The 143,456-nt window shown below is 46.5% G+C and overlaps 2 protein-coding genes and 3 long non-coding RNA genes across 13 annotated transcripts; 1 reads left to right on the top strand and 4 right to left on the bottom strand.

Annotated features, from left to right (window-relative positions):
* The first annotated feature begins 31,922 nt into the window (after nucleotides 1–31,922).
* On the top strand, nucleotides 31,923–56,554 carry ATOH8 (atonal bHLH transcription factor 8). The gene is made up of 3 exons (XM_075054052.1): nucleotides 31,923–32,647; nucleotides 46,919–47,110; nucleotides 55,737–56,554. Exons 1-3 carry the CDS (start codon nucleotides 32,186–32,188, stop codon nucleotides 55,740–55,742), a joined length of 660 nt encoding a protein of 219 aa, XP_074910153.1. The 5' UTR covers nucleotides 31,923–32,185; the 3' UTR covers nucleotides 55,743–56,554.
* A 12,118-nt stretch (nucleotides 56,555–68,672) lies between these two features.
* Nucleotides 68,673–106,358, bottom strand: LOC142043041 (uncharacterized). Of its 2 annotated transcripts, XR_012653930.1 has the most exons (7): nucleotides 106,212–106,358; nucleotides 104,459–104,781; nucleotides 99,805–100,638; nucleotides 99,539–99,647; nucleotides 98,691–98,965; nucleotides 70,898–71,016; nucleotides 68,673–70,192 (listed from the first exon to the last, which is right to left on the bottom strand). It is a non-coding gene; the product is annotated as an uncharacterized LOC142043041 (long non-coding RNA). The 2 variants fall into 2 exon arrangements; XR_012653934.1 differs by having other exon boundaries at nucleotides 98,691–98,788; nucleotides 99,805–104,781.
* LOC142043133 (uncharacterized) lies at nucleotides 71,796–76,575 on the bottom strand. The gene is made up of 3 exons (XR_012653955.1): nucleotides 76,208–76,575; nucleotides 73,919–74,121; nucleotides 71,796–73,058 (listed from the first exon to the last, which is right to left on the bottom strand). It is a non-coding gene; the product is annotated as an uncharacterized LOC142043133 (long non-coding RNA).
* Nucleotides 86,083–90,228, bottom strand: LOC142043102 (uncharacterized). The gene is made up of 4 exons (XR_012653947.1): nucleotides 90,145–90,228; nucleotides 88,325–88,482; nucleotides 87,424–87,597; nucleotides 86,083–87,140 (listed from the first exon to the last, which is right to left on the bottom strand). It is a non-coding gene; the product is annotated as an uncharacterized LOC142043102 (long non-coding RNA).
* A 6,268-nt stretch (nucleotides 106,359–112,626) lies between the features above and the next one.
* Nucleotides 112,627–138,758, bottom strand: ST3GAL5 (ST3 beta-galactoside alpha-2,3-sialyltransferase 5). 8 transcript variants are annotated; one of them, XM_075053190.1, is made up of 8 exons: nucleotides 138,428–138,758; nucleotides 136,865–136,916; nucleotides 125,249–125,360; nucleotides 123,325–123,439; nucleotides 120,728–121,071; nucleotides 119,135–119,303; nucleotides 116,313–116,471; nucleotides 112,627–115,029 (listed from the first exon to the last, which is right to left on the bottom strand). In XM_075053190.1, the coding sequence occupies exons 2-8, from the start codon at nucleotides 136,911–136,913 to the stop codon at nucleotides 114,766–114,768; spliced, it is 1,212 nt and encodes a 403-aa protein (XP_074909291.1). In that variant the 5' UTR covers nucleotides 136,914–136,916; nucleotides 138,428–138,758; the 3' UTR covers nucleotides 112,627–114,765. The 8 variants fall into 8 exon arrangements, with proteins under 8 accessions (XP_074909291.1, XP_074909116.1, XP_074909388.1 ...); XM_075053015.1 differs by having other exon boundaries at nucleotides 119,117–119,303; nucleotides 138,428–138,749; XM_075053287.1 differs by lacking the exon at nucleotides 123,325–123,439 and having other exon boundaries at nucleotides 119,117–119,303; nucleotides 125,239–125,360; nucleotides 138,428–138,752.
* Between the last annotated feature and the right edge of the window lie 4,698 nt (nucleotides 138,759–143,456).

Genomic DNA, 143,456 nt, shown 5'->3' with positions numbered 1-143,456 from the left:
ACGACATGCCCCGTTTATTTCCAGGTTTTGCAAACCTGTGGAAGGTCCCCATCTTCTCCACCTGAGCGGAGCAGGGTTTGGCCCTGCTTTTGAGGTCAAGGTGTCCAACACAACCTCATAAAGGTGATATGGCCTTCAACAGAATGGAGCAGAAAAGGAAACTCAGCAGTCACTAACTCGATTTTTGAGGATTGCTTTTCATAGGTGCTAATAAAATAACTCTCTGCATTGCAGGATCCCTCGGCTCTTCAAATGTTACAGTAGATACGCGTTATAGCTTGGAGCTTCAAATATGAGCCCCAGATCAATGCTGAGCAACCATATTTTTTAAAAAATATATGCACTGGGAGCACATTTCAGTCATTTTAGGGCATTGTGGGATAACCTGCAGGTTCCTCCTGTGTTTGTGCATGAACCACCTTCAAAGAGTGTCAAAACCAGAAAGACTCCTTCATTCATCTGAATCTCAAGATGAGTCAGATCTTTGTGCAAAGTACTGCCTGAAATTAGGTAGCTAGATATTTGCCTTAGAAACCCAAAGAAATGCTGCCTCAGTTGTCTAGATGCAAATTCAAATGTCTGATTTTCAGCAAGTATAAAATCAGACCCACAAATATGAGAAATTTTCTAAAGGTAGGATGTACAGAGGTGAGACAAAATGTAAAATAATATAAAACAACCTAAAGAAAAGGTTATTTTAAACAAGTGGTATAAATCTGTAGTACTTTCACCCAATTGCACAAGTTAGCTTATCTCCGCTGGATAAAGTCCTGTCAAAGGTTTTTATATGTTGTCCTCCAGGGATGTGAATTTTTCCATAACAGAGGTGTTGGCCATTTCTGGAAAGCACTCGCTATGAGTCAGGCGTATACTACTTTTCCATTTTCTCAGAAGAACTCTTTAAATACACTTGAGGCAATGGAAAGCCATCTGGAGGCAGAGGTTGAAGGATGGGTTATGACTGCTTCGTTCAGTTCAGGGGTAATAAATGGACTATCCAATGTTACAGCAAGATTTTTGTCAGAATTAATCCACTATTTCTTTACTTTTAATCCTCAGTGATTTTATGTGATATGTTTTATAAATACAGGCCTCTTGGAAACCAGTTAGGCTCTGATCAGCTGTCCGGGTTACATCACCATCTAATTTCTAGTGCAGACGAGGCATTTGCATAACCTCAGGTGATAACTACATCTTCAACACAAATATCTACAGTCCCAGTAAGACTGTTAATGTCTTGTCTACTCTAAGAAATAATATATGCTCCAGCTTAATCAGACAACATCTGATTTCTCTAGTGTGTATCCAAGTGGAAAACAGATGATTTGTTTATCAAGAAGAGCTTCTTGGAGCATAGCTGAGGTCTCATTATTTATTAAAAAATAAGTTGTAAAAATACAGGAGAAAGCCAAACTTACACCAGCTGTACGTTTTTCAGCTGCTCATGACCTTATGTCTTCCTTCTCACTGACAGGTAATGGAGTTGATTTTCCCATATACAGAAGGGGCACTGGATACTGGAAAGTTTACATCTCTAAGTGTTTGTCTAATTAAATATGTTGAATGAGTCCTGGAGGAATGATAATTAAGATTTTCCCTGCATGCAAATTGACACTTAGTTGGGAGTGATGGGATTGAGCAAACACAGCAATGAAATAATTAAAGGTCAGTATAAAACTGAGCTGCCAGTGTAGTGGTTGGGTGTTAAAGCCATGTCTGGATCTGACACCAGAGGAATCCAGCAGCCCACCGGTATCTGAAGCCCTTGCCATGGCAAGGAATGCACTAGGATAAATAAGTCCACATGAGTCCATAGCCCAACTTTGCATATTTGGCAGCCATTAATTAGCACCAAACTTTTCAGCCGTAAATTGCTCTCACTTTCCTACTCTGTGAGTCTTTTCTAAGCAAAAGGTTGTCCTTGCATTAGCTCCTCGTAGTAGTGGGACTGTGCATGAGGCTCTTCAGTGGCCCATCTGTATTGTATGGCTTGTATTATGTCTTTCCCACTGTCACAGGATTTATTTAAAAGCCAATGAGTGTTTACATTTCCACAGGTCTGCCACTGGAGCTCCCATTCTTTCTTCTCTCCCCTACACGTTAACTTCAAAACATAGTATATAAAATGATCAGGAGTAGTCAGCAAGAATTTACAAAGAAGAAGTCGTGCTTGACCAGCCTCATTGCTTTCTACAAAGAGGTGACTGGCTTGGTGGATGAGGGGAGAGCAGTGGATGTTGTTTACCTTGCCTAGTAAAGCCTTTGTCACTGTCTCCCATAACATCACCATGGACAAGATGACAAAGTATGGGTTGGGTAAGCGGAAAGTAAATTGGGTTAAAAACTGGTTGAACCACAAGATCCAGAGAGTTGTTACACAAAGTCAGGTTAGAGGGAAGTCACTAGGGGTGTACCCCAGGGCTCAATTCCTGGGGCCAACACTGTCTAACATCTTCATTAATGACCTGGACGATGGGACAGAGTGCACCTTCAGCAAGTCTGCAGGTGATACAAAACTGGGAGGAGTGGCTGGTACACCAGATGGTCATGTTGACATTCAGAGGCACCTCAACAAGCTGAAGAACTGGGCAGAGAGGAATCTCTTGAAGTTTAACAAGGGGAAATGCCACATCCTGCGTCTACGGAGGAATGACCCCCATGCACCAGTACACACTGGGGGATGACTGGCTGTAAAACAGCTTTGCTGAGAAGGACCTTGAGGTTCTGGTGGACAACAAGTTGACCATGAGCCAGCAATGTGCCCTGGCAGAAAGAAGGTCAGCAGTATCCTGGGCTGCATTAGGCAAAGCATTGCCAGCAGGTCAAAGGAGGTGACCCTTCCTCTCTACTCAGCGCTGGTCAGGCCACACCAGTGGCCCAGTTCTGGGCTCCCCAGTGCAAGAGATCCACGGACTTACTGGAGCAAGTCCAGCACAGGGCCACAAAGATAATTAAGGGATTGGAGCATCTCTCATATCAGGAGAGATGGAGAGAGCTGGGACTCTTTAGCCTGGAGAGAAGGCTCGGGGGGGATCTTATCAATGTGTGTAAATACCTGATGGAAGAGAATGAAGATGAGGGAGTCAGAGTCTCCTCAGTGGTACCTGCTGACAGCACAGGAGCCACCGGGCACAAATTAAAACACATTAAAATGGTTACTCTGAGGACAGTCAAACCCTGGAACAGGTTGCCCAGCGATGTTGTGGAGATAATTCAAAACCAGACTGGACATGGTCCTGAACAACCCTCTCTGGATAACCCTGCTTGAGCAGGGTTGGACTAGATCTCAAGGTTGGGCTAGATTTCAAGAGCTGCCTCCAACCTCAACCATTCTGTGATTCTGTGACCCTGTAATAAGGCATGGCACAACAGCAGCATTGATATTCTTTAAAGGCAAAGCATATCCAAAATACGGCATTGCTCATTAGTCTATGATTGTTTATTAGCATAGTTCTCATTGAGATATTAAAGTATGTATGCTTTTAGACTGTGTTTTCAGTTGCAGGCAATTTGACAGACTGTAATATAATAATTATAATTGGAAGCGCAGCAGCGATCAGATCCAAGAAGCGTTTTGGCTGCAGACTCTCAAATTTTCAGGAAGTTCCAGTGCAGATCTGCACCTCGCACCTGGTTCCTGTCTGTGTAATGGGCAGAACCAGCATTTCTTATCTGAACAGCCACCTGCTATTTCAATAAAACCCCAAACCCACAGCTTTGGAGACATTCTTGTTTAGATTCAGACTCAAGTTTTTTAGCCAAGGTCAAGACTGTAGCTGTAAAATTTTCTGCCTGCCTGCTCCACTCTATCCTGCACCTCTAAATGTAAGAAAAATGTAGGTTTTAAAATGTTTTAAAAGAAAAAACTTTAAAAGGGGACATTGTATTAGAGCTGAACAAGACAAGAATAAAAAGGGTTTTAAACAGATTTGATCTTCATTTTTTGGCAAGTTTTTCAAATAGCTTTTGGTGACACATATTGCTAAAATGGAGCCAGAAATAAACTGCTTACAACAAATTGTTTTTCCAGTAAGTGAGAATCCAATTATTTTGATTCAAAGGAATATTTTTTTTTTAAAGTAATATTTTAAAATGTTTTGGAATTGTTCTTTAAATGAAATAAACAATCTCAGTTTGCAGAGGAGTGCTCTCCCAAGGCGATGGCCCTCCTCTATCTGAAGAACCAGACACAAAGAGAGAAATCCTGAATCCCAGATCTTCAATGAGAATTATTGCATTACACCAGGAGGGTCTAATTTCACGAGCTGAGAATGTATTTGCTTGGCATCTTTCCTAACAAGCACAAGTTCCATTACATGTTAATGTGTATTATTACAATAATACAACTGCTCTGACAGAGTGTAAATTCAGACTGTATTTTTTTTTCATTTTGTTTTCTGTTGGGGACTTCTGGTGACACTTATTTTTATGCAATTGCCTACATCCCCATATCACTGGAGTTCTCTTAAACCACAGCTAGTGTGGATCAAAGTCCTGACTCAGGACTTTTTGAAATGATCCCCCTAAAAGAAGAAAGCCTCACTCCAAGAGCATTAGCAGTGGATATTGTCTGCCTACACTAGCAGTGGATATTGTCTACCTGGACTTCAGTAAGGCCTTTGACACTGTCTCCCATAAGATTTTCATAGACAAGCTGTTGATGTAGGGGCTGGATAAACAGACTGTGATGTCGGATGAAAACTGGCTGGGTGGCTGGGACCAGAGGTTGGTGATCAGTGGCACAAAGTCTAGTTGGAGGCCAGTAACTAGCAGTTGGACCCCAAGGGTCAATACTGAGTCCAGTCCTGTTTAACATCTTCATTAACAATTGGGATGATGGGGCAGAGCACACCCTTAGCAATTTTGCTGATGACACACAACTGGAAGGAGCGGTCGATAAGCCAGAAGGTCGTGCTGTCATCCAGAGGCGCCTCAACGGGCTGGAGAAATGGGCTGATGGGAATCTCATGAGGTTCAACAAGGGGAAGTGCAAAATCCTGCACCTGGGGAGGACCAACCCCATGCACCAATATATGCTGGGGGCCACCCAGCTGGAAAGCAGTTTGGCAGAAAAGCACCTGGGGGTCCTGGGGAACACCAAGTTGAACATGAGCCAGCCATGTGCTCTTGTGGACAAGAAGGCTAATGGTATCCTGGGCTGCATTAGATAAAGTATTGTCAGCAGTTCAAGAGAGGTGATTCTTCCCCTTTATTCAGCGCTGGTGAGGCCAAACCTGGAGTACTGTGTCCAGTCCTTAGTGTAGACAGTCAGACCTACTCTACTACGTGGGATGCTGCTTGTCCATGTGCTCCTCATCTCTGACTGCTCCCCTATCTGCATTTTCATGCATTTTGTCCCATCTAGTTTAAAAGATACCACGTGCTGAGCCTGTTACTATTTCTTCTTCACAACTGTGTGGGTCTATGCAAATAATTTTGGCACCTTATTTGCCACCTAACTTTAATAAAAAGACCCCTGTACTCTTTTCTACCTTTTACAAAATACTGCTAGCCCAGGTTGGGGGGATTAGAGAGTAACCTGCATGGCCATGCACCTCTTGCTATTTTCTTCCCCCCTTTTCCCTTGTGTCAGTTTGGCTTAGGAGGGTTTTATTTCAAGAGAAACTTTCAGCAGCGCTTGTGATGGAGAGACCATATGGAGGTGCAGTGTCCCATCCTCACTCACGTGCCAAAACGTGTGGGCTATGTCTCGATTATGGGCTCCTTGTCCTCCTGCAACCCCTGGTGCTGGCACAAATCGTGCAGCAGGCTGCTGTGTCTGTCTTGGAAGTTGGTTTTCTTTTGTGTTGAAATTTCACGAAGCCTTAACAACTTTCACTCATAACTTTCCAGCCAAAACTTCACTGCCGTTGACCCTGAAAAAATGAATATATAAACAAAAGTCTGAGAAGTGAATGCAGCTGAACTGAACTAACTTACTGATTAGGACTATAGTGGCTTAATGGGTAAAGCATGTACTTTCTGAGTCTCTTGCTTTGGCTCACTTCTGGTGACGAAGAAGAAATAAAGACCAACTCAACATAGGAAATCAGCAGACAGAATCAACCTGGCATTGGCTACTGGTAACTTTTGTTACCGCAAGGAATCTCAGGGAGAACACCTGACATCTGACAAGATTGGTTAGGACAACCATTGGCACCACCTCCTTATTAACAGTTTTATCACATTCTGAAAATAAGGTATTGGGAAAATACTGTACCAAAGAAATTATATATATCTGTAAAAAATATCTCCTCCATCAGAGTTTGACAAGTCCTGAAAACACTGAGCTAAGGTACATCATGCAATAGGTAGTCAGGCATAAAACCAAATAGAAAACATTACAAGTTTGGTTCACGGCTCAACAATAGCTCCATACAACCTCATCTAACAGACAAATAAGGAAAATACAATATTTAAAAAATAGCGTAGTGCCATTGTTCTCCCTTCCTGACACTCAGAACTTGGCCCCAGCTTTGCCGTGGATTTCACTGGCTACTGAGAATGTGTCTGACAAACCTGGCTTGAGTCTTGGGCTTTTAACTAAACAGCCCGTGTCCTCTATATAGTTATCTGTCCCCAGTCCCATCAATTCAACAGCCAGATTCAATGCAGCTCTCCCTTCAGCTGCCAGAGGTGTTGATGGTTGCTCCACTATTCCTTTTCTGTTTCTTTCAAGTGGGGTATTCTCCTCTGAGGACGTATCTCACCAGCCTTGAAGGGAGTCTTGCAAAAATAGGGATGATGTAAGTTAAGATAGGACATGTTTGGAGAGATATTTAGAAAAGAAGTGGCAATGCACTGGGGAAAAGGAGGACACATTTTAAATGCTTCAGGGATATTAAGGCTCAGCCTCTGTAGTCTAAATCTATGAAACCATTCTGATTTTCTGAAATGATTGAACTCGTACTTTAATAATATGGATTCTTGCTTTCAAAGCCCAGCTAGCATAAATCGCAGATCTGCATCGTCTGCAATATATATGCCACGTTTTATTACCTAGGTTCACAGCTGACACTTAACTCAATTTAATGCTCACCCTTTCATGTAATATATTCCAAGATATGCATCACTTCACGGTTCTGCACCACGATGCTCAAAACTGACTATGGTATTGATCTATATGATGATTAAATCTCAGCATTTTTTAAGAAACTGGACTTTGAGAGCACTAGATGGTGCTAGAGAATGCTCTTAGCCAGCTCCAGGGCCACGTCCCCGTAAATTCTCTCCATGTACCATTTATTTTTGTAGGATATAACAGCATAATCTGCATCAAGCATCTATATTCTCAGCAGTGTTTCAGATGGGCTGCTGACATTGCCCATCACTCTTCCTTGCCGGGTGTTGAGAAGTTGTTTGTTATTGCCAGAAGCAAGCTGTCAAACCCATGAGTCAGGCTCCCCAGATCATGAGACTGCTTTCAAAAACAGGGGATATATATATTTTTTAAAGCATACTTTTTATTTGCACTCTGGTTCCTAAGCTTTAGGACTGTCATGATGCTATTTATGTGCTCCCTAGGAAAGTGTGGAAGTGCTGGGCACTAAAAGCATCTATGATCAGGGCCAGGCACGGGTCTGAGCAACAAGGTTCAAACCACAGTTCAGACCTGACCTGGGGGTGTTTGGAAGTATGGTTTTGACCCGTCCAAAGTAAAGAAACCACCCTTGGAAACCATCAGATGAAAAAAAGAAAATTAGGAAACGGAGTAGGGAATTGTACAGTTCTGAGTCTGCTAACTACAGTAATTTTTTGGCTGGAGCACAATGCTTGGAGAGGAGGGTTTGGGGAAGACCAGAGCAGCCTGAACCCAGCAAGAGGTTTTCTCATGTCATCGAGGGCAGAGGGCTACATCTTTAGCTGGTCCCAGTAGGGTAAGGCTGGGTATGTGTCCTGTGATCTCCAGAAAGGGAAAGGAAGGTCATAGTGTCTTTACCAAGGCAATGGTGGGCTGCACTGCTCCATCTCAGAGATGGCCCCGGCATCAATGACGATGAGCCATTTTGTCACCAGCAGCCGTACTACGTGAGGACAGGCTTTTGCAGAGAAACCTAAGTGTTGGTCCTTCTTCTCCTGCCACGTGCCCCAAGGACGTGGGGTGTCTCAGGGAACCAAGATACTGGCAGTGTAATGGGGATGATACGGGGCATTTTTCCCTCCCTGACAGCTCAGCTGCGAAGCCGCACGCTGTAGGCTATACAAGACTCAGGTGCTTATAGGCAGGCCATATACGCTTTGCAGACCGGTGCCAAATCAACATTTTCATGGCATTGGTGCCACGAGAGATGCTCCCCAGCTGTGCCCATTCGGGGGGCACGGCACACAGGCGGCCACCGAGCCGCTGACGGCAACTGCTGCCCGACAGCCGGCCAGCGGGTTATAGGGCTGCCTTGGGGTTAGTCCCAGGGCCACGGTTGGCAGCAAGCACCCCTTCTCCTCCTGCCAACAGCTTCCCCAGCTGCCGACACCGTACGGCTTGGCCTCATCCTGCCCCGTGCAGCGTGGGCTGGAGCATCCTCCAGCCGCAGCTCCCCCGTCCCACCAGGCTGCAGGCTCAGCCCACAGACCTGTCCAAACCACAACTCCCATGTACGTGGGCAGGTCGGATCACGCTGGGGCCAAGCATGTGATGGGTACGTCTCCTGTGGCTGTTTCTTCCTAGACATGGTGTAGCTACCATGCGTTCGTGCAACAGCCAGCAGCACGGATGGAAAACCCGGAGTGCAACCGTTGACCATCCATGCTTCATCCCACCAGAAAAAGCAACGAAGAGCAGTGTAGAATAAAACCCATGGTTTGGACAACATGGAAATCCAGACAGATGCTTTGGGCCCTGAACTTATGTGCCTCTGATATCATGGACTGAAAGCAACCGCTTCTTGTGGCTTATTTAACCCTGGTTTTGTTGGTGATACACGATCCCATTCTGCTCTGGCTTGATGATGGCATTTAAATCAGATGGAAACCATTTGAAGAATTCAGATATGACATCATGGAATTACAACACCATCACTAAAACAACCAATCAGACAACAGCTAAAGAACAACATATCCAGGGAACTGAATTTGCATTTTGTGTTTTTAGCACCATTAAGACATTGAAGGGACACAGTCAGATCACGTTGGGCCCGTAGCTTAAGACTTTTTGAAAGATCAGTGGAAACATTCTCATCATTTTTCTTTTAGCTGAAATCGAATCAAGTGTTTGTATGAACTTAAATGTATCCCTGAAGCATTCACAGAGGATGAAAACTACAAACCAAAAGGAAAACCCCACCACCGTGCTGGTTGTCCCAGCTAAGTAACCTGCTTAAAGTCTTTGCACTACCCAAGAAACTCACCATGGTGCCTCATCCCTGTCTCATTTTATATCAACCACAGCCTTCTAACATCACACAGGGTGGGAAATTTGCTTTTAATTGATTGTTAACCTACCAGCGTCCCTCTGTGTGCCTTTTATTTACATTAGCTGTCTGAAAGAGCAAAGTATTCCCCTTCAGGTTTCCTTCTACTGGAGAAATGGGTTTGCTGTCATCACTCCTCATAAGCACAGCCTGAGACCCGCTTTCCTAAATCTCTCCCTTCTATCATTTGTCTTTACTACCTCATAGCTGTCAGTTTTTCTTCCAGCTGCTACTATGAAATGAGCACAGGGTTGTATTGGCCAAAAATCACTCAATAATCCACAAGGAGGGGAGGAGGGGAGCAATTATTGATCTTCGAAGGGAAAACTTCCCTGGATGGGTTGCAACCCCCAGATTGAAAATCACTATTAATCCTACCCAACAATAAATTCAAGAGGATTACAAACCATCATTTATTCCTGCACCACCAAAGTTCTCAGATCCTCCTGCCACAAAGAAACCTCTTCTCTCCTCAAATAATTTGATATGTGGAGAAGCCCTAAAGTGTCTCTCGGGTCTCTTATTGCAACAGCCGTATTAAACAAAGATTGACAGCGCTCTACGATTCCCTTATCCAACAAAATTTTCCTTAGGCAAGTTATTTCATCCACGTTGCCTCAGTTTCCCCACCTGTAAAATGGACATAGTGGTAGCTGCTGGTTTGACAGTGGAAGATGTTGTCCAAGGAGGAACCGTGTTTTCTATGAGCTGGTTGTTTTTCTTTCCCCAGCTGAACGGGTATTCAAACATAGAGAGAAAGTCAGGTGAGAAACATACCCAAGAATCTGGGAGAAGTAAATATCCCAAATTACTACAGAGACAGCTCTCGTTGGACCACCCCATGAGAAAACAGAAAGCCATGTTCAGGCTCTTTCTGTTCGGGTGATAGATGCCTTAATAGACAGTCAGATAAATGTATTTATTTTCCCTGAAGAAAGAAACCTTGTGCAGAAAAGCCTACTATATTTTAATGTCACTGCAACTTTCACTTGGGCCAGAAAAGTCTAAACATTTCTTTCCAAGCCCTTGGCTTCCCAGAGGGTTTTTTGTCTAATAGTCACTGCAAATTCAGACAAATGTGTCAGATATCGCAGGCATTTCAGAATGAAAGAAGCGGCCCATCGAGACAAGAAAGAGAAGGCGCCTTCCTTTACCCTGTTCAAGCTTCTTGGCATCCTGCTGGGTCATTTACCCCCACTTTGGGGATGCAGGATGAATCCTAGAAGATCTGAAGAGGGAAGGAGGCTGAATTCTCACTTTTGCCTCAAGTCCTGGGTAAGAACAGCCCATCAGCTGTGGGGCTGGTGCACAACGCAATTAGATATAATCAATAAAAAACCAGCACTCTGCAGTCTGAGTAGGAGCCAATGGGCACTGGTGGTGGTCCGGACTGTCACCCACCCGGGTGACCTGGGTGCTGCTGGGTGCTGTCACCCAGCTACCCGCCAGGCATGGAGGATGCTGGAGGTGCCGTCCGTGCCCTTTTCGGGGGAACCCCCTGCTACCATACATCATCCCAGCTGGCTGAGCAGCAACCCTAACCTGGGTCTGTACGTCAGGGCGGCCAGCGCGGAGCCAGGCTGTCCCCTCGCTCCCCTCCCGCCACCCCCTCGCCGGCCGCGAGGACTTTGTGTCCTAAAAGCTCATTCTTTCCATAGTGTAAAAAATAAACCAGCATGTGCTCCTCTCCAACGCCGTCCGTCTCCGCAACGGCCCCGGGTGGGTTGTTGTTGTCGTTCGACTCCGTCTCTCCTTAAATAACAGAATTACAGCGGGTCTAATCCTGCAAAGCGCTGAGTAACAGCTCGTTCCCAATAAATTAAGCAGGCACTCAGTGCTGCAGCCTGATATTTGTATCCATGTCCTCCCGGATTATCGGTCTCTCCTCCTCGCTCTCTCCCCGGCCCCTCGGGGAGCAATTATCTGTGAATGAGAACAGAATAACTCTTTTAGCAGAAGGTTTCCACACTCGCGCACAAGGAGCGCTCTGAATGGATTTATCATGCTCGCTTAAAAGGGAGGTGGAAAAAAATCCCCCCCTTCTCTCTTTTTTTTTTTATTTTAAGGAGAAATCCCTGAAGCGGCAGCTGTTCCCCGGTGGCTCCACGCACCAGGAAAAAAAAAGGGAAAAAAAAGAAAAAAAAATGGATATAGTAAAACTTTTTAAGGGAGGCATGAATCGGTTCTTCAGAAAAACAAGGCAGCGGTGCCAACTGGAAATGTTTGCTTTGGGGGTGAGTTAGATGGCTGGCGTCAGCCAGGGCTAAAGACATGCCAGCGGAATGCAATATTGGGGAAGCAGCAGGTCACTCAATCACTGGCAATTTGCCCAGGAGCAACTGGATGCCTTCAGATTTTTTTTTTTTCTTGTGTGTGTATGTTGCTTTTTTTTTTTTTCCTTTTTTTTTTTTTTCCCAGGCAAACAGAGCCCCAGCAGTTTTGGGGCCGGGGAGCTGAAGAACGGTATTTCTGAAAGGCACGTTCCTGCAGGAATACCCCCATGGTCTGCTCAGCCACGCAGCAGTGGCATCCGGCAGAAGAAGTCGTGTTTTGATGGACGAGGCTGAATCTTGCCTGCTGCTTCCTCGGCGCACAAGGCAGAAGATGCAGTGCCGCGTGCCGGCTCTGCCGGGGGAGTGGGCAGCCCCAGGGAAGGAACGGGGCAGGGGGACGGGACAGCAGTGCCGATGCCTCCAAAAATACCTTCCAGCAAACAAGAATATTTTTTCCACCAGTAACAAGTATCAAGCACTAGAGAAGAAACTTTTGTTTGTATTTTTGGGAGGCAATAGGATTTTTCTTTCAAGGTTAATGTGCTTACAGAAGTGGAGAAAGTAGGCAAAAAGACACAAATTAAAATTTCCCCCAATGAAAAATGTCCATTAACTCTCTGCAGCACAGGAGGGGGTACAGACCCAACAGGCATTTTTGTCTGCACGTTTGTAGTTTTTCATTGCTGTATCGTTTGTGCAGAGTGCCAGGCTGCACGCAGAGCCCAAATAATGCAGGGAGGGAGGACGTTCTGGCAGGAGCAGCTCTGAGCAAGCTGGTGGCCCGACTCACAGCAACCACCATCATTAGGGATTTGCCCTTTTTGCTAGCGAAGGAAATCGGTGTTGGGCCAGCAGCTGAATGCAGCACAGTCACCAGCACATGATGGGCTGATGTCGACTGTGGCACTTCTCCAGAAGTAAAAAGGAGCAATAAAATTGCCCTCGTTGCCTTCTCCGTCCGTACGGGTAAAACCTGCTGTGTGAGGAGGGGAGCTCTCATGAAAACAAACCCAGGGACCAAGCTGTACCTGCGACTCCAAACCCGCAGGGTTCAACACCATTCAGAAGCATTTTCACAGTTAAACACCGCATCGTGATGCCATCACCAGCACCCACCCATCTTCCACTACAACGTCACCACCCCACAGGGCAAAGCCACCCAAGGAGACAGCTGCTGTGGATGGAGGAGAGGTCATCTTCCACACAGGCAAATCTGAGCAATCCATGAGGAAATTGGAGAGAAACTATAGGTCTTTGGAGGCAGATCCCAGCTACAATCAGCAGGTAGGGATCCCTGAGGGGTCTCCTAAGAGGGGTCTGGACCTGTGCTCTGCTGCTGTGCCCCAACCTGGCAGCTGCCCTTGCACTGCCACGTCATGGTGCCCGGTGACATGGCCACCAGCCCACCCAACTCCAAAGACCATCAGGCTTCGAACTTCGACTTCAGCTCAGGACTCACTCCCCACCTGAAATGAAGCTGATTTTTTCCACTTCTGGCTTTCAGAGCCATTGTTCCAGCAAAGATGATTTTAGCTCGATCACTCTTGTTTCTCCTTTGACTCCTTTCTTTTTACATTTTCCTCCTGGTATTGGATCTTGATCCAGCTACGGGGGAGAACAGACAAAAACACACTCAGCATCCCAGCTCATCATCATTCTCCTTTTGTGTGTCCCTTTTAATCTTAAAAGATTCATACTTGGAACAAGAGCTTGTCATTAAATCACTGGACAAGGGCTTTAGTTAAAATGGATTGCATTCCCAGGTCAGTCACCAGTTTTTTGTGTGATCTTGAGAAGAATGCCCCTGCCCCAGGTCCTTCTACTGTAAGATGGATATTGCAACCTTTCCTTTTCCTTGTGCTTTTTTTAGTCTGAAGGGCAGAAAGAGACTCTCTCGCGCAAAGTGCACGCACGGCAAAACAGTGAAACTCTTTGGTTTTATTGTGGAGTATCTTTAACCACTATTTAATAAAATACCCAAGTTCCTGACAATGTCTTGGGGAGAAAACATTTCCCCAGCTTCCTTTCTAGATGATTAATCCTTGTAAAAAGGATCACGTCAGAGTGTCCAGCCCATACAACCGTTCTAGATACTGTAGTTGTCCATTCAACCGTGACACCTAACCACTTGCCTGCAAGCACCTCCTTCTTCCCAGGAACACCATCGGTGTGGTTCAAGGGGAGTGTTGGAAAGCAGCAAGGAAAGAAAAATGTGGACACACTTGATCACCCCAAAGGATAAATGTTACGGTGAGCTCTCCCACCCAACCCTGTGCTCCAGGGCTGCAGCACAAGGCAGGACGGCCACCGGAGATGGGCAGGACTGAGCCCTTCCCCGCTCCTGCCTCAGCGCTGCTGTGTCACTTGGAGAAATGGGTTTTGCTTCCCGTACCTCAGTTTCCCCATCTGGAATATGGAAATAATGATCTTGGCTTCTTTTTAAAGCTCTTTGAGATGAACGGCCCTTTTAAAGAGGTAAGTAGTATTATAAGCAACGGACTCTCACGTCTGCCAAGAACCAAAAGTGATATGAGGGTGATGAAATTCAGGCCACCTCATCGGCAAAGCATGTTGTCCTGGCCTTCAAGACAAGGTTAGGGCTCTTGGAGAGAGCCCGTTCCTTTTTGGGACAGAAAGGAGTGGACACAGACCCAGCACATGCTTTCCTATTATTAGTCATTTGTATCCATGTATTGCCGCAAACGTATGTAGCCCTCAAAAACCCAACCAAAGCAAGTGCATAGCCTAAAGCCACCTAACCCAGGAGCTCAACCACGCAATATGGGCTGATTAGAAGTTGCCAGGTGATTTCCCCATGACTGCTCGAGGAGGACGGATGCAACCAGCCCTCAACAAGCCTGCAAGCCCCAGCATCTCAATGAACCTTCCAGTAGGACTGGAGGGGGACAAGAGCAGGCAGAGGGACCTGCCTGGGGACTGAAGCTGGAGACCACGGCGTCTCCAGAGGACCAGGCAGGAGAGGATGGTGACGCACGGTTTGGCTGGGGGGAAGGAAGCTGGAAGGAGGCGAGATACAGGCACGGGCGAGGTTGGTGAGGACCTCGCAGACGAGGCTGGAGGCACGACCGAGAGCTTCTTTGCACGACAGGGCCAAATCCGTCCCTGGCACAGCTCCTCTCCGGCTGCCTCTGTGTGTTTGTGTAAGGATCCAGCTCCGGCCACGCCGGGAGGCACCGGCTGCGCGGGGCTGGCGTGCCAGCCCGGAGGCCCAGACACGAGGACAGTGCCAGATGCCAGGCATATTTTTTCAGCTGCCCGGGCTGCGGGTTGTCACCCGGGGCTCAGCGTGCACCTGCGCGACCCTGAGCCGCCCGGCCATTAACAGCCGGCGACAGCCCTCTGATGCCGTATCGCTGACCGCCCAGTGTTGCTGAGCGGGGCGATAAATCAGCCGCCCCGCTGATAACCCCGGGGCTCTTCTGCAGCCGGGATTGATGCAAATGCTAATGCACCTAAGGCTCACTCCACGGCAGGATTCGGCCGCATATGGCCAGCCCGGCTCCACCGCGTCCTGCCACCCCAGTTTGCTGCTCATGGGATGCCCAGTGCTCCTGGTGCTCCTGGACTAGCCCCTTGAGCCGATGGGGCTCTAAGGGTCTCTTGATACTGTTAATGAATGTTTGGGGTCCTCCAAGCAGAGATGAGACCAGCACAGATTTCTGGGAGAGGAGCTACCGTGGGGAGGACTAACACAAGATGTGAAGTCGCTGGGGTGTGCTTGAGGACATATAAAGCACCCAGAGGCAAGAGCTGCAGCAGGCACTGAGTACCAGGGGGCTAAAACCTTCTCAAACATGGGGGATAACATCTGAAGGGGTCAGGGAAAGAGGCATTGACAGAGAAATCTGCATTTACCTCTTTCCTTACTCCCTCTGCACCAACCTAAGCACCAGCCCTGCACAATTAATTGCACGCCCAGAGGAAAAGTCCAGCCACGTCCAGCCCCTTTGCATGAAACACGCAATGGGCAATGGCCTTCACATTCTCTCTTTTCTTTCATTGGTGACCCAAAATAAGCACAATCTGACTAATTAAAAGACCTAGTTAGCATCTGGATGAAACATCCAACATGGACCGCAGACTCTTGGGAAATAGATTTTGGTGCCTTGGGACGCAGAAAAATTATTTCCCAGGCATCATGTGCACAGCATAGCCGGCTCTGTGATTTTTCCTCTTTTTCCTCATCAGTTCTTGGTTCTAGCACAAAGATGATTTTTAATGCCAAATCATTGTGCTTCTTCCCTCTTTATTTCAGGCCGCAGGCTCACCACATTCTGGACTGGTTGCAACCCATCTGGTTTCACTAATACTTCTAATATAATATTTATAACTAGCTAAGGGCTGATCATATGACGGGTGTAATCAATAAGTCATGTGCCAATTGTGGTTATTCTACACCTCAAGCCATTTTTCTGTATTTTGGTGTCCATAGCCTGCTGGGGTATTTGTATGTTTTGTTGCTGTTGTGCCTTTCCACCTTTGCAGCCTGGCATTAAAGAAGGCTGTCTTGAGCCTCAGTAATTCAGAAAAAAAGAGACACCACTTTGTTTCCCCCCAAAAAAAGGAAATGAGATGAGAGAAACAACCAAAAGCTCTGCTTGCCAGATACCACTTGCCACCATCTTTGGCTCTACTGAAGGAACTTGCACTTAGGAAGGTTGTTCAATCTAAACAAAATCATCTTCTCAACAAGTTCCTCCTTTCCTCTGCCAGAAGGATCACCCAACAGAAACCAAAACCTAACAGTTTTAGCTCACCCGTAGCCAGCTGTGGCAGCCCAACTTTACATATAATGGGCACAGGACATTTCCTGGCACGTCATCGGGTGCCAGGAAGTAAAGAACTCCTATATTAAAGGGGGAATTCCCATTGCGTGCAGATACCTCCTTCTTGTTCTTTGTGCCCTTCTCAACCTTCATGGTTAGGGTGGGCTAGTGGGAGTAATCTCTTGGTAGATGCTCAGATACAGCAAGAGGTGTTCTTGACCCCTCCCAAAAACTACTTTATAAAATATCTTCCAGAAACTTCGGTTGAGGCCATCTTTGAGAAAAAAAGGAAAAAAAAGAAAGAAAAAACCCCAACGTTTTTAGCTTAGTTTTGAAAAGAGTGAATATCCTTGGGGTAAAACCACTGGAGTGGCACCAGGCTAGAATTTGGCCCCATGTGGCTGCTTGGAGGCAGAAGGAGAGTGTATTCTCCTTTTCCACGGGTGCTTATAGCTGGCCACAGCCTGTAAAAGCAGATGATTTAATGATTCATTCTGGCAAGCGGGGAAGGATGACTTCAGGTTTGAGCTTCCCACATCACTTCTACCAGCTCCCCCCAGAGAGCCAACACATCGGTGGCCAAGACGATTGCACGCCGCAGAGCCAAGCGGTGCTGTTTTCTCTGCCTCTGGAGCAGGAGCACGAAGGAGGGTCCCTCTGTGACACATGGGAATTCAGCAGCAAAACAGAGGCTGTGCATCAGCCCCGGGAGGACAAATGAAATATCTCCTTTTTTATGCAGAGGCTTTCAGCGGTGACAACCGCTACCTTGTGAGTCAGTTTATTCAGAATGGCTCTGCGCTAACGGGATTAACAAGCTCTTCGCTGCTTGGATCGCTTCGCAGTGGGAAGATCCAAAATCAACTGATGGAAAAAAGGATAATTCCTCCTGCGGAGGGAGCAAGATTCTTTGTGGAACCAAACAATCAAACAATGACTCTGAGGGCTGCAAGTAGGCCATGCATGGAGACACGTACCCAAACTCTGTTGGGCGCTGGGCTGGATGATGCAGGCTCACAGTATCATCTCATGGTTGGGACCCCATGCCCTACACTTGGGTGCAGCTCTGTGGGATGGCCAGTGTTTGAAGGTAGGAGAGGCGACAGGGGAAAGGAGCAGTCATTCTCTCAGGCATTTCTCAAGCGTAAACCTCAAAGCTGGAGGCTCAGCTCCAGTGAGGAGCACACACTACTTAAAGGAACTTAAAGTCCTGAAATGCCCGAGCACTGCTTCTACTGAGCAGTCACAAGTAACACATCCATATCCACCAGCACATGAGGACGTGCAGAACACTTCTTTGTAGAACTGGGTTTCCCCTTCCCCATGGACACTGCATGGCCTTGTACCTTGCACAAACACCTCTCTCTAAGAAGAAAGATACTCTCAAATTCCTTCATTACCAACCTTGCCAAATTAATTTTCTGGTTCAACCAGCTCTCACGGGATTTGGCACTGAAGAGGGTGAATTGGCTGAGCATCAGCACCAGCAGGGTCCTAGAGTTTGTGACAGAAGAGCAAGGAGAATTGTGGAGACCCATCAAGTCTTTACCATCAAGCATGGGAGTCACTCAACTGGCCTTGTTTCCTGCTCAGGCTGTATCTCAACCATTTGCCACGTAGCACAAATAAACCTAGGGCCCTGCCTGCTCAAGGCATCTTGATGTGTAAGTCCACCAATCATCTCACCTTGGTGCACATGGTCAGAGATGGGCAGGACACCAAAATGCTACACTCTGGTGGGAATGAGCTATCTTGCCAGCACCGGGCACCAAAAGCAGCTGGTCACAAACAGGGTTGTGGCTGTCACCTGAGGCAACACGGCAGATTCCTCTCCCACTCACTTAACCTGGTATTTGGAGTCCACTTCTTAAGAAAGAGGAACACTCAAAAGAGCCTTCATGAGTGCAAATGTTTTGCACTAAAGGCAGTCATATATTTAATGTGTGTGCACTCTGAGCAGTTTTAGGATCTCGTCAGAAATTGTTATTAGAGGTTTCATACATGTCCTGTTTTCCTTTGGTCTCTCCCATGGCAGGGAGTGAAGCCATGCGACAGGCATGAGTCAAACCTATCTAGCCAGGACCCTACTAAGGGTTTCCAGTGTTCACACAGAGTTTGATTCTTCAAAATGACATTATTCAAGCTCTTCTCCATCGGGAAGAGTGAATGGACTACAGCTGCTGAAAAAGGAGTTTTCTTCTTCTCTCACAAAAAAACTTTTACTTAAAAAAAAAAAAAGAAACAGCTGAAAATAAACTTTCTGCTTTTAGCTGAAAAACTTCAGTAAACATCTGAAATTTCATGCTGAAAACAGACACTTCTCAAAAAAAGTTGCTTAATCCATAATGGCATTTTCTGTCAGAAAACATTTGAGAGGTAAACATTTTGGAACAGCCCTGGAAATGCTCATTTGCCTAGCTTGGTTCAGTGCACATTAACCATTTTAAATATCAGCTGGAACACTGTTATCTGGACCTTTAAAAAGCAAAATCTTTTTTACCCACCTTTTCAGGTAAGCTCAGCAATAGATCCTCATAAGGGCTCTATGGCTTTCCTCCCATCCTATTTCCACCTTGATTATGACCAGGTTTAATAGTTATCAAGATATGTACCTGCAGATCTGAAAGCAAATGAGTCTCTCAGGAATTTATCAGGGGCTCTGAATGTCATTACAAGCAAACGGTAGCAGGAAAATGGTTGTACGTTAGGGTGAACGCTAAAATTAAAGGGCCTCAATGTCTTGTTTGACTGCACATCATGTTTGGCTCTGCTAAAAGGTGGGTGGAAAGAACAAGGATAAAAATGTCCACACGAAAACTGGACTCGGGTCCACACCATATTATTTCAATAGGCTCCTGTTTCAGGTTGGCTAAGGTTAGCTTTCCGATCAACTCAGCCTGGTATCACAAAGGGAAATATTATCAGCTCTTTCTGTTGTGTTAATATCCAATTTATTTTTCAGCAGTGCAATTTCCTGCCTGCTCTTTGAACAGCTATCAAAGGACAAGACACCAGATCATGGCAGACATTCTTCTAGTGGTGACATCTGCTAAACTAGTCAGTCTGTTCCTATACAGCCCACTCAATGCATCCTAAAATATTTTATAAGCCACCAGTGGAACAGAGAATGGTAATGTGGGTCCTTGACCTTTATTTGAGCCACCTTGATGTTCAGTACAGATGGGGAATCGCACTTCAGCAGCCAGAATTTCTGGGTCCATTCAGCTTAGGGTTTCTCTGTTACCTCCAAATCCAATAAATTTCACTTAATGCCATCTGGCACTTCATATCCTTCACTGTTTTTCATCTAAGAGCACTGGCAAACCTGCATATGAGGCTTAATCCAAAAGCCTCTGAAAACCAATGGAAAGATGGTTTTGGATCATGCCTAAAAGTGCAAGCCTTTATTTAGAAACATGCTTTCTACAGCTTTACTCAAAGATGCTCCTCCTTTGAACAAGCACTCAACCAGCAGTGAACATATTCAAAGAAAACATCTGGACACCTAGGAAAAGGTTGGTCTAATTCATTTAGAGAAGCTAAGAAATATCACCAATAAGATATTACCCAAACTCTTGCACGATAGCTCCATTGCTAATTTTGCTTTAGGCAATGCCACTGATACCATTAATATCAAAGTGTTTCACAAACATAGTCAAGTACTGCTAGGGACTACTCACAGCTAATTTTCAGAGTTATTCATAGGACCTGCAGTGTAGCATTCGCTACATATCAAGGTGCCACACTTAGATCACTGGTCGGCCCAGACCAGGGAAAGAGACAGATAACACACGCAGTGTGAGCGCCAACTTCAGCCTTTTATTGCGCAGTTAATTCCTTTTATACTAACAAGGGGAGGTGGGGTTACAGGTACATCACAAGGCTGCGACTAACCCTCTAACTTTCCGTGACATCGCGAGATCTTCCGAACGCCGACCCCTACACTGCAGTCTCTGTGTCACTGTCTCTCCTGTGCTCTCTGGCTATATCCCAAAATGTTTTCCATACCAGCGCTGACTTCTGCCTGAATTTTGTGTTCTACAGCCAGAAAACAAACAAACAAACAAACAAAAACCCCCAACCAAACAAAACAAACCAAAAAACCACCACCACCCAAAAAAAAAAACCCCAACAAAAAAAAACCCAAACAAAATGTCCCCAAGCACCTGAGAGTTTTCTTGGAGGTTTCATTGGAGCTTTGTCTCAACCAGTCACTATTCAAGGAGTCCTTCCCATTACACTCTGCTCCTCACTGTCCTTCTGGGTTGTGGTTGTATCTCCTGAGCATGATCTCTGCTATGCTTGAGCCCTGATCCATCTCTGTCTGACCTCACTCCCATTCTGTCTAGTCCCTTGTCTGTCCTGGATCCTCTCCTGTGTCACTGCTCTTCCTAATCTTCAACTTAATCCCAGGCTAAACTTTTGAACTCTTGAAAGAATTCCTAGATATTTCTTGGCCAAATTTATGGCCTTTCATCCACTTATCTGGACCACTGTATTCTTCAAATTCACATCCATTGACCACAGTTGTCCTCATTCACTTCTTTTGAGCCCTGCCTGACCTTGCTGACACCTCTTAACAACCAGGGACCTGGCTAAAGGATGTGGCTGACTAGCAATGCCATTCACTGTTCAGTAACCTGCATGCTTGGTTATCTTTTCTCCCAGATACAGACCAAGCTGAGAATCTATGAGGCTGACAGTACAGCAGGCTGGAGGAAGAAAGGAGACTTGCTCAAACACACCCAAGACCTTCAAGAACAGCAGTGAAGGCTCCAAGTGCATGCATAATGATAAATAAAACAGGTAAAGGCCATTTTCTAGCTATGAGGTCAATTGTCATAGCATAATATGGGTCTGGATGGCTAAATGCTCCCCACCCAAAGAGAGGGGAAAAAAAAAAAAGAAAGAAAAAAAACCATGTTGGCCACATGCGAATTGCACATTGGGAATCATCCCTATCCCAGGCTATCCCCAAAGTGTGCCCAGGCATTGTCTGAGAAAACTCACTTGGCCCAGACGAAACCCATCCAGTGAAGCACACTTGTGATTTAGCAGTATGGACAACAGCTCTGTCCTCTGATGGGGTGTGCACCTCTGGGTGCAGACCGGAGGACAGCCCTGGTTTGGCAGTCTCTCTGCCCTCCTGAGAAAAGCTTCCACGGTGGGGAAGAAAGGCTTGGCTGGTGCATTGACACCGTCCTGCTATGAGTGTCACCACCAGGCTGATGGGACAGGAGCAAATTCAACAACAATAACAAACCAATCCATCTTCAGCCAGCTGGAGACCACCACTCCTATGACTAGCCAAGGGAGAAGGTGCCAATCCACAGACACAGCCATTGAGAATCAACTCTTTGCACCGTCCCCATGTCACCAAGGTGGATGGCTACGTCCAATTCTCAGCACTGAACGACTCACATCCAATATAGCAGGATACCCAAACCCAACCCCGAAGGCAAACTCCCACTCTAAGGCAGCTTCATATTTGACAGTGGATCAAGAAATTTTGGCCAAAGCGCGGTTATTCAGAAGCCCCAACACTCTGGGCTTTATAGAGAGACTTTAACTCTGTATCACAAGTTAACTGCTGTACTTCAGCCCATCGCTAATTTCTCTTTCCCTATTTCTTTTTGCTACACTGTTCACCAGGACCCCAATCAGCGTAGAAGTAAAAAGTTCACAGACCAAACTGTCAGAAAGTTGATAATGTCCACAGAGTATTCATTTATGTGCTGTGAAACATGTTAGGAGGCCAAGGTGGAGAAACTGTATTGCAGAACTGGCTTGAATCTTGGCAGGGGTCATATTTTATATCATATTAAACCTAGGAAGACATTTACTGACTAGTACTAAACCAAGTCCTGCAGTATACTGATGTATAGGTTACCATCTTTCGTCTTTCACATGTTAAATAATGGACCTTCTCTACTTGTAGGACGCTGACAGGCAGTAATACAAAACTGAAGAGTTGTACTGAAAGGAAGCTGACAGGGAAAGGTAGGAGTCAAATGATTTTAGGACTCACAGAGTTTATTGAAACAGTACATTTTCAATGTTAAATGTTAATAGAATGAACAACAGAATAAAGTCTATTAGAAGTAAAATATGGGAATGAAGTTCAAAAAGAGAATATAGAAAAAGCATGCACATAGGTAAGCCAATGTTAAAAATAAATATAAATCTATTTAAAAACATTCTGAAGAGCAATTTCCTAAAGCTTTGATAGCTAATAATAAAAACCGCTCCAAACGCTTCCAAAGCAAGTAGTTTGCCAGTCAGCTGTTCAGACTAATAGGTGATCAATATGAGATAGATGAGCATTCAAGACACATTATCTCATGATAGCAAAGTCAAATAAATACTGAGGATGCATCCCACATTGCAGCCTTTCCTCACAGGGAGCATGTCTAAAGTGATATCTCAAATTGAAGCGTCAGTAGAAAAGATTTTCAAACAAACCGATAAGGTGAATAAAAAAATCTGCAAGACCAGATGGTATTCACCCAAGAGCTCTATGGAAATCCAAAGAGGAAATTGCTGAACGGTTATCCGCAGTGCAGAGCCAACCTGCTGTTTAAATCAGCCTATGTCAAAAGAATAGAAGCAGTAAACGTGATGCAAAATGAAATAGCAGAATGAAATAGCAGTTTCCAGAGACAGTTCATTGAAGAAATAAATACAGACAAGTGTGATTCAGTGTAAGGCAAACTGATAAATATTCTAAAAAAGAATAATAGACACATCAGGGAGCAAGGTGTAATGGGGAAGAGTCAAGTATTGCATCTATAGGTGGAAGTCATGTCTCACAAATCAAGTTCTTGGAGGATGTCACTGAGTTTGGGGGGATGGTGATCCGAGTAATATGGTTCACTTGGGCTTCCAAATATGGGAACCTATGAAAAAATTAAGCTGCTCTTGAACAAGGGAGAAGGTCCTCTTGTGGCTCAACAACTGGGTAAAGCTAGGAGACCAAACAAGGAATACATGACCAGGTTTCAAAACAAAGGGAGCCAATCTGCAGGACTGGATGAGGTTCTGTGCTGCTAAGACCTCTGGTGCTCAACACAAACATTTATTCTAGAAAAGGCATAAGAAGTGAAAAGCAGGGTGACAACTCTTTCTGATGATACTAAACCATCTGAAATAGTCCAAACTAAAGCTGTGAGCAAAGAAATTCAGAATGACTTAAGATGCTAAGTGACTGCGCAATAAAATGGAAAACAACATTCAGAGTAATATAAGTAATGAGAAAAAAGCAATCCTAAGGATACATGCACAATAATGAGCACTGAGTGAGCTACTACTGCTGGGAATAAGACCCTGGAGCTACTGTGGATGGTTTTCTAAAAAGGAGAACTTAGTGCTCTATGGGGATTAAAAATGCAAAGAGAAAATTAAAAACTAGTAGGAAAAGGATTTTTGCACATAGCTCCAGTGCACCAATCTCATATAGGATAGAGCAGAACTATAAAAGGCAAGACAGGGCAATAAGACACCAGAGACAGGAACAGTTTCCAGCCAAAATAGGCTAAAACCCTTCATCTTGGGAGAAAACAGAGGGGATCTGAGAGAGGTCTATGAAGTCATGAGTTGCATGGAGAAGATGAACAGGAAATAATTGTGCGCTATTTCTCAGAACATCAAGGGCCAGCAATGTTTAGAACTCTCTGGCAGCGAGTTTAGAACAGAAAGGACATTCCTCTCGCAAATGAGTTATGGGACTCATCACCATGGACAGAAAAAATTACAAATGACTTAAAATAGTAATGGTGGCTAGCTCCAGCAGGGCTACTAAACACCATAGTCCAAACTCAGCCTTTAGTTCAGGAGTTCCCTTGGCTGTTGACTGCCAGAAGCTGGGATGATGTACCATGGGTAGGACCACTCTGCACTCAACCTGCTTCTTACTTTTTTTGTAATTTCTTACAGTCTTTCTATTTTTTAACTCCAAGATAGTGTGACTCTGGACTCCCATGTCCTTATTCACTAACATGCCTCTAAAGTAATGTATCCCAATGTGGAGTTCAAACCTAACCAGAAATAAGCTGCTACATGAAGTTTTGTGGAAAAATACCAAGCCACATTATTGATATACCCTAAAAGTAAATTCAGCCCTTCTGATGAATGCTTAATAGAAGAAAATAATAAACTTTAGCAGGTGATAAGACCTCCTTCATGAAGATAAGCCTCTCTGGGAATCATCTATCTTCTCAAAACCTCGATTTCTGTACCATCTTGGTGACTGCCCACTGGAGATGTGGGCACTTATCTCATGTAAATGAAGCTCTCAGTGGTAGTACTCTTCACTTTTCACCATTAAAAGCTCTTTTACACCTGGAGCATCTGACTAGAGAGTTTGTAATAAATATGTCTCTAATTGCATTCTCTTTACTGTAGCCACTAAGAGTCATTGGGAATTCTTGGGACCTTGCAAACCACATTCAACAGCCACCATTAAAAAAATCTGGCAAACAAGTGCTTGCTTTGCCCTCACCCACAAAAGTAAACTTCCATCCAAAATATACAGCTCTGAACTAAAAAAGAGACTGTCCTGTACCTATGTTCTATTTAAGGTCTACTGTCCTTTTTCTAGACCAAAAGAATATTAAATGAAAGCCTTTAGCAGACCTCATCCTTTTTTTTTTTTTCTTTTTTTGCCACAATTTCTCCACAGAGATTTTTAATATTCTGGTTTTGCCATGGCATTTGTCACTAAGCATACAATGTCACTGAAGACAGCTTTATCCAAGGTCATCTCAGCCTCTTGTCCACCTGCATTTCAGAGCTGGCCAAGAGCTTCAGAGTGAACCAAGTGGTGCAAGAATGGGGCAGGGTTTGAGGCTGACCAGGAATATCAGCTGATGGGGGGACAACTGTAAAGGGACAAGCTTGCTCTCACTGACCGGAGAGAAGCAGCAATGCTGGAGGGAGATAGGCTGAAGGGGACCTGAAACGCAAAAAGAAAATCAGCAAAGCCCAAAGGATGCTCAATGCATATGGGGAAACTGAGGCAGAGGGAAGCCTGAGCCTGCTTGCATGAGCCTGTGTAGACATAAAGAGTCGTTGTTCAAAAAGCCTAGAAAATACTATCCACTTCAGCTCTCACCATCTTGACTGGCTAAAGGAAGAAGAGTTTGAGCTAATGCTGATACTGGGCATCTTGTTGGTGCTGTAGGACCACGGTGAGGAGCTGGGCTGGGGCAAGGAAGGACACGGTGCTGCTGCTTGCCAGGATCCACAGAAGACCAGGAGCACTGCAGGGAACAACGTGCAAGAGAAGTTTTGGCAAAGCTGGGACTGCACCTCGTGTCCACCTCCACACACAACCCCTCTCCTGACCGCATGAACAGCCTCCCAGCCTCAGGCAGGCCCTAAACAAACAAATGGGAGGATTTTTACTGGTTTCAGTGATGGATGAGGTCAGATCGGGCTGAAGCCAGTCCAGCTGCCAGTGCAACTGTGCATAAATCAGTGGATTGGCTCGCAGCTGGAGAAAGAGTTGAGGTTTTTGCAGGTCCTTACCCAGCTATTCAACCTCCTATACATCTCACAACCCTGCAATGCAGAAGCCCATATCTGCTCTTGCTGAAGTCAATGGAAGACTTGTCCTTGGCCTTGGTGGCTTCAGGGTCACTGTATATACGGTGTGGCTAAGCCTCCTGGCAGGTTAGTGGAGACACATCTTCCACCTTGCCTTAGCAGGAGGGAGGCATTGGGGTGTTGGTCTGAGTAACGGAGCACCTCCACTGGGGCTAGGCTGAGAACTTCAGGCTTTTTTAAATTTTAAACAAAAATGCTTCTTATAAAATCGAGCCTCTCAATCTGTAGCGGAGTGCATCCAAACTGATCTGCAAGACTGCCAAGCACCCAGTGGCTTCCACCAAGATGTACGTTGATGTTTCAGAAAGTCAGATACCTGATTGGGATTCAAAGATACTAGGACCAGAGGGATCCTGTACGAGTATTTAGTCCAGCTTTCCACATACAAATCCATACAATAATTCCTGCATCAAGTCCACAGCTTAAACCATAACATATGTTTTTAAAAGATGTCCAGCTTTTATTTATACAATTCAAGTAGTGTAGACTCCATTATTCCTTTAGGTAATATATTGCAAAGATCGTTATGCTCAGCGTAACTACATAGCTCTTATCACAAGCCTCATTTGCTCTGCCTCTGGAAATCATTGCACTTCTTTCTGATAGACTAGAAAGCCACTGGGCAGCAGCAATGTCCTCCTCATGGAGATGTGAATGGGCCACAAGCATCTCAGTCTTTGCTGAGATACACTGACAAAACATATTTTTCAGACCCTAGATCACTCTTACAGCCCCTCTTAAGCCGAAAAGAGGAGAGGAGAGGAGAGGAGAGGAGAGGAGAGGAGAGGAGAGGAGAGGAGAGGAGAGGAGAGGAGAGGAGAGGAGAGGAGAGGAGAGGAGAGGAGAGGAGAGGAGAGGAGAGGAGAGGAGAGGAGAGGAGAGGAGAGGAGAGGAGAGGAGGATTAAATGTCATCATGCAGTCTAAGAGAATAAAATTAAGCTGCGGACTGTCGTAAGCACTTTTCCCTCTGAGTGCATATTGACTGTGTCAAGTAAAAAACAAGCATTTAAAAAGAAATGCAATTTGAAGTCAATGACAGATATGACGCTGGTATACATTAGGTGTGAATAATTCTCATTTCTTACCTCATTTCACTATCCTTCCTCAGTTTCATATTATCCAAGAGGACTATCCTATAATCCTGCCAATGCACATTTGCCAAGTCTCCAAATAGCTTTAAAAAACCCCACTGATGAGAGACCACCAACTTTACGGGTTCTTGCAACTCCCACTGTACATTTTATGGGTATTTAGCAATGCTACAGGGTTTTCCTAATGTCGGAGAAATTTCTCTTCTCTTCACTAATAATAGACATGTGTTTCAGCAGCCTTTTCTCACTTTTTCTCTCCTCTTCTGCTTATATTCTCAAATTGCTGATTTTTAAGATGTATTTTTCATAGAACTATAAAAACAGTGCATTTTTTCTTTCTTTTTTTTTTTTTTCCAGATTAGGGACTGGACAAACTTTTAGCCTGCCAAGTTTTTTTCTTTCTTTTTTTTTTTTTGTTGTTTAAATACTTCACAATAAAAGAATGTGCTCCTGATGGAATTTTTATTACAAAAAAGAAAAGTTCTCCCCTTCTCCTTTCTTATGTCTTACACACTTCAAAACACATACTGAAATTCTGTACCTCCTAAGAAAGACAGCTGCTCAAATGCTGTCAAACTATTAATGATAATGTCAGAGTACATGACACATATTTAAACACTAAAAGAAGAAGGATTAAGGCTGCATCTCAATCTCACTTTGATGACTCAACTTTACATTGATATACTCAGCATGCCACTTGTGATCAGACTTCTGGTTTTGCTCTTCAACAGCATTTTAAAATAATTCCTCTTGCCTAAGGAGGGTGTTGGAAAATGTACATGAGAGTAGACGTTCCTTTTTAACAAGTGCAGAGCTCTTGCTTTGCGTAGGATTTGGAAGTGTGTTCTGGTTTTCAGAAAGTACAAAGCTGCCACCAGCTGAATCACCTTTCAGAAATGCTCAGGATGCTTTCTTGGGGAAGATGTCCTGTTCTTCGGGCTCAGCTTTGGAGACATCTCCCTGGCACCCACCTGCAGCATGTCTTTCCCCCATCACCTATCCTGGGCACTAAAGACAAGTCTTTCAAACACCCCGAACTGCACCTACTGCTATATCTTGCCACTTAGTAGATTCTTTCCATTTCCTTTTCCTCTCTACTTATTTATCCTTTTAAAAATACTTTATCTGTAGACATATTCTGGGGTTTCACAGTGATTTCTTTCAACCACATCAATTTTTAGCGGAGCGGAGAGCTGCCCAACGAGGCGTTTCACCCACTGGCAGAAGGCAGAGATGGGTTTAGGGCTTGGTGCTGTAGTGTCAGCAAGAGCTTGACCCCATACTGGATGGAGTTAATCCATGACTTTGAGTAATGCAGTGCCAGAGGATGCTGGGATGAGAGGTTAACACTTCCCCAGTGATACTCTCTGCTCAGATTTTTACCCAGGGCTTTTATGTCCTGAGGAGTGGCAAAGGGTTTATTGCCTTATTTATTTACTGTTGAAGACAGAGGTAGCAGAGTGGCATGGCAAGCTTCTTGGTTGGTGCTTACACTGAAGTTATTTTCTTGGTGGGTCTCAAAGCAAAGGAGTGACTCCTTTCCCATCTCGTCAGTGTGAGCCACAGCCACACCACCACGCCACAAAATGCCAGGCGTATTAAACACGACTGGGCTGGGTTAGCTTTGCTCACCCCGAGCAAAGAGGACCCCAGAGCCGGCAAAGGGAGGCAACGGGAGTACGGCGAGAAGGAGGCAGAGCAATGGGATCGGACAGTGGCACTGGACCACCAGCTTGGCTCTGCCATAGAGAAAACCTCCCGCTGTGTGTCCCTATGCCCTGCAAGTGCCTGCCTTACCCGTATCTGCAAATACCTGCCCTGTAGGACACCGCAGGACTGCTAAAATGATGCAACTCCAAGATGCAGACGAGGCTGAGATTAAGCGGTCTGCAGAAAGGAGAGGTCAGAAGTTCCGCTACAACTCATAACCACAGTCCTGTTAGTCTGCACTTCTCCCCCACAGGCAGGCGATTCCCTCCATCTGTTTTCCACCTCATGCCATCATTTTGGCTCGTAGGTACCAAGCAGCAGAATGAGCTGCTGCATCCATATGGCACAGAGCAGCCAGCACTGCCCGGAGATTTTCTTGCATTCGGTCCCAAAAGCCGTGTTGCTCAGGTGGCTTGGCACGAGGCCACGCTGCTCCTAGCCCGAATACCAGTGTCAGCACGGCCCCGCTGCTTTGATTTCCAGAGGCAAGGTGGTCTCTGTGAGCTCAAGCATCGCTGCCCATCTCCATCGCACACGGAAAGCGTGCCAATGGCTCTGGGGCTACGACAGCTTGTGCTGAAGGGCAGGGTTTATTCTGCAGGAAACTCATCCTTGCTTAATTTAAAGAGTAACTTTCAGCTAAATAAGCTAGTAGAAGAGGTTGTATGGACCCTTTCATTGCAGTTTAAATCTCTCTCCCTTCAGTTTAGCCTCAAGCAAGCTTTAGTTTCAACCACCTTCAAGGTAAACAGGAGCAACCCAATGGGATGATAACAAGAGAGTCCGCACGCAGTTTGCGCTGCTTTAACTAACGAAGCAGAAGCAGGTAAATGCACTCGGTGCAGGTTTGTACCTACACGGCGTCTGCGCTCCGCGGTTGGCAGCCGTCGCTGCTGTATCCTCTGCGAACGGGGCACAGACGGGGTCGGGCTACATGCACCGCACGGTGCGTCACCCTGAGGGACAAGGACCATCGTGACCCAGCCCTGATTCGGGCCTCCCCAGCTCTCTTGTGATACCCATAACCACAAGGATACTAAAATGAGAGAAGGGGAAGGTCTGACAGGCAGTTATGTGACTAGGGACGCTCAGGTTTAGGTTTCTTCTTGGAAGCGCTCCGTAATGCAGCTATCACCGAGGGAGCAGCTATATAACCAGCACCCAGAAAATACACGTGCCTTAAGGGCAAGACGTAAAAAACAAATGGTGTAAATGGCTGCAAATTCCTTTGGTTTTAATGGGTTTCATCTATTTACCCCCTGAATGGATTTGGTCCACAGAGTCAAGCTAGAACAGCAGGGGGATTTTAGGCAGGCAGAATTTAATGGCTGAGACTTGAAATTTGGCCAAGATCTTGGGTTTAATTCCCCTTCTCTTGTGAGAAGAGATACCAAATGTTTAACGTAGGCTTCCACTGCTGCTGGAGGGGCTGGTGCTGCTGCCACTCACTGGGACATTTGGGAGAAACCAGGTCAACAAAAAATCCCTTTGTTGGCTCTCATCTTTGACAGTTAGAGGAACTCCGAGACGAAAGATGGAGAAAATGGTCATTAGGGCATGCCCTGGCATTAGTAGCAGTAATTCACAGGCTTTAGCTGAGGATATCAGAGCAGTTTGCCAGCACCACCACAAGGCGGGGGGCGATGCTACCCCCACGGGGAAGTCGGGAACGTCTGAGTTCAACTGACACACGTAAAGTCCTTCTGCAAAAGAAAATCAAACTGCAGTGACACCTTGAGCCGAGGATTTAATGGAGGAGGTGGCATGGCTGTTACAGATGTGGTGCTGAACCAGGACTCAGCACATCTTCTCTAGTACTGTCTCCAGTACCTCTAGTTTCTCCACCTGAAGAAACCCTTGCGATGTCTGCTCTGGGGCAGCCTGGCCACAGTAGCTCAAAGCAGAGGACGTGAGCCACCGGGTAGAGCTTGTCTTGCTTCGTGGACCTCAACTTGGTCAATAGAAGCTCCCTCTGCTCCCCTCATGTGGTGCCAATGGCTGCTAGGTTGCCACGCCATGGGGCGAGGAGGAGGGTTAGGAACCAACATCCCTTTTCTCTGCAGTGAATTCAAGCATCTCACAGTTTACACCCCACTGATCCTCAGTAGGACTTAATGTCTAAGGGGTTTAGGTGACTTGAAAACAGAAGCCAGGTGCCTCAACAACAGATACTTTAAAAAATGACAGAGGACCTCCTGAGGCCCTTTCCGTCCTGAATTTTCCTACAGTCCTGTGAAATGCAGTTTATTCCTAGCTGTGCCACAGCTCTGCCTGTGATCTTAGGCAAGTCCCTGCATTTCTCCATCCCTCCCTCCCCCCCGCCTGCCCGCTCTGCGGAGACCCCTGGCCCTGCTGTGCTGAGGCTGCTCCCCCCGGCGTGGCTGGGGTAAGGGGATTTAAGGGGTTTTGGGGTGCCAGCAGAAGGCAGCCCACGGCTGGTACCAATGACTCATGCGTCCGGGCTCCCTTGTTATCCCCGTGAAAAAACAGGGCAGCCTTTTACTGTGGAATAATTCTTCTAAGCAGATCCCAAGTCGGTAGCAGAGCAGCAAGCGAAGGCTTCGGGGAGCCGTGAAAGACGAAGCGGCGACAGGAGGGGTATCTGCGAGGTGTTGGAGGGTCCTCGGCTCCCCATCCCGCCGGGGTGCCCTCGGTGCTCCCGGGTTTATTTAGGAAGGCAACGTGAAGTCAAGCACTAACCCCCCCCCACCTCGCAGATGAGGATCCTGATGAGACAAACGAGTGATAGGAGGGGAGAAGCGGGATGAAGGGGGGCTGGAAACCAGAGCAAATCACGGATTTCCCTGGGGAGGCAAGACGGGGCCGGGGGGGGGGGGGTGGGGAGCGCACACGGTGGGTCGCGGCGAGTCTCCGGGGGGCAGGATTTCTCTTCCATCGCATGGAAGAGCGAGATTAAAGAAGAAAGTGGGAGTGGGGTGGGAGGGAAGGGAAGGGGGGGTGGGGGGGGATGAACAAAGGAGATTGGCAGCACAGCTGTTTTGGGAAGAAAAAAAAAAAAAAAAAAAAAAAAAAGCCAGCCTTCCTGTTTCTTTAAAGCCGCTCATCTGCGCGGCGGGCCGGCTGCCGGCGGTGGGAGGCAGGCAGGCTGCGGGGAACCGCGGACACACGGCCGGGCGGCCGGACGGAGGGAGCCGGCCCGCCGGGGTTCCGTTGCCCGCCGCGGCCGAGCGGGCGCAGATGGGCGGCGGCGGCGGCGGCGGCGGGGCGGCGGCGGCGGCGGCGACGGGAACGGCAGCGGGAGCGGAGCGGCGGAGCGGGCGGCGGTGAGCGCAGCCGCGCAGCGCCCCGCGCCATGCGGAGCACGCCGCTGGCGGACGGCGAGCCCTGGCCGCGCCTCTGCCCCGCCGCCGAGCTCGGCGGGTTGCGGCGGCTGCGGCGCAAGCACGGCTGCAAAAGTTTCCGCGTGGAGCTCAAAGTGCTGAGCGGCAGGCGGACGCCGCTCCGCGCTCCCCCCACGCACCCCCCACCGCCTCTTCCTCCTCCTCCTCCTCCTCCTCCTCCTCCCGCCGCCCCACCGCCCGCCTGGGAGCCGCTCGGCGCCGCCAGCGCCTTCCCCGCCGCGCCGCCGCCGCCGCCCCCCGCCGCCCGCCCGCCGCCGCCGCCCGCCGCCTCCCCTCGCCCTCGGCCGGGCGAGGCGTCCGGCGTCTCGCCGGAGATCAAAGCCCTGCAGCAGACGCGGCGGCTGTTGGCCAACGCCCGGGAGAGGACCCGCGTCCACACCATCAGCGCCGCCTTCGAGGCGTTGAGGAAGCAGGTACCTGCCGCCGAAACCATCGCACATCCCCCCCCCCACCACCACCACCCAGCCCCATCCCGCCCGGGGACGGCTTTGCGGAGTTCTTCTCCCACTCGGGGATGGCTGAGGGGTGCGTGGGGTCGTGGGGATGGGGGGGGGCGGGGAGCGCCCGCCGTTCCGTACGGCTGGGGCCGGGGGAGGTTAAAGGCAGGAGCCTGGAGTGGACGCCTGACAGAAGGGGAAGTCGGTTCAAAATGCCTGGAAGTACCAACCCTAGAGCTGTGCTAACGCTCAAGATAAATAAATAAGGGCTTTTCGTTTGCTTGCAGTTAGAAACTTTTGGACTTTTCCCCAGAGACAGAACAGAGGTGGGGGGGGAAAGGGAAACAAAACCGAGAAAGCCCTCCGAGTGAAAACCGAGGGTGGGCAGAGGCACTTGGCCAAGCTGCGAGCTGGGGTGATGCTCCTGTACCAGGAGCACGTGTAACTTGCTAGCTCTCCTGCTGGGCTGGGCTGCCCCAAAGGGATCCCGGGGAATTTGGGCAGCGACGTGCTCCTGCTGACTTTTGTGCAGGGTGCCTGACCCCGCGGGGCCCTTGGGGATCCTGCGGCCACCTCTGAAACTTTCCGCGTGCCCCATATCTGCCAGGGATGGTCGAGATAAGTTGCGGTCCCTTGCCAGTTAATTTCCCGTGGTTTTTACTGTAGCGTGTGCTTGAAGTGCGTACTGTGCCGGGCTTTTTTGTGGAGAGGTCTTGAAAGTCCTCACGGTCGTCTGTGAAGGATAGTAGACGTGTTCTCACTGGCAGGGTGGAGGTTCTGAAAGGTAAATGGAGTTGTGGACAAAATCCCTCTACCACCTCCCCAACATGTGGAAGGTGAGGAGAAAATCCAGAGAAGCCGCAAGGTTCTTCTGTTTTTCCCACAAGGAAAAATCGGTGCCCTGGCCCCTATACTCGGCCCTATACTTCTGTCTGTGTGCAGGCACCCTGTCACAGCTCATGGATGGACAAAGATGCGCTGTCACATTGTGCGAGCCCGGCTTTTCTGCCTTTCCAGTAAGTGCTGACAGGACTATTCCGGGTGTGTAGGAAGGAGATGCACAGGGCTTGGAGGGCTGCGAGCTGCGGATGAGTCTGATCGTGAGAGATGCTGAGCATCGCCTCTCCCACGATGGTCCCTCCAGCCCGGTGGGAGCAGCCACGCTTTGCTTGCAGGGAGGCTTGCACATCCAGGCTTTTGGCTACCGTCTTTCAGACGTTACTTATCCAAGCCATTCGCCAAGTGTGCTCGCTTCAGGACTCAGTCCTGTTTCCTGCTTAGAGGAGCTCTGCTTTTTCCCATCTCCTGCCTGATGCCTGCAGCCCTTCTCAATGACTGCTGGGGGGGGGGGGGGGTGGCTGCACCCCAAGAGTTAATCCTTCTCCGTCATCTACTTCTGCAAACAGACTTCCAGCCCCGACCTCGGTAGGAAGCGCAGGCTGAGACAGGGGCTGTATGTCAGCAGAGAATTGCTGATGAGCATCTAAAGTAGAGCATTTTTAACCACTGCGCGGTGGTGGGATCTGACAGCTTCTGTTATAAGCGTGGTAATCCAGCGTGTGCTGGATGCTGTCCCTCTGGTGCTGAGAGGCCACCCCTTGTAGATGCAAACTCCAGACTTGATATATTTTGTTTCTATAAGCTGCTTCCATATCTCGGTTGTTTGGTGACTGCGTGTAACGCGCTTGGAAGTGTCAGTCTAATTCTCCGTGGACAGACATCTACACCACCAAAACCGCAAGGGGAAGTAGCACTGATTTCCCAAATCACTGGCAATCTTGTTCTAGGCTGAGCCTCAAGCAGAAGTCAGGCAAGCAACAAATTAAAGCCGCACTCTTTTGGGAAATGGGCAACTCTCGAAAAGCCTCAGATTCCTGGCCTTGGCCCTGTCTCCATAAATCATTTCAGTCCTGGACTCAGCTGGGAGCCCAAAGAGCCTGCAGAACAAGTTGCTGTCCTCTCTTCCCATGAAAGCCAGTCTCTAGGGTCAGCACGGGAACATACTGGCAGAGCTGTATTCGCTCTGCAGAGAGAAAGAAACCATTCTCCGGGAAATGTTTGCTGTGAGGTTTTCCTAGCAATTTGCTGAGGGGTGGGCTGGCTGTCCCGACCATCATTGGATGACATTTGGATTCATTTCTTGTTGGGCTGCCAACGGCGTGCTTGGTGCCGTACGTGACATCAGGTGACAGTCGGCTTCATTGCACATACGCGCGGCGCTGGCTTGTCACTCAAATACACACCGGTGCCGGCGGAGAGGTTTTTGAGGAGCGGTTTGGGTCAGAAGAGAGGACGTTGCTTTCCGTCGTGTCTTGGTCAGGGGGGCCGGGAAGCGGGAGGCCGGAGAGATGCGTTTGTAGAGGTAAACGCAGCAGGGAGGCTTGCTCTTGCCTCGGGTGACCGCCGTCTTTTCACATCCCCGAGCGTACAAAGGGGCCTTCAGCCCCGTGCAGGAGGCAATCCCCGTACGCCGTCAGCCGCAGACCTCGGTTTACTTCTTGTTCCTCGGTTAGCCCTCCGTCCCCTCCTTGTCATCACGTATCAGGCTCTTAAGCAGCTGGGAGGCTTTTTCTGAGGCACTGAAACCGATACCTCCCCGCAGACGGGCGGGCGAGGAGCACGGGAGAGTGCCGCGCTTGCACGCAGCCGGCCCCGGCCCCGCGCTCCTTGGGGAAGGGGTCGGCTGCTGGGTGCAGAGCCGCTGAGCCCCGCTCAGCCACCGGTACCCAGCACCCGCGCAGGTGTCGTCCCCTTCCCCACCCTGCTTGGATGCGCGGGGCTGGAGATAGCCATCCTCACTGACACGCACGAGAGAAAACCCCAACGCTTGCAGGATCAGGCCCACCACGCCTGTAGGGAGCCCATCCATGCCTGGTGAGGAGGAGGAGGAGGAGGAAGGGGAAGCCATGCCTCTCTGCAGGACACCCTCCTCATCTCGGCAGCCCACCCGAGGGTGAGCGACTGGCACGCAGCGTGCCGGGCAGATGGGCTGACAGCGGCGTCCCTGCACTCCGCAGCTGTGTACATATGGCACACATGTTTCAGCTTGTGTCAGCTAGCTCTCCAGATGGCAGGAAGGGGTGGTGGGGGTTTTTTTGGTTTGGTTTTTTTTTTTTTTCCCCAGTTCTTGATGGAGGAAGAGCCAACCACAGTCGTTTCACACAAGGAGAGGCTAATCCAGCCGTGTCCCTGAGCACTTAGCTGTCCCCGGCTCGCCTCTGAGGCCAGGACCCCCTCAGAGGTGGGAGGTAGACGGGCAGCTGCCAGCTCCGGGAAGCTGCCTGCTTTTGGGAGAGATGTGTCATTGCCGTTGTGCTCGCCCCATGGGGTCGTGGCCACCAGGAATGAGGATCTCTCTCCCTCTCTCTGTATCGAGCTGCTGCCTTTACCACAGAGCCATAACACTGAAGTGGGACTGAAGATTAGGTGCTCCTGAGATACAGCTCCTTCCCCTTCGTCTTAGCACTTGTGATCTCCAGTCTGGAAGAGATTTCCCCCCCTGAATCCACCAAACGTAGTTTGTCCAAGTGATCCTTCCACTGACAGTGGACTCCTCAGGCTAACAGCGTAGTTCCCCATGGAAAACGCTCACCTGCTCTGAAACACTTTGAGATGGTGGAGAAACTTCTGCTATACTTTGCTCTCCCTTTGCTGCTGCCTTTCTGGGTGTCCCTCCTGGGTGCTGCTCCTGTCCCCGTGCCTGGGCAGCTCCTACCCAGAGCACTGGTCCCCTGCCCTCAGATGCGCTGGCGGGTGCTGGTTAGTGGGTTCTTGCACTGTCCCAGGACCCCCCATAAGTGACATGACGGGTTGTCGCTTCAATCCTTCTTCTCTCCCTCTCCCTGCCGTTGTGGGTGGTCAACGAACCCAGACGTCTCTGATGCAGACAGAGACGCAGCACTGAGTTCACAAGAACCCAATCTCCTCCTCCATCCACCTTGTGCTGGTGGATGTTCCAGTTCATGAAGCAGCGCGAGCGTTCGGAGGAGACAAGACGCGGCAACACCACCGCGCAGCTTCGGAGCAGCCGCTATCCAGGTCGGGCCACGGTTACCAGCGACGCTGGCTCCTTCTTTTGCCTGCCAGTTCCTTTTGGCAGCAAGAGTCTTCTACTCCAGCGCACCCCAAATGCGAAACTGAACCGTGTTCACATTTGTTACGGCATGGACTTAGCCACCAGTTTTGCTCCTGGAGGCCTTGGCCAGGAGGAGATAGTGCTCTCCGCTGTTAGGCTACGGCGGGCACCCAAGCAAACCAACTCCCACCGGTACATTACCCTCGTAGGAGTTGCGATCGAGCTTCTCAGCTGTGCTGACAGACCCTAAGGTGGCAGCAAACTCTCCCTCGATGGACGGAGACAACCACAGCAGCCTTCCTGATCTGGAGCCTGCCTAGGCTCGCACATCTGGTTTCTCTCTGGAGCACTGCTGTCCAGCTTCTCCTCAAGAAAGCAACGCACCGAGCCACAGCGAGCTAGAGTCTGCGCCGGGAGCAAATGTGTCCACAGGCATTTATTTTCCCTTGAAGTATATTGGCGTTTTTTTCTAAATCTTTTCACCACTGCATTACCAGAGCGCTCTCTGCCTTAGCAGCTGACAGCCTCGCTCTCTGCACTCATGTGGGTTCTGGAGATATTTTAGGGTTTTATAGGGCTTTTTAGCTGCTGGAGTGGAGGGTTTCCCTCCCCCCCCCCCCCCCCCCCCACTAGCATCTTTTCACTTTTTGCTGCCGGTGCGCGCGTGGGTGCTGTGGCTTGTTGATAAATCAGTGCAGAAAAGACCCCGCTCGCTCCCGTCGGGAGGGTGGTGGGACATCAGGAGCGGCGGCAGCCCGAAGGCCACGGGAGGCGGTTGCGTTGCTGTGGAGCGGCCCGGCGGGGGCAAGCTGTCTGCAGGGGTTCGAAAAGGGACAAGCCAGGCGCTAAATGCAGGCAGGACCTGCGGCTTGAGCAGTGCCTTAGCCGCAAGGCAGCGGAGGCTGAGGCTATTCTGGGGATGCGTCATTACGTGCTCACTCTCTTTGTGTCTCATCCCAAAGGCGGCTGTGGTTTGTCACCTCTGCAGGCGGGACACCGTACGCCACCAGTGTCGCTGGCGTGTCCTTAACTGTGTGGTGGGGAGGCTGCGAGCTTTCCCCCATCACCTGCTGACATCTCCCAGCCCAGTGATTCATCCGCCCATGATCCCACCAGCGGGAAGCCCTAAGATGCCTGAAAAAGCCGGCTCTGGAAGACAGACTGCCCGTTGAGCTCCGTGGGGGTGACAGCCGGGTGGGAAGGTTTGGCCCCGCTCCACAGCGGCAGTTGGAGAGATGCTGCTGGGCTTCGGGAGAGCCCCAGCATCCTCCACACGTTTCTCACGGTGCTACCGCTGCGCGTTGTCATCGAACGGCACAGCGTTAACCAGAGCATCTCGGTGGTTTCAGCCAGTCCAGTGTGACGCTTATGGTTATTTAGAGCCCGGTTGGGGCAGAGTGGGGTGGCACTGTGGTTTAACAGCTAAAGAAGATGACAAAATACTGGCCCGAAGCAACACGAGGGGAGAGAAAATAAGGGAGAAACCAGACAAAAGGACAAAAATCCTGAAAACAATGACTGTGTGTCACCAAGAACAGGGCTTGTTTGCTCCCTTGGCTGCTGTCTAACTGATTTTATCCTCTGCTACAAATCCGGCTCCTGTCGGGAGGTATTTGCTCTGCCTGCTGCAGCCACCCTGAGTTAACCTCTGTGTTTTCTTATGGCTCCCGCTGAAATCGGAGGAAAGAGTCTGCTTTTCTCCATCGGGCTTTGAATCCAGCCTCCGCTCCCTGCCTTAATCTGCTCTCAAATTCCTCTCTGGGCTGCAGTCCCCACGGTGGGGAGGCGAGACACTTTATGGTACCTTGCAGCAGAGCCCCCCAGGGCTCTTTGTTTCCGACTTGCATCTCCTTCGGTCCATGCCATGTGTGTTCTTCGCAAAGTGATATATCCCACCCCGGTCCCAGTTTGCACTGTCCCCCGCGCCAAGCAGGGATGCGAGCAGAGCCACGTGTGTGCTGCGCGAGGGTTGTGCTCCTTGCAGCTGGCCACCGGCTCGAGGCAGCTCCTGGGTCTAAGCAGCGATAGCAAGGGAATGGAAAACCCTCTGGTGTCCAGCAGTGGCCGGTGACTAAAGAATCGCCAAGGCCAAGCTGGGGCTGGTGTAATGCTATTTGCTCCGGTGGAGCTTGTTCTCCTGTCCCCCAGATGAATTGGACCCATTGGACCTCAAAGGTGGAGATGATAGCTACTACAGTGTAACCCAAGAAGGGAAAACTATAGTTCTTGGGGGTAGCCCCTCCTAGAGGAGATTTTCTGTGCCCAATGGCCCTGGGATTTCTCCTGTGATACCCCAGTAGTCCTCTGTGTAGTTATTCTTTTGGGAGGTGGTTCAAAGAGCCTGCAATAATGTAGGAGCTTTCCTGCTGCCCAGCAATGTGATATTTTTCATGCATGATACTGCGGGTGTGTGTTGCATGCCCTGAGGATGTGCAGGAGGCTTTGAGGGTGCAAAACATCCAGGGAATAGTGCAGGAGGACTGTCCGAAACAGACCAGAGCCAGGCCTGGGGCAGCATTAACCAGACTGCCGTTTGGAAGAGATCCCCGGGGTGAACTCACCCAGCACCACACCTAGGTTTTGTTTGGAGGAAGCCAATTCAGTCGCTCCAAGGAGTGAACTCATGTTTTTGCAATGTGAGCGATGGGGGAGCCAGGAGCTGGGAGGGAACCGGGAGCTGGGTTATTTGACAGCGTGGACCCACCCAAGAGGCAAAGGCGCCTCGGTCGCGACTAGTGCTCCCGCATGAGTGATGCTGCTTTTGTTCTCGTTGGCATTTTTAAGCTAGGTTTGGTCCCTGGCTGGATGCTTCGTTGCCTGTGGCGAGGCAGGGATGAGGCTTTCTTTCAAGCTGCTGTGATTGCTTTGCTAGCACGGGGCTGCCCGTTCCCCACCGCTGCAGTCTGGTGGCAGAGAAACAAAAGCCTCCCACACCCATGGTATGAAATAGCTGCCCATCACTGGCAGAGCAGAGCTCCAAGAAGCGTCTGACACCGCGATGCCCACAGATGGTCGAAGGAGGGGATGCTGCCCATCTACTCCGCTCTGGTGAGACCCCCACCTGCAGGACTGCGTTCAGCTCTGGAACCCAACATAAGAAGGACACGGACCTGTTGGAGCGGATCCAGAGGAGGGCCACAAAAATGATCAGAGGGATGGAACACCTCTGCTCTGAGGACAGGCTGAGAGTCGGGGTTGTTCAGTGCGGAGAAGAGAAGGCTCCAGGGAGACCTTATTGCAGCCTTCCAGTACTTAAAGGGGGCTTATGAGAAAGATGGGGAGAGACTTTTTACCAGGGCCTGTAGTGACAGGACAAGTGGCAGTGGTTTTAAACTAAAGGAGGGTAGATTCAGACTAGATATAAAGAAGAAATTTTTTATGATGAGGGTGGTGAGGCACTGGCACAGGTCGCCCAGAGAGGTGGTCGATGCCCCATCCCTGGAAACATCCAAGGTCAGGCTGGACAGGGCTCGGAGCAACCTGATCAAGTTGAAGGTGTCCCTGCTCATGGCAGGGGGGTTAGACTGGATGGCCTTTAAAGGTCCCTTCCAACCCACACCATTCTATGTTTCTGTAGGGCCCTTCTCCAAAAGCATTCCCCTGAGAACCATGCCATTTATCCACAAAGCAGGATCTGGCCTTGCTGGGTTCAAACGCGTGCCGTGCTGCCCCAAAGGTCCAGTTCAGTGTAGTGAGCACCAGTGGCCTGGAGGAGCCATCGGTGGAAGCTGGCTGTTGCTGTGCCATGGACAGGAGGGGTATTTGGGGACCAGGGCCATGCAGCAGGCTCTGCTGCCGCTGCACGTGGGAGTCGTCTTGCAGACAGCAAAGCTGCCTGTCTGGTAGCTGCAAGTTGCTTGGTGGCTCTGAACCACGCACCATGGTTCTCCTGGGTCCTATGTTCAGGCACTCCATGGAAGCTGTCTACTTACATGGTGCCGTGACTGCAATTGCCAGATCCACCCACGGATGACCAGCTGCACTGAAAGGGGCTGGCAGGACTGCGAAAGGACATCCCAGCAATGCTCGCAGACTTTTCCATCATACAGCTGTATAAATCATCATTGTCCCACCTAGGATGTTAGGAGGACTCAGGGCACGTACCTGTCAAGAGTAAGGTAGGGAAGCCAAGTCCCTTGCTGGTGAATCAGAACACACCAACTAGCCCATCAACCAATGGGTCCCTCAAGAAGTAGGAGGGCCCGTATGTGTTCACCTCCCCTCTGGAACTGTGTAGAAAGAAAAAGGCTGGCTCCAAACCCTTCCCAAACATGCTCCACAACATAATACATGTTGAAAACAGGCCGTGATCTTCTGGACAAGGCCTTCAGCTTGTTAAGGCTGTTACTTACAGAATCACAGAATGGTTTGGGTTGGAAGGGAGCCTTAAAGATCATCTAGTCCAACCCCCCACGATGGGCAGGGACACCTTCCACTAGATCAGGTTGCTCAAAGCCCCATCCAACCTGGCCTTGAACGCTTCCAGGGATGGGGCATCCACAGCTTCCATCCTCTTCCCAGTAGCTCTGCAGACACCAGCCCTGGAGATACTTTGGGATGGTGAAAGAGGTTTCCCCTGTGCTCAGGACCAACAAGCAAGGAACACCAGCAGTCCTGCTGCCCCAACCTGCCACCTTTCCCCAAGATGCCTTAACCCCAGGAAACGTCTGACTCACCCCGGGCTGGAAGGAGGAATGTACAAAAGGCAGAGCTATTAAGCACTGGACATTTATATGAACCTTCTGGAAATATTTTTGGCAGGAGGTGCAGCACAAACAATGAGACAGTGCAGTTGCACTGTATGTTCGGACGCAGGGAAGAGGCAGCCAAATACTCTCCTGGGGGGCCCTGCTGTGTTTTAACTCCCAGCATAAAAATAAACCAGATGAATTAGCAGACAGGTAAATTCAGCAGCTTATTATGGCATGCTGTGGAGGAGCTAGCTGTCAGGAGGGCTTAGCTTACGCTGCATCGCAAACACAGACGTTTCTCTGCCTTGGAGCCACCCCGTCTTGCCTGCTGCACCCAGGGGCCCCAATTCTGCCCTGCGTGACCTTCACGTGGAGGGGATCTGTGCAAGTCTGTGCTGCTAAGTCCTGTTGCTAGCATGATAACAGAGAGGTCTGGACCCCCAGCACCTGACGCCCTTCTTTCTTCCAGCATTTTCATGCAGCATAAAAGCAGAGTAAGCTTGGCTTTACAGATATTATCTGTACAGGTCCAGAGGGTGTGTATAGGAATTATATCTTATTGATAAGGACAGAGCTGCCTGGCCAGAAGCTCAATACTGTGAACTGGCTCAATGCTCCTGAAGTCCATAGGATGCTCCTGGTTGTTCCCCACAGACCCGTCGTGGTGAACTTACCCTGCACCCTCACAGGGCAGGGGTGGTTATTGTTCCCACTCACCCATCTTTTTTCTCTAGTTGTTCCCCAACCTCATCCCGCAGTCTCCTCTCCTGTGCCCTGGGTGAGAATCAACTCCAGGACCATGCCTTCCTCAAGAGGGCTGGCTGCGGGCCGAGCACTGCTCTCGTCAAGCGTGTGACAGATTTCCCATGGACTTCAAAGGGAGCATCTTTGGTCTTCCCAGGGCGCTGCCTCTGACTTGCAGACGTCAAGGATGGACAAAAGACCTGTTAGGTCACATCCTGTCCTATCTTCCTGCCAAAGAAGGGCTCTTCTGCACAGGAATATGTCTCAGGAGTGTTCATCTTGCATTGCTTCAGCCCCTGCCAGCCTGGGGATCACTGATAAGACCCATGAGACTCTGCAGAGCCTTTCGCAGATGCAACCAACAAACATCCTCTGGCTGAAGCTCTGGTTCCTGCTGGTCCCAGCCCACTGCCGTGCTGATCTCCTGAAGCTGAGGATGGTGCCAATAGCCTTTCCTTTCTAGCAGACAGCTGCATTCCTTCGGATCGGTGTGAAATTTCAGTTGCAATTCCTTCCTAATTCCTTTTAATCATTGGAAATATTGCAGGCAAGATGGTGAGCTGTGCTGCTGTTCGGCAGAAATCAGTGAGGTCAGATAAGGGAAATATTTTCATTAACTGCATGGGAACTTGAGCTCTCCCCTGGTTCCCTCTGGCTCTGAACGGACCTGCTCAGCTCCCGTCATTGCAGCTCTCCCACTAAAGCACTGATGTCTGTTCGGCTCAGGCGTGATGAGCAAGAAGGTGACAGAAGGAAAGGGCTTGGTGCTTACCAAGTGCATGACGGACGCCTGTTCGTATTACCTCCTGCTGAAAATCTGTATAACGTAGACCCCAGTGGGAGCTGGGACGGTTACACCTGCGTGGCCACACCACCATCAGGCATTTTTCCCATCTCTAAGATGCTCGCTCTGGTTTGGGTTGGATTTTGAAGACTTCTTGGCATCCAGGTGTGTCATCAACACCCTGCACTCCACCTTAGGCAAATCTGTCCCCTCTTCCCTGCTGGCTTTATGTTCAAGAAGGGATAAAAACAAAGTTTGCTTTCTCCCCACTCTGCCCCCCCCCCACCCCCCCCACTGCTTGGGGAAGCTTTGGATCTGGATCTGAACTAAAAGTAGCTCATTCCTCTCTCAATTTCCCATGTTTAATTCAAAAGGAAACATTAAAATGGCAGGAGCTGAGCCAAGACAGGGAGGGTTCCTACGCAATAGTTATTCTAACACTGTTACCATGGCAAAAACTCTTATCTCCTAATGTTGGTGCCCCGCACCCACCACAGTGGTATCGGAGCTGCTCAAGGTGAACCTCTTCTCATGGACGTACAGGGCAGTTCCAGTTTGGACTTTGCTGCAGCATGTGGGAAAAGTGTTGTGTAATCCTAGTCGAGAGTTTTGTCAACTGTGTTAGCATTGAGATCTTTCTTGGAATTTGTAGCAAACATGTTCTACAAAACAGTTTGGTTTTTATTTTGTTTCTTCTTTTTTTTTAAAAAAAAAAAAATAAAACCACAAAAGAAAGAGAGCAAAACAGATGAGCAAAAAAGACATTAGCCTGCCTTCTTGTGTTGTAACTGGACAGCGTCTGTGCATCAGCCTCAAGGATTTCGTGGTCTATTTTCCTTCCACTCGATTTAACTTCCTTCTTGCTCTAATTCTGAAATTATTCCCACATTTCACTGAATCCTTCCATTTTAGTTTCCATCTTGCTTTGGTCTTTCACGCTGCTGTTTGATCTGGGCTCTCCACTGTTCTTGTTACATTGGCGTCAAGAGAGACTTGGGTGTTTCTGCTGCCCGAAGCTCTTGCTTTCAAAATAACTCTCAGCTTACTGCATCTCGGGGCCAGGTATTATGGTCTGAGGGCCAGCACAGTTGGTGGGTGCATAATGCTGGCAGAGAAGTGAAGGCAAGAATTTAGAGAGAGATTTTGTCAGGCAAAAAGAGGCCCTTTGTGCCACCAGACTCCAGCCAGAGAATAGATTCCCTGCAATGTCCCTGCTCATTGCAGGGGGGGTTGGACTAGATGACCTTTAAAGGTCCCTTCTAACCCAAACTATTCTATGATTCCTTGTCTCCTCAGGGGTATCTATAGCAGGTAGTGTGTATAAAAAAAAAAAAAGCCCTTTGAAGCTTGTCGGCTTGCTTCTGGGCAGGTTGGGTACTGCTGGGTACCTCAGCTGTATCATACAAGCCAAATGGCCCATAGCGTCAACAGCATTAAAGTCCATGTGCTTGTGGATAAGGGTGATCCAACCGATTGTAGCTGGTTTGGATTTCCTTAAATATCATGGCAGAGCTCCTCCCTGGGAGCATTTGAAGAAGCTGAGCATCTTGGCCAGGGGTGTGCATTAGTGATCGGTGGACAGGCAGGGACCGGTGGGTAGGGAAAAAAGGCTGGTTCCTGCAGGGAGGGATGTCATGAGTGGAAGAACCAGGGTCCGACTCTGAGCTTAGCTCTGCTTCAAGCAGGGAGTTGGGTTGGAGACCTCAAAGGTCCCACCACCTGAAGTTGTGACTGTGGGAGCAGTGCTGCTGTGTGTTGATAAATGACCTGGAAAGGTGGGTGAGCCGTGTGATAGGAGGTTTGCTGGTAGTACTCCAGCAAAAGGTACTGATATTTGCTAAAGGTAGCAAAGATAAGAATTACAGAGGGACCTTCTGACTCTGAGTGACTAGGTAATAATGTGGCAGATGAAATAAATACAGTGTAAAGTGAAGTGATGCATATGGGGAAACCCATACCAGATTCCACATACGAAGTGATAGAACCTGAGCTGACCATTATCTCAGAGAAGAGGAACCTCAGGGTTTCTGTAGATGGTTCAGTGGAAGTCTTGGGTCAGTGCCTGGTAGTGATCACAAATCAAATCCAGAGTTATGAGAAAAGGAATATTAAACAAAACAGAGAACATAAGCAACTGTTAGATAAATACACAGAGCACCCACAACATGAATACTGTGTGGTGTTCTGATCCTCTCAGCTCCAAAAGAACTAGGAAAGGTTCAGGGAAGAGCAGCAAGGGTCATCAAAGGTATGGGATGGCTTCCACACTACTGTCTGCTAAGGAGGTTTGATATTTTTCTTCTGGAAAAGAGGCTGAGGAAATGATAGAAGACTAAAAATGTGTCACAGAGGAGGTGAATAAAAATCTGTTGTCCTCTCTTCTAGTACAGGAACTGGGGAACCTCAAGTGAAGACAATAGGAGCCAAGTTCAAAACAAGCAAGAGGAGGGCAGTGTTATGTAGGCTAGGGAGAAAACTTTGCAAAAGGAAGTTGTGGGTGCTCAAAATTGGCAGGGCTTCAGCTTACCAGACCAAATTCATGGACAAAAAAGGCCTGTCATGGGTTGCTGAATACGGGGAAGGCACATCTAGCTGAGGTCATGGAAGTGACATTAGTTGGAGCCTGGCAGAATACTTGGGGAAATCCTAGATATGCCTGAGCATATCTCCCTTGGCATCTGTGTATGGCTGCTGTGGGGTTCGGGAAGGGGGTGAACCCATCTTACCTTATGTAAAGTCAGGGACATCACTCCAGGGCTGAGCCTGGCATTGTGTCTCTGTGGAGAAAAGAGAAGCTGAGGCATGAGAATGGCAAGAAGCGTTGTTAAAAAAATCTCCAACCCCAAGCAGAGAGTGATACCCTAGAGGGATGAGGAGGATGGAGACTGGTACGGAGGCAGATGGTAGAGAGACATTGAGGCATTCCAGGGATGGATGTAGTATGAAAACTAAGACTGACGGGCAGTCAGGCAACCTGAGTGGCTAGGATGGATTTCAGATAAATGCCCAGCTCCAGTTTCCCATAGGCCGTAGACTCTTGTGCATTAAAGGCTGAATGACCTTTAGCAATTTTGCAAACTATGGAACATGGCCCCAAGCCTATTGAACCCAGAAGATCTCTCGTTAAGCTGGACATGTCGAAGTTGTGTTGCCTAAAATTGAGGGCGTATGTAGTGTTGTGCTGGATCACGATCGGAAAGCAATCAAACCTTCTGCAGCAGGAAACGTGGACTGTTCAGTTCTTTAGACACACGCTGTTTAGTTCGAATTGTTTGAATGTTTCACATTACACTAGAAATCTTCAAGGGTAAAGAAATAAATTGTGTAAGATACAGCCAGGGCCCTGAACCAGGCTCTGGTTTGGTCTCTTCTGGGAGGTGAGGTACCGTGATGGGGTGTTTCAGCAGGTAGGAATTTCTGCCTCCAGGTCCTGGTCCTACAACAGCATCATGGTTTAGCACAGGCTGGAACTCACGATTGATGCTGTTTGAGCACAAAACCACCAAGTTGTGATATATTTGTTCATATCCCCCTTATTGCCTTATTCTGCAAGACCTGCGATGGCATTGGAGCTACTTGCGGGGAGTAAGTTACGCAAGACGAGTAACTGAGTAGCATGGGGGTTGCAGGTTTCTGAGAAAAACGGGGCCTCTGAGAAGTGAACTGAACGGCAGGCGGACGTCCCAGGCCGTATCCTGCCATTGCGTTTTAAGCAGAACTGCCCCGCTGAAATCAAGAGGCTTCGTGCTGCTTTCATCCCCATGGAGATCAGCGGGGGAGTTCTTCTTAAAAACCTGTTGGGACCATATGGCCTTTTATCGCTAGAGTTCCTATTTATGTTAAAAACTGCTAAGAAAATAACCTACAGTTGTTTTTTCATGCTTCAAGCAAGATATTTTGTTTATCTGGCCTAATTTTTAATTTTTTTTTTTTTTCCCTGTTACCCTTTCTAGGTTCCCTGCTATTCTTATGGTCAAAAGTTGTCCAAACTGGCCATCTTGAGAATAGCCTGTAACTATATCCTTTCCCTGGCCAGACTAGCAGACCTGGATTACAGCGCTGACCACAGTAACATGAGCTTCTCTGAATGCGTGGAGCAGTGCACTAGGACCTTACAAGCAGAAGGAAGATCTAAAAAAAGGAAGGTATGTTACAGCCTCCCCTCCTTACCCCCCAAATAACGGTAAAAGTTACAAAAGGAGGAAAAAAAAAGAAAAAATCCAAAGTGGTTTCCTTTCTTTCTCAACCTCTTGAAATTTTCCTGATTTTTTTTTTGTCCCTCGCCTTTCTCTCTCGCTTTTTTCCTCCATCCGTCTGATCTTGTAATAACCGCATTCCTCTCTAATCAAAAGCTTTTCTCTCCTCCCCGTCTTCCGTGCCGGGCTCTTCCTCTCGTTAGTCGCCCATGGTGTGTTTTAACACAAGCGTGATCCTATTAGAGTCATCTTGGGGCTGTTATTTGTTAAAGCAAACCAACCTCGAGTCGCCTTTTGGAGCCCATAAAACACGGTCGCCCGCCTGTGTTTTCTGTTTTGTTTAATCTAACACTTATCTCCGAGAAAAATCACCCGACAACAAAAAAAAAGTAGCTAATGGAGACATTGTATGTATAAACACATTAGTAAGATGTATGACCTGAAGGACATGTGGGTATCTTGAGGAAACAACGTTAAATCTAATTACGCCTTGCATTCCTTTAGGTTACTTAACACTGAACCAATTAGGTGAAATCATCGTCAAGCGGCGGGAGGAGGAAGCGGAGCGTTCTGCCAGTTTTCCTCTCGAAGAGTGACATGGGTGAATTAAAGGAGTGATTGATGTCTTTGTTCAGGCTTTTATGACAAAAAGAGTTTTGTAAACTCGAATTGAACTTCCCCCTGCTTTCTGGGCTCGCTTGTCAGGCGGGATAATAAATCAGCGGGATTTTAATGGATGAATGGGCAGCTAAGCCAGGGAGCAGGCTCCTTCTCCGGTGTCGTTAAGATCTGCCTCCAATTCGGGCAGGTTTCCTTACTTTTCCTCCTCTTTAGCCCAACAAATCATCCTGCAGCAGCTCAGTTTATAAATAAACACAATAGCACACTCCCTGTCGCTTCCTCTCGCTGTCACGGGCTGTATTTATGCCCCCAGAGCAGCGGTGCCAGGCGGAGACGCGGCACCGCTCGCCCACGGCCAGCAGCACTGGCTGGAACTGGGAGGGGTGGGGGGAGCTCCTGGGCAGGCCCGAAATGAGGGGTTCATTGTGGGGTCCGTCGTGCCGGTGGTGTCCCAGGGACGCCGATGTGATGCCACCGACCCTAGGGCGAGGTGAGAGTTGGGTCTTGGGTCCCCTCTCCGAGTGGAGATGGGGGAGAAGGAAGGGATGAGCATCCTTTTTGAGGTTTTGGCAGATCGCTAGTTGGGTCTTGGGTCCCCTCCCCAAGTCGAGATGGGGGAGAAGGAGAGGATGAGCATCCTTTTGGGGACTTCAGCAGATTTCTGGGCTGGTGTTCAGGCTTTGGGTGCCCGATGGGCTGAGAACTATTGTCTTGGCTTATGTAAACCAACGCAAGCTTAAAGACAGAAAACGCGGAGCCAGATTTCAAATGGCTCCAAATCCCAGGGTGTTCACATCTGAGGGTTAGGGCTGGGCCCGTCCTTAATTAAAAAAATAAATTAAGAATTAAAAGCCTTCCATTTATGGCATTTGTTCTCTAAAGTTTGCTCCGGAGTGGACGCATGGAGAAGAGCCCTGAGCCCATCAAGAGTGCACAATGAAACTCTCACGGGGCATCGGCACATCCTGCCTCCCAACGGGCCACCCTCAATCCACAGAAACAGCATCACCAGGAGAAAATCTGCCTTTTCTCCACATTCTTGAAGGACAGCCACCCTAACCCCTCTCCAAAGGCCCTCTCCAAAAAGAAAACTGGGCGTTGTATCTGGGGCAGGGTCTTGGTCCCTGTTCTGCCTTGCTTTTCTTTCTGGAAAGTGTCTTGCAAATGCATTTCTGCTATTTGGGAGAGTCCAAGTTTAGGGCAGCCCAAGACCCTGTGGATTCCCCTGGCTGATAGGTATCATTTTATATCCAGCACTATTTGCTCAGGTGATGGCAAGAGCACATTCAGCTGATGATGAAGCCAAAACCAGTAGGTACCACTAAGTTACACCAGTAATTCCCAGTAGATAGGAATGGGGATGCAAAGCCTGGGCTGGGAGGACTGAGCTTGGTATCTGCCTCCCTTTCTCCCTGAGCCAAGCAAATCAACGGCATCACGAGCACAAGGGAGGGAAATGCCGTTGTCAGAGGGAAATTACAGATCCGGGATGGCTGTGCAGGCAAGATCCAAGCTCTGGATGTCAGGTGGTGTGAAGGGATGTCTCTCCTGGGGGGTCTCACGTGGGCGGCTGGATGAGGATACAATGGCTTGGCCCAAAATCACCACGCCCTCATTAATATTGAAATCGGCACGTTTTTCTAAGCTGTGTGTGTTTTTAATCAGGTCTCCAAAACCACTGCTCACTGAGCAGTTCCTCTGAATTATCGACTTTGGGGTGGTTGTTACATTTTTTTGTTGGTGGTGTTTTTTCGGTTTCCTTTTTTATTCTCTCTTAAAAAAAAAAAAAAATCACAGCAAGCCCAAGCACAGAACTCTGCTCCTTGAGCTCTACCATTGGGTCCATGGCACCCTTATCTCCTGTCATCTGTCTCTGTTTTATTGCGTCTCTGCCTCTATCGCTGTCTCTCTCAGCTCCCTGATTGCGATGTGCTATGGCACCGTGAGCTTTTCACACAAAAAAGTAGCTGGTTGGAGTTTGTTTTGGCAGGCCGGGGCTCCAGATGTTGCATTTGCTGGACTGTGCGTCGCCTTTTGCTTTGTTTTTGAGGGCGAATTATCTGCTGTCCCTAACGTTAGGTTGTTGTTCAGACTTTGCTGTTGCAATAGGAAATTTAATGGGTGTTTTCCCCCCCTTTCCACTCCATTTTGTTAATTAGAGAAGTTGGCTTTAGCCTTTCAAACCTGACTAGGAAAAAAAAAAAAAATCCCCTTTCCAGTCCTAACTACAGTTATATGGTGATTTTAGTTGTTGCAGTTGAAACTTGACTGAGGGTGTTTGGTGAGGGGAGATCTCATTTATAAGCGGCAAAGGGGGTAATTGAAGGGCTTCAAATGCCTTTTCCTTTAAAAAAAAAAAAGCTGCATGATGGGGTGGTGAATTCTGATGATAGTCTTCCTTTTTTAAAGCTGCTTTTTGCTGGTTATACAAGTAATCTGGACTAAGCCTTGCCCTTCAACATGCACGCAAGAGTCGCACCATGTTGGGAGATTTGGGTTGCAACACCCTCAGCAGAGCCCGAGTCCTGCTGGGGCCACGCTGACGTCCTGGGAAAAGGTGGGGGGATCCACCCTCGGGTCCAGCCAAGAGCATCCTCTGGCAGCGAGAAGGAGCTGGATCAGAAAAGGGGCGTCCGAGTTTCCCCATCCCTGGTGAACCCTGTTTCTGCACGGGGCACGATCCCGAGCGGCCAGAGGTCGTCTGAAAGCCTCGCACAGATTTTTTAGAGTTTCTGGTCCAGGCTTCTGTTTGCACAGTCTCTTTTTCTAGCCTTTTCCCCCTCGGGGCCAAAGTCTGGTGCCCTGCAGAAGGCAGCATTACGGCTCAGGGGAGGGTTAGGATTTAGGGTGCATGGCCGGGGGCTCTCCCTGGAGACTGGTGTTTTGGTGGGTGCAGAGCCGTGCACCGCAGCCCCCCGCATCCCCCAGCCCCACAGAATCCGACCCCCAGGGCTATGGGACAGACTTTACCTCCCCACCAGGCGGCACAACCACAGCCCTTCGGTCTACAAAGAGCAGGATCCGACCTGCTAACAAATACCCTATACAGCACACTCAGTACCCGGCACTAAACAGAAAACCCCGAGCGCTAAAAAAAAACCACCCCCCAAACTCCCGCTGCAAGGTTCATTTTCTTCTCCTTCCCCTCTTTGCTTTTGATTAACCCTCGTGCTAGGCAGCAACATCGCCGCGGCCATGGGAGCTAAGCCGGAGCAGGGAGGGATGGGTGAGGGATATATTTTTTTTTTTTTCGCTTTATCCTCCCCCCGTCCCAACTTTTCTGGCAGTCGCAGACTCCAGATGTTCGGAGCGCGAGCTGGGAAGTCCTGCTGGCGCCACTTGGGGCAGAGGGCAGGGGAAAGGCACGCGAGCTGGAACCCGGAGTACTCAGTCACTGCAGGACTTGGCGCATTCCCCAGCTCGCTGCTGGCACATTCCCCGGCTCTCTCCTGGCCATCTGTTCCAAAAAAACACTTTCAGAACCTCATCATCACTCAGGATACAACACTGCGAGCAGCTGTTAGCGAGGCAGAAGGAAAAAAAAAAAAAAACACACACACACACACATATAAAAAAAAAAAAAAAAACACCAAACCATGCGAAAGGTCTCTTTGTGAGAGAGGAAGCTGGGTTATGAATAACAGGCGAGCAGTTGGAGCTCAATAAAAGTTTTCGGCTGGAATTTAGTTTCTTGTTTTTGTGCCTGTGTGTGTGGATGCGCACAGACGCAAGGAATTAAAAATTAGAAATGTGCTCTCGCTCGCTCTCTCTCCCTATATATACTCCCCAATAATTAAATGATACAGAAGCACATATAGAATGAAAAGCCACTCTATTTGTTGCAGTCTGCTGCACTAAAATGGCTCACATTATGTATGTAATTATTGCATTATATAAAATAGTTATTGTGGTGTTCTGCCATGCCTTGATGCTGCCTCGTTGCTACTTTGCTAAAAGCAGAGCTCCCGCTGTAGGTAACACTTACTCCCATTGAAAAATTCAACAGAAGGCATTCTGCAGGCATATTTACTTGCGGGAGTGAACAAGTTAAGGTTTTATATTATAAAAGAGAAATGGTCGTGGCAGGCTTGATTTGTATGGCAACGAAACCATTCGCTTGGAGCATATTTTTTCGGTAACGCTGTATCATGACTCGTGATTTATTTAGACAGAGCGCCGAGATAAAGCCACAGCTCCCACCCCCTGGTTTGCGCGGATGATCCCGGCTGCCGGGGTTTGCTGTTATTGATCATCTGATATTGATTATTATAACACATTCGGAGCCAGCACAGTAAAAGTCTTGATGACCTGCGTGGCATTTCTTCCTCGTGGCTCCCCGTCCTATGTGGGAGCAGGGGGGGCTCTGATAATGAGGTCCGACCTCCCTTTCCCTGCAGTTTGACTTAGCAGAGGTTCCTCTTTAAAAATAGCTTCATTTCCCTGCTAGGACTTGCAGGCGAGAGCGGGCAGCCAGCCAGTCTGCTTCCCCACGGCCGCCAGCTCCGCGGGCCCCGGGGAGGAGCTGGACCACAGGAGAGCAGCGACCCGCTCCCAGCCATCCGTCTGCCTGCGGGATGGCAGCATCCCCGGGGGATGCCGGGGGGGGAACCGGGATCCTCTTGGCCGTCAGTTATCCCTGCCCCGTGCTAGCTGAAGGATAACGCACCTGGGGAACGGACCTGCTTCAAAATAAAGGCGGCGAGGGGGTCGCGAGGCTGCCGAAGCGCCGTAGCGGATTCCCGTGCTTATGGCTTGAGTTTGATACGTCCCTGTTAGCCGAAACAGAGGTTGCAAATGGGGCAGGGGTGGGAGGCTAAGGGCTCACGACAAGTCCGTGAGCAAGTTCACCCAGCGCCCGGCAGCAGCTCTGTGCATCCCCACGGGCACTGCACACCCTGCGTTGGCCCGTCGGGTGGTCGAGCATCAGGACCCCAAAAAAGCAGGGCTGGAAGCTTTTTCTTGCAAAAGAGATGTGATGTGGGACCCCACTGTTGCATGGCAGCACGCTAAAAAAAATCCCTTTGCTTTAAGAGGTGTTGGAGCAGCTGCATAGCAGCATGCAAGGGCTGGGGCCGGCGATTCACTCCCACGGTGGGAGCAGGGTCCCGGCGTAGGCTCCGTTCCCTTTGTAGCGAGGGTATTACCAAGAATAGGGTAAGATCCACCCCACAGATATCAGGTAACTACAGCAAAAGGAAAATGTGAGTAGAAGAGACAGGAGAAGCCCTGGAACAAAGGCTGACTCAATTCCAGAAGTGCTTTGATTTATAGAGATTGAAATGCTCCAGGATGCTGCAAACTCACCAAGGTCATTGGGCCAGTTGTCAAATTCAAGAGCCATGGGAGTTCTGATATTATTAGTTTAAAGCAGACCCTGGTTAATAAATCTGTCTCCAGAGCTCCTGGCTGGAGTGGAAAAGGGCGAAGGGGGAAAGAAAGGAGCCTGTTCCCACCTAACACAACCCATGGCCCGCGCCAGGACTGACCGAGCAGTGCCAACGAGGTCTGCTGAGCTCCTCCATCGCGTTGCAGAGGGATCTCTCCAGTCCCTTCCCCTTTCCTTCGCCTCGAAGGTACAGCGCGGTTGCCCTTGGCTAGTTTGTACACGTTCCCTCTTGCCCCACCGTGGCTGATCTTCCCCAGTTGCAAAGACTGCGGAGCAGAGCCCTGCCTAAAAACCCAGAACCCACCGATGTTTTTTCTCAGCGTCGAGCACCCTGAGCTAAAGGGTAGGGGCTCTCTGAACGAATGCAGGAGGTGTTAACTGCAGTCTCGGGTCCTATTTGTTCAGCACTTTAAAGAGCAGCGGAGGCACAAGAGGGGGGACCGGGGGCCCTGTGACTCCGGTGGCTTTGGCTTAGGGCATGAGGCTGCTATTGCTGGGTAATTCGTTCCTGCAGTGGAAAAGGTTTTGCTTGCTAAGACTGCTGTTCCAGACGGGAACAGGGAGGCGGATTTGTCTCTCTACTGTCTTTTAATATTAATGAGAGTGGTCATCGCTTCCCTCCTTTTTCTTCTTTTACATTTTCTTTCCATGTGGGATAAATTAAACAACCGACTTCTTTATTACAGGTTATTAATATCTATTATTTATTGTTGGAAAATAATTTTAGGGGGTTTCTGACAGAAACGTTTGCAATACACAAGTCTGTTTGTTTGTCATTCTCCCACCTAAACCTCATCTATTCAAAATCCCAAATTCTAATTAAGGCCTTGAATTAGGGCAATAGTTTCTACATTCTCCTTCTCCGAGCAGCACTAGGTAGTGTCTTACAGTCAGCAGAGCCACCTCCTTATTGATAATAATTGCAATAATGAGCTCTGTTCTCAGATTTGGCATGTGCCAGCTGTGAAGAGTTCATTATTGCTTATGTAGGAGAGCAACCGATGTGGGCTGGGACCGACAAAGCGAAGTTTATCCGGGGACTTTGCTGTTGCTGGGATGCGCTGGGATGCAGCCAGCCCACGACTCCGTCCTGTCCTCCGGCAGAGCTGCACGGCCGAACACCTCCTCCACCGTATCCAGATGTGCTGACCCCAACTCCTGGAGTCCCGGGTCCAGCAGAGACCAGCATTTCTTGCATGGAGGATGACCTGGGCCCTTTCAGTGTAGCGAGGGAAATCCTGATGGTCCTGGGGCAATCCTGTGCTTCCCGGGGTCTGCACTTTGCAGGAGGGGGTGGCAAGGTGGATTTTTGGGTCCCCCTGACCCTTAGCCTGGCATGGATGCTCAGCTGTGATGGTTGATCTCCCATAGCAGCAGCCCTAATGATAGTAATAAAATAAAACAAAACTAAATAAAATAAATAAAATAAAATAAAATAATAAAACAAAACATCAGTATCTTAGTAATATTTTGTACCTTAATGTTACAATATCCAGTAATGGAAAAGGAGAGGCAGTACAGAAACAAAACAGATTGAGGAAAAAATGTTTTTCAGGCCAAGCTTTAAGGAGTTTGACCTTTTTAAGACTGTCAGAAAGACGGCTGATCTGTCCAGGGAATTGATGACCGTGTCCAAAGGACCTTCAGAGGCCGTACTGCACCCTGAAGGGCTCTTAAATCCACTGGCAAAATGCAAGAAACGGTGGTTGGGCTCAGTAAATGGGATCTCATTTCCAAGTTTCTAATTCCTAAGTTACTTAAAGGAGGATTTAGGAGCCCACGTGATGAAGGCAGTTTGGACAACGGAGATGTGATCTCATGAAAAGCAGGCCCTGAGGATTTTTCTCTGTTTTGAACTACGCTAACGATTGTTCGTGGGATATTTGTGGGGCTTATTTTAATGTTAAAAGGGGTTTAGATGAGGTTTTTCCCTGTCTGAAGGTGCTGTGCTTTGGAGTTATGCATTTTCCAATGGACCTGGCCCTAATACTCTACAGCCAAATGCAATTACCCAAGTACATCTGCCACAGCCGTGATGCACGGGGGGACGCACAGGCACAAGGGACAGGTTGCAGTCCTGCAGGCTGAGAAGCCATGCACTCAAAAAAGTAAATGCAGTTACTAAAATACAGAAGTAAACCCCCTATCCTGCACAAATCCAGCTTGTCCCAACTCCTTTGCTTTCCCTCTGTAATTCTGAGATTGGCTTCTGAGGCTGAAAATAGACCCAAAAAGCTGCAGGTCTTGTCAAAAGCAGGTATATTTGCCATCATTTCTCATGTTTTTTTTGCAGCAGGAGCTAGAGCCAGCACCTAATTACCTGGTTGCACGTCTTCCCCAAACTTTCCGCATCCCCTCTCTGCCATTCCCTCCGCTCTGTGCGGGCTCTGGCCACCGTTGTGGCACCTACAGGTGGTTGCTCTGCGAGCCCAACTCTTAAAGACCTGCCCATCCATGGCCAATGGTCCCCAAGGACACCCCAGCGTCCATCCGCGACGGTCGTTCGTGCTAGGAGCCGGCGGGACACCATGTGTTCGCTGTTCTGATGGTGCATCTTTCTCTTTCCAGGAGTAATAACCAGGAAGGGAGGATTCAGAAGAGCTTCCAGCCAGAGTTACATCTGTTCTTGGCAAAGGTTGCACGATCCAGATGAAGACTGCAAGCAGCTTTTTTGCAGAAACCCCTTTTCGAGATGACAATTGGCCAAGGAACTTTCTTAATCTCTGGAACAGAAAGCAAAAAAGGAAAACAAACAAACAAAAAAGGACGGGGACGCTTCTTAATTGTTGTTAAGCCAGCCACCTTTTAGTACGTGCAATTTATTTAGCACTTTTCCCTTTGCTTAACTGGGAAATGTTACCCTCTCAGCTCATGTGTACAGTAATTTTTCGTTGTTGTTGTTGTTGCTGTTGTGCCAAAGATTTGATGGAGCTTCTACACTGTGTCTTATTTTTGCCTTAACGTTAAATCTTTGAGCCAAAGAAAAGTCAGAGGTGCCATTCAGATGGTGGCAAGCAGGCCAGCCAGCTGTCGGTGACAAATCCGAATTTCTGAATCCTTCTGTGAGTCGCCTCTTATTTCTCCTGCCCGCACTTCTCTGCCTGCAGTCCTGGAGCCAGCACTCAGTGTGGGCAAGAGCTGGGACAGCACCAAATCGTGCTTCGGTGTTCAGGTTTGCTTCTTTCTCTGAGCTACTCCGTAGTTCTGCCTCTTGGGCAATTTCCTGACGTTCCTGCCCGTGCGACACATCCACAGAGTAGAAATACTGACACGAAGTGAGAGCTGGAACAGGAGCGATGATATTTTTTTTTTTAATAAATAAATAATAAAAAAATTAAATAAGCAAAAGCTAAGTGCATGTAAAGCAAAAAAAAAAAAAAAGGAAATCAAAAGAAAGTTCAGCTAGGCAGAATGAAATGCAGCAAAACGATTCAGCAAGCGTTTCAGGTTTGTGAAGTCTTTTTTTCCGTGGGGTTTTTCAAGTGGTCAGAAACCCATGTAATGCAAAAGCATTTGAATCCTATACTGTACCTTTCACTTCAAATTGAAGTAAAAAAAAAAAAAAGAAAAGATTGAGAAACATTTGCTTGGAGTAAGCAGACTTTATAGGTAATGCAGTTCATATGCAAGACATCTGCTAATGATGGGGGGACAGAGCTCCGTGTTCAAGTAAAAGAAATACGGGTTTCCAAACCAAGAAGATTAACAGCTTTTGTTTCCCGCTCAAGGGGAAAGGTTATTCACGAGGCCAGATTCGCACCCTGGCTACATCAGCATAAATCAGGTTCCCAGGTGTCTGACTTACTCCAGTCTGAATATGGCCGGGCATTGCCAGGCGCTGGGGAGGGCGAGGGGCTGGGGTGGGCGAGCAGCGGCGGGCAGGGGAAGGGAATAGTCTCGGTTTTACCGACATGAATGCAAAAAACTTGAACTCCTCAGCGCCTGCCCGTTTATTTCCCAAGCTGAGCAACTGGCAGATGAACGCCGAGCTGGGGAGCCGGTATCCAAAACCCAAGCAGGGGCTGGGGCTGGGGTGCACGGTGATGGTCTGCTCGCTCCCAAGTCCCCTGGCCCAGGCGAGGATGGGCGAGCATCCCGGTGAGGATGCTCAAGATGGGTTCTACCCGATTTCTGGGACACACGGGGGATGGCTGTGTCCAAGCCCCCTCCCAGGAGCTCCGTTATACTGCTCACCCCTCCAACCTCACCGCCGGTCATTATTAGCAGCCCAATAAAATACATTTTTAGATTGTCATTTGTATTTCTTTATTAAAGCACAGTTTTTAACCCTGTCTTTCGTTATATACATTAAAGCCAGCTTTTTAGCTTGTAACAGGGAGAGGGGCTGAGGTCATGGACTGCGGGAAACACTCCAGGGGTGTTTGCACCCGTGTCAAAGGGTTGGGTTTAAAGTGCATTGGCTTTCAAGAACCAGCAAGCGGCTGGACCTCGCGAATGTGGCCCAGCAACAGAAAACAGTGACAGAAAGGGAACTGGAAGGCAGTAGAAAAACAAAACAGCATCACAAGATGACCTGAAGGAGGAACGGCAGGTTTTGTACAGGGCCATGCTGCAGTTCTCCCATCTGGGGTTTGAGAAAGAGCAAGAGACAACCCCAAGTTGTCCCCACACCAACACACATGGGCTACACCGTGTAGCCTGGGGCTAAGGAAAGCCTGTGGGCATTTCTGTCTTTGAGCAGCGTCCAAAATTGACCAAGCATTTTTAATTTGAGAAACACCATTGCATTTTAGTCATGAGTTCTGCAGTGGCTCTCAGTTTGCGAGAGTTAATAATTATCAGTAAGGCAAGGTCTGCAGGGAGAGTCAGCAATACAATACTGCTGATATTCTTTATTTACCTTTTTTTTTCCTTTCAATTCCTGTTGATAAGGAATTTGCTGCAAATATGTAAGTCACAAGCTGGGCGGCGTCATTGGGTTGCAATTGGGGCTTTAGGTTATGCAACATTGTTTGTTCCCCTCATTAGGGAAACATTAACCCTTGGGATCAAGTTGCTTCATTTACAAATTCCCAAATTCATTTTCCTTAAACATTCCCTGCTATTCCCACCCTACCGCTGCCTTCCAGCAAATGCAGGCAGAAAGATAGCCCTTAAAATTTAAAAAAGAAATAGTTTTGCTTGGTTTAAGCAAACAAGCCTCTGCAAGGGGCTGTGTGGATGCTTTTGCATCCCAGCAGGAGGTCAGGCAAGGTGAGAGGAGCAGCAATGGGGATCCCTACCACCGCCCCATGCTGCTCAGCCCAGCTCCACCACCCCACTCTGACAACAACAAGGGTAAATTTTTACCAAACCGTGGCAAATGTGAGTTTGACCACTGCAGCGGAGGAGACGCTCTGCTTTCCCGGCCAGGCACGCAGCCGGCGTCAGCCTTGCTTCGCTCCTCCCCAGCCAACACGCCAAGCCATCGCTCTCCTCTGCGGTAACAAGGTGGTAACGATTGTGATCGTGCTGGAAAAGCAAAACGGCCCTTATGCCGTCACCTGCCCCGCGGTCAGCAGAGCCAAAGCCAAGCTCCACGTCTGGGGTGGGAGAGCGCGGGACCCCTTGTAACGCAGCCCCTGCGTAGGACGACTGGTGGGAATTCCACCTCGCTGCCCTCCGTGCCGAGGGCTGAGATGATGCGTCTTGGAGTGCCGGGATGGCGGTGCCTAAATGAACCCGTTAACCAACGAGCATCAACTCGAACCACTCATAAACTCCTGTGCATCAATCTGAATCGCTCATAAAGCTGCATGCAAAGGTCAGGACTGGCCTTGCACCCCTTCTGCGTCCTTAATCCACACCCGGCGCTGCCTGACGGATGCCAGCGCTAACACCTTTTCCCTACAAGCTACCTACATTTGGCAGGGATCAGCTGTCACCTTTCAGGGAAGGTTTAAAGCGCCTCAAAGCACTTTTATTACAAATCTTGGGCTGAGCCCAGCTCTTCCAAACTGCAAGGTGAGACGCACCATTTGCACAGCTTACCTGGTGACCTGCTGTCCCAGCTCTGCTTGCTGCTGCATTTATGGGATTTATTCCCTCCCTCTACAGCCCTGGGGCCTGGAGAACCATCTCCCCCCCGTAACTAACTAGGAGATCCATCATCTTAGCAAGGCAATGTGGATCCCTCTTCCTAGACAGCTGCTTTGATGAATACGATTGTCATATATATGCACATGCGTACACACAAAACTATACGGAGAGTGTTTCTACCTTGGTTTTTGGATGTGATATTTCACAGACTCAACCGTATTTCAGTGGGAGTTTCCTTATTCCTGCCCCTGCCCTGCTACATGTCGCAGTGGCACTAGTTACACTGCAGCTGTAAGATGTGTATTGTAATTATTAGTAATTGTATTCACTTACTCCATATAAAAGTATCAGCACAGTAACATGAATGATTTGTGTAATGATATATTTGCTGTTATTAGGACCTAATATGTTATGCCTGTAATTACATACTACGCCCCATATAATAGGCCTGGAATTGCTGTGTAAATTTTGGGTAATTACAGAAAACTATGCTACAAACAGGTCCCCCTAGACCAAGTCGAGCATTCACTACCAGGAAATAACCATTTTTAAAGGCTCTGCAACAGACAAACTGATAGACAACTGAAAGCCAAAAGCCATCTGAATATACAGCAGCAGTGATGGGGAAAAAGAAAGAGCATGCAGGTATATTAGGGGGAGAAATAACCAGTGCAGGGGAGCAAGAGAAGTACCAGTCTAGGTAGCGTTATCCCTGGGGAACCTTTCTTCTAGCTCTGAATTTCAGCAATGCTCCAGCAAAAATCCAAGGAACATCCAGTGGGTGCAAGGTAAGCTCCAAGTAGCACAAACTCATTCAGATGCAACTGTTTCGAAGGACTTAGAAGCCATGCTCATCATTAAAAAAGAAAGTTATAATGCTTGCATCTAGATTAAAAGTCTGCCAGAGGTCATTACAGCTTAATGCATAGTCAGGCTTTTCTAAATCAGCTGGAAACATTGACATTGATTAAAATTTATCCTCCCTTTCCCAGTTCCAAGAGATTTTCCAGACTTCAACACACTTTTTTTTTTTGGTGAAGCTGATCCTTCCCCTCCTCGCTGCAGTATCTGCACATCTTCCATCTAAAATCAATAGCAATAGCACGGTCCCCCATGGGCTTCCTGCAGTCGTGAGCGTTTCTCCCAAGGATGGGACGTGATGGGAAGAAATGAGATCAGCCATCTTTATGGCTGAGTGAATAGTTACAGGCTTTGAGGGCTTTCTCATGGTCATGAACCTCAGAACAACTTCTGATTATTTTAATTTCACTGCAGCCTTCCAGCTTCGTCATCTACACTGCCAACTTCTATTAAGGTTCCATTAAAAGGCAATGAAACACAGGGCTTTTTACAATACCCTTGACAGAACAATTTCCCTTTCTGGATACAGTAAAATTTTTCAGCCAAAAATACATCTTTTTGGTTAAAAAAAAAAGAAGAGAGAGAAAGAGAGACAATTTCAAGCAGATCAAAATATTTCATAAAATGTTGTCAGACTGTCTCAGCCAAAAAAAACAATCCGGAAAAGGCTAATTTTCAAAGCAAAATATTGATTTTTCCTCTCTGCCTATCATAATTACATTTGTTTCCACTTGCTTATGAAAAGCCCCAGATATCAGACAATATTTCATCTTGTGTAGAGCTAAGTGTTTTGTTCAGATCAAAATGTTTTCCACAACACTTTGTCATTGATAGATGTTCGGTAATTGAATTTTACTGTTATTAGTTGTACCTTTTCCTTCAAGGATCCTACCATCTCTTCACTTGAAGTGTAACTAAACTTAGCAACAGAGGGAAGGACAAACCCTGCCCTCAGATATAACCGGGTGAATTCAAGCAAATCCTGATTGAAACAAAATGTGTTGTAACAGGTAAGGGCTGGGAGGAGTATAGAATTTAACCTTAAATTATGCATAGAATGAGCTTGTCCAAGACACTGTTTTAAAAGTTTTAACCCACAACATACCAATAATGTATAAAATCTGTGTCCTTTCATATCAGTATTGAAATTACAAGTCTGATTTAGGGGCATCTATGCATATGCTTGATCTTCCTGAAGTTCATGGGATTTCTTGTAGCATTAAGCACAAGCAACCGGTTTGGTGCCCTAATGACTCTGTCAGGGATGGGTTTTGTGCAACGGAAGATCGGGTAGCTTCAAATATTGGTAGATATTAAAATTAAGTTCCTGTTCTCATGAGCGTGTTCCCTCTCATTTGGCACATTGCACTGACTGAGATGACAAGGGCTGGCCCCCATCCCATGTATGTAAGAGGAGAGTGTAAAACATGGGCTTAAGTATAGGGGTCTTTGCAATGAAGCAGAAGACCTCATTGCTCTATCCCTTTCCATGATACGCATTATAATAGTATATAACTCATGAATTACACCATAAATCGCTCCTGGGGTTGCCGTGCAGAGGAAAGCAAGGGAATTTTTTTGGAAGAAGCCTGAGAGAGAGACAAGTTGGCAAGACCCACGGACAGGCTTGAGCCCCTGATTGAGGAGCCAGCGGAGGAGAGCGGGACTGCGGGGTGAGCAGGGCCCCCAGCAGCCGAGGCTGATGCGGGGCGAGCTGTGATGGACTGAGATCCCCACTTCATCGGTAGCACACGTGGTGGAGCAACCACGGGGCTGACACAAAATCTTGGGTGGGTGCACCTTGCGAGAGTGGTGCCTCTTTGGTGAGCTGAATGGAGAGGATCCTGCACAAAACCACTGTATAATGGTCATAAGACCATCACGAGACATAGGCTTGTGAAAGCTAAATGAAGACGGGAGATAAAACCTTCATTCTGGAATCTCCTAACTTCTCTGTGGTGGAGTTCATAACCTCAGTGCAGTTTATAGGCAAATACTACCTGAGTTTTACAGACTGCATGTTTGCACATCTACAATTCAAACCTGATTGCGATGACCTCACATAAAATAGTAATAATCAACTATCAATAATACTTTGGGAATTAGGGGAAAAATAAAGGAAAAATGTTCATTCTTAATAAAAACCGGTGCTGACGGTCAGGAAATTGAACCTTCTGCTAGCATCAGTTACGGGAGCCAAAAACATTGCTGCTGAATGTTTCTGGGGAGCATATGCTTTATATACTTGAAAGATACTCTTCTATATCAAGTCTTTGTAATTGCAGAGACATGGAAAATAAAGGCAGAAATCATAAAGGTTTCCTTTTCCTCTGGTAGCTAATCAGCCCAGGGCGTATTTATGTACAAGCAGAGAGCTGTCTTCATCCCTGCCTCTCTCCTCCCTGCATCCCCAGGACGCAGTCCTATGTGCAGTTAGCTGACATTTCCCTAATGAATCAAACCATTTGCTCCAGAAATACAAGATGCAGGGCCAATATTTTCAAAAGCTGCCTTTAAAACTCTGGCAGCAATTTAGTGTGGTCATGTTTCCGAGTGTGAAGTTCTTCATGTATGAATGCTTGCACTCAGGATTTATTTGCTTGGACTGCACTCACATCTGTGCAGGGAGCGTGACCGTGAACCCAAAGTTTTCCATGTGCTATCTACTAGATGGGGAAAAATGGGTTTAAAGGATTAGAAACCAGGTAAGGACTGGAAACCTGGTAAGGATTTGCAGATCCAGGGTGGTGTTTAGGGCTCTAGAGCAGGGAGGGAGTTAGAGGAAAGGAAAATGAAGAAAATGTTACATTTAAGTGAAAAAAACCCAGCAGTTTTGCTACATTCGCTACTATCTTTCTTTCCTTGCACTTCAAGTGGGGGCGAAGTGCCTTTCTGCGCACATCTGGGAGCACAGCAAGACGAAGCATGGTGCACAGATCCCAGAGGTGGCCTCAGACCTTGGAAATGGTCTGGCCACATCAGCATCATCCAAAATCAAGACTAATTAGTCCTTGCGGGAGCATATCAGCTCCGCTGCCGCAGTGTTAACGTGACATGGGACTGCAATCAGGACCTAGATGGGGACATGCCATTTGGGTGTACTAACCTTCGCTGACCTTGCTTGGGGACCCCTAACACACCCTTGCCTCACACCTCATCTGTTATCCACTGTGACTAGAAGGGAAGGGCCACAGCTCAACCTGGGCAAGACGTTTGCAATGTGTGTTTTTGAACGTTTAGTGACATGCACTGTCTCAGACGCACGGGGCAGGACCGCACCGTATTGTGCCCACCGTAAGTGCAAAGCAGAAAGATGCCACTTGCCCCAGCCTACACGCAAATCTGCCCCAGCTCTGTGTCACCCCCATTTTCAGCTTTTTTTACTTTTTAAGAATTGCTAAATTTAATACAGAAATAAAACCACCAAGAGTCTTGCAGCTTTTACGGAGAAAAGTGTGCTTGCTCGGGAAGCGTGAAATTAAAAGCTCTCGAGTGTGCCTTTGCCCGGCTCCACACCACGTGTACCTCGCCAGCTCTGCAACGGGCTGGGAGCTCACTAATTCGCTCCATGGCCTCATCCTGCAAACATGTACCCCTGCAAACGAGGCTTACTCATGGAAACACTATGCCTGCATTCCCGTTAGCGAGCAGCTCGGGAGGAACCTGCTCCCCAGGCTGCCCAGGGGACGTGGCTGGCACCGTCCAAGCCATCAGCCTGGCACCATCGGGAGGGCTCCGGCAGCACAGCAAGCCACCGAGCCTGGCCAGGAGCACGAGATCCCACATGCTCTGAAGGACACCCTCTGGCCATGCTCGAGGCCACACTTGGATGTTTTCTGGCAACACGGACACCGGAATCTCTTCTTGAAATAAAGTGCCTTCCAGCAGGTCTCAACAGGCTCCAGAGATATGCCCAGGAGTTTTACTAAAAGCAGCTTGCCTGCCTGTCCATCCCTGTGTTATCAGAGTTTGCTTTGTGGTGTGTTTTCCTTAGGAAAAAGTGGATGTTGTTGTTCCCCAGCCCCCTCCAACAGCCTTCAAGTCCTCAGGGCTGGGCATGAGACACAAAATAGGCTTGTGCCAGTTGACTCCCAAATCAACGACGGCACCTCGCATGTTTGCAACACTGCGTAACGGTCGGTCTCCTGCTCCTCAACTTCACCGGTCAGATGCAGTGGGGCAAGCTGGCCTCTGATCCACAAACCACGTTTTCTGGGGCAAGACAGGACCGCACCGGGTCTGGAAGGTAGGTCACATCCCAGGGCTCCCAGCTTGGACTGTCCCCATGGAGGTTGTAACCGTGTGCTGTGACACATGGTCCTCCGTCCCTGCCTGTGCACCCTTCCATCACCCGCTGGGAGGCTCAACGTATGTGATCGGACACTTTGGAAGAGAAGAAAGCCAAGGGACCTGCCCTTCTTTGAGAGACGGAGTAGCAAAAAGTTGCTTGCTTGCTTCCAAACCCAGCAGGGTTTGAAAGGTTTGTCCCCCTGGGGGAGAAACCACCCTGGGTCTGAGGTTTGTCCCCACCACGGCAGCGGCTGAGGTACACACCGGGACCTCAGAAATCCCCTGAAGACCACGGCGTCCTCGCACAGCTTTGGGGAGCGCCTGCTGCCACCCCCTCCCGCATGGCTACAGCTCTATTGGTAATGGTGCACCAACGTGCACGTAACACGTTCCAGACTCCTTTGGTTTGACTGATGCATATTTTGACAGCTCCGAGAAAACATTTTGCAAGATGCACAGTCAAAGGCTCTTTCAAGCCGAGATGTTGTGGAAAGCCGCGCGAGCTCTCCAAGGCACTATCTCTCTCTCTGCCAGCTGCTCTAATGAAAGCTCCCTGTGCAGGCCAGAAGATACAGCAGGGAATAATACATTCCTTTAAATAGCATCCTAGCTGGCTTGAGGAGGCCATGAACATTTTAACTTGCTTATAATCTTCCTGCAGTGCAACCCTCTCTCCTGCAGCAGTCTGCTCTGGGCACCAGGGCCAAGCAATGACATGGGGAGCCTTTAAAATGGCATTAGCTAACCCATAACCGTTCAGAGAACACTTGTGTTCATGTCCTTTCCCGAGCAATACTGCACGCCACGCAATACCTACCCTGTAGCATGCTGCTCAGGTCTTAATTACCCGGAGGTAATTGGCATATGAAGACGCAGCGCTGAGGTCAGCAGAGGTGACCTTGTTGCACCAGGGACTGATCGCAAAGAGATGATCGCTTCAATAACACGTGGCGCTGGCTAGAAAATGCTCCCCTAACATCTTCCACGTGACATTTTTCCAGAGGCAAAGCCAGCTAAAGAGGTCCCCGAATGTCCTCCTTTGGAGCCATGTAACCATCTGTAGAACAGGTCAGTGAAAGAAAACACTTGGGGCCAATTGGGGGGGAAATAAATTAACTGAGATTAAAAAAAAGTGCACAGACCCCAATCGCAGCACGACCCACAAGCAATTGTTTTGGCACAGCAGCAGGACAGCAAACTGCCAAGCAGCAGCAGGAAAAGGTTTGGGGCTAAGGAGCATTGGGATTTGCTTAATGCAGCTTTGCTCAAGGAGAAGCTTGAATAGAAGACTGTCTCCTGGATGACTAGAAGGAGCAGCATGAGGGCAATGTTGAGAGGTTTAGAATTTCTATATAGAAAGAGTTATTTAGAATAATTCCCAGTCTCCCGCCCATAGGAAATTTCAAATAAAAACTTAAGATTCCGTGGCAACAGCAGTCTCCAGCCTAAATAAAAAATAAAAAGAGGAAAAATTGTTTTGGGGAAAAATATCAAAGGGAGCATTTTCTCTGCTGAAAGCTGAAATTCTTCCACAAAAAAGTCATTTTGCCACTCCCCAGAAAACCAGAAAAAATATTAGCGTTTTTCCATGGGTGATTTTTAACGGTTGCCTCATTGTCTTCAACTTCAATGTTCCTTCTGCAGAGCCTCCCAGCCCTGCCCTCGCCTCACTGCACCCATCAGCTCGCATATAGTCTCTCCAGGACGGGACAGGTTTCTCTCCCATGCAGCTCACAGCACACCCACTATCAGTGTTTTATCAGATTATATTACTGATGGCAATACTCTGATACAGCCGTAGCTTTGCGATGCTGAACGTGTGAGCTACCACAGCATATCAAAGGTGCTGGGCTTTCTCTCCGGTTTAATTTCTCTGCACCACCCTGTGCTTCTTGTCTTGCTCTACCACTGCCCCAAAATACATCTACCTCCTATCCCAAAGGTTCAATGATATGGAAATAATTGGTAGCACTGTAATACTTTTCACCATTGTGAGGCAAACAGTGTCAAACAGCCCTAAAACAAGTGTCCCATGTTTCGCAGGGACATTTTAGGGACTATCCCTAAATTTTATCAGGTGTTTTCCTCTGTTATGGGGCTCCACAAAGGATATTTTAAACCCATCATCTTGTCATGGGTTTGTTTGCTGGTCTAAATGATTTGTGTTGCATAGGTCTACCAGCAATTCGTTCAAGTTTATCATAAAATACTAGAAAAAAAGTTGCATCATCATGGAAGTGTCAGCAGAACCAGGTCTTCTCTTACCTGGGAAGATGTGGTTTCGCTATGAGCCTTTACCCTCAGAAAAGAAGTTCTTTATATTTGCTTTACAATGAGAAATTTGGGGGCCAAAATTACCTTTCCTCACTTATTTCCAGTGGTTGGGAATGGGTTAATTTGCATTGAGCCAAAACCACGGTCAGGGCTCCTCAAACTCGAAGCACAACTCTGTTTGCTAGAAATTCATCTCCATGCAGCATTTCCAGCACAAGGAGAGGGCATCAAAACAGCTTTTCATGGGAGCTGAACCACTTTCACACCTCCAGCTGCCGCTGTGTGAGAAAAGCCCCTCCATTTTAACCGTACCGAAATATCGCGGCTCTTCTGGTGACGGTGAGGACAGGTGGCCTTTCCCCACTTCCCAAACCGCAATTACAGCAGCCGCAGCTTTTCGCTTTGGAAAGCAGCCCTTTGGTAAGTTGGGAATGAGGGTGTGCACCGTGCCCGGTCACCTCTGCGAGAGGACCCACGTCCTTCACACGCCATCACCAAAACCGTCTCGGCACCAGGCAGGTATTTGCAGCGACAGCAACCACGACACCGGCCTTTGCCTTTCTGCTCCAGGCACGGCCACGTCAAAATCCGGAGGGCAGAGTTAACTCCGTGTTTGAGGATTGTGAATGCTGAGGGTTTCAAGCAGGAGCTGGGGGAGATGCAAGCCAGGCACCAAATCTGTTCTCTTGTGAGCTTTCCCATCTCACACAAATGCCGACCACAGATGGTCGCCTATCTTACCGTTCCCTGCCCCATTCCCTCAATGGTCGCCTATCTTACCGTTCCCTGCCCCATTCCCTCAAACTGCCCATAGTTCCCAACACCGCGGCTGCTCAGCTCCATGCCTCGCACAGAAAACCTCCATCCACCCTAAATCTTTCAGTTCTTTCCTCGCCTTCCACATAACTTTCACCCATTTTTTCCTCCCCCCCAACCTGAACTACCCATGGGGCAGTTCAGTCTCTTTTCTTCTTTGTCTCCTGCCCAAGAAAGGGCATGTCAGAATTAATGTATCCAAGAAAAGGAGCCCATTATCCCAGCAAAGCCTGAAGCAAAGATGTATTCCTGCTCTGGGCTGGGTTCATACCACACTAGCACACAGACAACTTTGTTTAATTTGGGTGTCTTCCTATGGCACTGCATTCAGACCCATATCAGCTGCACCCAAGCCACAGACAGCTTCAAAAACTCAGCGATGGCACCATTTTAAATGCGTGCACAAGCCAAAGCCCTGCAGAAACACGTGCAACATATTCCTTGCGTGTCAGCTTATTACACAAGGAGGCAGCTCATTTCTGGACACATCCTCCATGGAGAGTACCTAATTGGAGAGTACCTAATCTGAGATCAGAGCTGTAGCGTGTTTCACATCACTGATTCATTGCCTGAAACTCCCCAAATTATAAATCTGCTCAACACGAGCACCCAACTCCTATACACTAGCCTTTCCACCCAACTACCGCTCTTGCCCTCAGTCCTTGCAATGTCTCAACCAGCTTGTTCGACGCGGAGACACCACTTTCCCTGGGACAGCAGGAGGGAGAGGAGGAGCAGTCACCTAGGACCCCAACCCTCAGAGGAAGGCTGGTCGCTGCGGAGATCCCAGCCGGGGACCCCAACGGGGTTTGCCATCCCCTCGGCCGGGAAGAAGCAGCCTGCGAGCACATCCATCGCTCAGCTGCGGGAGCCTGCAGCCCGGAGAATTAAGTATTCAGCAACCACTAAACTCACAAATAGACAGTAGGCGCCAGAATCCTCAGCTGTGGCTCCTTGGACTACACTGGATTTACGCTGATTTAAGCCAGCTGAGGATCCGCGCCACCGGGCCAAGTCCCGCTGGCCTACCTCAAGCTGATGGCTAGTTGACGTGACTGATGACTAAGATTTCTATTTAGCCTAACTCGAAGCATGAGCAGTGCCTATGTAGTGCTACCATTGTTGACTCCAGCCTTTTGTCTCGGGCTGTAACCGATAGGCCTAATAACCGAAATCATACTGCATGCATTCATTCACCCTCTTCACAAACAGCATGTTATTGAGCTCAGTGGTGAAAAGGCATGCACAAACACAATGGGGCTGGGATTAAGCCCAGCTGCATTACCAAAGTAAATACTTTTGCTGCTGACAGTTTGTCTGTAGGGATTTGGAGAAAAGTTTTGTGCATCTACTTAGGCAACATATGGTTTTATTTTCCCTGTTAACAAAAACAGTAGTGGTCAAAAGTCAACACCCTCTGATGACTGTTTGGTGGCCAATGTGGAATGGGCTTGGTGGTCTAAGTCCAGTTCCTTACATGTCCACATAAAAATGATCCTCTTCCTGCATTCCTCTCTCACTTGGCACTGTGGTTTACAGTCTCCGCAAGGAAGCCGAGGGGTTTTTGAGGTTAATCTCATCTGTCCTCCTTCCTGATTGAAAGCAATGGGTGACGTGGTTTGGGTTAAGATACTTTGCTAGCTTCTTTAATTCCCCTTGTGATGAAAACCCCTCCACAATCTGTTTCCTTGAAGCCTGAAGAGAGTCAGAATTAATCCACATTAGCCAGTGGCCGGGGCATGCCAGCTAGTCAGACTTCTAAAGCAAACACAGAGCCGATGAGGACGAGCATCATGCCAAGAACACAAATGGTCTGAATTTAGCCCTTCATCTCCAAGCCGAATGCATACTGTTCTCCAAAGACCTCCGCAACACTCAATCAACAGCTGGTCACCTTCACATCTGAAACCGAGAAGAAAATCCACAAAGGCCTGGGTTTATATTTGGCGATGACTTCAGTGGGGTGGTAAAGGGCAAAAAGTTGGCTGAACTTCCACGGGTGCCCATCTCGCATAGCTCCAGTGAAGTAATCGGCAGATACTGGCACTCAGCATTGTTGGGAAGAAAAAAAACCAACCGGCACCACCATCAAACCCTCCATAGCTGACTCGCCTAAAAGATTTTAAAGCTTTCAAGGTGCAAACAGGTCTTGTCTACACTGAGGTAATGAGAATTACAGCAACTAGAGCACAACTGCTAACACTTAGCATCTGCGGGGTCAGAGGCAGCTCGAGAGCTGCGAAGGGAGGTTAGCTAGACCCGCCACATGAAGTAATTGTTTTTCAGGGAGTGTATCCAAGCTGGAACACAGCAATGCAGAACATGCACATTAAGACAGGTGTAATCCCAGGCACAGTGGGTGGGAAGGAAGGCTGGAAAATTACAATTAAGAAGCCAAGACGTGTTGCATAATCCGGACTTCCCCGCCAAGATGAAGGTAGTTTATTGAGGGCCAGATTCTGCATGATGCCCAGCTACTCCCACAACGTGTTTGCCATCTTCAGATGCTGCTGAGATCTCTGGAAGCTGAAGGTCCGAAGTATTTTGCAGAGGATGCTCAAACCTGTCCACAACAGCCAGCAATGGGCAGGCAGCCAGGGCTGGAGGTGCTAAGCCAGAAAGAGAAAATGCTGCAGCTCAGGTTGACACGCAAAGGGACCTTGCAAACGGGCCATCAGAGTCCCATGGTCACACACGCATCCATCCACCGAGGAAAAAGGTAAAGGCAGAAATTGTTTCTGTTCCTGTGAAAGACAATTGGTGAAAACAAAAGCTTATCTTAACATTTTTCTGCAGCAGTTTGGGGGTTTTCATTCAAAAAGCAAAAACTGAAAAAAAATGTTTGGTTTCTGGCAATCAAAAACTGGAAACTTTTTGGCCACAAACCAAAATAATTTGGGGTTTCTGGGTTTTGGTTTTGTTTTGGGGTTTCGCCAAACTCCTTAGCTTACTTTTGCCAAAAAACTGCACATTTTTCAAGCTTTTTCTTTCTCAATGAAAACCCTAAAATTGTTGTTGAAATTGGACATTTCCCATAGAATTTTTTTTTTTTTTTTTTAAAGGCATTTTCGGCAAAAAGAATGTTTTGAATGAGCAATTTCATCCAGCTCTGTCAGCAGATCCCTTGGAGGGACTATCACACCCTCACTTTTTTATCTCCTCTCCCCAGCTCACTTTTCTCACCCACGGGACTTGGGGCTGTGACCGTGGTCTGGTTTTGGCCACCACATGGCCAAGCGTTACAGCTGTGGAGCAGCCATGCTGACCCTCCCAGGGACAAACCACTCTGGGGTGGGAATGGCTTGAGCTTTTCCTTTGAAATACCAACGATCTCTGTGGAAATTAAGAAATGTAGCAAAGGAAAATAAGTATCTGGAATCTAGATTCAGCAGTTCTTATACTTGGGCCACACTTGGACCCATGGTTCTTGGAGATGAAAGTGCTGGTACCTGTCCTCCAAAGTGCCAAACGTCGTTTACCCCCAGGTTCGTTAGAGCTGCTGGCCCCTGGGTCCACCATAAGCTCCACAAAGGACGTGGCTGATACAGTCTGCATTAATATTCAAGGTCTGGCACAGGAAAAGTGGACATGAAAAATGGACAGGAAAAATTAGATATTATGGACTTCTGACACAAACACAATGCTAGCGACTAAAAAAGAAAATGAAGAACTGTAATACTTTTCTAGCCCAAGTGCTGAACTCAGAGATGGAGCTGAAGAGCGAACCCCCCTCAGAACTGAGAAGGTGTTTGTACCGTCTCCAGGATAACTTTGATCTGACCCACCGCTGAAACCAGAAACTGCACAGAAGTGAGGGAAGTTTGGACTGGAGTCTGAGTGCCAGAGTTTGAGACTGCACTTTTACGAGACAGATCCAAACTACAATAACAAATCTCAACTTCCTGAAGTTCTGGGAATGTGAATTTGGACCGGGTTTTGAATTTCACTCTTCCAACCGATCTCCCATTAAATGGCCATTGAAAGAGCCATTCTTTGCCCAGTTAAAACTAAGAGATCTTGGAGTCTTTATAACAAAGTAGAGCCATCTTATGGCGGCTTTTTTCCTGGAAATATCCTCTTTTCTTGCTTTCAAGGTCTGTTTGGATGTTTTCTTTGGTTGGGGCACTGAACTAGGTATTTGATGACCCTGCCAGAGGTATGACTTCCGTGAGGAAGGCCGGGAGAAGGAAGGCCAACAAGGGGGAGGGCAACCACACATGTCGGTGGCAAGTGGGACAGTATGCCAGGAGGGAGACAGGAGGTCATGAGTCTCAAATTTAAGCAAAAATGGGATTGCCACGCAGCAAAAATGCCAACTTAGAGGACTTTGAGCAGGGTGTTTGGAGGGATCAGCCAAGACAAGAACTGATGATGGGAAGAGATGGATTTGGGCTGGGCTGGAGAAGGGAAGGAATAGGGAATGGGTGGGTGAGGTGGAGGCAGGTAAGGTGCTGGTTATGAGGACCAAGGTATCGCTCAGGAGTTGGGGACAGGCCAGGGATAAGAAGGAGGGTCTGAGGGGCTGGTAGGTTCTCACAGGGCAGATGAAGAGAAGGGGGTAATGACGGATTAAGAGGGCTGGGTGGTTCGTGAAGAAGAGGAGCAGATGAGGTTTTGCTTTTCTTTTTTTTTTTTTTCTGCATTTGGATAATAAACAGCCCTTACACTATTTTTAATCTGATTTTCAGCAAAGTTTATTTAAGCCTTGACACAGCCTGTCAGCTGAGTCATGGTTAACAGTGCTGTCCCCTAAGTGCAAGGCAAGGGGAATAAATTAGTTTAAATCTCTGTAAAAGGTTTCACAGTTGCAACAGGGTGAAAGTACAGGCACAGTAAATTACTGCAATTCAGCTCACTGTTAAGTCATGCATCTGAATCCTCCAAATACAGAAGAGACACTCTGTCATTAATACAAACCTAGGAACTAGCTAAAATACTAGCACAGGCTGGTTTTAGAGGCCCTTAAGTGGAGCACTTAGCCTGGAAGGCGAGTTGGGGACCCTCGTGATGAAAACCTCATGAATGGAGAGGTGGGTGAAATGCCAGACAGCTCTGGGAGAGAGGAAATATTTATATTGATTTATTCTGACATTTGAACTGTAATGTCCTTATAATAAACCATGCCCCAGGAGTGGGTGTTATTTGGATTGTCTTGACACCAGATAGTGAGAAACCCAAGAAGGGGAAACTGAGGCAGGGCCAAGGTTTGACATCCAGCTACATAGGCTCCTTTTGTGGTCCTTCATCAGGGCTGTTTTCACCCACCGTGTGCTCACATAGTTAAGAGGATCTAGGAAGCTGCGATTCCTTTGCTTTCCAAAGCCGTTACTCAGGAAAAGACTAATTAAGTGCCGGTGTTATTACAGCAGGTCCTCGAGTCTCCGAACACCACCAGCGGTGATTAGGCAGGCGTCAGCTACTGGGCGGGATTTCCCACCGCCCAGCTGTGTAATTATCACGGCAGCTCAGCCAAAATCATTTGACAAAGAAAACCAGCTGCAGGCTGCGGGTCTGGGAGATAGCACATGTCCAGCAGAGAGAGAAACAATAACCTCTTCTCCTCTGTATTTTCCCAAAAGAAAGATCAATGAAGACAAGCACGCCACATTCCTGCAGAGGAGCAGATAGAAATATCGATTTCTGGGGAGCACCTGGAATAAGAATCAGGGTTACAATACGGCTCAGTGCGGTTTTCTTGGAGAATTGAATATTCACTGCTGCCTCTCTCGCCTAGGGACACGGAGGCGGCAGGTGAGAGCTAAGGAGGGAGGATCTGTTGCATTGCTTTGAAATATGGACCCCATGCTGCAGCATCATCCCTGCTGAGAGAGGCTGAGGGCTGTCTTTAATATCCCTAATAAAGCACTGAAGTGGCCCTTGAGTGCTGGAAAAGCTTTGAGTTTGTTTCCTGAAAAGAGAAGATTTCTGTTGTCTGTGACCTTGAGTAACCTTCTGCCTCAGTTTCCCCATCTCTAAAATGACGGCATCTGTGCTAGCTGCCTCACTGGTTGCCTCAGACATGTCACATAACACCTTCAAACAAACTGGACAGAGCCCAGCCCCCAGCTCAGGGGCTTTCTTCTGCCTCTCTCTGCCACCAGATGCACCTTCAAGAGACGTCTTCCCTGTCTACGGTCACACAAGGCTTTTGATCACATGTGAAATGGCCATTAGCATCTCCAAAGCTGTTCTTCCCTCCCAGCAAGGAGCTGCCTGCCAGCAAGGATGGTTGATGCACAGAGGGGAGCAAAGACCCAAACACAGGAGAGACAAACTGGGCTGCCGGCATGTGTGGGAGAGGAACTGGAGTTGTTTGGAAGAGTGTATGCAGCTCCTTGCCATGGGTCAGCAGTGCATTTAGTGGTGTAGCAGGACAAAAGCAGGTTAAGAGAACGAGGAGAGGTTGCAACTGGGGAATATAGCACCATCACCACCAGCACAGTGTTGTCTCCACCCCGCGAGCGACCCACCAGGTCCAGCTGACCTGTGCAGGTAGAGAGTCTTCCCCTGGTTGTTTCTGGTATGTAGGTGTCCCAGCCCATTGCAGCATGGTGTAGATCTGGCTGTGAGGAGCTCAGCATAAGTTGTACATCCAGCACGTGGCAATGGTCAGGACTGGACACAGGACCCACCTAGACCTCTTGGCATGAAGGACAGTGTGAAAGACAAGGCCCTTGGAAAAGAAGGACAAGGACAACAGCCAACATTTTCCAGAGTAGCAGCACAAAGACATCTATTTCCCTTTATCTGTAGGAGCACCCTACCCAATTCCAATTTCATATCATCATCCAAAGCTATCTCTTCGCTCCCATCTGAATTTATTTGGAGCAATCCTCTCCCATCCTTCAAACAGCCGGACAGGACCTTTTCAGTAGGTCCCTCACGAACAGTGTTTGCTTGCTGGAGCCTGTAAGCAGGATAGATCTCACTTGATCTGCTGCATGAGGAACTCATTGCTTTCATGAAGGTGCCAGCCTCAGCCTCTAACTACATTCTCAGTGTCTGTGCAAATCTGCCAACCATTAGCAAATGCCTTCTCAGAGGGCTCTTCAACCTGCAAATCCATTTGCACTTAAATTGCCCGACACACAGCACTTGGCCTAGATGAGTAACGAAGTGTGTGACCTTCCAGCGATCAAGCATTGCTAATATCTCAACTATTTCAAATGTTTAATAACTTAATTTAATGCAGTGAGAACGATTTGATTGAATGCACAATATCTGTAGCAGCTAATTAACCACAGTAGCCCAGAGAAGTCTTGGACTTCATACAACCTTTCAATATAATTACAAATTTTTAACAGCAAAATGAATTTAAATCCAGCCTGACACAGCAATCCATCTTCATCTCCAGATAAAAGGTAGTGCACGCAGTATTAACATTTAAACAAAAGCCATGGGCAGCGGAGAGAGACAAGGAGCATTAGCAGATGGGCTTTATGAATTACTAACAACGCTGCAGGAGGGGAGGGCTGGACAAGTGCCTTGCATTGTACGGGTCGGACTTACAACATGGCCACTCGCTTTGCTGGCTTTGCCTGTAATCCATGAGTTTAGACTTCACGGCAAAGGCAGGGCCCTTTAGGTCTACCTGCGTCTCCTCCGGAGGACCAGGTGTGTTGTTACTGACTCATCCTCCTCCTGCTCGTGCGCACACCGGCAAGCACGGGTGATCACATCTTTGCTTTTATTAGAGCTGTTTCCCAGCAAAGTGGACCTGAACACAACAACCTCGCATGCCCTTGTGCCTGGGAAGGCAAGAAAATGTCCCAGTGGTCTTCTTGCTCCTGTCCTGTGTGCCTTATGGGAACCCTCTACCCTCCTGTGAACCACGCCTGGAGATTTCCTCCTTTCCCATGTTCCCAGGCATAGGTTATGTGCCATGGCTTGCACTGACATGAGGATTTGGGTACGGAGCTTGCAGGGTCAAAGTTTGACCACACTTGCTGTAGCCATGATGGGGATTAAACTGGGCTTTAGGACACTAGGTGGGACTCATGGCCCCCTAACGCAGCATTTCAAGTAGGTCGGGGGAGTTGGAGATGTCTGTTCCTCTCCACTGACCGTAAAACACGTCAGATGTGTGATTCAGGAAAGGAATGGGTTTGGGTCCATCCCACATGCAGAGCATCTCTGGGCACAAAACCATTGTTGGCATTAATGGATGCATCAAATGTGGCATGGGGTCACTTCCTTGCAAAGCCCTGACATTCAGTAGTATCTGACCTGAAAACTCAACAACTATGAGACACCTTCCCAGCCACCTCCCAAGTAATAATAACAAGAGAAGAATACGTCTGGAGTTTTAATTTGCTTTCTTGGTTTGAGCCTTCTGCATTCAGAGAGCCTCTCCTAAAAGCCATGAAGGAGAGAAGCAGATTTTAAGTGAAAGGTGAGATTTCTCCTTCAACAAGCAACCACCTGCCCTCAGCTGCTTGGACGAGGCATTTTAAGCCTCTCTGGAGCCTGTACTACTGTAAAGCCAGCGCAGTTAATATCCATGGAAGTGCTCCCAATTTACACTGGTGTAAATAAGAGCAGGATTAGAGTGACAGTAAAACAGACAAAAAAACAATGAGAATATAACACAGACATCCTACAATCATGATAGTGAGTAGCTTTAGTGGATATTAGTAGTTCAGAATAAATAGAAGGCACATAAAAGAGCTATTTGTTCTTGCTGTTAAGAATCTTTCAGATTCGTATTTAGCTTGTATCTGTCAAAGACGTTTTTCCCCCAAGAGTTTGTGAAACATTACCATAAAACTGTCCCATGTAGAGTTTTAATTGCCGAGTTCAAAACTAGGCTGACTCTGCCAAATGTGATAGCATCAGCTGGTGGCGTCATTTGTCATTGTTACAGGCAAATAAACCAGCGAGTTAATCAAAGGGGATGAAAAATGAGGTGGTTTCATTTTCTGGAGTCCTGAATCCAATTCTTTCTCCTTTCTTCTCACCAGTCTGCACCAAAATGCCAACAACACCAGCTGGCCAAAAGGCACTCATTCAAAAATCGGTTGTAGACAACACATAGGCACATTCTCTGCAGATAAAATCAAGGACAAACAGGAGGAGATAAGAGTAAATAGGAGACAAAGAGAAAAAAACATTGTCTGGACAGTGCAGCTGAAGGAGATGAGCAGATAGGCAATCACTGCTGCTCAGACAGCACTTCGGTCCAAGGCCCCTCCATATCACACTGACATGAGGTCTCTCTGGAAGGACAGAGTGGTGAAATATATTCTTTTGAGGGCCCCTTGGACTCCTACATAAAACAAGCAGAGATCAAAATCCGAATGAGTCCTAGTGTTTGGGAATCACGTTTGTCAGCAATATGTTGCCTGGAAGCTCAGCTCTGGGCTTCTGCTAATCCTGTGCGGATCCCAGCCATGAGGTGTTCTTTGACCGCACAATCACTGCCCTTCTTTTGCAGACAGAAGCACTTGCTTGCAAAACTTTGCTCTTAATATGCCAGTGCTGGCCTTTAGCAGACCCAAAGTAGATGAGAAGGTAACATTTTTTGGTCAAAAGGCGCCCTGTTTATCTCCTTCTTAGATCCCTTTGGTGGAAAGACAGGAATTATCTACCAGATGGAGACCTAATACATTTCATGCAGTACCTCAAACTGATAGAACAGGCTCCCTAATTCTCAACGTATTCAGTCAAAGGGTTCTCTTGTCTCATACAGACTTCTAGCTTCCCTGAACCACTGTGAAGAAATGATGTGGCCAGCATCACACTGGAAGTCTACGGAGATGTACAGGCACTCACAAATGAACACAGTGATGGGCTTAGTGTTTGAGCTGACAGCTGAGCGTACATGCTCGTAGCCTGTACACTCAAAGTAAATGTATGAGCTGAAATCTTTGCGTGGTGCTTTATAGCTGACCCAGGGTAGAGCCAAGGTCTTCCAAGTCCATGGCCAACACCAGCAAGAGCATCTCTCCTCATTCTGAATATTTTGAAGGCGTCTTCTCATACTTTCTTTTCCCCCTTAGTCCATCCCCCACTACCTGTCCTAGCAAACTTCTCTATGAATCTAACCCCAATAGTCCCGAGCTTACATGTATTTGTAGAAAAGTGGAAGACTAAGAGCAAAACAGCGTATTCTGCACAGCTCCGTCCTCATCCTCCACCCAACTGCCCTTACCCCAGCCACAAAAGCCCCAAAATCTTGCACATATAGTAGTTCTCATTCCTCCTGCCTTTTCTCTTTCTTAATTTTCCCTCTCTTTAACAAGAAAATCACACTTTGCTTTCACCATCCCTTGACCTGAAGTATGTTCAGGCAGGATCAGAACAGGTAAAGGGTGAGGACCAGATACCTCTCCACAACCAGCTGTGACTCCTTTAAACTCCATCTTCTTGGTATCTTCACATCCAGAGATGAGCAGGTCTGGCCCTGCCCAGGTGCTGCTCTCCAGAGTGGGGTTCAGATGGGGCAGGGTGAGCTACTCAGCTTTGAACTTTGAGATGCCAGAACAAAAAAGCTGTTTTCTTCCTCAATATATGTGGAAGAGGTGGAGAGAACGGTGACATTCCCTTTGCTCAGAGCTCCCATGGTTTTTAGGACTTTTAAACTTTCCCCAGAAAAGTAAGAGGGGACTTACCCCAGAACCCAACAGCATCTGTGAAAAAAAACCCAAAATAGCAATTTGAAGAAAAACAAAGTTGCCTCTCCCAGGGCTTGATCTTATGTTCTCTGAATTTGACCTCCTGTCCACTAATGTGTATGAAAATACCCTCCACAATGAAACATTTCTTCATAGGCAATTATCTTAATTTTTATTACACAGGAATTCCTTTTCCTGTCAGACGGGGTGAGCTGAGCACTGCTCATGGCATCTCTAGTTCCTCCCAACAGATATCACAGTGGATGATCTCACAGAATGTGCATTTCCCCTCCACAAAATTTCAAAATGGGACCATATCCCTACAGATTTCCTACAGCTTAGAAAGAGGCTGCATCTGGTTTGTCCTTCCAACTCAACAACAGCAGTGGCTAGGCATGCTACAAGCTTTTCAGAAGCAAAGGTTGGGACAGAAGAGAGAAATGGCATTGTAATAAACAAGTGGAAAGCAAATACATGATGCTAGAAGGAAGAAATAAACTGCAAGAAAGAAGCAGCATGAAGGAAATTTGAAATAATAACTGGTACAGTAGCAAGCTTCTGCAGGCAGGATGTATGACCAAGATGTCTTCTGTTTGCCTAAAATGCAGCAATCAGCACACTGGCTTAGTGCATACACTACCAGTTGGCCTCAGAGGTCAAATCATCCTACAGGGCTCAAGGTCATGTCATTTACCACGAGAGACAGTTCCTACTGCTGAGTATCTTGAGCTGGTGTCTACTAAGGATAGTCTCTGTATCCCCACATCTGGCATCGCAGAGCATTGGTCACGGTCTCAGACCCCAGTGCCCTGTGCCAATGGCTCACTACATCGGCATGTTCCCATTTTGAAAGCAGAAACCAAACCAAAAACATGTGTCATCTTGCCAAAAATCACAACTCCACCTCAAATCTCATGACCTTTGAAATCTCAGATCCTAGAAGCAAGTCTTTTACCTCTACCTGGGAAGAATTCCTTGGGGGAGAGCATCCTGTCCCATACACCCATACAAAAAGAAAAATAGCGCATGTTTTCATTCAGGCCTACCAATGAGCTCTCAGCCCCGCTGAAGAGAGCCATTGTGGAGTGACTGCATTATAAAAGATGTTAAGACCTCTTCCAGACCATAAAATATGCAACAAAACAGAGTGCCAAATACCAGTCCTTTCCATGGCCCAAGACAAAGAGCCGCCCTGCAAAGCATTAATCCCTGCAGCTGCCTTGAACTATTCATGTCTCTCAGCCTTACGTAAGGAGCCATTCCATTCTAGCTACCACTCTCCTCAAAACAGAGATTTGCAGAGACTTTAACACAATTAAAGGTCATTCTGTGAACAGAGAACCCAAAGTTTTGAATGGGAGACTGTGACTTCTTAGCAGAGAAGGCCAGACTATTTATTTTCAGTGGAGAGTAAATTTACCCAAAAAATGCAGTTACGATTGTTTCTCCTTTACACACATCAACACCCCTTTCCTTTTTCGAGCAGCTTCATGGTTAGTACATTCACTTAGACTATGAGGGACCCCGCTTCAATTTCCTCCTCTTCCTGGGCCATTCTGGACATTGCTCATCTCCTTGCCCCAAATCACCAGACCACAGGACAGAGCTACACAATTAAGCGTTACCAAAGCCCAGTGGGTTGTCCTGTTGAGGTCAGCTCAGCAGGAGCGGCGTGCCGTCCCACGGGCCAGCTAGGGACCACGCACCACCTCCTACTGCTGGGGATGGCAGCACCCAGCTTCAGCTGTCCCCCAGGAGAAGGTGACCTGTAGGAGACACAAAACCACCCGCGGAAATGTGGGAAGCATCATGGTTTGCTGAGGTCTGGGCAAAATATACTCCCAGTCTAGATACGGGCTGCAGCGTGCCATCTGAGTCACCCTGTTATAGACGTCTAGTGGGATTTTTCATTTTCTCTTACTGACACTATTAAACTTTTCATACGTAATCATGAATACTGGGAAACCTAATCTACAGGTTAGGGAGAGAAAGCCACGGCCTCTCCTTCTGTGGCAGAAAGGATTTTTAGGGTTTCATGATACAAAACTCTAAGAAGTAGATTTGAAGAATATCCTCTGCTGAATATCATATAGCTTTGTGGTGGGACTGATTGCCTTAGAGGCTGAGTTTTGAAGCTGGACCCTCCACCAGTGGGGGGGGGGGGGTAAATTGCATCTAAGTTTCCTTCACTGTGGGTAAACACCCAAAGAGATGGGCCTTTGGATATACGGCAGCTGCCACTTCCACACGGCTGTTTGGTTCTTTGCTTTTTGTACAAAGGCCTGAAAATAAAATGTTTTGCTTTAAACCAAAAGAACATTTGGCTCGACACAAGAATGTTTTTTAATTTCTTGGGTTATTGAAAGAAAGCTAAAAATTTTAAGCTTGGCTGGAGCAAAACCTAAATTTTTTACAAATGTTTGGTTCTGTAACTAAGGCATACAAACAAACAAACAAAAATCTGTTTCTCACAGCTGAGCTTCTCATGCCAATAAAAGGTCTTTCTCCAAACCGCTAGTTTTCAGCGGCTACAAGATGCCACCTTTGGTAGTTTGCTTCTTTGGAGGCTAGGAGACGTCTGCTTAAAAGCACCTAGGAGAAATTCCCCCTAGTGACAAGAAGCCTGTGTTTCTGGCACAAAAAGCTATTTTGTACCTTCAGGTGGCAATTTATGACAAGACTTGTAGTAGTGAAACTCATTGCACCAGCAGCCAGGCCTTATCTCACTTATTTTAACTCGAAAGGAGCCAAAATGAGAGGCTGTGATGCTGCACTTCAGCTCGGGTACGTCACTTGGAAGGGTCTAACAGGCAAAAGACTCTCTCTAGAAAATAAGTCCCCAGCTGCCACCCAGCACAGTCCCTCTGAGGAGCAAGTGACTTGCCCAAACCACTCACCAGGGTGCCCAGTTCGCACCTTTGGACAAGCACTGAAGCCTCCTGGGACGAAAAAAAACCAAAACCACTAAGACCTGGCAAGATTAAGATCATTTGTCCTTCCCTGTGAGCCATCGAAGTATTTTTAAATAGTCTTTGACTAACAGGCCCTCCTCATTTGTACTGTCCATGCGGTAGATGAGAACTTCTGGCCCCAGGCAATGTCTTATGGGCATCATTCTGAATAGGAAATAAAAATAAAGTTGTTTCATTAGCAAAGGACTTGTTTTCCCCACCACTCTGGTTCCTGGCTGTCCTGAAGTCCCAAATGGCTCTGGTGCCCTGACTAGCAAGTGCTCTGATGAAATACTACCAAATCCTGGCTCCCAAGCCCATCCCACACCAGTTTTATGTGACAGCAAACCCTCAGTTTAGAGGCTCCCAGAAGTTTAATGTGCAGTGACTGAAATAACCTGTCTGTTTGGTGACCCAAAATGGCTCGGACAATTACATATCCGTTGGGATTCTCAGAGCTGTGGGGTGCATGGAAACCAGTCTATATTGAGCCATCAGCCGTGAAAGCATTTTCACTCCTATATATGTGAATGAACAGGGCAAAAAAATCAGGTCAGAGTTTTCCCAGTGATTATGGCATTTGCGATCTAAATTTTTGGGTAAGTTACTGAGAGCAAGCTGGACACAACAGTAAAAGTTCAGGCACATTGATGCAGGCTCATCCCTCCCGTGTACCAGCTCCAGTGGGGTTACAGATGTTGCTCCAAACACCCAAAATAGGGGTTGTTAAATACAGGCTGCTTTATACCATCATGTGTCAGTGTACCCAGCTGTACCAGTATATGAGGTAACCTGGTCTTAGAGGGGAGCCTCATCTAGGGTTATAGATCAGCGATTTGAGAAAAGCACCTTTTGGAATCCTTCTCCAGCACTGTCAAAGGACTATTCAAAAGAGGACATAAAAAAGCAAAACAACCCCTCAGATATATTTTAAAATGCACTGAAACAATGGAATTTGAACTGTACAGGTTAAAAAATTGGGGTGGCAGACCTAATGAAGCCTGCTTTCCTGAAGGCTTTCCCCCTACAACACGTCCACACTGTCCCAGCCCCGAAAAGACATGGTCGGTGGTACCCTACGTGCTGCCCAGAAGTGAAGGGGCTGTGGCCTCATCCCCAGGGACGTAATTCAGGTCCCTCATCTCCCTCCCATCAATCTGCACAAATCCATTAAAAACCAAACGATCTATGAGACCACCTTGCCTTTCTCAAATTTGGTTGATCAAGTGATTCAGGTGAAGTTAATGACTGGATGGTGGAGGGGCTGCTGAAGAAAGGGAAAGGACCAAAGATGGAGCAAAACATACCCAAGGTACTTGGAAAGATCCCTGGGCTTTGAGCTGGCTACCAGTTACAAAACCACAGGCAATGTGACTTGAGACAGACTTGTGCAATAGGCTGCTTAGGAGTGCGCACACTATTGAAATCTGCGGGTAGGGACACATTTCATTAATATTTCACTGATTTGCACCAGCCCTCTATCCTGCTCTATGTGAACTTACAGGGACACAGGCTTGAACTGTGCTTGGCTACAAGCCCAAAGCCAAACTCTGTTAGTAAAGGCACTGGAAATCGGGATCAGGCTTTGAAATTGTGGGTAGCATAGACTTCAGTTAGGCAACTTCAAGCAGAGGCACAAACCTCCCGTGGTGGGTGGAGATGCTGCTTTCTACACCTCATCCGCTCGCTTACCCTGGTTAATTCTCCAGATGCTCCAGAAATGCATCAACCAAAGGCATTTTTTAAGCCTCTGTGGCAGAGAGTGAATCTCCAACCTCCACAGCCCAGCTCCTCTCGCTTTTGGGGTTTGCCGCGCAGATGAACACATGTAAGCAAGGAATCATTCCATGCTACCATGGGGAAAGCAGGACTTGAGCTACCCCCTGAAATACCCTTGAAATACAAACACTGATGCCTGGGGAGGGAGCAAGCAAAGCTATAATCCCCATGGATTTTCCACCCGATCATGAAACCAATTCCAAGGCAAGGTTCAACCACCAAAGCTGAGTGGGAAATGTTTCAGCCACTCGGGTCTCTTGGACTCCTGGGCTGTTTTCGCCTTCCCTTGGCTTCACCATCTTGCTGCCTTCCTTGTTCTTGCTACCTCTCCTTGTTCTCCCCTTCCCCAGTCCGATCTCTCTTCCCCAAATCTCATGTTTACCTCTCAACTGGTCCTTTTCATGGCCTTTCTTTGCCTGGGAGAGAAACAAAAGGCTTTACATGCAGTCTCTGGGCTCATTCCTGCACAGCAAACAACAGCAGTTCCCACAAAATGGGTTGCTCTTCTCTCCAAAATCACAACTCAACCTCCTTCACGGAGGAAGGCAGATCCATCCCCGCTCACGGCATTCAGCCCAGATGCACCCTGCGGGGTCGATACGAGCATCGCTGGGAAAACCCCAACCCAACACTGCTCCGTTATTAAAATGTGCCTCGTACTCAGCTAGCAAAGCCCTGGGGACTGATTTGGGTGCGACGATCGTTACTGCTGCTACTGAGAGTTTTGCAAATATCTGATGATACGGCCCCTCTCCTACAGGCACCACGATATAATTAGGCAAAAGCGTGGTGGAAGGAAAGATAAAAAGAAAACATGGGTAGATTTGGCACACAGCCTGCTGCTCTCTTCCTTTGTTTATAATATGTACAAGGGAGAAAAAGCAGAGGAGAATGAAGGATTTTGTGTATTTGCAGTGCACGCAGGTCTTGCAGCATTATTAAAGGCTAATTTGATGATCTGCAGTTTTACATTCTATTCTTCCCAATATTTGGGAAAAGTACATGGGATAGGCAAAAAACACAGTGCGAGGGGACTTTAAATCTCTCTCCAAAGACAATTAACTGTTATGATTATTCACTAATAATAAGTCCATGTTTGCAAACTAGCCTGACCGCAGAATATGCTAAACACGTTATCATCAGTTGCGAGCTCGGTGAAACCTGATAGTGCTTCAAAACACGCCGGGTTCCTTGCTGTGAGGAGCGTTGCTTGCTTTTTTATCTTCTGCCTCCAGATTTCAGTATTATTTTAAAACTATAATTGAATTTCAATCCCGTGTGTGTGTGTGTGTGTGAAGAAAGGAAACACTTCTCTCAAGATTTACTGCATGTCTGTTACTGTGTGGGCTGTTTTGACTCTGCAGCGTAGCAGAGACCATGCAAACCGCGCGCTATTGGAATCGGTTCAAACTTTTACAGTCCTTCAAATTGGGGCTGGAGCCGGAGAGGAAATACTAAAATCCTGTATATACAACTTCTGTCTGTGAGGGGGAGAGAAATTCCATGAAAATTAAGAACTCAATGATGTATAAATTTATATTCTGTTTAAAGGGTGGGTTGGTTTTTTTCTTTTTTTCTTTTCTTTTTTAGGTCTTTTCTTTTTTTCTGTTGAAAAAACAATTGAACTCTTATATAAGGAAACCTAGAATCTTTAAATAACACTGGGTCCTGCAAGCTGGTGGTAGAATAGGGGCTCAATCTTTTTAAGCCAAGCCATCTAATTAGCATGTGAGCCAACTTTTATGAAGGTGAGTCAGTTCAGACGTGTTGCTCCTGAGAAAGCCGAGCCAATTTCTTTTAATGGCATGTGCTGTGAGTAATTAAACCGGATTCTGCAATCAGCATATTGTCCTCCCCGGCTGCAAACAGCCGCCAGTAGGCTACAGTCAACAGGCACATCCATGGCAGCTCCTGCCCAGCAGGGACCAGCAAGCCCCACAGCCAGGATGGAAGGAGGAGAGGATTCAGGATGCTTTTAGCACCCTCTGACGGTTCCACAGCCTTGCCCCAAAGAGCTTTTCAGTAACAAAAAAAAAAAAAAAAAAAATAATCAAATAGAATAACCACATTTTGGGGTTTCCTATCCTGCCAGCACGATACTCAGTGCCTGGTAGGCAACTGGCCCCGCTCCGCCAGTACAGTCCCAGCACAGCACCGGTTTTGGAAACATGGATGTCGTGACCCACCCTCGGTGGCTTTCCAAAGGGATCTTGCAGCCTCCCCGGCTTCTGCACGCGGCTTTCATCCAGAAGGAAGCTGCTCTAACCAGGACTATTCCCATATTGTTTCCATTATATTTTTATGACTGTCATGTGGACAGGGGAAAAGGGGAGGCGGGGGGAGACAAGAGAAAAAGAGAAGCAGGACGTCAAGTTCTGCCTTTGAGGAGGGATCTGACAAAAATGCGATGGTCAACTCCCTCCAGCACATACTTGCAGACACTGAAAATCTGAGTGAGCATAGGCAGCCCCGTGACGGGAAGGACCAAGCACTTCCCTCAAATGCAGTTTTACAGCCCCTCTTGCAAGCAAGAAGGCTATAACCTTAGTCCCCCTTCCTTTTGGGGGATTTTTTTGGCCTGGGCGATTTGCTCTCGATCACACAGGTCAGGAGAAAGTAAGCACAGCAATTTGACAAACTGCTTTCTGCCTGGAACCCCTCGCACGGCTGCAGCGGGACGCAGCGCTCAGCCCTTCCCCAGACACCCCACCACCCCGGGGGGCACAGCGGACCCCGGCACTGGGGCCGGTTGCAGCTCACATCCACAGGGTCGTGCACACCGATGCGTGGCCCCAGACCCTCAGGGGACAAATCATCTCATCCCTCACCCCTGTGATAAACATCTGACCCTGCTGAGCCCCATCTAGAAAACGGGATAGTTTTATTTTGGTCTGGGTCCTTTGGCTGGATCCCGCTGGTGCTAACGGATTAAAGTGCTGCAGCTTGTCCCCACGTTGATGCCACCGTGCTGGAGAAGGAGAGATAATCTCTCCTTCCCCACACAGGTGACCATGCCCCTGGGCTTTGGCTCTGCTGCACTGGTCTCCATCGATCCCTGCCCTCCCTCCACGTGTTAAAATGTTTCTGGAGTTTGTCCTGCTGCCAAAGGGGAGGAAAATGGGAATCTTGCGGAATTTGTGAGCGGGGAAGAAGTTTGCTAACCTGGTCAGGGCATGAAAGGCAGAACTGAAGACTTCTCATTTGGTTGAGAATCAAGTTGTGATATCAGGACTGGCTATCAAAGGAAGAAACAACAGAGACAGATAAAAAAAGGGAAATCATCTTCTCCAAGTACTTTTACTTAGTAAAAACCCTCCACTGGATGCAAGTTCTTTCTAAAGCTGGTCCTCACTGTGATATTTCTTAGTGTGTGAGCACCTCGCCTTAACTCTCCAATATCTCCTGAAATAAAGCGCGTACAATTAGTGCCTTTGTGTTTGGGTACAGACGAGGCTCAAAGCAGCACAGCACATGCAAAGTGGTTGCACCCAATATTCTTACAATATGACAGCAAGCGCTGGGTGCACATAACTAGGGTGGATTATCTTGTCCACATATGGCCACATGTCCATCGATACTGTTTTAACCTTCCCCCAGAAAACGTCATTTTTATCATGGAAATCTTTTGACCACATGAAAACCATCAGACCTAAAATGCACATCGCAGTGCTTTATGGGAGCTGCAGTTTTCTCCTGGGGTTTCCACTTTCTGCAGGGTCAGGAGGCACAGCCAGACTGCACCACGAGAACAGCTTGCAACCAAAAAGGAGACATCAGGATGGGCAACCAAGCGGCAGAAGCAAACCGGGTCAGGAAAAGCAAAGTACCGCTGCCACTTTCAGCTGCAACATTCTCAGTTCCGTTTTGACAGACCCGAAAAGACTTTTGTTTTCACCAAAAATTTCTGTAAAAGAAAAATTGCTTTCAGGCAAGGACTCATTGTTTCCTTCCTTTCTGCTGAGTGATGACAGATGTCGCAGAAGGCCGAAGCATAGGTGGAGTAGGAGAACCACATAAATACGAGCTAAAATGCAGCTATATTTCCTTCCTGTGAATAGCGTCAACCCTTGTAAATGCTGCAACGTGAGCAGCTGGGCCAGAGGCGGAGGAGAACAATAAGCAACGTAGGAAGTGATTGCCAGCATTGCTAGAGAAGCTCCTGGAAATCCCAAGAGCGGGGTCCCCTGAGATGCTGTGGGTTGTGTGCCGAGGTCGTGTGGTCCCCAGGGGGGGTTACAGGCCAAAGAGGTGATGAGAACGCAGAGAGATGTGGAATAGCTGCCACGGGGTCACCTAACACATCGGTGGCAAAGCCGTGCTCTCCATCCCTTCACACCCTGTCTGGAGACCTGTGTGTAGACACCAGAATAAGTCAAAGATGGGCAGCGATCTCTCGCTGCCACAGTTTGTGCCTCTTTTTTCCATCCACATGCTCCATGATGGCTGGAGAGAGTGGGACAGTCTTTGGTATGTTTTTTTAAAAGCCATCCAGAGGTAGAGAGTGTACCACCTCTCCAGCTGAGTGACTTATGGTAGGAAGAGGCACCTCTGAATGGAAACGTCACCGTTTGGTCTCATGCTTGCACTACTTCTTAAGGAAAAAGTAAAACGATTGACTTTGGGGTCTCTCACCAATGGGTTGTGCGTGGTCCTGAAGCATCGGCACAGCTCCTTCCTCAGTCGTTAGCAATTTCTCAGCATTCTTCTGGATGTAGCACAAAGTCAGCATGACCGCATCACGAAACATCACGCGGACTCCATCTCTCAGGCATCATCTCAGGCACCATCAAGCTCATGTGCTGCCAACTAGGACGTGCCGGCAGGGATCCTGACTGCCCAGGTTGCCCTGCGGCTCTTGGTTGGGACCGCACAGCCCACCCTGCCCTGACACCCTGGGGCTGCCATGGGTGCCAGCCACTGTCAGACCAGCCGAGATGTGTCTACACATCTCCGCTCCCTAGGTAGTCATCTCCTGAAAAAGCTCATGTAAGCCACAGAATGAAAGCTGAGAGGAGACATGGTTGCTGTCTATAAATACATCAGTGGCAAGCACCAGGGAGGCAGTTGAGCTATTGAAGCTAAAAGACAATGTTGGCACCGGAACAAACGGACATGAAGAGGCCAGGAATAAATTAGGCGAGAAATTAGAGAGAGAAGACAACCCTCTGAGAAGCTCTCGCCTGGAACAGCCTTCCAATAAGGACTACAAGACACAAAGCACTTTTCTGTCATATGACTGACTAAATTAATGAAGATGTGGGGTGGACATGGGGTTGCTGTATGTCATGGCTGCCCAAAACACAAAGGGTCACAGTGTGCATCCAGGTGATTCTTCCTAGTCCCACATCCCACACTCCTAGGAACCTATAGGTACTACTATGCTAGAAACATAGGCAAATACAGAGATATAGCTATAAATGCTAGATTTGACCTAAGCTGCCCCAGTCTCCCATCAAAGTGCCCATGTTTGGAAATGTAGCTAAGAAAAAAAGCCCACTGTAACTTTTTCCATTAGTTTGGCCATTTTTATTACCTGTTTCGTGCTGATGCCCACCAAGACTCTACTGCAAAACATGCTGATGAGGAACTGTGGTAACTGCTTCACAGAGCTAGTGTAGGTCTTCTCCAAAGTGCAGGTGAAATTGGAATCCACCCCCTCGACAAGGAAGGGGTAGGATTAGACAGCTCATCCTATGGAAAGAGGTAAGAAAATGGCCTGATCCATCCAGAAGACCAGATGGAGAAAACCAGTAAGACTTACTTTTCCGGCTGTCAAGAGCCACTAAGATGACACATCCTGCCATCAGTGGTTGCCAACACCACATCATGCCCCCAGCCCACCACAGTCAAAAGTGGAAGTGAAACAAGGCCCGAACATGGAACAGAGAGCTCCTTCCCTTTCCTCCGAGAGAGGAAGGAAAGCCACAGCGCAGCCCCGACACAAAGCAGAACTGGGCACGGCCACGGTGCTGGCAACGCGTGCAGCCTCGGAGGCTGCTGCCCCATCGCACCCCCAGTGCTAGCCAAAGGGATGCAACCCCCTGAAACATCATTGCCCCGCTCTGGGGTCTGATTTTCCCCCTCGGAAGGAGAAGCACACTGGCCTCCTCAGGGCTTTAAACAGGTTTACGAGGTCCAGCCTGCACAGGTGGAATCTCCCTCGACGCGGTGCCTGCCGCAGGGCTCCCTTTTCGCACCACGTGCTGCAAAGCCAAGGGTGGGCGAGGAGGTGGGCAGAGGTAGCTGCAGTTCACTGCCTTGCTCATGCATATAAATTGGGGATTTATGGCAGCTCCCAGCTTTCCTGAGGAGCTCTGAACACTTCCCACCAGCCTCAATACCAACATAAGACTAAGTAATAACATCTACTGGAGGGAAATGGTAGGTACTCCAGAAAACATAGTCATTATATAATTTTTCCTCCTCCTCATGCCAGAAGAAAGCCCTGGTTTAGCAGCTGAAGATTTGCCAAAAGCCAGCCTCCATCATAAGATCACACATTTGAAAAGATCGCAGAAGTAGGTTTGCGCTTAAATATCTATGATGCATAAATGTATGTGACAGACACGTTCTCTAACATCCCTGAGGTAACCTGAGTATAGTTTAAGTCAAGTAATGTAACTCAGATTCATTCTGTAAACATTTATAGGCTACATTATCTTTCACATCTATTTTACTCAGGCTATATTATTGCAGTCATCCCAAATGAGAGCCAATAAACCCTTCCTACCACACCCCATATCATATGTTCCCTATATACTTCGTATTCGACAGACAAAGTCCACTAGGGATGTTTTAACCTGATTGTTTAAAAAAAAAAAATACATCTAGAAAGCCAATTCAGGGCAGATGGGTAGGTGAAAGGCCTAATTACTAAACTTATAATTCATACATAGCTCTCAATTCCTCTCTACATTTAGGTTTAATCCTGGGAACGCGGTTACCGAGCATAGCGGTCATTGCATATTTTTTTTCCAATAAAAATCAATGGCTGTTCTCACAGGCACAGAATCAGCTTACATAAAACACCACAAGCCCTTCTTCTGGGCCCTGTCCTCAAATATTTTTAGGTTCCTTCTGACCATCGGAGACTCCGAAAACGTGAGCGATTTTGTCAGGTTTAAGAGATGTTGGACGGGGGACTGTCAGGAAAGGAGCCATTTCATGTAACTCTCCTGATGCCCAGAGAACCACAAAAGGCTCCACCACATCTACAAGTGCATCTAGAGGAAAACAACTGAATTTAATTCACTTTAACAATGGAAAGAAACGCACTCTTGCAGCTGTGCAATAATCGACTGTGCAATAGCCCATGTATTACAAGCTTAATATTTACTCCAAAAACATTTTCACCTTAGATGCACTTGGTTTGCAGACTTCAGGAACGTGCTCCCACTCTTCCCAAGGGAGACGAAGGCAGGGGATGCTTGAAAGTCCTCTCCGTCCTGCATTGCCCGAAGACATTCTCCCGCCTCACCACATGCCCTGAAGGAGCATAGCACGAGCCCAGGAGCTAACCCCACACTTGTGAATTGAGACCATCTTCCCATTCCAGCACACGGCTCTTGCACATTTTTGTTTCGAAATGAAACGGTGTTAAGGAGACCTTTGGGAAATGAAACAAAAATGGCGTTTTATTTCTTTTTTCTTTTTTTTTTCTATCCATGACTTCTCCTCAAGACCTCAAGTCCCAGGACATCCTGCCTGACACAATCCAGAGCTGGCCCCTTCAGGCTCTAAATGAAGTCACAGCTTCAGGGTTTCCAGGCAGAAAGTTCACTGGAAGGGCCATGGGAGGGGTTTTGTCCTTCCTAAGGAGGAGGAGAATTTGCAAGAGAAACCTGGATGCTGGTTGCAAAGGTAGGAACTCAACTCCTTGGGGAGCAGGACAAACCCATGAATAATTTTTCTTCTTGTGCCTGTATTGATGGTGTTTTAACAAAGTATAACTTAATTTGAGAGTGTTCACAGCAGCTCACAATAGTGACAAGAATAAATGAGCCATGACATTTCACTTGGAAAGCAGTAGATGGGGAACTCCTAGATGGGAATTCATGAAACCTATGAATTCCCTGCAGGACCCTCCTCTCTGTATTCATCTGAAACACTCATTTTTCAGTTCCCTGTTATAACACAGGAACAGCCTGCCCTTACTCACCAGGGAGCCAAAAGAACATGAGATGCTTAAATATTCTTGCATGGGAACATCTCCTATGTACCTGAAGAACAATCCGCCTTCCATAACCCCCCCAGAGGGTAACGAGCCCCAGCTCTGCCTGAGTAACAGCCTCAAGAAGGAGGAAAGGAGGTGATCTCTTCTTGTTTTTTGTACCCCATAAGTAAAAGAGCATAGGAGGGGCACACACTGCAGCTAAATGTGCTTCTATTTCTGGAGATATTTCTCCTCTTTATGATCATGCGTCGCTTTGCTGTCACTGTGTAGAGACCTCAGTAGATATATCTGCTGTGTCATCAAGCATAATTCTTGGGAGCTATGTGAAGACTCACAAGTCCCTCAATTTCAACCTCAATTTCCTTGCTTTGCTTATCTTTCAGATGCAGTAAGAAAAAGGGATCCACCTTGAAACCCAGTGACAGCGAGTTAGCCCGTTTCACCCCCACTCAGAGCAGGCAGGAACATGCAATCTGGAAATCATCGTCACCTTATAAAAGTGGCCACTTATTTTGAGGACCCAGTAAGTCAGAGTTTGCTTCATACTTGAAGCTTGGCACAGCTTTCCTCCCAACTTTCCTATATGAAATTTTAGGCTTAACACCTTTTTTTCTGCAAAATTTGCTCTTGAGCATTCAACTCTTTTCCTGCTAAAGTTTGCCTCATGCCGAGATGTGAAAAGCACAGATTTTGGCTAAAAAAATGAACCACTGAGGTCAGAAAGTTTCTACAGCCCTCATAAACTCCATAGGCCCAAGTAATTTAAGGCTACAACCCTAGGGTTTCTTTTGGGCCAGCCTTTGACTGAACCAGGAATTTGGTTGACCACTGTGCAGTTCCTAGTGGAGACCGTCGCTTCGGGAGATATTTTACAATTCGAGATTGATTTCAAGATGGTGGCTCTGACAGAAGCGTCTATGGTGTTGCACGGACTGTTGAGACAAAGGTGGTTGCAGCCACGGAGCTCTGCCTGCCATCCCCACGATGAAGCAGTGCGAGAAGGGAGGAGGGATCCCTCCATGGGTCCCTCTCCTCAACCTCTGGTCCTCAGCATCATAAGGCTACTGGCTTCCCGTGCCACGCTCGTATTTCTCCATTCCAGAGCACTGCAAGCTCATTTTCACAAACCTTTCACCATTTCCCTTCTCAAATCCCCTCCTCTCCCTGCTGGAAGGTGGTTCCTCGCCTCCCACGTTGGGATGCAGAGGGGCACCCGCCCCAGCGCAGCCACCTGGGACCTGGCAGCCACGCAGGATGCCAGGGCTGCGGTTTCCAGCGCAACAAAAATAACATCAAGACTATCGACCTATTTCAGGACCGTTCCCTCATGCAGGGCTACCCGGCCAAACTATTCCAGGCTGCTACTGTACTTGCTGATGGACGCTGCCTGCGTGTGCCCGGCATACTGTACATTCCCTTGTAAGGGCTTGCCCCGTTCCCTGCTATGCTCAGAATTGTCATCTGGCCCTTTGCCCCACACCTGCTGACGGGAACGTCCCCACAACACCCACTCTCGAAAACCCACTCCCCGAGGCTGTCCTGGGAGCTCCCTGGCAGGCTACGATGGCTTCGAATGGAAGGAGGTGCTCCCAGGGCAGAGCTGAGATGGTGCATCGTGGTCCTGCGGTGCAGGGTCACAGTTCTCTGGTCACGCAGCATCCCACGATGCAGCATCCCAGGCAGCAGACACATGCTTCTCGTTAGGAAACTGGTTCAAAAACCAATCCCGTTTACGAGATCCCACATAGTCAGCTGGGACCTGGGACGAGGGCTTGGAGGAGGGAGGGGGATGTGAGATCTGGGTCCAACACGGGCTCCCCAACGTGGCTCTCCTAGGGTTGGAGCTTCACTCAGGGTTTATCATCGCTGACGTCAGCAATTTATAACAGCAAAACCAAACTTTGAAAAGGTTCACAGGGGTGCTTCAATCATCGCTCAGGAGCAGGATGGCAGCAGGCTGTGTCGGTGTAACACGTTGTGAAATGGGATTCTGGGCCACACCAAGGTCTGCAGGGATGAGTAATATTAATGAGGCAATCGTAGAAGAGAAATAGGTAAAAGCCGGTTGATATGGGGCTTTCTGAGAGTCAAAACATTTCAGATCTCAACCCAGAGTGCTAAGGACTGGGGCCTGGATTCATCCTATCTAGCTGTATTTGTTTTAATAAGATGTCTCACTGCTCTCTGTTTTCTTTACAGCCTATGAAGACAATTTAAACTCTAGGTCTAGGACAATTCATCTCTCTCTATCGACTTCAGAGGGAACTTAGACCAGATGCCACTTGAAAGTTAAGGATCTGAGTTAGTGGGTGAACCTAAGCTGAAACCTTCAGTTTACCACCAAAGCGGATAGAGCTCCTACACAAACATCCCTGTAACACATCGAACCTGGTATCTGCCAGCGCTGGCCTGTGGGAAACCCCTCGAGGGCAGGGAGGAGCACGTGGCCTCCATTGCCAACCAGCTGCTGGGCCTTCTTTGCTGAAATAGGTGGTCATATCCAAAATTACTGCCATGGAGAGGGTGACTTCTTGATTTTGAGAGCTCTCCACCAGCAGCTTGATTGAAAACATCCAGAGGTGAGCGAGTCCCTGATGGAGGTCAGCTTGCAAGCCAAGAGGTTGGCTCTGAACTTCCTTTGGGGAATAGAGCAGCCCCCTCTGAAGTCACACAGTTAACCTCAGTAATACAAATGTGGTTTTATTTTCTCACCTACCTTTTTGCCCCACTGAAAACATAGAAGACATGGTGCTCAAATACTATTTCATCTGTCCTCCTCTTCCTCACCATGCTCCCTTCAAAACCTGCCCTGAATACAAGCTACTCTCTGCCTCTTGAGCTTTTCAAGGGAAAATCTCCTCCAGCAGTCTGCATCCACCAAAGATGCTGGGCACCTAAGAGACATGTAGCAGGAGCTTTGAGTGCTTAATTCAAAATTCACATCCCTAAGATTCACACAGCTGCTGCTTACTCCTGGAAATACCTGACATTTGCAGGGACCATGGTTCCCACTAGCAAGGTACCTACTTGCCTGTTAGTGGGCACTGCCTCTCTCTATAGCAATGTTTTTTTATTCCTGCTTTAAGGCTTTTCCTTACAAGAAAATGTTTAAATACCCAGTTGAAAAATTGAGAATGATTCTTACCATGCAAGGCGCATCAAGCTAAAGAGCAGCATGAGCAGAAAGGCACACTAGAAATGTCTAGTTTGCCTACCCACAGCCACAGTCCTTGCAAAAAACTCAAGACACATTTTGGCACTGCTCATTTCTCACACCATGAACAAAAGACAGTCACGGTGCTGTCAAATCCTTGGGTTTTGCTCTGGAAATGGATCCCTCATCAGTGTGAAGCACAGCGGCTGTGACAACTCGTGTCGCAGGAGGCACTGAACACCTGCCAAGAGCAACAGGAGCAGACGGGACCACGCACGGAGGCTGACAATGTGACTGACACTTAAGCATGAGATATTGCATTTAAGGAGCACCATTTGCTGCAGAACCTCCTTCCCATTTGCCATCCGTGGGGGTAAGTCAACCAGGATAGTTAAGCTTTCAAAACCAACAGAAGCTCTGTGGCTTTTTGGCAGCGACGCGTCCCTGCTGTCTCTGCAATACTGCTTCCAGACATGCACAGTCTTCAGGCGAAAGCACCGCTCGACACTGGGCACCTTCAAAAGTTCACCCACCAACCCCCAGCCAGCTCACTGCCCCATTGCCTCGCGTTTAGGTGAACCACTTTGCAATATCTGGAAGCCGTTCCTTTGACCCATCAGACAAGGCTGCCACAGGAGCCAATTTCTCAGCAACACTCCTGGCCTGGAGCTGAAGCCATTCCTGCAGTAGCCCAGCCTGATAAAACTGCTGCTAGATTCCTCCCTTTTTGGCTGAAGATTTAATTTGAGATCTAGTATCCCACTGTGCACTCCCCCAGACTTCCAAAATGTTCTTCTCTAAACAGCCTTCCCGTCTCGTGCTGCCAGGCTTTGCACATCTGGAGTCCAGACTTCATTGTCACTGACCCAGGACTCACCATAGTTCTCCTCCTCCAGCTCAAAATTAAACACATACAGTCATCCTGATCTGAGTGCAACCCTTCTGCCAGGTGGTGTCAGCATCCCACAGCGCCAGGTCCAACAGCTCACGTTCGCCTTTAAAACAAAACAGCCCCAGCTCAAGGCGCCCACACCGAATTTCTAGGAACCCCAAAAAACCTCCACTGTGTCCTTAGTAATCACTGCGGCCTCTCCACCCACATCGGTCTGAGGATGAAATCAGGGAAAAATCTATTATTGGGCTTCTTATTTCTCCCCAAGGTAGAAAAAATCCCAAATAGCCTGTAGAAATGGACTGCAATTGTATCCCCGCAGAAGCATCGGCGGTCACTGGTTAAGTCCCCACCGGTGGGAATCCTCCACAGGCGAACACGCTGGTGGGCGTAATTTCTGTTCCCCACCACGTAAGCCCACGCACCATTTGGAGTCACAGAGTGGTTAGCATCAGGCCACGGAGACCAGGCTGTCCCCAGCCCTGTAGGAACTAGTACAAGAACCACCCTCTCCTCTGCTTTATTTCTTCCTGAGAAAGTCACCCAGCTCCATGCCTGCCTCGTGCAGGGTGTCTTCTGCCTGTGTGTCACCCTGCCCAGAGCCACCACCTAGGCCTCTTGCAGCTGTAGACCCTTATGATGGCAGAGGACCACAGGAAGAAGAAAAAAAAAAGATCCACATTATATAGCCGCTTTGTTCTAACATAAAAACTTTCCCCTGCTCCATATTCTACTGCGCAATCAGTTTTGAATTTGTCTGCAGCTTCTGGTGGCTTTCAGGATGACATTGGAAACATTCAGGAGAGTAAGCTTCTGGCACATAAAACTCTTTTGCCTCACCAAGATGAATCCTTTTGCTTATGGAGCTTGTCCCCATCCAGACATCCAGCTTACTCAAGCAAAGAAACTCTCCAGGTATAGTTTCTCCTGCTCCTGATTGAGAAGAACATCTTCATCTTCTCCATCCGCTGCTCTGAATCATCAGGTGTAAATGAGCAGTAATGTTACCCACAACGAAGAGTCTGGAGGAAACAGACTGGAGAGATGCTCTGCTTCCAGAAGACAGCAAGTGCAAGAGCAACGGGTGGTGTGAGAGGAGTGAGACCGCTATCTAGTAACCCTTGGAGGAAAGGGTCAGGACCAGTTTACTGTCAGCTTGATGCTATCAAGCAAAAGAGAGAAGCACAGGGAGATCTGAATCCCTCCTTCAAAACCTCCTTCCTCTAGCATCACCTAACCTGACCCTTGCTGTATTAAAAATATAAACATTTTTGCTCAATACTTGAATACTAAGGTTCCATCCATCTCTGGACACTGTGATGGGTGCCAGAACCATGTCCTGTGCATGTGTCTCTCCTTTTTAACGAGCACCCGGAGTATCTCAGTGCATCTGATGTTGACAAGATGGGCTTTAACTTTGGAGAGCTCTTGGGTGCCAGAATGACAGCGCTGAAGAATGAGATCCGCTGCTGCTGGAACGGATGCTTGTTTAACACTGGCTCGGGAGAGGAAAATGCCACTTACTGAGCCTCCAATACTTGTTTCTCAACAACCCAAAGCTCTTGGAGGTCTCCCATCTAAATGCTAACCAGGCCTGTTGCTGCGTGGCTTTTGAGACCTCACAAGAACAGGCGCAGTATAAGGAGGATGCTGCCCGATTCGGGGCAAACGGGGAGACAGTCAATTTATAGAAAGAGCCTCCTGGATTTTTAATAGGCTAATACTGAATGTTTTCTTTGAGCTCTCCTGCTTCAAGTTTCACTGATCAGTGGGTCAGTGCATAAAACATGCAGGTTTTGTTTGTGTGCATTGGTGTCTGAGCCAGGGGGTCTGTGACCAGCAGGGAAAAGAAAGAGAGGAGGAGGTGGAAAAAAGATATTATTACCTTTATGCACATTTTAGGGTGGTATTTTTCTCCTGGCATCACCTCCCAAGGTCTCCATCTGCAATCTGCTCTCAGCGTACTTGTTCAGGCAAAAATCCATGGTCAGAATATGGGGTTTCATCTGTGTTCCCCCCCCGCCCCACGCTGAAACACTCACTCACAATAAATTATGCCAAAAAGAAATCCCCCCCTAAGCATTTTGCAAGAATTAGCATCCTGCGGGGACCTCTTTCACCCACCCCCGTCCTACCAAAGACCCACACGGAGCTCAGGTTTTATGGGCTGGAGCCACAGGCACTATCATCAGCTGGGGAAACAGGAGACCGAGCCTTGATCCTGCCAGCTTCTGAGCAGCCTGGCCTCATCCAGCAAAGCAGTTAAGTATGCAGCTTATGCTACAGCTTAACTGGCTCGAGATCCCTGGCTAAAGGGCCTCGGAGAAGAGCAAAAGAGCAAAATAAGGCTTGGCGTGCGTTCTGCATCCGTCCGTCCGTCTGTCTGTCAGTGCCCTCTGCCGGGGAGCGCGCCGGCTCCGGGACCCCGCGTGTCCGGCGTGGTCACACAGGCCCTGGACACGAGTGGCGTGAGCGTCAGACGGCGATGCTGAGGATGGAGGGGGAAGGATGCGAACCTGCACCTGCTTTCAGGGAAACTTCAGCTCCCTCCCGCAGCACGCCGAGAAGGTGAAACCCAAACCGGAGCAGTGAGCGATGCCGCAATACTGATGCGCCCACGCACGACAGCCCCCCTAGCTGACACAGGCACCTATGACATCCATAAATTACAAACACACCGACCAGTGTAAAATGAATATTAACTTGCCTTGAACCACTGTATAAGCTTACTAAAATAGCGTAGCTAGGCAAGAGCATGCAAGTGCTTTCTTACACTGATGGCACAGCCAGACACAATTTTGCATGGGTATGTCAGCACCGTGATCACCAAAAAAGGCAGACAGAGATGGTGTAGGTGCACTTTGGAGGCTGAGATAAACACAAGGGACTGCAAAAAGGCAGAGCATCCCCCCAGCACACAAGGAGGATGGCTGGCAAGACAAAGAAAACAAGGTAAGCCGTATCAGGAGCAGAAGAACACACCAGCACCCTCCCCCTTTTGGGGACTGGGTAGTAGCATAGAACATCAGGCATAAATGAGGGAAAATGGAGAAAAAAGAAAACAAGCAGTTTGGTTCTGACTTGCTCTCTCGAGCCTGGTCACCTTGACCAGGGTGACCAGGAGCCAGTGAGACTACAGCCACCAGCGCTCACTGCACAGCATTCGTCGGTTGTGTGGTTTTGCAGCTAATATATATAGGAGTGCTGGAGACTGAGTCTTACATACACAGTGACGCTGATTAACACCGTGAAAGAACTATCCGTCAGCAAGAAGCCTGTTGTGAATTTAGCAAACTTTAGTTCCACAGTTCAAAACTGGCCCGATGTGCCAGTCTTCTAAATACTCCAATCGCAGCCATCTCTAATTCTGCCACGGATGGATAGATGTGCGGATGGATGGATGGACGGACAGATTCATATGGAACACAGGGCTCTGCTGAAGAAGGACTACAGGCTCAGTAGTGTTTCACTCCATGCCTGCTCGTTTAGGTACCAAACATCACCTCCCCTCTCCCCAGGGCAAAGCAACGAGGCAGAGGACATCAGCTGGGAGCTGTACTCTCCTCCACTGCCTGGGTTGTCTGCAGACCCCTCCTGTCCCCCTCCGTGGCTTTATTTGTACCGGAGACTGTGAGGAGCACAGCTAGTGACAGTGGCCATCAGGGGTAGTTGTCACTTACCTGCCTTGAGGGGCAGGGAACCGCGAGCCCTGCACAGGTGCCTTATTCTGCTCCTTGTTCAGGAGGGGTTTGGACCCTCACACACCCTCTTCTTAGTCCTGTAATACAGGTTAGGGGGAAGAGAACGAGAACTGCCTCCCGAATTACATGAGAAGACACCCCATGTAATCCCAGCATCCAGCCTGTGCTGGCTTCTCCTTTGCTCTCAGAGTTGGGACAAGCACGACATTTGTCAGGAGCACCTTCCTTACAATCCTTCAGGTATTCTACACACACTGCAAATGGATAGCCACAGCAAAAGAAATACAGATCAGAGCCATGCTTTCTGCAGGACACTGCGATGGGAAGGTACAAGACGACATCAAGGAGGCAGATATTTAGAAGTCTCTCGAACGTGAGCGTGTCCCCTAAACTCTAAGCGCTAAAGAACAGCTAAGGCCTGAAAGCACCATTCAGATCTGCCCCAAAACTTGTTAGCATAATCCCTTACAGGCCTGGACTAGTGTTGCGATCCATACAAATATCCAGCCTCGTTTTGAATTTTGCTAAGTGCCTGGATTCAGCAATACTCTGCAGCAACACGTTCCAGAAAATGATTGCACTTTCCATGAGAAAACTGTGTTCAGATGCCCTTTGAATGAGGTGTGTGACATAAAAAAAAATACAATACAATCACATAAAACAGTGGGAGATCCTTATTTTGGAGAGTGCAGCAATAGTTCGCTCATCTCGGAAAGGAAACCCTTGATGCTGAGGCCAGGTCCTCAGCCTGGATTTTTCCTGAGCTCTGCACTTCTCTAACCACATAGTCGAGGAAGCACTGTAATTGATAGAGAAGTGAAACCCACCACTTTTAGCTCTTCATCCCTGCCTTTCATCTGGAAGGAGGCTATTTCAGCGCTGAGCTCCAGGACCTAAAGGCCACAGAGTTGGGGCAGCAATCAATGGAAAGTCTATCTGAGGGTGTGAAGGAAAAGAAACACATTCAACACAGGGAAATCTGGCATCGGTAGAAGCAGCAAATGAGACAGAGAAAAAGGTTTCCTCTCTCTCAGGGGGAAAAGCACAAGAGCTATCCCAGCAAGTTTTATGGGCCACAGTCTTGCAGCCAAACCTGGAATCTCCTGGCTGCTGCGAAGGACTTTATGAGATTCCCCCAATACGCACACTGAAGTAGCCTGTTTCATACGCTCCACTTGTCCCTTTTGATTTATATCCTTCAAGTTTTGCCTGCTGGAAGAAAAACAGAGCCAACAGCAAGCCAGGTACTTCAAAGAGAGTGCGACTGTCAGCAGGACAGCCTTTCTGAAAGGGCTTCGGAGGAGCAGCAGCACAAGTTGTATAATCACAGCAGTGAGAGCATGAGAGAGCATCTGATCACTTCTGCTACATGGAGCAAACCCAACATGCAAGACACCAGGTGAGCATGGTCCTTCCATTCCCTTCCAGCCCAACCTAGTGATAAGGCTGGGTTGTGTTTCCTGACCCTAATATAATTCCCTGCTCATTGCTAGCAAGGAAACCATCAAATCCATTGGTTCCCTCCGGTGAGGATGAAACTCCAGCCTGCAAAGACTCCCTGTTGTAATTTCAAGCATCATCTTTTCAAGCAAAATGAAAAATGCCAGGGATCGTGCTTCTGCATCCCTAAACTCACTTGTAAAATCATACCTGCAAAAGCCAAAGTTAGAAGGTCTGTGAGCAGCAGGATTAAGCAAGCTTGGATTCCCACCAAGTATTGCAGCCAGAGCTGGCTGGCTGAAACAGCATGGGAAGTGACCTACCTTTTTCCTCCCCTACTCAGGCACAGAATTTTACATTGTTTATGGACTTGTAATACCTTTAACAACTCTCCCCATATGTAAAGTTTATTTAAAATCAGCCATGAGCTACTTGGGGGACCAACAGGCAGAGGTCACACTGAGTAATCTTTATTTCTTCAGTAAACCTAAAGAAAAAAAAAAAAAATACTTGTCATTCAATGTACCAACAGCTTTTTCAAGAACAAAATGAAAGCCAGACACAGGCTACAGCAGAGGCAACACGTTGAGTGGCAGCCACATCCCCTCTTACCTGCCCTGCCTGTTTGCTGCAGGCACATCAGTAAAAACCAAACTGCTCTCCTATTGAAATTGGGCCACAACCTAAAGGGCTCACAGAGATCACGCAAAGGCAAAATTTGACCTGCTCAAAGAGCCATCAGTCTAAAACTTCCCCTAGTGCTCTCCAAAGGCAGTTGGAGGTATTCCATGGTTCTCCTACGGGAACCTACTGCCGGACCTGCAGATCTTCCTGGAGCGACGTCTGTACACGTAGGCTGGATGAGGGGCCTCAACCCCCCGTTGCCTCCTTGTTTCTGTCTGAGAACACACCTGCAGGTCCTCTCTCTTTCTGGGGAGCTGGTAACACAAGGGATGACTGCAGGGCTTTGGGTGATACCGCAGGCTTTGGGTTTCAGCTGCTGTTAGCAGGGAGAACCACGTGCCACGGGCAGCACGTTACACCTCCTGTGATGTTCCTATTCCTTTCTTTCACGCAGCCCTTTGATGAGATGATGAATTAAGCATCGTTTAGTTCTTGCCTAACAGCTAGTGCAGATGGGAAGAAAAGTCAGAGCCAGAATAAAACCGCTCCAGGTGTATTCGTTCACTCCTTGCATTTTGCAGCAGTGTTCCTAGCAGCACTGGTTAAGAAATGATATGTTTTTGGCTTACACTTTTCATGGCAGCTTTACACTGGGAAACGTCTCTGTCAGAGGATCGAAAGCTGCACAAGAATGTATTTTATTTGGAGCTCTGCATGTTGATGATTGCCAGCTGCTGGGTCAAACATCAGGATCTCTTCACAGGTACATCAGGAAGTTGTTGTACTACCAGGTGTGATCATTTTACAGCAACTCTGTTTTTTGTGGACTGCAGAGAGAAATGATAGCAAAGCTCTGATCTGGGAAGAGCTGTTTGGAAGGAGAGCGGTGGGATTCTCCCTGCCTGGCCCACATATGCTCAGGAATCAGCTTAGGGTTAAAAAGGGGGAGACCTCCAAGCAATGTCAGCAGGAGCAAGGGCCCCAAAAGATGTCATTGCATCGCCGTAACCCACCACAGCCATCACCAGCAGCAAGCAAACCAGTGCAGAATGGGAGAGGAGACTTAATCGTCACATGTGCTAGATCAGGGACAGGCTACGTTCCCTAATAAGAGTCACAACAGGCTTATGAGATCAGCTAAGGGCAAGCGTTTATGCCAAGAACAAATAATACGGGGTCGTGCTTGCAAGTGTGTCCCAAAACAAGAACAGGGGTGGTATGCATACAATCCCTTTACGGTCAAGGACTGTGCTGAGGGTCAGAGATAAGCAGAACTTGGGAAAAATGCTTGAGTTTTTCAGGCCAGTTGTTTAACCATTTACGTTTTTATTCTCTCTCTCTTCACTGACACAGCGATTAGAAAACTTAGAGCAAAGAAAAAGCAGAGGTCCTTCAAACACAAGGAAGAGATCCTCTAGGGACATCAGACGTGGCAGAAGGGGCTGCAGTTGATATTGATGGATGAACTCACACTCTGCTGTGGGATCAACCAACACAGCTCCCAGCTATGCAAGTTCTTTGCGCCTGCAAAGAACCCACCCCTCACCTCGCCTTGGTGGCTTCACGTGCAATGATGTATATGTTGTAGACGGACCACAACACATCTCCCCCGTGTCACCCCACCTCATCTGTGCTGCAGGTTTCACATAGTAGCTCCTCCAGTTGCCACCACGGCTGCAGGTGCGAGGAGCAGCTGAAGCAAAATGCCAGCTGAGAGTGCAATGAGCCATGGAGCAAATCCTCCCTGGACAGGCTGCAGGCAGGATTTAGCAGGGAAGTGTTTTACAGTGTCAGGGTCCATTGCATCCCTCAGCTCCAGCTGGCTTCTCCAGGTTTCACACATTATTTTCACAGGAGGACAGGGAAACTAAAGGGAAGTGCAGAGAGCGGGATTCCTGCAGTTTTTGAGCCTCCCCTTTATTTCTGCACAGCGTGGAACTTCTTTTGTCCCCAGATCTCCTCTCCTAAGCTGACGCTCCCAATCACCACTCAAGAAGAGAGGCAAGTTCAGCCCTGGCTCTCAAACGTACCTGAAGATGCACCTCCAACTAAACAACAACCTCTGCAAGCTGATAAGGTGCTTTTCCCAGGATTGTAAATTGTAAATCACTCCAAGAGATGCTCTAATTTTGGTCATAGTGGGGTTCAACACGCAACTCCTTCTGAATCAAGGACTTGCAGTTCCCTCCCCTCTGCCCCCAGCATCAACTTTAGCTACAGGGGAGAGTCTGTCCCCAGTTTTACGGCTGGGCTTTGCTTTTTCACATGTCCTATAAGGAGAGCTAAAAATGCTTCGAGAGGAAGGGCGAGTAACAGCAACCCCAGCATCAGTGTCTAATATCATGCATTGAGCCGAAAGGGCAGAAAGAGAGAGGCTGGAAAGAACACTCCCTTCCTCCCTCTGGGGCAGCTAAATCCATCCCCTGCCCACGGTGGGATCAGCTGCAGCTGAAACAGTCCTGGCTGGAGCTCATCCAACACAGCCTTCAAACTTTCCAGTGCTGGAAGACCTCCCGGCACAATCCATGCCAATGCTTCTCTAATCTCATGTTTGAAAAATCTTCTTGCTGAACCTAAACCTCCCAGGATGCTATTTGTGTCCGTTACATCTTGTCCTTTCCCCGGGATGACGCAGAGGGAAGAGGGAATCACTCTCTGTCACTGACCCTTTGCATTGTCTTCTCTGGACTAGTTGGTCTGTTTGCTCATGTATCCTGGCCAGCCATGTTTTCAGAGTTCTTGGGATTTTTGTTGCCCTCCAAGTCTCTCTGGTGGCGTAGAGGACTGAGCCAGGCTGGACAGACCCCCCATGGATCAATCCAACTCCCTGGGAAATGCAGCAATCCACAATGTATGTAGCAATGCTCCCTCTAGAGCTGGAGGTTGTTCCTTTCCACAAAACTATACAACATTCTAGAGTATATGCACATGTTGTTCAGGCTGGAACAAGTCCTGCTTTTCCTCCAACACACCGTTTTCCTTAAATTTGTGCTCCACATTTCTGAAAGCAAAGAGCTAGGACTGAAAATAATAGGAATGTTTTCTCACCCAGAGCACAGGCAGCTCCTGTCTGTACCTTCACATGCCTGAAAAGACCATCTTGGAGTCTCCCTGTGCTACCAAATACAGAAAGGTTTGGGTGAATTCAGCAGGCAAACACCCAGTACCTTCACCTTGGTGCTAATGAATCCCTAACAAGCAAGAAGGTACCCCCCAAAAAGTCACGTAACCCCGTGGTTTCTCCATGGCACTTTCCCTCCTACAGCACTACACCTGCATGGAGCTACCATGTGTTGGAGTATTTTACTGCTCTGTAAAGTCAGCTCCTTACAGACTTGATCCAAAGCCTGCTGAAGTCAATGAGCCTCTGCTTCGGATGAGGTCCTAAGTGACCTCTGTGGCAGCTTCACAGCAGCGAACTAGGAAGCACTATTGATTTCAAGTCTTCTCTTGAACGGCACCCACTGTGAGTACCCAACGCAGGAGACGCATCTGTAACAGATCAAGACTGACTCATCGCAACAAACTCACAGGCTCAGACTGTTCCCAGGGCTTATTCCTGATCTCCTCCTCATTTGCCTGTAGCATCAGCAACCTGCTGAAACCGTCTCACACACAGATGCATCAGCAGCAAGATGAGCTGCAACATTACCACGTCAAATGAGCTCTAGCTCATCAATTACCTGCTCCAAAGTGAGGAACAAACTTGAGCACGATTCCTGGTGTCTTGGGTTAAAGCCAGGGCTGCCGAGGATTTTACAAGCATCACTGTTGTCCTGTCCGTTATGGCTCCCCAGACTTTCCCATGCAGATAAATCTCAGCTTTTCTCAGATCCAGAAGATTCCTGCTGCCTCCAAACCTCTGGGAATCATGAGCAACGGCCTGTATGCTCATGAAGGCTGGAGCAGGAGGCATCACTAATCCTGCACATGCGCTCCCATATCCAGAGACGTGAAGATGCATCGTAAAACCTCTGTCTCAAGTGCCTTCTTCCACTTTTTCATGCTGGAAGGGAATAAAATACAAGAGAAATTCCTTCAAATGACACCAAACCCCAGTGCTCTATGAATTCTAGGAGGACAGATCTTCCGAGCAGCATACAGCTGTAGCAGGGCTTCAGGTTGGCAGCCAAAGGGCTGAGATCCCTTTTGAGGTCATTTCTGCAGGGCTCGTGGGTGCAACCACTGAGCCAAGGGCCAAGTACACTGCGTACAAAGACGAGCTCATTCCTGAGCCCACAGAAGGGGAAGGGCCCCATTCTGGGCTGCACCTGGGGCATCTGCCTCACAGAAAGCCCCTGCAAGGTGGTATGGAGGCAGCTCAGCACCGCAGCATCTCTGCTGTTCCGTGACTCAGTGCCTCATGCCACAGGTCCCAGAGCAGGGGAGAGGCATGTGCTTACAGAAGGAAGCAAGCAGACTCCTCCATGTGTGGGGAAGGACCACCAGATCTGGCCGATCAAGACCACGAGGTGGTTCTTCAGAAGCTGCACAAAGCAGGCTCAGGGCAGGAGGTGGCAGAGACCTTGACTGTTGTCTCCAAAATACTATGTCGGATGCTCAGAGATTCAGGGTTTCTGGTAAAGGCGTTGGTATTTTTTGGACTGGTCTGAAGAGGTCTGATGAGCTCCTGCCTTGGCAGACAAGTTCCGTGCTTCTGTCTTCACCAACCTCAAACACAAAGCAAGTTTTTCCTTCTGCACTGCTGGTGCACGGAGCAGCAGTGTCACAACCTTCCCTGTCCGTGCAACCTGCAAACACATCCCAACCTGCCCCTTTTGGCCCCCAGGATCCTGGACTGGGCTGAGGGAGTAGGAGAAACTCCCTTTGCACAAATGCTCTAAAACACTAAAGCAGGGGGTGTGTGGGGAGAATAAAAAATCCAAACATCCTAAATCACTAAGTGGTCTCTCCCACCCATTTTCCATGCAACCACTAGAGGAAGACAAATAAATAGAGACAAACCTAAATACCTCTATGCAGAGCGTGAAGACTCACAATTATTTTTCTCCAGGTGCGGGCAGTAGATCCAGGACTGGTGCTGTATTCTGGCAACCCGAGTGCCACCAGCACTAAAGGCAAGTGTGATGCTCTGCTCAGAGGACACACACTTGTGTCTGTGGGGGCACAGAGTGGGGACACAGTGACTAGGAATGGGGACATCAGCTCTCCTCCCTCTAGCCCATGTAGCATGTCCCACCTCTTCAGACGGCTTTGCTACAGCCGTGCCCTGGGTCCGCACCTCGCTTGTTCTGAGAACATGCTCCACACCAACAGCCACCACCCACAGAAACATTTCTGTAGAGAAACAGGCTCACCACCAGATGAGTGACACAAACACGCTACAAGACAGGGAGAAAGCCCCGTTATCCCATCCCTTGGTTGTCACTTTACATCCCTTCTATCTAAGAGCTCAACGACCCATCTTGCACCTACCCTGTGCTCCCAGCTCTTCTTTGGATGCCCGATTTAGGCCGGTTTGTCCCAGGCGAGGGACACACAGGTGCAGAGTTGGACACCCAGGTCCTTTAGCAGCTCTCAGACACCCCCACCCTGGGGTCCAGCTCTCAGACCATTGATGGAGACTCTGAAGAAAGGGAATTTAGAAATATTATTATTAGATACAGGTTTTGCTACATTCACACCTACACAGGTGAAAGAAACTGAATTTACAATCCAAGAAAATATTATCTGATTAAAAAACCACTTGGCTCCTCTTGGAGAGTGCCAGGCCTGGTTGTAGGTTGGTATTTGCCACCTTGGGTTGCATCCTTTGCTGCACTGTGGTTGGGCCAACAGCTGACTGTAATACTCTGCCATGGGATAAAATCTCTTTTCTTGAGCTTCGCTTGTGTGTCGAGCAAGAAAAACAGCTCATTCCCATGGCCTTCACTTCAGGCTTACCTTCCAGCACCCAGCCCACACGCGTTGCATTAACAGTTAAGGATTTTTCTTGGTTTGATCCTTCGAAACGGTGCATCGCAGCTGGAGAACCTCGGCTACAGCCTGTGCACATCCCAGCTAAGCAGCACGATTCATGCCAAAGCACTAGATGGGGCTACGCACCCGCTTCTCATCCCCAGTCCTCCTGCAAATGTTAAATGCTTCTCTGAGGCTCAGCTTGCAAGAAAAGCGCAGGCTGCAGTTACTGACACAGGGAGCCCTCCTTGGCACTGATTTCATGGACTACTTCACCACATTTACTTTTATATCACGGCGTAAAATTCAGCATCTCTTATCTATGAACCTCCAGGTTGGCTGTCGGGCATGAGGACATCTCTTTTGGTACCCGGGTACTTAAAATCATTGAAATTTCCAATACAGCCTGAGTGTAAGCTGTTATAAGCAATGGCTGGGACTGTCCCTTTGCATCAGGAGGTTCCAGCCCAAGACACCCAAAAGCGTCTCCCCAAGCTGCAGAGTTACAAACTGACATTCGTCCATCCACTTTTGAGCAGCCAGACCCAGGCACAACTCAGCACAAATTGCTGGCTGGTGACATGAGAAACAGCCCACGTGGGGGGAAAAGTAGGCTTAGGAATCAAGCCCAACAAAACCAGACAAGAGAAGCTGTGACAGGCATCAGACCCTCGTGACCAAGCAGAGGAAAACCCCTTGGGGTTTTGAGCTAAGCCATGATTTGTCCCGATTAAGTGCCTCTATGAACGGGAAAGGACTTGCTTAAGAATAACTCTAAACCTCTCCACCCAGCCACAAAACTGAAAATGCGTCCAGTAATCTCAATACTTGACTGCTAGAACAAACCAAACCATCTTTCTTTTTGAAGATTTTTTGCATAAAAAAAGGCATGATATGACCAACTACAATAACCTGCAAACTTCTTTCCCCCAACAGAGCAGCACAGAGGGGTCATAAAACTGCCCTGGACCCAGATCCTGATCTTTTCCTGCAGGTACAGCAATGCCAGACCCTGAAAAATCACACCAGCTGCTTCTCATGAGCATCTGCTCTCCTCAGCAGAAACAAGAAGTTGGCCAAAAATTTTTACTGAGATATTTTGTGGATATTTATGTTACAGCAGCATGAAAGGCCCAGGCACATGGTGCTATAGAGGGTTGATCCTGGCAGCTGCTGTCCTGCTGCAGAGGCATTCCTAGGGCTGCATTCAGATGTTCAAATGAGACACATGTATTTTCCTGCCTTCTCCAGCCCACCACCGCCCAAGGTCCTGGTTTCATTCCCCTCCAGGCCTGCTTGTCCCAAACCTCCTCCCCACCGTATCCCTTGTTTCCCCAAGTCCTTTTCTCAGGTTTCTCTGCTGCAGCCTCTTAAACCCACAGCAAATACCTTTGCATCCCTTGGGCACAAATCATTTCCACCTGAACTTCTCCAGCTGGTCAGCCTCAAGAAGAGGCCAGAGAAACACTGCAGCCCAGTGCGGTGCACAGGAGTATGCAAGGTGGCAGAGAAAGGCATAAAACATTAAAAAAACCCAAAACATATTGACTGCCCGAAATAAAGGAGGCAGAACCAAAAGAGATGCAAGAGAAAAAGAGAGGAGCAACAATCCAGCTCTTGCAGAGGAAAAACTCCTTCGCAGCTTCTCTATTAGCTCCACCATGTCCTCACATCCTCTCATCCTGAACTCAGCCTGAGGTGGTGGGGAAACAATTACAGCTTGCGTAAAATGTCTTTTAAGCTGAGATCTTGCAAGGAACCTTGTTTCTGCTTCCCTCTCAGGACTGGCTTACATACTAGAGACCCAACCTGGGGCTCAAGCTTTCCTTGAGCTACAGAATAATTATTTTAGCTACAGCAGGAAAGCAAAGACCACCGAGAAGGAAGCTTGCAATGCTTAGCACTGCAGCATCTGCTTGTATTTCTAGTTTTCCTTTGTCAGAAAGATAGGGGGGGGAGGCAAAGTTTGTTTTTCTGCGACTTGCCCATCATGTTCCTGTTGATCCTTGGTAGCCCCTTCCAGTGAGCAGCTCCAGCACCCGAACGCTGCTGACACTGTCCCGTGCAACTGGAAGCACCTCCTTGCAAAGGCCAGGGCTTCTCGCTGCCCACGAGGAGGGAGCAGGAGTGGCTGCACTGAACAAGAAGGCTTTGTTCTCCTCAAAGGCCTATGTAGGAGCTTGGAAACAAGTTGGTTTTGGCCCAAGCACAAGAGAGGCAGGCTGTGAAAACGAATGACCAGGCAGATGACCCCAAAGGGAGGTAAACCACCTACGTTCGGCTCTGCTCAACCCTCCAAGCGTGAGCAGCCCTAATTCCAGTTCACAGGCTGGAAAATGCAAGTGTTAACAGGTATGATAATTTCAATCAAGATTCAATTACAGCTTTTTTTTTTTTTTAAACCATGAAGAGGTGATGGACAAGTGCTTGAGCAAGAAGAAAAGGGTAAATCAGCTGGAACAGGCAGGTAGCTGAAGAGATTAACAAAATCTGTGGGCCCTGCCTCTCCCTTCCCCTGCCTGAAAATCTGGTAATTCCTGGCCTCACATATCAATATAAACCACATAAGTCATCACAGCACAGTTGATTTAGCACCTGCCTCCTGCCTTGACCATCAGAGCTGCCACTGACAGTGTCATGACCTTGTGAGAATCAGTCACAGGTGATAAAGTCTGAACACCAGCTTGTGAGGAACACATACCAGGTGTGTCCCCCAAAGATCCCTTGCTATGCTTCAAGGAAAGCATCTTATTATATTCTTTTTAATTAAAAGAATCTTGTTGCTTTTAGCACACAGGTGCATGAAACTTTGTAGAGAGGAGCAAGGAATAAAGGTAGAGTTTGAGTAGGGGGATTCCCTCACAGCAGTGTGCAGGTCCATCACCAGCAAAAGACAGCCCTATGAGCCACTGCGGCTCCTTCCCAGGAATGGTGGGGAGGATTACATATGTATAAAATGAGGGAAGTTTTGGTCAAACAGTACGAGCGCTCACCTTGCAACACACCACACTGCTTCTTCAGCTGGGGACATGGTGAAACACAGACATTCAATATGTAAGTCTGATCCACACCACCGATGGGCACGTGGGTGGGTGCTTCAGTCCCTGCTCACAGGGCTGTTTTAGGGAAAATAAAGAAAATAGCCACAGAGGCAAAGAATGCAGCAGACTCTGCTTGTAGCAGAAAGTGCCTCTGAAAGGTGATCAGACATACAGGAAGTTTTAGGTATGGTGTGACCAAGCCCCTCGGGAACTCCATGAGTGGGTCACCTACCTTCCAACACCTCATAAGACATGGGGTAAGGCTGATGCCGAACTGCTCAAACGTCTTGCAATGACCCATATTTGTCTACAGACATAACTCCTAGAGCTTCAGGAACTTTAAGGTCAAGACTGCAAGAAGGTAAATGTTTCCAGAGTTAGGTGGCTGCAGGACAAAGGGGTTGCATTTCACAACAGGGCTCAGCTGCCCCTCTTCACCAACCCCCCCCCCCCCTTCAATTCATATTTGGATCTGGTCATATGTCACTTCAGGCAGTGGTTTCTTCAACAGTGCCTAGCTTTTCATCAGCAGCATTTCTAAATCTCATATTCTCCAGTATTGCTGGAGTTGGCAAGTATCTCAACCCCAACAGGCAGGATTTTGCTGGGCTTTTTGTTTTTAAAATACAGGCAATGTTGTTCTTTCCTGGGAAACAAAGAGCCTTCATTTTAGATGACGGCAACAAAGATTAGTTTGTCAGCATGTACATCTTGGATTTATTTAATAGTAAAAGAGCTAAGTGGAATACCATCACCTTAGGTACGTTTGAAATTAGGAAAGGCAGGAGCTTTTCCAGACAACAGAAGTTTCAGAGAGCAAGATCCAGGTGCTGGCAAAATCAAGTATTTGTATAAAACCTTGCTGCTGGCAGGCTGGAGGAAGGAAGTCACAGCATCCCATCTGTGCGAGTCTTAAGAGGTGTATGAGCTCTTCCTTCATCTGCCTTTGGCAACAGGCAAAGAGATCACACTCACGCTACGCAGCTGCTTCCTCTGATCCCCTCCCATCTCCTGCTGGAGTTCCAACTGCAGCATGAGAGCCAAAGCTATCAGCACACATCCATCCACTGAAGAGGCTGTTCAGTTTCTTATCAGCATCTGTGCTGGGTTTGGCCAGGATAGAGTCCATTGTCCTCCTAGTAGCCTCCTAGTAGTGTTAGGTTTTGGATTTAGGATGAGAACAATGTTAGCAACAACTAAAAACAGCAGTGTGTTGTCAAGCAGTGCTTATCTTAAGTTAAGGATTTTTCAGTTTCCCATGCTCTGCCAGCACGCAGGTGCACAAGAGGTTGGGAGGGGACACAGCCAGGACAGTTGACCCCAACTGACCAAAGGGATATTCCACACCATTTGGCATCACACTCAGCAAAAAAAGCTGGGGGAAGAAGGAGGAAGGGGGGACATTCAGAGTGATGGCGTTTGTCTTCCCAAGTCACCATTACTTAGCGTGATGGAGCCCTGCTTTCCTGGCAATGGCTCAACACCTGCCTGCCACAGAAGTGGGGAATGAACTCCTTGTCGTTGCTTTGCTTGCGTGCACAGCTTTTGCTTTACTTATTAAACTGTCTTTATCTCAACCCACCAGTTTTCTCCCTTTTACCCTTCTGATTCTCTCCCCTATCCCACAGGGCCGGGGCAGGGAAGCGAGCAAGTGGCTGCGAGGTATTTAGCTGCTGGCTGGGGTTAAACCATGACACCATCTCAACAGCTGACCCTAGGAGCTCAACATCCATTTCCGATGTCAACTGGTCACAGACCGCAACCACCATTTCAGCACTTTCCCACTCTGCACCCAAGTGGGTCTACATGTCTCCTTGTGCAACTCTGGCACGTGTTTGTGGTAGTATAACAAACAAATCGTAACCTTACCCGTGGTACTTCTCCAAGGCGCCATCAGTTTGTCTCCAGCTGAAGATAAACCAGCTGGGTGCAGGACTCCTATAAACACTTGAAAAATGGCACCATAAATTCCCACTTGACAGTTCAAAGTCTCCGTTTGTTTTAACAAATCGGATCTAGCCAAAATAAGTATGCTGTTCATCTTTTGCTACTCCCTAAGCAGCCAGACAAATCTGAACATATTCAAAGAAAAAACAAACAACTTCACAAATTATCTACATCTTCAAACCAGTTTCAGAATTGTTTAGTCCTAACAGAATTTTTACTTATCTCACCTGAAAGACTAAAGCATAACAGATAATGCAATTACTTAACAACCACCCTTAAATACAAGGGAGGACAACGTTGAACCTATGTTCCCTGCACAGGAGCCACGGAAAAAACAATCCAGCATCAGAACACGTCAGACACATACATAACTGATAGCTCCTACGCAGAGAGGAGAGTTACAAAGTGAAATTCTAATGCGGAACACAACAGCTTTATCACAGCTCCCAAATTCTTTGTTGACTTTTTAAACAAACACCATTAAGGAATATCTACAAGGGATGATGCAGATTCTTTACAAAGCATAAGATCTGGGACATAACAGACACACTCACAGCTTTTTGTTTTTATCTCACCTGCAGCAAGGCTGAAGCACACACCAGAAGCTGCAGTTTGTCTCCACCACTGAAGGACACACGCCCTTGAATTTAAGGCCAGTGCTATAACCCAGTCTGAAATATTCTCATCCACATGATCTTTAAAATCCTGGAAGCCTACAATATGGTCAGTGTTGAGAAGGATTCTCTCTTCCAGGCACCAAAGAGATATAACTCCACTGACAAGTATTAAAAAGGCATAAATGAAAGGAGAAAGCTATCATCAGCCACCAACTCCTCTCTTCTTGAGGGCCTGGGATTGTATGAAGACTTTCTATTGGACCAGTAAGACATGTAAAATCCTTAATAAAAGAGGCAAAACAAATTCCAAACTGTGAGACAAATACATAAGTAGAAAGTGGTTTCATCAGTTTATTGCTTTTTGCAACCTGAACTTGCTGCCATTTCATGGATGGTCGAGTCTGTGCAGGCATATTCAATGCAGTATACACTACCACAGAGAACAATATTTTATCACAAGCCATAAAACTGGTGGGAAAACAACCTAATCCTACATCAACTTAATTTGAGAATTTGACAGTAAATACAGCATCTCCAAAAAGCTATTGGCATTTACATTAATCAACTGATTATTTTCAAAGTTACTGAACCAAGTGCTCTGAAACACGTACTTCCAGTGTATTCAGGATGTCCTCCCAACACACACATTCTGAAATCTTCCAAAATTTCACTATTACCAAATGAAATTAAGGTACTTCCAGTTTAAATACCAGGAGAAAGTAATTAGTGCATTTTAATACATTAACTAAAAGACTATCTGTACAAAACTCTTCACACTTGAAATATTTTTAAATTAAACAATATAATTATACTTACAAGAAAAACATAGACTAGAAATTTATTGCTAGTACAAAAATGAATGCATTTCACAGAGGAGAAATTAGATTAATATTATTGCTATAAACACAAACAGTGTCAGAGACAAGAATCTGATTTTCAAATTTGCTCACTGTCCACAACTGGCTTTCAAGGACATGTAGGTACATGGGACTTACAAAAGATGAGGTCCACAACTTTCTTCAGAGTTATACTTTATGTTTTGATGTCATTTTATTGCCTTTTAGTATAAAGGCAAGAGGCCTTTTTCACATACTGTAGACTGAGTAACAACACTACTCAGTGCAAACAGTTATACCTACTACTCTACTAGTAACAAAATGAAAGTGAACATCAAAACCTGCTTACAGAAGATCTGCACAGTCCAGTTTCTTTGCAATGCACTGATTTCCAGTCACAAGAATATGTATCTATAGCTTTTTTTTTTTTAAGTATGCTGTTTTCAGCAGTTATCTAGCTTGCTACTAGACCATACTACTTTCTCAAAGTGATTTTCTTAACTTACACACACTCACCCAATTGCTGACTTAAAAGCTGATCCAGGAAAGCCAACAACTCTACCTCTCCCTTCAATTAAATAGTCAACACTAGTATTCATAAGGGTTATCATCATTGTGAACTATTAAGGTTATGATATCTGCAATTAGTTACTTAAGGATCATAAAGTAAACCAATGGAAATTTTAACCTAGTCATAGATTCTATTATTGCTAAATGGAAGATTCATACAAACCAGTGTTTTATAGAACCAGCAATTTCAAGTCACTCAAAAAAAAAAAAAAAAGGGTAGATTTTGTATTAATGCCACTTCTTTAATTGGGGTAGGTGAACTCTGCTGCAAATCAACTAGTTAGAAACATTTATCTGGGTCTTAAGGAATGGAAATGACAAGTGATCTGGTTCAGGTGAAAGCCTCCTACTGGCTAAATCCTCTTATAGTGTGCCCTGGGCCCAAACATGCTTCATGATAAAGCAGGATTCTAACCCAATACACTAATGCATCAATGATTTTAATATCAATCATGAACGCCAAAGTACTTACTATTCAGTTATTGCCACAACAGTTCCTTTTCCTTCACCTCCACTCCCACATTCCTCCTCTACCCCCAAAAAAAACACTAGCACAAAACCAAAAGAATACAAATACTTGAGGGGGAAACAAAACGTTCAAGTTGCAAGAAATTAAAGATTTGAGAAGCATACACCTTTCTTTTCATGGCATGCATGAAAAGGAGTCCTACACCACGAACTGGATTGACAAAGACAGTAGTTCAGTGGAAAATAACTCTTGTATGCTGTTAGACAACTCAGGCCAGCGTTGTGCGTACCATATACATCTGAAAACAAAAACTCTGCTTTTCTTCAGACAACTTAAAACATTAAATATTTTAAATGGATCTCTTTCAACTCCAAGTTGTATTTACATAGTTATTCACAAAAACGTGCAAAGAAAATCTGACATCAAAATAAATTTAAAAGTCCAACAAACTGAACTTGACGTTAAAAAAGGCAGCAGAGATTCCACGTCCATTTTATACACACTTTAAACTACTACTTAGAACAGTGAAAAGGTTGTTCCAGCTGAACCTCTGGAAATTTAACAAATCCAAACCATGCCGCACTTCAATCACTAGCTGCCTTTGACACAGAATTCACAATGTATCCCCCCAGTGAGGTCTCTGACAACTTTTTCTTTGATCAGTTTTTGCAGGAATTTTGTTTCACTTGTCACGTTGTGCATAGTTTGTCCGTTCATGGCAGCCATGCAGAGGTTGTTGTAATAGTGCAAAGGTGTGCTGGGCTGATCAAGGTCATATCCAAATCCTGCTAAGCTCACTTCATCACATAAATGTGTGGCCAGAACAACTGCTGTGACCCCAATTGTAGGTACATTCTAAAAAGGGGGGGAAAAAAAAGCCTGCTGAATTCAAACATTTTCCTTTGCCAGTTTTTATAAACACTTTACAAAATTTAACGGTTTTGTCTATTCCCTCTCCTCACTTAAAACTGAAATCAATTAAACAATCAATTAAAACTAAAATCAATTAAAACTAAAACTAAAAATCAATTAAATGATCAAGTAAAACTAAAAACTTCAGGGCCAAATACTACTACAGCTTAAGTATTTGCCTTAAACAAGACTTCTGGCTGTCAACACTAAATTTTTTTTTTTTCTATGAAGGCAAGATGCCCTATTACTGTGTAGTTAAACTACAAGTGAACCCTCGCTCCAAACACTCAAACAACTCCTGACATGCAATTAAACTTGACGTTTCTTGATGTATGCTTACTTCAGTCTTGAGCAAGAGGCTCTCTAACAGCATTCTTCAGAATATGACTTTTCACTGAACAACCTGTGAAGAAGGCAAGTATACTACGATACCACTAAAAGATACATAGCTTGGTATGTTATGTTATTTCGATAAAGGTGAGAAGATCCTTCAAACATTTGTACAATAACGCTACCATTAAATGCTTTCACAGAAAAGATGAAAGACAGTGGTTATTCAGTATTTTTCATAGTTCAAGAGAACTAGTGACATCCAATTTCTCAAACAAATAATTAAAGTAACAGAAATGCAGTGTAAAATTAAACTAGGCAATTCATTACTCCATACTATTGCTGGAGCAAAGGACAGAGGGAGGATATAGCCATCAGTTGTTATGGAGCACACTGGCATACACAGCAATTCCAACAGTTGGAAGGTTGCTTTACACTGGCCTGGTTTCCATACTTTCTGCTTTCCCTGCAGCTGGAGACACATCTATCTATAGCCGATTGCTGGTTTGACTTAACAGGGCTGCTCTTAACACACTTAACATACATCAAATGCATTTTTTGAATATTTAACACCAGCCACAATGATGTGCGAGTGAACACACTGTACTGGAATGAATTTATGTCTCACTGCATCTGAATGCTTTGTAAGACAGGAAATTTCATGTCAGCATGCACAGGCATAATACCTCATCTAAAAAGGTGAGCTGAAATCCTACTTTGATTTTACACAAGAAAATACAAGCATCTTTTGAGAGCGCATTAATTTCCCTATTACATGAGACCAGCTCTGAAACTGCACAGAGAAACTATATTGAACAAAAAGCACAAAACTTTTTTCAGTTTCTTGTTTTACTTTGTATTAAATAGTCTCCTTCTCCTAAAAGAAAACTTCTTACCTTATCCCAACCCCAGAATTTTGATCGAGGTTCAGGAAACTGTAAAATGTCCAAAGCTGTCTCTTTGATGATGACTGGATTCAGAATCCGAAACTGCTTTGCTGTAAGAGGAATTTTCTCAGCAACCTCCTTCCAAAAGAAGAGTCGCACCCACAGAGGCTAAGAGAAAGAAAAAAATAGTTCAGCAAAGGGGTACTCTGAGACTGCAAAGTGTATGGCAGACACGGTACACAAGTTATATAATTCATCAGTGATTCTGAGAAATTCAGGAAACAGTTTATAGCTAAGGTGGTTCGGGAATACCAGTATACAGCTCAAGTGACTGACCCAAAAGAGGAAAAATCTCCAAAGTATTTGGAATTGCAGAGAGGACAGCAGAGGGAAAAGTTGTTTATTCTGAGTAGTTGACTGCACATTGTGTTTCATCAGTCAACATATCTACCAGCACCTCCAGTTCTTTGGCCCTTCCCCAGCACAACTGAGCAGGCACCAATATTTAAAGAAGTGGGAAAGGGAACCACAGTTTTCCACAAACATTAACCAGGCGTTCTGAGGCAAGCACTGGATTTAAAACAATTTTGCTCAGGCTTTGACGCGAACAGCTGTTGTTTGACAGCATCCACCTAGCGATAAATGTAACGCTTCAGAAGAGGGTTTACGCAAGGCTCAGCAAGCTAGATTTCAATCTCATGCCACTTGCAGTCAATTAGATGCATGCTAATGGAAAAAAATATACTAAATCAGGCTTATTTTACAAGTCTTTCCATATAATGGGTAACACTAAGCAAATGATAGAACTGCTATAGCTGCAACATAGACCTACATTTTTTTAAACAGGCTTTAAGGTACAACCCTAGAGCAGCTTAAACTGATGAAATCTAGGCTGCTATGGTCCCATCTTCCCACCCATACTCTGAATCAGTTTACTGAAGTACCAATACCTGCCCAGAGAGCTGATCCAACTGAAAGCCTAGTATTTGAAAGGAGAAGTATGTTTTCAGTTCACAGAATCACAGAGTGGTTGAAGTTGGAAGGGACCAGTGGAGGTCAAGTGGTCCAACAACCCTGCTCAAGCAGGGACATCTAGAGCCAGTTGGCCAGGACCACATCCAGACAGCTTTTGAGAATCTCCAAAGATAGAGATTCCAAAGCCTCCCCAGGCAACCTCTGCCAGTGCTCGGTCACCCTCACAGTAAAAAAAAAAGTGTTTCCTGATGTTCAGAGGGACCCTCCCGTGTTTCACTTTGTGCCTGTTGTCTCTGGTCCTGTCACTGGGCACCACCGAAAACAGCCTCGTTCCATCCTCTTTGCATCCTCCCCTCAAGTATTTATGCACATTAATAAGATTTCCCCCAAGCATTCTCTTCTCTAGGCTAAACTGTCCCACCTCTCTCAGCCTTTCCTCATAGGAGAGATACTCCAGTCCCTTAAGCATCTTCATGGCCCTTCCGTGGACTCTCTCCAGTATGCCCATTCCCAGATCAGTTCCCAAAACTGGCCCTCTACACCAGCAAAAACACCAGAGCAAGCATGAAGGTGGGAATGAGCAGATCTGCCCCTAAGCCATGCAAAACAAGAAAAGGTACTCTTTTCTTAAAGCACATACTTCAATCTTCTAACTCACTAACAGAGGATGCTGCAGATGCCAAAAAGCAATCACTCTTTCAATCCCCTCAAAACAAATTTTAATACAGAAAGCCATCCTTGTACTAGTCATTCTTCAAAACCAAATTTTAAAACATGAAATAGCTAGATAGCTTGTAAGACAAGTAAATTAGGGATTCAACTCAAGTTAGAAAGCTGCTGGTCATCAAAATTACCATACTGCTGCAGGGAAGGTCATAGACCAACATTGTCTCATCCCTGGTAAAAAAAAAAAAAAAATCAGGGAGTAGAAGTTCTTAAATTTGTGCAAATTCATGCATTCAGGAAAAACTACCCTCTACAAAACATACTCAGATTATTCAAAACAAGGCACACACTCTGGGCTAAAGTAGTAGTAGACAGTCATGGTCAATATTAAACAGGCCTTCCATATGCTCTCATGTTATAAAAATCACAGAATTAAGAAGGGAACTTGGAGTACCTAAACTAGCATGTATCAAACTGTTAAGAAACTTGACAGGCTTTCTTCTAAATCTCTCAAAAATTTAGAGCGCTTGTTTTCAATCTGTGGTCAGAGAAACTTAGCTACTGGTTTTCAACTTGCAAAAATTACCTGCCTGCAAATTGAAAGAGGTAAAAACCACCAATTTAAAGAGCGTTTGGAAACATGGAACCCTTCTATCAGTTCCTTAGGCATCTCTGCTCTTCAAATACTCAGTGAGAAATAAACGATGTCTTAATTCTGGAAGCACAGACAAATGTGAACTAACAACTGTGATGCTTCAATTACACATTAACTGCACGTTTGCCTATTGTAGCAGCACAGACTTTAGCTGTTAAAAAAAAATAAAATGACTAGTATCCAGAAGTCTCATTTCTACTTCAGGCTCTGCAGACTTGAACAAGTCACTTAAACCTAATCTGAAATGAATTCCACTTTAGTGAACACCCAATATGTCACGTAGCATGGTGCAAACCACCAATATCTGCAGGAAAAAAAAGTGTTACTGTCAGCACAGGGCTTCAACGTGAATGCTGGTACCAACTGTAACTAGGAGACAGAGCTAAAAAACCCACAAAGTTACATAAAAAACCCTCAGTATAATAAAACAGAAAGTAACAGATCAGTCAGCTTCTTAAGCATTAGAAAAAACAACCAAACAAAAACCACAGGTACAAAACACTGCTACATTACATACCAAGGTTTCATTTTTTACCATTGCTTGAAGCCAATTGAAATCAACACTTTTAAACAAAACAGCCACAAACAAGCTAGCAGGAGGATACTCATGTTCAGAAAGTGGGGCTCCTTCTGGGTAAGTCATCCGTATCGTAGTTTTGTTACCAACATGATCTGTGTATCCTTGAACTGGTGCATCATTTAATCTAACAAAAAAAAACCAGAATGGAGAGAAACTGTATGTAATAAGCATACATTAAATCTCATTAAAACATCAGACACTAAGCAAAGAACTTCTATTTGGCCCACAGATTTTTAACAGCGTGGAATACAGTGTTTTCTCAGTATCTCCATGTTCCTTACCTCACGCACTTATCTACCCCTTACCTTTGAGAGGAAGCCAATGCTATTTCTAAATTAACTGGCGCAAGTGCAAAACTTCAAAAAGAAAAGCTTGAACAGAAAAGTTACTTAAAACAGCATCACAGAATTTCATATTCATTGCCTTGTGCCAACTCAGAAAGGCTTAAAAGAGGAACGGAAAGAAAACACAGGAAGTCGCCAAGTTGCCTTCATTTTTATATCTATACAAATACACACACACAAGTATTACACACAGAAAGGCAGTCGAATTATCCCTTCAATACAATGTAATGCATCCTGTGTAATGCAGCCTCCTCATTGCAGCTCACCAAAATTTCAGATGCTAGCACACTGCTGACAAGAACAGCCTCAGCCAGCTCCACCAGTTCTGCAGAACAGTGTAAATCCTGCAAACTTTCCTGTATCAACAGAAAAGTCACCTTCATGCTGCCGGTCCTAATTTCAGAGAACAGTTACTGCAAGTTCTCTGCCCCTCCACAAGCTGACAGGTTTGTTTACCTTTGTATAAGAGCCATTGACTCACTGTATCAAGCCTTCTCTTTTTAAGAAGAACAAGTCTTAGTTTACAAAGCAACTTGGGAAAATGTTTGTATTAAATTTATTTGTGACTTTACATGATTCAAAATACAAAGAAGGAGAGTTCAAACAGTAATGCTCAGAAGGCACGAATACAGAGCATGTATTCATTTAATTCAGACATTAGAGAACAGGTAATCATAGAAAGCATGCACCTTTACAAGATCTTACATGCAAGATCATGTAAAGATAAGGAAAGACAAGCATGCTATACAGTGTGTAAGCAAACTGTATACTAAAACACCAATTAATACTTAATTGTGTTTGAAATAGCTGTTATAAAAAACCTTCAAACAAGCATCCCAACTAACCAATGGGAAAAAGGCAGGGGTTAGTCCTAAAGCCTACCTCTGAAAGCTTAAAAATATGAACAGATAAAAACAGGATTGTCTACTTATCTATGATTTCACTGGTTTCCATCTCATTTTTGCCCATGTTTTGTTGTATCTGAAGTCCAAAAATAATTACACTGAATTCCTGTCTTGTGAACATGACAATTTATTTTGCTCCCAAGACTTCAAATTCCATCAAGTCACAAGACAATTTCTCAAAAGCACTTTCAGAAATAGCCTTATAAATTGCATAAATGTTGGAGATACTTTCTCCTAAAAAAAACAAAGTCGGCTCATAAAGTTGAAGTAGTTGAAATCCTTAAATGAAAATTACATACCTTATAACAATATCAAACTGATTCAATAAGTGACCCAGCTCTGATCCATGAAGAATTCCACCACTGCCAACAACAACACAACGCTTACAGTGTTTTGACTTCAAATCTTCTGGTAAATCATGCTCAGGTAAGAGTTCAAGGAGATTTTTAAGCTTATCAAAGAACTTGTGAAATCCAAAAGGAGGTTCATATTTAAATAAAGCTTCTTCTTCATTTACATTTTTTCTTACAAAGGGAGATATGTCCATGCGATATTTCTCCGCAAATAACTTTCCCATTTCTTCCTTTACGTAAGAAGGTCGGCACTGTTCCTGCAATGCAATGCTGGCATACTGTTGTGCTCTCTGAAACAAAACATACATGATTTCAGTCAGAAAAGCCAGCTTCAGGAACATACAAAGCCCTCTTAATGCAACCCACCAGCTGACCACCAGCAGTTTAGCAAACACAGGGGTTTATAAAGAAGGCTTAAACATGGAAATACAAGACTTTTTAAAGCATTCACTCAAATGCAGATACCTGCAAAGGAATGCCTCTCCACCCAATCACTTAAATCTGGATAGGAGGTTTTCTAAAGAATAAATTAGGTTAGTAAAAGTGGTAAGTGAAAATGAGCTATTTCAGAACACTTGTACTGTTATTTACAAAAATAGATTAAAAAAATCTAGATGTACCTCTACCCATCTAATTCAGCAGCAAGCAGAACTCTACTCCACTGCTCAATTGCATGAACTGAGTTCTGCCTGCAGTAGGATTTTACCAGGGACACATCCACTGGGTAAAACTTCTGTGAAGTGGCAGGCTGGGATTCCTTACTAATCAAAATGAAGCAACACTTCTTCCATAAGTATTGCTGAAGTGGTATTGCTAATGATGAAAACACAACTTTAAAAGGAATGCAAGGTGGGGGCGGTTCAGGTCTTCTTTCAAAGACTAGTCACCAAAATAAAAGACTACAGTTCCATGTTGCATAAAAAGATTAAGCTGTCAGATAAAACCACACATTGATCTGGCTCATTTAAAAAAAAAAAAAAAAAAAACAACAAAACACCACACCCAAAAAACTATTCATGTACATTTTTTAGAAATCTGTAGCGGCAAGCCAGTATCTGATGTAAGGAAGAAGAGAAATAGCAAAGGTATTATTTCTACCAGTTAAAATAAAATCTTTTTGCATGTTCTCTTCCTCAATACAACTCTGCTGATCTTTCCTCCAGTGTAATTAAAAAAACACATGAGCAAACACAGGGGCCAGAGACTCAAGGTTCAAACCTAGCGCTAACTCAGTTCTTCTGTATTGTTAAGGAAAGGGAAGTGTGTATCTGGGTGCACAAGGAGGGAAGTTGGTTTTGGTTGTTTTTTTTAAAAAAGCACAAGATAGCTCTACAGAACTGCCTCTGCCACTGTTAGAAAGGCCTCTGCAAGTTTGGGCATAACCACCACACTTCTTCCCAGGTAAGGCACAACTAAGCAACTTCATGCTGTACTGTGCCAGCAAGAGTCAATGCATCTTTGGAAAAGCCTCATTTTTAAGGCTGATAGTTGTGCATCCTATCAGTAAAAATTAATGCCAATCCCTTGACAACTGCCCCAAACAGTTTGTGATCAGCCACTACCTAACTAGACAAAGATCAATGTTATTTCCTCATCCTGCATCTAACACAAACAAAACTAATCATGAGACAATGATAAACACAGTCCATAGTCTTTAAGTTTGCTTGGCTTAAGGTGTTTGTTGTTCAGAAGAAAGAATATGATACTGAGAAAAAAGTCAAATGAGAACAAAAGGGGAGGCAAAGAGGCTCAGAAGGGGAAAAACATGCACTGAAGAAGGTGGGAGGTGGGGGAGGATATACATGCAGTGATGCTAAGACAAGACTATCTTAAATCAGGGCTTCTGCTCTACATCGAGTCTTAGCATTGAGACATTCAAAGACAGAAATATAACAACTCTTAAGCCAAGTTAAGTACTGTTATAAAGAGCAAGCACGTTAAGTAGCAAAGGCAGAGAACTGTCACCAAGAATTAAGAGAAGGCTTTATTGGCATGTTACACCAGCTTAAAAGCCACATGCAAAACTGTAGTTGAAGTAGCTGCTGCCTTAAATAAATGAACCAAGAGCTGCACCCTGCTGCACATTTGCCCTGCGATTCCAAAAAAATCTGAACAACTACAAGGCAAAGCAACTGGGGTACTGACCTAGGTAAAAATAAACTTTTGGCTTAACGTATTGGGGCTTGGGGCTTTTGTTAGTTTGTATTAAAGTATGTTACTTTTCATTTGCATCAATTTTCTGATCATCAGTGTCATGTGCACTGACACAATAGTATGATGACATGTCCATTTCAAATGTTATTCTTAACAGTCAGTTATGTCATTTTACCCCTAAAAAATCAACTTTCTCTATGCACTTCTGTTGTCACTCCACAAGAACAAAAAAATAGAAGTTCTGTGGCATGAAATGAAGCAAAATATATTTTCCCTCACAGGATAATTTCAGCATTCTAGGTCTTTCTTATAGATCTTTATAACTCTTTTATTGTCAATTAATAACTTTTTTTAAGCCAAGTTTAAAAAAAAAAGCCAAAAATACCAACCCTTACACGATCGAGGTCCACATACGGCATTTTTGTTCTGTCACATTCTTCGGGGCCAAAATGTAATTTGAGGATATAAAGGAAGCACCCTCCAATCACAAACAGTGCAAGAAATCTAAAAACAAACAGGAAGGTGTAGGGGTGGGGAGTGGGGGGAACAAACCAACTTTTTTTCCAGCAATCCATCAACCGTTAAATGAGTATTTTTAAACAAATTTAAGACAGTTGAAGAACTTCAGGTGAATACTTGCTCTTGATTCAAACCAAGATAAACTATTGCTTTGTTCACTGCAAGTCTTTCACAACTCTTCAGAGGTATCTGCAGGAAAGTATGAACATATATAGATGCTTTGATAAAGAAAATGTTGCATATTGACATTCTGATTTATGCAGTTTTGTGCCTGCATCATAGACTTCAATTGCACCTTTGATGGATCAAACAGCTCTCATCACAAAGAAACGAAAAGTGACCTTTGTTTTCCTACTTTAAAGCGCAACTATTTTGAAATATGTCTTTTCATGCAAGTTAAAAAAAGGATGGAACTTCAAATTGCAAGATTTTGGGCCAACAACCACCACTCACAAAACCTTCAATTCACTGGCAGGCAAAATGCAGAATTTAGATGCTCAGGTGTATGTTGCGAAGCCTAATTTAGCTATTTGCACCCACAAAACATGCAGAAGAAAAAAAACCCAATCAACTTTAAATTGAGTAATATAGACTATCCACATTTTTGATTGACTAAGTTCTCATTCCTAAGGAATCTCACTATTGATTTCCAAATATTCACTTGGCTCATTTCATGTCTATACCAATCTGCAAAAATTGCACCATTCTTTGGTTAGAGTTGTGGTTGTTGCTCAAGTATGTAGTTTGACCTTTATTACTGATTTTAATTTCCTATGGTTTCCTAAGGACTGGACATTTGTTTAAAAGTTGTAAAAAATATACAACCTACTAAGTATTCAGTGCTTCTTGAAACTCTTTCAGATGATGATAATACAGGTTTCCAAGATTTTTTTTTTTTTTTTTTTTTGAGAAAACCTTGTACCATACAGACTAATAGATGCAACCCTGGCACTCAATTTGCAGTATATGCTGCAAAAAAAGGTGATCACTGGAAGAGCAGCACTGTTCTCGCATCCGCTTTAACTAAATTAAATTTTGCTCTGATAGGGGGGTCTAAAACCTTCAGTAAGATGTTAGGCTGCAACCCCTAGAAATCAGCTGACTGGCAGAAAACAAGGGGTTCACAGCAGATTAATGAGGCTGGTTTTCCTCCACAGAGTTTTATCAAATATCTCTAGATTCAGCTGGGGCTGCACTATTCAGATGCTCAAAACACCAGTGGATGTAACAGTTTGGCTTTGGGTTTTTTAAGCTTTAAGACCTAAAAATTCATGTGGCAGAGAAGCATCACAGTAGTGAACTTTTTTGGCTTAAAATGTGGTTCTGAATGTATACTAGCACACACTCATTAATTTTAATTTGATGTCAAAATATAAACAACAGAGTAAGATTTTGTGATGTAGTATTCCAGATGTCTTCATAAACAAATTAACTATGAGGGGATACCTCCCCAATATACCCACTAAACATCCACTGCCCTTCAATTTCTTCAATTATCAGACTGCACAAAAGCCTCAGCATTGTTACTTATCTGGATACAAAAAAGATTGGAAACACTTGTCAGCAAAGTACTGGGATCTCATATTGGCTTGGGAAAACAGATACTACTACGAGAGAGCCTAGGCTCCTCAAAGTGTTTTAGGTGCCCCAAGGAAAGCTGTGTGCCTAACACTCCATTCAGTTCCTCTGGTAATCTCATGCCTTGATTTTTGCATCCTTTTTGTAACTGTCCAGGATAGGGGGAGAGCAACTGACCTCTATGTTGCTGTGACAGTGACACTTACTTGCGAGTACCTTTTAAAAACCAGCTCGGTCTTCTCATCTTCATGTGCAGCCACCTTACACCATTGCACAGGAGGTGAACAATCACTTTTCAGCTTCACAGAGTTATTGTCACTCAGCATTGCTGTAAGAAAGAATGAAAAAAATGATCATAACTTTTGCTGAATTGGAAAAAGTTCATAGGACATCCAATGACTATTAACTTACTCTGTTTCTCAGAGAAGACTGTGATTCTTAGTTATTTTGTCAGGAATAATGAATTGCTCCTGACCTCCTTGTGATAAAGAACATACACATTTCAGATGCACCGCTAGGACATGATTATAAATATCATGTATGTGTTGCCAGGTATAGGTCTTTGCATGATTCATAAGCCTGAAGTCTAATAACTGCGATTACATCAGTTACTGTGAAGCACCATTGTTTGATCCTGGTCAAACACCATTTTGTTTGAGGAATTATTAGACTCCAGACAGGAGAAAAAAAATCTACACATGCTCAGGCCATTTATGATCTTTGAATCAAAATGTCCAAGCACTACGCTACCCTGCGGACTTCAAGCACGCTCCCAGCATGCAGAACCTGTACAAACCATCCCATCCTCAAAACCGGAGTCCATATTTCAGATCAACGCCCTGATTTCCCCAAGGTTAAGCAAATCTGTCTCATCATTGGTCTGAATCTACTGCTGACCTCTTCAGAAGCCCCAACTATATGGTCAGCAACTTCCAACAGCAAGCACCAAAGAGCATGTGCAGGAAATTTTGCCTGGCACACAGGAGGACCAGGAAGCTGCCAGCATGTCGTGGTTTAACCCCAGCCAGCAACTAAGCACCACACAGCCGCTCACTCACTTCCCCCCCCATCCAGTGGGATGGGAAAGAGAATCAGAAAAAAAAAAAGAAAAAAAAAGGTAAAACTCACGGACAGAGCTAAAGACAGTTTAATAGGACAGAAAGGAAGAAACAAATAATGCTAATAATAAAATGACAATAATAATAATAAAAGAATTGGAATATACAAAACAAGTGATGAACAACGCGATTGCTCACCACTCACCGACTGATGCCCAGTTAGTTCTTGAGCAGCGATCCCCCCCCAGGCCAACTCCCCCCAGTTTATATACTAGACATGACATCACATGGTATGGAATACCCCTTTGGACAGTTTGGGTCAGCTGCCCTGGCTGTGTCCCCTGCCAACTTCTTGTGCCCCTCCAGCCTTCTTGCTGGCTGGGCATGAGAAGCTGAAAAATCCTTGACTTGGTATAAATGCTACTTAGCAACGACTGAAAACATCAATGTATTATCAACATTCTTCTCATACTGAACCCAAAACATAACACTGTACCAGCTACTAGAAAGAAAATTAACTCTACCCCAGCTGAAACCAGGACACAGCACAAGGGCAGTTGCTGTCTGCAGCAACAGCTCCCCTCCAACAAATATTGTGAACACAGCAGGAGTGCACAGTGCTCCCTCACAGGTGGCCAAGTAACTATTAGCTAACAAGAAGCAATCTTTCTGCTTACTGTTTGTAAGCTCCCATGAGTTTCTATCAGCATGCTTCAATTCTGATTTTGGAAAGAAAAACGCAGGCTGGCACATCAACTTCTCACAGGCTGCTGCCATTAACCAAAGATGTGAGCAAACAGGGAAACACCATGCAATACCTACCCATACAAGCCTGCTGGTTTTCCCCTCAAAGGAGAAAGGATACAGGCAAGTGTTTTTCCTGCCTTGCAGACCTCCCAAAGGAGCACTCCCTCTGATCAGCCAACCATGGAAAGGTGCAGCCCCATCCTCCACAGTGGAGGATTTCAGCCCTACTCCTTGACTTTGATCTCAGTGCTTAACCCTCTCTGCTCTCCACCGCAAAGATGTTCACACTCTTCTGTTCTCCTGCCAAGAGCTCTGTCACAAGAACTCCTAAAAAAAACAGGGCTAAGGGAAGATTTTTATCTAGGGACAATCTTCCACACTCTCTTTTCTGCTCCATCTCCTTTTATTTTATACGGCTATATGACCCATTTGAATTACCCAGTATTGCCACTTCAAAACACTGTTTATTTGGACAAACAACTGACGTTCTTAAACATCAGGATGAAGGAGTTGATGAGACAGAAGCACCCCCTCCAGATCTCAAATCCAGCCCACTGAAATTTCAGGGATATCTAATTTGGAAGATGACTCAAAGTCAGTCTCTCTTTGCAGTCACACATAATTTCTCATTAACAAATTTGATATACATGGTGGAAGGTCAAAAGCCACAAACTATTGTGAGACAGGGTGGGACAAGGAGAGATAAAGATCAACATCAGCATCTTAAGTCCTTTGAAGAGCAGACAACAGTTAAGTGATGCTTTCTCGAGTCACCTGCAAGTGATCATAACCCACAAAACAGAGCAAGGCAAAAAAAAAAAGCCTAAATGTTTTTTGCCAACAGAAAACTGCACCACTTACCTCAAACATATGTAACTTGGTTATTATGATACTAAGAACCTCAAATTACCTGAAATTACCCACCTAGCTGTATTTATTAATTGCACAGACTCTGAGCTGTCACACTTGTTTGTAGGCCTTTGTCACAAAGCAGCAATACCTTAAACAAGACCTTTTAGCAGCTCTGAAATCACTGTACAAACCAAGGTCAGTACCATTAGGCTCGTCTTGGAACAGGGTAAACCGAAACCCAAGGGCTAAGTGACACCCCTAGGTCCCTCAGAATCCTAGCAGTTAAGCTGAAAATCAAATCCAGCTCCAGTCTTCCACACAACCTGTCAGGACACAAGACAGCAGGTCATAGGAAACTATCATGCCTTACAAGCTCATTTCCTCAGAGCAACACTTCATCTTTACTGGCTGCATCTACACCACTGAATAAAAACAGCACTGAGGAGCAAAACTGGGTGCGGACACCACGACCCCAGTCATCTGCATTGCAATTCCACTTTGCTCTCAGCTAAGATTTGCAGCAAATCAGTCAAGTCCACATGCGTAAAGGCCTAGTGTGCATCAGCAGAATTTGTTACAAGGACCATACCCTAGTGCCAGTCATGGATCACCAAGTTGAATTGCTCTACCTTGAGATGCCCAGTGCCAATCCAGCGGGACTTGCACCATCACCTTATATTCCAGGTATGACAAACGTCCTTCCTGCCACACTATGCAGACAAGGCAACTAAGCACCCCTCATCATTACCTGGGGACCCAGCACCTTCATACCAACACATCTTGGAGACGACAGGTATCCACAGAGATCGTGTTGCCAGCATGCACAGGCAGCAGCCCCAGTTCATGGAGCCTGCCAGCACAGTCACATGTGGCACACAAAACAAGCAGTGATTAGAAGATGCTGCAGAGCTGCAGAGGAGAGCGTGAACAAGGCCTGCAGACCATGTGGAAACTCCAGGATTGCTCCACATACTGCAGAGAGTACACAGAGCCACATCACCTCGGAGGAGACTGGCTCAGACCAGCACAAAAAAGGGGCACTCAGCACTGTTTGGCAAAAGGGAAGGGGATCGCTCACCGACATGGATGGCATATGGCATGGACACGATCGCTGAACACTGCATGTGCCTAAGCTACAACATACAGCAAAACAATAATTACATCTGTCAGTTCCACAGATCTCTACATACATGGCTGGGGAGAAGTATAAAATTGAACTTTTTTTTTTTTTAAAGAAAAAAGCTGAATAAAAAGCAGGAAACAAGCTTCAGCCATTTTCACTAGAGAACAATGCAGGTAATAATTCTCTCTCAGGTAAAAAACATAAAGAGGTAACTGGATCACAGTCTATAGGAACCTAGATCAGAACGGATTCTGCACAAAAGAATCAGTCAGTCCTGCTATCAGGAAATCATTGCAACAACGTACTAAGTGACACAGTGAGGTCTGGCCCTGGTACTGGTAACATTTATGAGGGAACACACTCCAGATTATGCACGTATTTTCCAGAAGTCTGAATCAAATCCATAACATTTTACAGCCTGAATTAGAAGGGTAAGGTTAAAGCCTCACTGCCCTTGCTTTGTTCAAAGCAGGTTTTTATTTCTTTGCAAATGAGTCTTTCCTATTCTAGGACCCAGATTCTCTTATAATTTTACAGAAAGACTTGCTGTGAAAGACTGCTCAATGTATATAAAACTTTTTATTGCCTAATGGCACTGACATACTCCTGGAATCATCCTACAGCACACAATGACACAGCCAATCTCCTCTGCTGTATAAATCGTCAGAGCGCTCTGCAAACAGCACACTTTTAATGATTTCCAAGGGTAAGAATTTCCTACCACAGAATTGTATGCAGAGGTCCTACAACAGATGCACCTTTCATTAAGCATTTCAAAGCAAAGAAAAGGGAAGGCTGCAAGAGATCTGAAAGATGGAGAAGAAACTGAAGAGTTGGAGAGTGATGAAGACAGAAAGGGATTAATGAGGAATGCAAGACTGCAATAAACAAGTGCTATCAGAAAGTCTTCCCTGCCTCTGAGCAAAACAAATTCCAGTCATCCCCAAACAGTTGCTTCACTCATCCTGAATGTGCAAAAAGGTACAAGGAAACACAGAGAATTTAATTAATCACCTCAGCACATCTTTCCAAGTCCAACTCTTAGTATGCTCAATGGTTTTGTTTAATTTGTCTATGTAACTGAAACACTGTTTTCATTTCATTTGCAACAGTTTACTTCAGGTTGACTTTTGTCAGTTTACTGCAGACAATTCCTTTCTTCATCAAGTCAATATACATAGACAGATAGATAGATCAAGTCAAAATACATCTGTCCAGCACAACATTTTTTTAAAATTACCTAAGGTTTGATCCTGCACTCTTATCTAAGTCAGTAAGCACCTTCCACTAGCTGGAATGGCGTAAGAGTGCTCAGAAGAGCATGATCAGCAGTAACAAGCACCTGAGAGCGCACCTCTCCCCACAGTCTTCCTGAGCTTAAAAAAAAAAAAAACAAACCTATGTGTTTACAGAGAGAACCATGGCAGTTCAGAAACCAAGCACCAAAGACAAGCTGTGCCTACAGCATCCAGATTTTGTTGTTTGCATACAAACACCACTGGCAAACACCACTTCATCCTTTCAGAAAGGTGCAGTGCTACAGTTGTTTTGGGAGCCATAAATGCAAATATCCCCATTTGCATACCCAAGATGTCTCAGTAGTAATGCTGTATCACAATAATCACATTTTGCATTGACATTTCCATAGCTACTCATTGTGGTGTAATGAGTGAGGACTCAAGGGACTTAAATTTGCTTTTCATCTACTGAACTTAAGTGATCTGTGTAAAGCTGCTGCGAAAGCTAAATTGTCCATCAGCAGGAATACACTCCAAAGCTTTTTGTGGTGTTATTCATTTCACCATAATTTACTTTTGTCTCATTGTTAGTCTTAAGTAGACAAAATTTCCACACTTGGAATATTTCAGAAGCAATTAATTTAAGTCTTCAGGATGTAATTTTACATGGGAATGCCAAAAACTAAAAAGCAGTACGTGTCAAGTTGCACATGATCACTGCCAAACCCTGAAAAACAGCATACAACACCTGGATTTACCTAAAGACAAAGACTCTCAGCCCCCATTTTTTGGGTGCCAACAGTGTTATCAGGCACAGAGACAGGACCAGACCAGCCTGCATACGAGTGTGAAATGAGGCATATACCTACATCCCCCACCCCCTCCATTTAGCCCCCACACAGGGGATGTTTCCTCTTATCTCCTTTACTCTACCAATCCAAGCATGTTCCCACCTCCCCACATCGAGCGTCCAGTTTACAGCCTCCACGGTCGAGCTCAGCATTTTATGTGGCCAGGTACTGTACCAAATTGACTGTGCAGGCAGAGACCAGAGCCACAGAGGAAGCACCGGCATGGACAGTTACTGTCAGTCGGTAACTCTTCATGCAGAAGCTTATCCCCCAGATCTACGCAAGTACCTGTACTGTTATTCACTACTTGCTCTTACCCCAGCCCATGGGGAAGCTACCCTAGGCAAGCCACTCCTGAAGGCCCAGCAGGACGAGCCATCTTCTGTTGTACAGTTGTACAGCATCTAGCACAACATGATCTTGGACAACACCTGAAGCCCCTAGGAGATGAAAATACAAGTTGACTTTCCCTGTCACAGTACCACCAGAAGTAGTAGAAACAGTAGAGTCATTCGCAAGACAGTCCATCTTAAGGTCTCTGCACAATGCAGCCTTCGAAGTTCATGTAACAAGATCAAGATGTTTGCAGTGTAAAGCTCACAGCAACTGAAACCTGAAAGTCACACCTATATAAAGGAATTACTAATCAAGGACAACAGGGCTCGAGCAAGCAGTGAAACAGAAGGTAAAACTAATGCAAAAACACCCAAAAACACCTGCTCATTTCATGTCCCTTCCTCTAAATCAGAGACACATAAATTACTTAAGAAACACACTTCCAAACCCAGTAAATGATAAAATGAAAGCTACTTGGTTTTGAGCAACATTTATGTTTCAAAAAAGAAAGACAAGGTTAAAAGGCAGAGAAGGCATTTTCACATGGAATAAACTTGAGCAAGATACTCTTCATTGAGATGTTGTGCACATTATCAGCAATTAATTCTGCATGAACTTCCTGTTCTGAGCCTTTTTAAATCAACAAAAAAGCCCACAGACATACTGCTTATGCAAGGAGTTAGAAGAATACATTTAAGAAAATTTAAACTGATTACATATTGTTTCCTGGGACACATTTGGGGAAAACAGATGACAAAAAAAAAAAACTGACAACTACAACACTATTGTCTGTGAATACTTGCAAGAGTTGTGCCCATGAAAAGATTATACATTTTAATCTAGCCTCATTATTGACCAAATAGATATTAATTTTCATTAAGGTTTTCAAGATTGATATAATATTTGAATAGAATGTTATTAATTTATGTAACAATATGAAAAACAGTTTGATAAAATTTATAGTTAGGATTAATTTTGTTTGCTTCTATAGTATTGAAACCCATATAGATTGAACATAAGGGCTGAGATGAAAAAAAAAAAGAAAATTATGGTTAATTAGGTGGTAGGTTTTGTGTTTGGTTTTTTGTGTTTTTTAAACAGATGTAAAAAATGTTTAAGAGCCATCTGTTAAGTAGAGCCTCTCAGTTGAAGAAACCTAAGAATATGAAAAATTTAACTTCTTTATCCTCTGTTCTTTTTTTTTTAAGAAAGTCATTAAAGAACTGATTCAGAAATCAGTATAAAACTCTCTCAGTTCCCTCGCACAGCTTCGATGTGTTCAACTCTCTTTAATGGGCAAAACCATCTTGATTTGGGGAATTTTTAAGTAATATCATTTACTGCCAATTAATACAACTTCTAATCAGTGATTCTAATAATGAGAAAAACAATTTAACCCATGAGTAAACACCTTTCCTTCCCTTTCCACAGGCTAAACTTAAGCCAAACACTTCTCCCCTCCTTGTCTTAATTTCCCTTATTTCTGCCACAGGTTACACAGAGCCCGTCCCAAGTCCTCTGGGGAGGGGACGGGCAGTACAGGAGCTTGGGGTCCTGTGCATAATGGTTTCTGTCTGCAGCTCCTCTGTGATTATCACTGGGTTTCTCCTGCTCCTCCACTTCTTACCAGCTTACCTGCTCTGGCACAGGTGGCCCACAAGTCCCCCAGGGGTGTCCCTCCTCCAGGACTCTCCCTTCCAAGTCTCCTGATCAACCCATGATAACTTCAGATCTTTCCTATGCTTTCAAACTTCATCATCTCTTCACTGGAAACAATAAACCATAATAAAATAAATTTTGCAAATAACCTCTGTCCATTTAAAAAAAGATCATGCTAAACAATTATTTTTTTTTAAATCAACAATGAATCAAGTCCCATCCCAATAATAATCAGGGAGGAAAAAATGGCAATACAAAGAATAAAAAAGCTGAAGCTAAGGACAGTTAGTTGTGCAACCCACTATACATGGAGGACTCCGCAGTTACAAGTGTTGTACAGTCAAACTGCTACCTTACAACTGCAATGGCTTAGAGGTATTTTTATCCATCCGAAACACAGATTATTTCTTAAATACAAAACCAATTTTGAAACATATTCTCTCGTAACTTAAAAGAATTTGTTATTAAAAAACCAATCAACCTGGAACAACACACGATCATCCTCTAGCAAGAGGCACTCCAGAAATTGCAACACAGTGAAGGACTGCCTCACTTTCCAATGACTTCTGCAGAAGTGACTCCAAATTTTTAAGCCAAATTTTAAACACAGGTTTAACAGACCAGGAAAGCTAATTGAGAAGCTGCCCAGAGGTTGAAATTGGATTTAAAACCTATACAGGGTAAGTAAAAAGCCTTTTATCTGAATGGGCCCATTTGCCCATAGTTGCAAAACACTCAGGAAAAAGTGGGGAAAGAGGAGGGACAGACAAGTTATCCCAAAAGGAACTGTTTCTCATTGGGAAATCTCTTTCTTAAACACAATAAACATTGAAATACCTTAAGACCCTTGTTCAATGGTACATGACAAAAATCCCTTAAAACCATAAGCATAAGGAAAAATTCCAGAGATATTAAAGATTTGAGGCAGACTTATCAGGAACATGCTGAGGCATGAGAGACTCCTGCATTATAATCTGTAACAATGTATTAACTGTTGGATATTTATCTTCAAATAATCCTCTGATCATCATCCTAGCACTTCCTAGCAGAAATGGTCAGAAGACAAAGAGACAGCAGCCAGGAAGCTGTTGCAGATTAGGGACTGACAGCTTCTTGCCAGAGGAAAAACTGGAACTAAAGTTAAAAATTAGAGACTTTTGTTAATTATTTCTTCAGTTGCAGCTATATATACCACAGTGTGTATATATATACACACCACAGTAAAGCTGGTACAAGTATTTCAGTATTTGATAAACTTTCTTTGAATATTATCTACTTAGCACCTATTACTATTGAATAAAAAAAGCATTTGGCAGACATGCCTGTTCTGATGAATAGCAGAGTCAATTGTTTTCATTAATTTAGTAAAGTCAATAGAAAGAATACATCCTTGACAGCAGAAAGTTTAGTCTATAACATGGTTATAAGCACCTACAACAGGACATTGATTACCTTAGTGCATAATGTATCTTACAAAATTAACTTCTACTGGTAAGACTTTTCAATCAGACAATAAAAAGTAAAAACCAATGTCATCTGTACAATCTGCAATTCATTTGGTCAAGATCTGTCTCCTCAGAAAATGAGAACATAATACTGAATCCTATACATGTGGATACAATTGGCAAAAAGTGAAAGGAGGAGTAAATGAAAATTTCAGAGCAGCTGACACTCTCAAGAGCACCAACAGAATCGCAGGTGAAAATTATTTTGCCTGGAGGCATGAACACCAGCAAGAAGTGATAGTACCTTAGAGGCATCATCATTTTTCTCTCCTTGCCTTATGATACTCTACTTGTGTTTTCTTCTAATTTTTTAACAGCTCATTCCTACATCCTCTTTGCAACATCAACCACCAACTAACTCATGAAATCATTATTAACCTTACATTATTGTGTCTACTTGCCCAGTCTTTTCCTTTAGGAAGGATACACATATCTAGGCTACAACTTGCTCTTAACCTTGGGTCATCCAGATTGAACACAAGAAAATTTGTTCCAGCTCAAATCTGGTCCAATTATCAGCTTGGAGATGCTCAGAGTGTAACACCATCAATTCCTTTCAGCAGCATTCACAGGAAGCTTTTCGGATATTAATAGTGCCTACTAAAATAATTTTATAGGCAAAGTCTTAGTAAGATTCTAAATGACAGTTGCACGTTCCAAACAGGGACCACCCTCTTGATTTCACTTCCGCCTCAGCACCCTCTTCTCTAGCCAAGCTTCCCAAGCTTTTCTAAGCTTTTCTGTGAAACCTTTTTCAGTTGCTACAAAGTGAGGAACAGCAAAAATCCATAATGCATAAACACAAGAAATATCAACAAGATGTGCTTCAACACTTAAGAGGGCAGCTGATGCTTTGCAACAAACAAAAACAGTATCAGATTTTGGAATTTTTCTGACTCCCAAACAAGCCACAAAAAGTCAGTGTTCCAGCCAAGCCGAAGAAACAGAGGAGTTAAAGCATTGCTGTTGTGAACACTGTGGTATTAAGAAGATAAGTTTATTTCTTGCAGAGGAAGCTTTTGAGCAACCCTCACGGGGATTTTTGGTGGGGTTTTTTGTTTGTTTTAGAGCAAATCCCAGGTTTCATTTTCACGTTACTTGTGTAAGAAACATTGGCCTGTCTGCTCGGGGTATTCAGAACCTGAGGTCAGCCACTCCTCTCAGCATCTGCTGAAGCTAGCAAACACACAGGAAGGATGAACTGCAGCCTAGCAGCAGGCAGCTGCTACTCAGGAACCCTCTCCTATGCAAACCTCACATGCTTCATTCCACAGAACATCCTGCTCCCCAGGCCCACAGACCCTGCAGCTGTGGAAGCACCGCTCTGCTCCAGTGCTTTGAGGAAGAGTCACACCAGCCAGGAGGGGAGGAAGAGAGCACAGTGTATCAGCATATCACCCACCACCAGCTGGACAAGTTCATCCAGCACAAGTGGAAGGTATTTCTGAGCCCCCACAAGGAAGCCAAAACAAATCAGGTCTTTCCCCTTACAAGTGAAGTTTGAGGAGTAAATCTTCCCTAAAAGAAACTGTCAGAAAAGACAGGGCATAGCATTAATCTTTACTGGGCTAAGGAAAAATGCCAGCAGACTTACACAGCCAAGATGTTTCATATTACATCTGAATTATGCAGCAGAATAGCACCGAACAACTGGTAATTATGGAACAATGTTAATAGTACAGCAGCATTTTTACCACAGTATCATCTAACACTCCAAAAGATCATGGTAAAAATCACACTTGAACCTACAGAAGCAAAAGGGGAGATGCAAAAAGCCTCTCATGAAGAAAAGGCTTAAAAGGAAATTGCAATATAGCAAAGAACATTGCTGGAACCAATTTTAGTGCTTAACTTCTGAATTCAAGTCTTCAGGACCTAACAGGTTGCAGAGAGAGGTGATGGGATGGGTGAAGGAAGAGCTGCTCCCAAGAAGAACAGAGAGCTCAGTTTGTCTAGCTTTGCAAAACAGGTTGAGTTTTACCTTAGACACACCAAACACATAAACACCAATGCCAAAAGCAAACAATTCAAACAAAATGTCTGCACACAGGAAAAAGTGGTCATAAATAAATATGGACTATAAGCAAAAGATTCCTGAGTAGCAAAGGAATAGCCTTCCCATGGGAGTAGTGGAAAATAACAGCCTACACAAGTTTTAAGAAAGTCCTTAATAATTTATGAATGACCTTATGAGAGAGAGTTGCGTGCAACAGACTCCCCCGTGACCCTGAAGTCCTATGTCCAAATTATGGTTGTGCAGTTTTGAAGCACTGGATGTGCCCGCTGCAGATGCTTTAATCTGTTGTGTTTGAGTAAGTTTCGTACAGACTTGCTTGTAATTTGCTAATTACTCCATGACAAATTTGAAGGATTGGCTGGGTCTTGTTCAGTAACGTAGCCTTTATCAAAACTCAAGACCTGCTGAAGTTTTCCAGGCTCTCTTATCTAAACAAGATAACTCACCCTCCAGACAACCCAGCTCCGCAGCAATCTTGGCACGTTCCACATTCATTACCTAAACGGATGTATGGAAAGCAAACAAAACTAAACATTTTAGTCCCTTTTCCTCAGTGAAAGGAAGTTTCTGCTATCGCAGAAACTTTGTCTTCCTACATCCTGCCCCTAAGTGCCTGTCAATCATTTGGCCAATGTAATCAAACTCTACGGAAGGGAGGATGCTAAATCCCAAGAATTTCCAGGAAACCAGAGGTAGGACAAGCGCGTTTCTCATCAGCCCGAGGGAAGCAGCCAGTGCACTTGTGTGCACTACTCTCCAGCTGCATTTTGACCTTCCAGTGAAATTCCCTATGTTTGTTCCTTCTTGTCCAGCCAGCAGCGGGCTTGGGCTGCAGCTCAAGGTTTCCTGCTGTGTGATCTAGAAAGGAGATGGTAAGCTCGCTGCAGCAAAACAGATGGAATAACAGTCTGCCGGAAAACTGCACACCACTTCTAAACTGCATCTGTACAGCCCCATCATAAGCTGTGTTTAAAAACACATATCCACTTTAGACACATAAAGAGCATTTATCTCAACAAGTTTTCTTTAGAAAAGTAAGAACTATACATCTTTATTTACCCTTTTTCTCAGAATGAGGCAAAACCAGCCATCTACCACAGGAAAGCTGTTTACCCCCAGTAATTTTATGAACATTTCCCATTCTTTTCCGTAACTGAAGAGAGCTCCAGAATAAACAGCTGTATCAGCCTTATATTTTGACCTTATCTACTGAAACAGAAGAAAAAAAGGGGGGGACGACCAAAAACAGAACAGCTCAGCACAAAAAAACTCCTTCCTGAGCAGTGTTAAGAAAATAAGGTTTTGGCAGCAAACAGCAGAGCTCACTTCTTTTGCATTCGCATCACTCCGGAGCAGGAAAAGACAAAGTGACAAAGTCACCCACATTGCAACTCACAGACAAGTGGAAGCCTATGCATTTCATAAGAAGAAATCGACACAGACCCAACTACATTCCTCTCCCTCCCAGGAGAGGCCCAAGACAGCCCTGACTTCCATCACCCATCCGCTCGAGAACTCCCAACCACCACCTCACCACCCGGAGACCTCCCAGCCTGGCGTCTCCTCGCCTTCCCCGGAACAGACCTCGAAGCACGGGCGCTGCTGACAGCACATCCTAAACACCTCAGCCCCACATCGCAGCGAGGCGGACGCCGCGGCCTTGGCCCGGCTGACCCCGCAGGCCTCCGGGCACCCCCGGCCCAGCTGAGGGAGCGGCGGCCCCGTGGTACCTCCTTATCTCCGGGACGCATCTCCCCCTCAGAAAACACCCCCAAACGTTGGTGCCTTCACGTCCTCAGACCCTTTTCAGCACCGATACAGGCCCTCGGGGCGCTTCTGAGGGCAAAGCCCCCTCAGCACCACCACACACACCCCCTCACCTCAGCACCCCGGCTCCCCGCAGGCCCCGCTCCGCCGCACCGGCCCTCCCCCTAAAAAAAACAAAAAAAAAACCAAAAAAACACAAACCCACCCTTTCTCCTCTACTCCAAATCGCCGCCACCACCTACCTGCACCGGGCTCGGTCCGGTCGCCTCGCCTCCGCATCGGGGCGCGGGAGGGCGGCGCGGCCCCGCCGCAGGTAACGGCTCCGCGGGAGGCGGCGGGGGGAGGGAGAGAGGGAGGGAGGGGGCGCCGCGGCACGTGGCGGTCGCCGCAGCCAATGGGGGCCGAGCGCGGCCCCGCAGCGGGGCGGGGGGGAGCGGGGCCTGCGCGGCGCGTGGCTGAGGGGGAGGCAAGCGCCGGGCCGGGGGGCGGCCGGCGGCAGGAATGACGCAACCACCTCGCTCGCCGGCTTTTTGTGGTGGTTTGTTTTTTTTTTTTTTTTTTTTTTTTTTTTTTTTGGCGAAACGGACCTTTTTCCAGACGTTTCTTTCCTCGAGAAATTGTGGGGTTGGGAGTTCCCCCCCCACACACACACCCCCAGCCGAGGGGCCGTGACCCGCGCCCCGTCCCCTCAGGCCGGCCACCCCTCGCCACCTCAGTCCTCGCTGCCCCTGCAGCGCCTTCACCTTCTCCTTGTGGAAAAACGAGGTCGGTCCCCAAATCACGGCGTTTTAGCTGCTTTTATTGTGTGCTCCCAGGAGCTTGGGTGCGGGAGGGTTTCCAGGCCTCTCCACAGCTGTCTGAGGAAATTTGTTTTCCTGACAAGACACCCAACGCTACCGCAGTAAGCGTAAAAAAATGTCTGTTTTAGTGGTTGACTCATGTAAAAGGCTGCTTGACTTGCAAGAGAGGAGAGGTGACCTTGCAGACCTGCCTGACCGCAGGCATAGAAGTCACAAGCTGAACACCCAAAACAAAAAAAAAAAAGCTGAAAAACCATTGGGGCACAACTAGAAAGCCTGGGTGCCGGCTGCAGGAGGAAGCTGATGAAGCAAGGAAACAGATTAAATCGTTACAGATTGTGCTAGCTAGAAGAATTTTACTGTATTTTTAAACATCTGGCTTATTGCTATGGTATCTAAAAATTGCTCCCTAGCCTAGATGATTGTTGCAAAACAGAAACAGCAATTCCAGACATTGGTGGCTGCTAGTTTGTGAGCCCTGGTATTATATAGTGCATAACATGCTACATCAGCCATGTCAGGAGAGCCAGGTGGATATGCTTGCTCTTAGACAAGGTGGGATAAAACCAGTCCTGCGGTGTCATTCACAGTTAAAAAAAAAGGGTGATGTGGTAGAGCTCCACATCACTTCCCTATGAAGAGAACTACTGTGCATTGCTACACACGTGATTTTCTGATGGGTACGTGTGTTCCCTTACCGCAAGGGATGGATGAGCTCATGTCCTGAAGCAGGATGGTTTACGTGCTTTTGAATTTTAATATAAATGCAGGTGTGTTTTTTATCCATATAGTGGTCTTAGTTCTTGCTAAACAATGTTGCTTAGTCTCTGCAATGCTTGTGTGTTCTGTTGGCTGTTTGGTAGTTTGATCTACAGTCAGGGCAGATACTCCATCACTATTTTGTACATTTCAAGAGAAAATATATATGTCAGAAACAAAATATTTCCTTCTCCGTTTTTTCAGCTATTAGCATCACTGAGGACAGATTTATTTAGGATTAGCTATTAGCTTTAGTCCTACATAATTGCAAGCAACCATTCATTGGTTTGGACTTTCAGATGACGCCAGAAGAGGTAAATAAAAACCCCGACTGTACAGCCAGGCGTTCACAAGGGTGTCACAGGGCCCATCATATCAGGCTTCAGCTGGGAAACAACTAGGCTTTGCAAGCAGCCTTGAAGAAGAGCAGCTGCGACAAAGATGCCTTCTATTCATTTCTTTAAAAAAATGCAGGAGTGATCTCAGTGGGTCAGAAATAAAACCTTATCTGAGAAAAAGCATCATTGTAAGAGAAAAAAGAGCACCGGGGGGGGGGAGAAATAGAAGAAAGCATTTCAGAACACAGTTCACTTCTACCAGAGTGAAAAATTGCTAGAAATAGATTCAGTCAGTTTTCAACTGCTACATTTGCTGCTGAAAGTATGTCACTACGACAGCTTTGACAATGGCAGTGTAATGCATCGTGGCAGTTAATATGTTTGGATTTGGGAGCTGGCAGAGTTGCGGACCGTGCTGCTGCCGGCTCCTGCTCCTGCCACGTGATGTGGGCTCTGAAACACTGCCCACTCTTCCGTGAGAGGAGGCAGCAGATTGATGGTCTGGGGTTCGGACGCGAGAGGTACACACGGCAGTGCGCACGTAGCTCACGCCGCTGGGCAATGCTGGAAGGGTAGATGGGCAGAGAGGAAGCATCTCATCAACCATTATACAAGAATAGTTCCCATGATCTCCGAGATTTGTGGTTATGGACTTAGTGATTCTTGGAGACATTTAGATACTTAAACATACAGTTTAGGCATAGAAAGGGGTTTTTAAGTGCATCTGGGCACTTCTTCGCTGAATCAGTGGGAGTTAGGAACCAGAACACTTCTGAAAGCCTTGTGACATTTATCCTCAATATCTTTATTTAAGCAAGCCTGAGAACAACATCCCCTTGGCATATGCACCAGCTGCTAAAAGAAAATTATTTATTTGGGTCTGGTTTTAGATTTGTATGCATCTGTTATTTTCTAAGTTGTTTTTTTAGAATGGCCTTGTTACCTGTATCATTATTTTAACTGCGAGCTTGTGTCTAGCCATTTCCATAAACTTTACTTTTCTGTAGGAGAACTGGGACCCTGGATGCCTTTCAGTTTTTATCGGTGAATAGGAGCAAGCCACTGCTGAATCAGAGACCTCAGAGATCTCAGCCCTGAGCATAATTAGGTCCATACAAGAAAAATGTTTTTAGGTTCAATCATCATTTTTGCCTTCTAGGAAAGAGTCTGAATCCTGGACTGTGCTTCTTCCCATGTTCCAGCTGTCCTACTTTGATGGGTGGGATAAGGTAAGTCATCACTTTAAAAGGATCCTCCATTTAAGTAAATGGCTCTCTCTTATTACCAGTCTTTGTAATTATTTCTGTGGCACAGCTCTAATGGTTTTATTAAGCTGTGTTATACTTTAATGTTTATTCTGATTGATGAATGAATTACAGAATAGTGACACTGCTGTTGTACTAGGGAAGAAATACTTAGACAATCCTGCTGTAGTTCATAGGAGAAGCATTTTCTCAACAGAGTGCTTTTGTAACTAGGTGTTTGTTGCTAAAAATAAGGCTGTTTTCCACAGTAATTTGAAAAAATTAAGTTTCTCCTGTGGTTAGACATAAACTGTGTACCTAGAACAGTGTATATAATGACATTAGTCATCTGTATAGGTGGGACCTACCCAATTTGCATGGAGGGCTGTCACATCCCAAGGTTGGAGTGACTCAGGTTCGTGGATTTCCTTTGTCAGAATTAAGGTGAAATGACACCAGGGGAGTTCAAACAACAATCAACATTTATTCAACCAAGCTAACCTTGCCCAAGTCCAAGTGAACTTATCAATATGAACCTTGCATCATGTTGTTAAGCTGCCGTTTGAAAGGAGAAGGGAGGTATAGAAAAAGAAATGGAAAAAAGGAACATGAAACTATGTCAGTAAACTGTGCAACATGTGCTAACCATATGTAAGCCTTACTTATTTGGGGATCAGTTCAGAGAAGATAATGAGAGCCCTCTCATTGAGTCATGAGGTTCAGAGTGGTCCCCCTTACTTTCTAGACTCCTTCTCAGAGAGGAGTCCAGGGGTAGATGGATCCAATCCTAGTCCCAGACTTGGTCAACAGTTTATGTTTAAACGGGTAAGGTGTAGGGACTGTGGAAAAAAGAGAGAGAGAGAAGAAAAAGATTTCACCAGTCCTGGGTCCAGCATCGGTCCAGCCAGTCTAGAGATCCAGTTCCAGAGGGTGCCCCGAGAACTCATCCTCCCTTCTTTTATACCCAAAGGGTCTGCCCCTGTATGTGGGGATTTGCCATCATTGAGCAAGTGCAGTGTGAGCTCAGGAATGTTCCAGAAATGAGTCGGTGGTCTCGACATGCACAGTTCACATTCCTGGGATTCTCTGGAAATGGGTCGGTGGGCTTGGGGGGTCATCAGAGAGTTGCTTCTCTCTCCCTGCAGGCATGACCACTGTCTGGCCTTTCCTTCAGGTGCATACGTTGTGCTTCTCATAGTCACTTAAGGTGAGGAATTATGGCCTTGGAGAAGCATGACCACACCCTCTGTGGGGCCTTCTCCTCCAGCCACATTTTCCTGTTCACACAACTCCAGCACTTTTACAGAGACCATCCTCTCCACCAAAGTTCTTTAACAAATGTTTGAGACATTGGCTATAATTTGTCAGACCGTCACAAGGACAAAGGCAAAACAGAATGGATATTTATCATCTTCATGTCCAGTCCCACTCTCCTACCTGGAAGATGACTTCTTCTGTTACTGGCAAGGAAAGATACTTAGTGCCAGCATAAAGAAATGGAAATACATTCTAGAAACAGTTAAGGACAAAGTATCGGAGAAAGGAATCCACTGCAGATATCCACACACCCCAGCTATGCTAACAGAGGACCGATTACCAAAATAATTATGCAGTATGCATATACCCCCTTGCCATGAACAGCATGTGGAACCGTGACCTGCCCGTCTTCTTTCAAACTGAGACAGGAGCCACAACACTATTAATCTCAGGTTTTGAAAGCTAATAGGAAAAGTGAATGCTCAAATTTATTATGTGTTATATTGTTGAAATGTAAAATACAAAGGCAGGACGAGGCATGCCAGTTGATAAGTGGTGCTATATTTTAAAGAAGGCTTAGAGGATCTTCCAATTACCAATTAACTCTGTCAATGAATAACATAGAGTCTCAGTGGATTGAAGTCCCAGAAATAAATAGGAAAAATGCAGTGCTAGGACTGCATCACCAGTCTAGCTAACAAGGCAGGGAGATCAGAGAGCCTTCAGGGCAGGAAACACAATCGTAAGTGACTTCAATAACTCCAGTGTAGGTTGGGTAGATGTCAAGGGAGGGGGTGATACTGTATCTAACTGTATAGAAACTGTCCGTGACTACTAGTTGGGAAGCCAGAAGAGGAAAAGCAGTCCCTGGTT

This window comes from Buteo buteo, chromosome 1 (genome assembly GCF_964188355.1).
Source record: "Buteo buteo chromosome 1, bButBut1.hap1.1, whole genome shotgun sequence".
Lineage (NCBI taxonomy): Eukaryota > Metazoa > Chordata > Aves > Accipitriformes > Accipitridae > Buteo > Buteo buteo.
Note: the sequence above shows the minus strand (reverse complement) of the source record. Positions and strands in the feature narration are given on the sequence as shown.

Coding starts and splice junctions, on each gene's coding strand:
- ATOH8 (XM_075054052.1), top strand. CDS start 32,186: ATGCGGAGCACGCCGCTGGCGGACGGCGAGCCCTGGCCGCGCCTCTGC. Junction 32,648..46,918: donor TCGAGGCGTTGAGGAAGCAG/GTACCTGCCGCC, acceptor TACCCTTTCTAG/GTTCCCTGCTATTCTTATGG.
- ST3GAL5 (XM_075053015.1), bottom strand. CDS start 136,913: ATGAATGTGGAACGTGCCAAGATTGCTGCGGAGCTGGGTTGTCTGGAG. Junction 116,472..119,116: donor TGGTAAAAAATGAAACCTTG/GTATGTAATGTA, acceptor TCTTTCTCTTAG/CCTCTGTGGGTGCGACTCTT. Junction 115,030..116,312: donor AATTCTGGGGTTGGGATAAG/GTAAGAAGTTTT, acceptor CCCCCTTTTTAG/AATGTACCTACAATTGGGGT.